A 142,149-nucleotide genomic window follows, 5' to 3' on the forward strand; every position below is an offset into this window, starting at 1 on the left:
TCTGAAATGTGGCAGGCTATGGCCAGCAGCGTCTCATCCCCTGCCGAGGGTCCCCATGTGCTCTGCATGGGCAAGAAGTGCGTGGGCTGCGGGGAAAGTGTGGAGACACTTACATGTGTTGTGGGTCAGGCCTAGATAAATCTCCTCGGATTGTTGGATCCCAGCTCCGTAATTCAGGTGGCAACTGGGCCTCTCCTAACGGCAGTGGGGATGCTCAGGGGTCCCCATTTCAAGACTGCCAGATCCTGCATCTTCATCATCCTCATCCCCAATGACAGCAGCATCTTATGCACACAAGAGGATCTCAGAGCAGGGTACCCGTGACGCCAAGTCTGTCAAAAGCTGCTGGGAAGGCAGCCGGGACTGATGCTCTTTTAGCAGATGGGAAGATAACGAATCTAAGGCAGGCTCTTACAAAGCAAGTGTGAGTTTCAATACAGGACTCTTTCCATGGCTTACGTGCTGCTCTGAGAATGTTTTTAAGATATCAATGACATACGAAAGGTCTTTAAGATATTCATGGGAAATGTGTATTATAAAATACAATGCGTGTATTTGAGAAGTTTTTCTACACCAAAATAAATTCATACAAACTTGCTACAATATGTGGGAACAGGATCTAGTCCAAGGCACTAAGAAGGATACGTCATCAGTTTGAAAAGATCCCTTATCAGAATAACATGAATTCTGCTAAACTTGAAGCAAGACAAACATCACATTTATGGTGCATCTTAGATGGAAGAATGGTGAAATCACTGATGTTTTACTAAAAGGTCGTTGGGTCCATGCCCTTAAGAAATTAGTAGTCTGCAGATGGTTAACGAATTTTAGGAAGCGACAAGATGATGCTGAAGACGACACCTGCAGCAACAGATCATCCACATCCATTTGCTTGGCAAAAATCAACCCTGGTTTCCCTTCATTGGAGAGGACCAATGATTAGCAGCAGAGACACTTCAGTATCATCAACAGCACAGACAGCGCCTGCCGCTCAGCTTACACAATTCTGACTGAAAAATTAAAGTTGAACAACTTTTCTTTTGATGGGTGTCAAATCAGCTGTGGACAAGAGCAGCGGAACTTTCAAGAGAAGAGTAGAACTTTCAAAGGAAGTTTTAAACAAGTGGAGTTAAGAGTCTGAAGCATTTCTCAACTAACTGCAACAGGAGAGGGCTCTTGGCTTTACCATCATGGTCCTGAAACCAAAGTTCAATCAGAGCTATCAAGGGGTAGAAGTTACCCACTGAAAGTGAAAGTGGGCTGGTCCAGAGTAAAGGTCACTGTGGCAGTTACATAATCTCCTGTCAACGTGGGAAGGGGTGGAGTCTAGCCTGTAATCAGGTCCAGCTTGATAATCTCCTTTGGAGGCTCTACAGAGATAACTAGCTCACTGAAGGCCAGGTATACACTCTCCCTGCGAGACATTTCTGTGGACAAGCCACATGGAGCTACACTGGTGGAGCCAGAGCCCTGGAGCTGGCGGAGCCACACGGAGACCGACGCCAGCACTGAGATGCTCCCACTGCCACTGGATCCACAAGGCTTTCCACCCACCAACCTGCGATCTTCCAGTCTTCCTGCATTCGGCGTCATTGCATGTGTTGCGTGAGTCTGAAGAGGAATTTATAGACTGGTATCAGACATATAGGCTAATGTCAGATTTATGGACTTGATCTGGACTGGGCTGGGAGTAATATACAATTTTTTTAATGCAAAACTCTTTCTTGTATCCATATGAGTGTCTATGAATGTGCTTCTCTGGTCCACCTGGACTAACACAGTCACAGAAAAACTGTCACATTTTGCTTGTTGACTTTCTGGAGGGTCAAGCTGTGTTCACATCTGTCTATTTTTCCCCCTTTGGGAACTGGTATTTTATTGGTTGTTTTGAGAAATTATAAGCAATTTGTACATAATTCTTATAACTCTTTTGTTGTTGTCGTCCAGGGTCACACTGGCTGTATTTCTGAGGTTTGGGGTTGGGAGGGGATGCGGGGCAAGTGGTTTGTCCACTCTGCTGCCATCGGCTGAAGATGTGCTTGGAAAATGACTTAGCGCGGTATCCACAGCCAAGGGAAGACAAGAGGTCTGCTCCGGATCTCCGGCCTGCAGTCCCATTTTCATCAGACTGGCAGGGTAACAGGGCTGGGGGGGAGACAGCACAGCCGCAGGCAGCAATTCAAGGTCTCACAAGACGGCGTACATTTCTTGCCAATGGGGCTGCCAGCGTTTGGAGACATCTAGGAAGAGCCAAGGTCTTGTTTGGAAAACCCAGAGAGGAAAGAGGAGAAGGAGGGAGTCATTTGGTGCCATCTTCCCGGAAATCTTAAAATGCAAATTTTCAGATTCTCAAAGTTAAATGTCTCCTCGCAGCTACAAGTGAACGATCCACTTGGCAGTTCAACATTACCGAGATACAATTTTAACAAGCAGTTATGTGACGACCCGGGACATCGTTCCATCTGCTTTTCCCACAGGTGCTCTGGCAGCTTGTAACACTCCCTCAGCTGCTTGGCCCACTGCCCCCTCCCTCCTTGGGAGACCCGTGTCCTCTCTGGTAGCCCAATGCACTTCCCTGCTGTACCCCGCTCCCCCACCCCACTCCCCCACCTGCTCCCGTCAACGTTGGTTTATGATGGGTCTTTTGAGAAAGTTAGCCAGAGCGTTCCTAGAAAGATACCCAGAAGAGGCTCACTAGCCAGTCCTCCACCCTGACAATGCTCCTGCTCATTCATCTCACCAGGGCAGTCTTGTGAGCATCTCTGTGTGAAATCCTTAGGCATCCACCCATTTTGCTTCCTCATCTAAACAAATCTTGAAAAGATTTTCTTTAGTTAGCCATGTTAAAAACGGACTGCGGCGACCTGATGAAACTCCCAGGACCTCCAGTCCTCTAGGGACGGACTAAAATGCTAGCATTATTGCTTACAAAAGTATCTTGAGCTGGATGGAGTGTATGTTGAGAAATAAAGTCTCTATTTCTAAGCTTTATCTTTTAATTCCACTTCCCATGAAATTTCCCCTCCTACAATGACCCATGCTAGGACAATTCGTGTATTTATTTACTTATTTTTAAACCAGGTTGGTAGGTACATAATCCACAGATCATGCAATTCAATAGTTGAATCATATGAAGGAGAGTTGCATAATCATTATCACAATTAATTTTAGGACAGTGGATTCTATTGTACTCATTGTGACTAGCTTCCCATTTACCCCAACCAGGCCCCCAAGGACCCATTAATGCAGCTACTGCCTCTATAGATTTACCCATCCTGGATTTTACATACCGAAAAACAGCAAAAGACTAATAACAATAAAGCAAAGTAACACAGAGAAAACCCCCACTTGAAAAGAAAGGCAGAAAATATTGAAAACTAGAACACATTTAAAATGGGTCAAAAAGGAGCTAAAATTACAAGGTGTTAAATTTTAACCTAACTGCATCTGCAATCAGCACTTTCCAATTCATGCTGCTTGGTAGCAAAACTATCCACATCCCTGGTCTGTGGTCAGAGGGGATTCACTGAAGGCTTAGCTCCCCTGAATTTCCCCTTCGCTTTCCTATTTATTTATTTTACTGGAACGACTTTAAGATGGCTCAAAAGGGCATCAAATGATAATATATTTTTGGTGATATTTTGGCATAATTTATTTGGGATAGATAAAGGAGAAAGCACTATCAAAGAAGGATGTGTCATTTTTTAAACATTTTATTAGGGGCTCATACAACTCTTATCACAATCCATACACACATCAGTTGTGTAAAGCACATCTCTACATTCTTTGCCCTCATCATTTTCAAAGCATTTGCTCTCCAGTTAAGCCCTTTGCATCAAGTCCTCTTTTTTCCCCTCCCTCCCTGTTCCCCACTCCCTCATGAGCCCTTGATAATTTGTAGATTATTATTTTGTCATATCTTACCCTATCCAGCGTCTCCCTTCACCCCCTTTTCTGTTGTCTGTTCCCCAGGGAGGAGGTCACATGTAGATCCTTGTAATCGGTTCCCCCCTTCCAACCCACTCACCCTCTACTCTCCCAGTATGGCCCCTCACACCCCTGGTCCTGAAGGGATCATCTGCCCTGGATTCCCTGTGCCTCCAGCTCCTATCTGCACCAGTGTACAACCTCTGCTCTATCCAGACTTGCAAGGTAGAATTCGGATCATGGTAGTTGGTGGGGAGGAAGCATTTAGGAACTGGAGGAAAGCTGTATTCTTCATTGGTGCTACATCGCACCCTGACTGACTCATCTCCCCTCCAGTGGCTGACAAATGGGCTTTGGGTCTCCACTCTGCACTTCCCCCTTCATTCACTAGGTAAGATTTTTTTTTGTTCTGATGATGCCTTATACCTGATCCCTTCGGAACCACGTGATCAGACAGGCTGGTGTGTTCTTCCATGTGGGCTTTGTTGCTTCTGAGCTAGATGGGCGCTTGTTTATCTTCAAGCCTTTAAGACCCCAGACACTATCTCTTTTGATAACCGGGCACCATCAGTTTTCTTCACCACATTTGCTTGTTCACCCGCTTTGGCTTCAGCGGTAGTGTCGGGAGGGTGAGCATCATAGAATGCCAGTTTAATAGAAGAAAGTATTCATGCATTGAGGGAGTGCTTAAGTAGAGGCCCAAGGTCCTTCTGCAACCTGAATACTAAACCTATAAATATAGGCACATAGATCTATTTCCCCATCAATCCTTGAACTCACAAGCTTTTCTTTCTTGATGTGTTTTGTTCTTTGTCGGAGGTTTGTTGTTGTTACTTTGTTGTATACTGTTGCTTTGTTTTCCTCTGTCTTGTTTTTGTGCATGTTATTATCTCCGCAGGTCTGTCTAAATAAGATAGGCTGGATGAACTATCTGGAGGAAAAACAATGGGACTGACAGTTCTGGGGGGACATGGGATAGGAGGAGGTGGGGGGTAAGGAAGTGGTGTTAACAAACCCAGGGACAAGGGAACAACAAGGGATCCAAATTGGTGGTGAGGTGGGAGTGGCAGGCCTGGTAGGGAATGATCAAGGGTAAGGCAACGAAGAGGTATAACTGTAACCCAGGTGGGGACGGAGCATGATAGTGGGACAGGAGGAAAGTCAAGGGAAATAGAGGAAAGAGCTAGGAGGCAAAGGGCATTTATAGAGGTCTAGACAAGGATAATACATTTTAACAACTATATTGGCCATAACTGATCCTCCAATACTCTCTATCTGATAAGGCTGTTCACATCCCTGGTCTATGGTCAGAAGGGATTCACCAAAGGGTTAATCCATGGATGGACCCTGCCAATGGGTTTGGGGGCTCCCACTGTCATCCAGAGCCCTCTGCAAACCAGGTGTTCCCAATTTAATTGCTGATACCATTCCCTGCTCCTGATTTGGATTTAATTATGTATACTCCTTGGATCACACAGGCTGGTGTTTCTTCTATGTGGACTTTGTTGATGCCTCACTTGATGGCTGCTTATTTGAATTCAAGCTTTTAAGACACTAGATGCGATTCTTTCTGATAGCTGAGCACCCTGTAGTTCTCCATCACATTTTGCTATAGCACCCATATCTTCAGTGATCTCTGCATAAGGGCAAGCATCAAGCAGGGGCATGTCATAAATACTAATTGTTCTCAGATTGTGGCTAGAATTGAGTGTGAGCCCAAAATCAATTTGTGGTAGTTACATAATCTGGTGTCAATTTGAGAGGATTATGAGTGAAGAGGTGGAGTCTAGTCTGTCATTCAGGTCATTGCCAATGGGGCTTCTGTGTGGGCATGGCCTTCTGCTGAGAATTCTGGGAACTCCTGTATTTTCCTCCTTGGAGATGGGAGACATTTCCTCTTTCTCCCCACTCCCTTGGAGACATTCTACTGACAAGACTCAAGGCTGACTTCCTGCAAGACATCCCTGAGGAGAAGCCACATGAACCTACCCTGATCTGAAGAAGCCACACAAAGACCCCTGCCAGCGCTGAAATGCTCACACCGCCACTGGATTCCTAAGACTTCCCACCCACTGGCCTGTGATCGTCCTGTCATTGCATGTATTTGGTCAGTCTGAAGAGGACTTTGAAGACTGGTATCAGGCATATGGGCTAATATTGGATTTATGGGTTTGGATTGGAATCGACTGGCTTGCTTTATTAATGTACACTTTCCCTTTATATGAATCTCTCTCTTATTCACATGCATGTCCATGAATTTGTCTCTCTAGTCTACCTGGACTAACACACCATCTATATATCTATAGTTTATATATGTCTCTGGTTCACCTTAGTGACATCATTGTCATTTTATGTCAGAGAACATTATCAATCATCTCCCTGGACATAAGGTAATTCTCCTGGTAGTGTCATTCATTTAGCCAGTAGTATAGAAACTAAAACATAGTTGAGGAAAGGAAATTATTCAAGTACAGGCCAGCTATGAACTGCAATACATGGATTGTTGACTTGTACAGATTAACCTCCTAGGGACTGAACACTGTTTACACAAACAAGGGGGGCTGGTAATAGGGAAAAACGTTCAGTAATATTCATTGACAGTGGCAGGACCACACGTACCGGATCAGCAATGCCATAGTCAAGCAAGGAGAGTGCTAAAAATAGTAAGGATCTAGACATCCTGGGCCGTCGATCATTCACGATGCACCCTCAAGGCAGGCGATCGAACCAAGCCCCAGTATTCCATCCCCTCGGGACCTCAGTCAGCGCTGCTTCTCACACGATGGAGTTTGGACCCTAAGTTCAAGGGCTACAGGTGAGTTTGCGGTAAAGCCCAGTTCACTTAGTGGGGTTTCCACATCGAGTCCTTCTGGTGTGGCCAATGAAATATGTTGTGCATCTCAAAAGAACAGAGCCTAAAGTAATGGCCTGGGTCCCCGTGGTCTAGATAGAAACGAGGTCAAAGGTGTCCAATTAGGCACATAGTTCCAGGCGTAGTCTCCCCTCAGCTTCTATTGTTAAGGATTTTGTTTTTCTCTCGGTGGACGGTTGCTCCTCCACAGTTTCCTACCAACAGAAGGGTACTCGCCTTCGCCAAGACACACGTCTCCCACCTCCGACCCCATCTTGCATTTCCAGTAAGGTTTGCTCATCACTCTGGTAGGCGGATCTGTTGATTTGGGGTGAACTTAGGGCTATGTTGTATGGCAGCAACAGAATGATCTTCTCCCCCCTCCTCCCGTCTCGAAAATCGGACTCCAGCCGAGTGAGGTCTCTCCTGTCAAGAGGTGTTTGAGATGGACATCTCCAGGGGACGGTGTGGGCAGGCTCTACGTCACTGCTCTCTGCTTGGGAGAAGGGGGTAGAAAATTACATGCCATCCTAGGGCATTGGTTCTCAGCCTTCCTAATGCCCCGACCCTTTCATACAGTGCCTCATGTGGTGGTGACCCCCCATCCATTACATTATTTTTGTTGCTACTTCACAACTGTCCTTTTGCTACTGTGATGAATCAGGCAACCCTGTGAAAGGATCGTTCGACCCACAGGTTGAGAACTGCTGTCCTAAGAGAATTTAACTGAAAGAAATAATTTAAAAGAAAAATTTAAATAATGTATATAAAGATGCTGTTATAGATGGAATGTGCTTCACCCCTCAACCCCCACCCTGCCTCGTGACAGTGTGTCATCTTGACCGGGCAGTGCATCTCAGCGTTTTGGCAGTTATACATTGATATCATGATCCTCCCTTGACGTCATCAGTGAATCAGCTCAAACTCCCTGCCATTGAGTCTATTTCGACTCTGTGACCCCATAGGGTTGACCTGCCCTGGGGTTTCAGAGACTGTAACTCTGTCGGGGAGTAGGATCCTCATCTTTCTCCCCAGGAGTGGCTGGTGGTTTTGAACTGCTGACTTTGTGGTTATCAGCCCAACATATCATCCACGACGTCGCCAGGGCTCCATGTACAGGCGCCAGGATGGGATGTCATACTCTTACCCAGTTAGCGGCCTGCTCTGAAGCTGTGTGCCTGGCATGGTTTGGTCATCCAAGAGATAAGAGGAAGAGAAGCAAGTGGGGAGCACGGGGCCTCAGTACCACCAGGAAAGACGAGCCGGAGAGGAGCGCGTCCTTTAGGCCTGGGGTCACCACTCTGAGAATGTGGGCCAGGGGCAGGTTGGGGCTGGGCCACCCGCATAGCCCAGGAATGCGGGTCCCACTGATGGTGACAGAAGACAAGGACTTCCTTCCAGAGCTGGCAGGGAGGAAGAAGCCTCCCCCAAGAGCTGGTGCTCTGAATTCATACGTCTGGCCACCTCCACCCCACCACTGGTCTGCTCGTTTGGCCTCCTGTACAAGGGGAAATTCCATTTCTGTGTGTCAGCCATTCACTTGTGAGACTCTTGGTCCAGTAGCACTAGACAGATGCTCATCACATATGATGGGATCTCCTGTATCTTGGATTATAAAACCCTAAATGATAGCGCTTCTGTGCACAACACAGAATGTCAGTCGCCCGTGTGATTGTGAGAAAGGTTCACATCTTGAGCCTGTAGTGGAAACAAGAAAAAGTCATGTATTGACCAGCTTTTGCTGCATAATGTAACCAGTAACCCACAAATTATTAGGCTGCCATTACTTCTTATGAGCTTAGGGGTGAGGGAGGTGGTTGTGCTCATCTGAGTAGGGCTTCACTGACCTTTGCTCTTGTCAGCAGATGACTGGGGTCAGTGGGTGGATGAGATAGAATGACCTTGGCTGAGACAACCCAGCCTTTGAGCTAATCTGCCATTGACTCCCTGTGTGTACCTCTCACATCCTTCCATCTAGTTGGTCCAGGTTCTCGTGTGTTCTCATGCCAGTGGCAGCATTCCAAGAAACAAGGCTACTCCTGACTAAGGGCTTTTGCCAGCTTCTGCACGAATCAAGCTTCCTTCATCTCATTGGCCAAAGCAGGTTACAGTGCCAAACCTGGAGCCCGGGGGGGAGGGGCACTACCAAAGGACATGGATATTGGGAAGCAAGAGACATTGGGGTCATCACTAATCAGCCCATCCTCAGCTGATGGGGCATGGTCTCTATGGAAACAGCAAGGTCTAATGGTACCAAAGACATCTGCCCCCTTCCATCACTTGGCACCACCATTGATTCCCCAAGAAGGTAGGTAAAGAGTCCCTGGTTGGCACAACTAGTCAACATGTTCAGCTGCTTACCCAAAGGCTAGGGGCTCAACTCAACCCAGAGGTACCTCAGAAGAAAGGTCAGGCAACTACACAGAGCTGTTTGGCTCAGGCGCACAGGCATCCTCAGAATGGGAGACAACACCATGGTAACTGCTGGCCATAGACTGTGGAGCCACATCCCCAAGGTGGGAAGAAGGGAGTGCTTGCGTGGCCACCCTGGAGGCATAGGAGCTAGAGAGAGAGATTCCGTTCAAGTGCAAACATTGACGACAGGCACAGCGCTCCCGCGGCTGCGTCTACAGACTGGACAGGATGTGAATCCACTGCAAGATGCAGTGAACGTTCTTCCAAGGTTGGACTCACCCACTCGGGGTGGGGGTGGGGGTGTCAGCGTGCCCCTTCAACATCAACTGGACCCCCATGCCCTTCGTTTCACAGCCCAGGGCTCGGTAGCCCAGCACGGTGGGTGCCTCGCTGGTGGGCTCAGTGAGCAGGAGCAGCAGACACAACCCTGAGCCTGTGGTTCCCTCCAGGCTCTCCGCTTCACTGAGCTGCTGCTGGGCTCTGCTGCCAACCTTCTTAATTGGGGTCTCCTGCTTAATTAGCTACTTCCTGAGCCGCCTGTGCTCCCTGTTTGGAAATTTCAATCAACACCATCGCTTCCACATTGCTGGGAAGAGGCTCCTCTCAGCTCCCAGCTGTTTTGCAAGTGGAACAGCTGGGGTGGGGGTGGGGTGGGGCACACAGCCACTTTGGAGAGAGAGTGCCCTGCGCCCTCAACCAGGGACTTCAGAGCCCCGGACCACCAGGAGCTTGCCCTTGGTGGGGCTAAGAGGGTGAAGACTGAAGCGTGGGGCAAAGGCAGACTGGGTTCCAGCCCTTGATCTCTATTAACTCCCTATGTGATCTCGGGGACACCCCTGTCCCTCTCTGGACTTCCGTGACTGTGAGAAGTCTCTCTCAATCAGGGTTGCCAGGTTTAGCAAATAGAAATCCAGGAAGTTCGGTTTAAATGTCAGATAAATAACTTTTAAAAAAATACTAAAAATCTGGGCTATTTGGGATTTCTCTTTACTTGAAAAATTTTTCTTTATCTGAAACAGAGGGTGCCCTGAATCTTATCCCCAGTCCTGTCCAAGTAGAAATATCTATTCCGTTCCTGCTCAGGAGAGGGAGCCTGAAGCAGCATTCAGAGCAGAGTGTGGGGATCAGGCAGGCCTGCATATCCGTCTGAGATCTGCCACCACTCTTGGTGTCCAAGTCAGCTCACTTCCCGGAGCCTCGGTGTCCTGAATTGTAGGATGGATGAGTTCATTCTTGCTGGGCTCCTTTCCAGGACTGATGTGAACCTGTGTTGGTCTGGGTAAACTAGGCAAACAAAGCCTCAGAAACTCATATGTATAAGAGAGAGCTTTATATACAGGGTAATTGCACATTAAGAAAACATCCCAACCCAGTGCTGTCCAAGCCCATAAGTCCAACATTAGCCCCTATGTCTGACACCGATCTACAAAGTCCTCCTCCATCTCACAAAACACACGCAATGATGGTGACTGCAGGTGGAAAGCCTAATCAGTGAGCATGTAAGCATCTCAGTGCTGACAGGAGTCTCCACACGGTTGCTCCAGCACCCAGGGCTGCATCGGAGTAGGTCCATGCGGCTTCTCCTCAGGGATGTTTTACAGGAAGTGAGCCTTGCCAGCTGAAGCAGGGAACTGGCTAAGGCAGCTGCACCCTGGTCTCACCATCAGAGAGCAAGAGACCAGAGAACTAAAGAGGCAAGGCTCACCGAGCCATTTATCCTTCCGCCCTTCAATTAATCCCACATGTGTTTATGAGCCGGGTTGGCACAATAAACCTTCACTTTCTCAGAACCCAAGTGAAAGGTCACGAGAATTCCTAGATTGGCCCCAACGTGTGCTGCAAGCTGGGCCGTTCTTACGAGGCTACAGATGCTATGAAATAGTACAGCAAGTGGGGGTACCAGTGCAAGTAGGGGGATGTTTGTGCCGGGAAAGGAAGACCCCCAAGTCCGTCAATTGTTCACAGATTCCTTCCACTAAGTGAAATCCCACCAGGAATCTAAATTCAAACTGCTATGCGCTTTTCTTTTGGGTTGGGAGGTAGGGTGGGAATGGGAGGGGAAAATCCACCCAGTCACTGGGAAGAGTCTTCTCTGGGCTTCTTGGGGAACAAGGCTGTAGTGTGAGTCTCTGGACCAGTGAAGCCTTCAAATCCCCGGCACTGAGAGTGTTCCTGTGTGAGGGTACCTGGCTGACCCCGATGGTGAAAGTCCTCTGTGGGGGTGGAATCTTACCCCGCTGGCCTCTGGGGTAAGTCTGTGCTTCTGCTGTCTGGGGAACTGCCTTCATCAGGTGCTGCCTTTCAGAAGCACAGACTGATGGGGCAGGCAGAGGGGAGGTGGCCTGTCCAGGACCCTCCCTTGTGAACTGGACTCATCTCTTCTCTTTGGGTCCCTGAGATTTAATTCACACATGGCTGGAGCGATAGGTGAGGGAGGGGCCTACTCCTACAGAAATAGGGTTGTGCCTCCCAGCCTCCCCACATTCCTGCCTCCGGTGTCTCCTGCCCGACATGCCATCCTGCTCTGTCGATGACCCACCTTTAACTCGCTGAGTATCTGCACGAACCAAATCCACCACTGCCCCTCTGAGACGAGCTTCTGACTCCGCTCCCTGAAATGGACTAGCCCATTTCTACAACCTTCGTGAGCTCTCGGTCGGAAACTCCCATCTAATGCATGCTGTGAGATTTTGGGTAACAACATGGCTCAAGAAGAAGTTGCCCTTTGGGTCCAGAATTACACAGGTACTTGTGGTGAGCCCACAGGGTTGGGGGAGGTCCCTAAATGGCCATCTTCCAGGCTTGGGGATAATCCCGGCCCTCTCCAAACTCAGTGTTTACAATGTAGACACTTTACATCTACAAAGAGCAGAAAGGAAATAATAATATCGACTTCATATTATTGCGAGGTTCAATGACAGAATATATCCATGCTTACCATATCCCATACTATATCCCACATTACCAGTAGCATAGGGGGTTACATCATATTCAGGTGTGACTTGCAATAAATCAGTATTTGAAGGAGAGAAAACTTTGATGTATCTTTTCAGACTTCTCTACCTCCCATTCCATTTAAACCAGACCTTGATCTTCACTGGTCCAAGAAAAGCAAGACCATAGGCAAAGTTAAAATAGAGAGAGAAAAAAAAGTTGACTCTTTTAACTTCCAAGAATCCTAAATTCTTCTGCTTTACGGTGATTTAAAGCTACTTGGGGGGGGGGGGAACTTACAATGTACAATGTCCATCTCATATGCAGGCTTTTAAAGCTCAAAAGATGAAAGTCTGTTTATATCTTTCTTGAGCTTCCTCCTCCAAAACTCTAGATCCAGAACCCCGCGGGCTGACTTGGTCCGGAGGAGTCCGCCCCAGCCAAGCAAGAGGACCAATAGGAAAATTCAGACTCCGGCCTTGTTATTTTACTTGCTGCCACGAGGTGTCACTGTTGAACACCAGGCTTGCGGGGTCCGGTGGAAGCTTTTTTCCTGCCTCGTTCATTCTCTGCTGGGCTGGGTGAAAACAGGATTGCATGAGGTGGTCCGGGGCGGGGGGCACCCACAAGCCTCGGCTGTAAAGGGCGTTGGGAGGGTGGGATGGTGAGTAGTTATCCAAAGGAATTTAAAGTTTGTTCTTTATGTGTTTGCTTCTTCAAATAAGTGACGTTGCTACTCAGATATTTCATTTGGCCTCTTTGTCCAAGTGGAATTTAAAAAGTCGCCTTGGAGCAAACTTTTGTTTAAGGAGAATCGTTTGCATAACTCCTCTTAGTTGCATAAATGAAAAGTAAGTGGAAAGTGACACCCGTTGCCTTGGGAGACAATGGTAATGGGGCCCGCTGGCTAATCAGAGGTAGTGGCAGGGGGAAGGTTGGGACATTTTGCATCTAGGGTACATACCCTGTGGGGCACAGAATATTCAAGATCCCAGCCCCTTGTCTTTGAGAACACACTATAGCAAGTATCCTGATAAAGCCCCCAACCAGAATAGAGATATTGACTCACCGGGAGGGAAATTGCCACCGGGTTAGACTGAGCCACGCTCAATGACAGGTCATGCTGTGTGTGTGTTGGGGAATCAGCGTGTGGAACTAAGGGGCTACATATTGTGCCCAAACAGGGACACTGGCATGGTGGCTATGACTTGGAAGTGGTAGCTGGACATGCGCTTCTAGCCAAGTCTTTCTTGTAATCACTTTACTGGGGCCTCTTACATCGCTGTTACAATCCATACATTGGTTATATCAGGAATGTTTGTACATGTGTTGCCACCATTCATTTCTAGACATTTACTTTCTATTGAGTCTGGGAAATGTTGCTAGGTCGGTAGCCCCAGGTTCAACCACAATGCATGGGTCTGTGACTGCTGCCGAAAGAGCCAAGCGGACAGGGTGGGTTGTGGACAGGAGCCCAGGTCGCCTCCATGGGAGATGATGAAGGTCCGGGGTCCCTGGTCATGCGGGGTTCTGAGGGACATGTCTCTGAAGCTCAGGGTTGTCTAGGGGGTTCCCGGGGTGCAGCACCCCAAGGGTGAGGAAGGCAGGCCTGAGCAGAGGAGGAATGGCAACGGCCTCTGGTCGCAAAGATGCCACCTGAGAGAAGGGGTGTCAGAGCAAGCTCTGGAGTGGGGAGGCTCTCCAGCGCTGGGTCCGTGGAAGCAGGGGGCGGGCCCTTGGGAGACATTTCTCTCCGTTCAGTGGTCACTAGATGGGCTGCCAGCAGCAAGAGTCTAGAGCCTTTCAGGAGACAGCTCCGTTGCCAGAGTCAATGCTTCCCTGGGAGCTGCCAGCAGGCAAACTTGGCGGATAGCACGCTAAGTGCCTCCATCCAAGAGGGCTTTAGGTGGAAACAATGGCTTCTATGGCATCCGCCTACTCCCTGTGCCAGCACAGGTAGGGCAGCGTAGAAAGGTGTGTGAGTCACCTGGAATTAGAGCTTTTAGCAAGGGGCGAGAGCCTTGGGGACAATTGAAGACTATAATTGATTGTCTTGGAGCAGTGGCAAGCATGGGACGCATTCATCCACTGTCCTCCCCCTCTTCCCAGACCCTGAGTTTCAGCCCATTTGGCAAACCTGTTCTTCCAGGCTCCCTGTCCTGGTGGAAGTCCCCAGCAGCCTTTTAAGAAGTCCCACTAAGATTAAGGCACCAGAGTGATTTCTGCACCGCAAGAGCCTGTGTGGGTGTACCAGCGCCCACAATCAAATGGGTCCAAGGGGCGGTTGTGTAATCGAGGGGTAAAATGAAAGAGACAGCAGACAAGCTGAAGCATGCAAATGCTCACCTCTGGGACCTTCATGACTTCAGGAGCCTGAGCCATGCAGAGAGAGAGAATATATTTCCAGCCAAGGCGTATAGATACTCTAGGGGCATGCAAGCCCCTAGATACAGGTAACCATTTTCGTAACAGAAAGGGGTGTATAATAGACATATATGTAACAGGAGGGGGATGAGCTAAGGGGTGGACAAGAAAGCGGAAGGAGAGACACTAGAGCAGTGGATCTCCACCTTCCTCATGCCGTGACCCTTTCATCCAGCTCCTCATGGGGTGGTGACCCCCCCACAACCATAAAATTGTTTTCATTGCTTCTTCATCACTGTCATTTTGCTGCTGTTATGAATCAGAGTGTCCACATCTGATAGGCAGGGTGTATTTTCATTGTTACAAATTGAACATCATTAAAGCATAGTGATTCATCCTAAAAACAATATGTCATTGTATACTGTGAAATATTTATTTCTAATGACAAATAAATGAAATTTGTCTGGAAGCATGGTGTAGCATGGGTAACAGTCTTCATGCTGGGTACTCGTATGTGGGCATGTCTACATGTGGGCAGACCCGCCTGGAGACGTGTCTCAGTTCCTAAGACCATCAGAAATATGTGTTTTCTGATGGTCTTAGGTGACCCCTGTGAAAGGGTCGTTCGACTCCCTCAAAGGGGTTGAGACCCACAGGTTGAGAACCGCTGCAGAGAGGCATACATGTGACAGGAAGGCATGCACATAACACGATAGGCAGGCTCTAGGGTCCAGAAGGCAGCCTAACCTTGGTCATCCCTGAGGTGACTTGACCTTAGGTGTCTCTGGGCTCTCCTACAGGGAAACAATCCATTATTCTATCCGAAGGGAGTGGGCTCTCCTTAGGGTGGGACAGACTATAGGGTCTGGTTGCTCTAGATGGCTGATAATGTTCAGGCAGGTAACCTTTAAGCAGTTGGCTGCATGTGTATGGTCATTGACTATGTGTTAGCAAGCAGCATCTTAGATTTGGCACACAATATGGGGGACAACCTGGGGAATAACTTTTCTGTTTCCCACAGCCTGCTCAATCTAGTGCATTTCCAAGGTGGGTTGGAAGACGTATGTCCAAGTGTGGCTGGGTTTTTTTGGGAAAGGGTCCCCAGCAGATGAGGAGCCTGGCCCAGCTGTGCACTCGTTTTACAGGGGGAGTCAGGGCCACACACCCCACTGGAGCCTTGGCAGGCCTGTGGTCCTCATCACTCTCCTGCCATCTCCGCCACTGGCCTGGACACTCGGCGAGGGCTGGACTTGGTCTGGACCTGATCCCTAGGTCCCCAGGGACCAGCCAGGGCCCAGAACAGGTAGCAGGGTGATTAAGAGGTCCGCTCCTCTCATCTACCAGGGCCGTGTTTCAAGCCACGGACACGTTTCTCATCGATAAAGTGGAAATGATCCGGGAAGCTGAACTCGGCGAAAAGTAGGTCACATCAGGGTTGAAGGGAGGCCCTAACGATCGGTGACATGCAGGAGTCCCGAGGTGCTGAGTAGACATGTCAGCAGCATGCGGGTGGTGAAGGTTCAAAGACCCCTCCCGGCAGCACACTGGGTAGTTATCGATAAACAAAGCATAGTGATAAACAAAGCATAGTGATAAACAAAGCACCTTTCCCTGCTTTCTGGGTTTTAGGGACGGAATGAGCCCAGTGCTGGGTTACCAACAGCTTGGCTGGCAGTTTAAACTCCGCCCCCAGGGAGGTGTGTTGGGGGGCTCTCCATCGGAGAAGGATGAAGTGGGCTGCCCCTGTACAGATGTACAGTTTCAGAAACCCTATGAAGCAGTTCTACCCTGTTCAGCAGAGCCTCTTGGAATAAAAACCAACTCCACCGCGGGGCTTTCTGTTTGCGATTTGGTTTTTCTAGGTTCTGTGTTGCTGCAAGGTCACTGAGCCCATTCCAGCTCATAGCGGTCCCGTGTACAGCAGGATGGTCACTGCGCCGGTCCGCCACCCTCCTCACAACTGCTAGGTCCGTGCCCTCTGTTAGGCGTCACGTGGTCAGTCCATCTTGGAGCTGGCCTTCCTCTCGTTTGCTGCCCTTCGACTTGACCAAGCACATGGTCGTTTTCTGGGGCCTGGTGCCTCCTGACAGCGTGTACAAAAGACGTGAAACTAATTACCCCCACTGTCTCTTCTGAAGCGTGACCTGGTAGCGCTTGTTAGCACTGTTGGAAGTCCCTGGTGTGCTCCACCCTCCTCCCAAGCGCCATGATCCAAATGCACCGACTCCCTGCTGTCACGTGGCTGTCAGCTTGCTGTGCTGTGGGGGCTCAGTCGAGGGTGGCTGTCTTGCTGGAAGCGATGCCACTAGTATTTCAAACACCAGCAGGGTCGCCCAGAGCGCACAGGCTTCAGCAGAGAGTCCAGACGATGAAGAAGGAAGCCACGGAGAACCGTATGAAAAGCAGTTGTCCATTCGGGGGCGGGGGAGAATGCACAGATGCTCTATGGCTCTTGAAACGTCTGAGCAGCAGACAGACAGAGCGGGGATTTTCTCCTGATACAGAGCTGTTAGCTCATTTGCATCGAGACCCAGCACCCTTTAGGAGAAAGACATGCAGTTCTCTGGCCGGAAAACAAAACAAACACTTTTCAAGCATTTAACGGAAAACTTCCCTGGACAAACTGGATGCGGTTGTCCTTAATGACTCATATCCCGGGTCAGTGTATTCTTCAGCTGCCCCTAGAAAACGAAAACGGAGACTAATTGATAGAGAAGAGATCAGACAGATGGGCCCAATTCCATGTTTACAGAAAATAAAGTCTAAAAGCCAGCGTGAGACTGAAACAGGAAACAAATCCTCATTGTATTAAAAAACAAAAATCACTTGAAATCTTGCTGGCGATGGCCTGGACGTGAGGAGGCCTGGGCTTCTCTTCCCACTCCGCCAACAAAACAGCGGTGCGGCCTCGTGAAAGTCCTTTCCCTTCTCCGATGAAGGACCCTGAGTGGGTCACAGGCAGTCTGTTAACTTCAAGGCCGGGAGTTCAAAGCCACCAGCTCTACAGCAGGAGACAGAGGAGGCTTTTTACTCCATAAATAAACTTCAAGGGCAGCTACTACCTGTCAGCCGAGATTTATGTGTTGTTGTCATGCTGATCAGGTGTCAGCAGAGCTTCCAGACTGACAGGACGAGGAAGCAAGGCCTGGCAACCTGTTGCTGACCGTCAGCTAATGGTCTGATCTGTAACTACCTGTGGGGGCGGAGCAGGGCCAGGCAGCAGTTCAGTCCCCGGAACCCGGGGGTGCTATGGGTCAGGACCCCAGGGACGGCAGCTCGTGACGACAAGGAGTTAACCACCCAGGAGAAAAGGTTCACACACCTTGCTTCCAAGTCATCCTTTCCTTTTGCCGCCTCTTCAACACCAGGGTGGGCATGTCAGGGGCTCCTAGAACCTTCTGTGTTGCCACTGTTCGGTGATCGCTTGCAGCCTCTTCCTTTAGCTGTATTTTCTGTTTGCGGTGCTTAGACATGGGGCTCCTGCACAATTTCATGCCTCACATAAACAAAAGCTCCTCTGCTGCCCCAGGCCCCAGAAATAACCTTTGCTTACCTGTCTTCTCCATGACGCTGTAATCAGGCTGAGAGACCATTTCGTTCAAGTCTGTATTCCTAATGCCTGGCTTTCCCAGTCACTCAACACACATCGATTTCATGAATAAGCAACCCACAGATTTTCCCAGTGCTTTCTTTTCTCCCTTCTTCTTTTTCTCCTAGTGCGTGTTGTCCTTGGCAAGTGGATCTCTAATGCTAGTACTTTATACAGTCACCAAAGCTTAAAATGATTTTCTTGGCCTGGTGTTTCCTCTCAACGCTAATGGAATCATGCAAAAGTTGGACAAAAAAAGAGTCCTCCTTTCATACTCTTTCAGTGTGATTTAATATTAGCATGTCAAATAAATTTGGAAATTTGAAAACGAGAGAGAAAACTAAAAAGCCTAGACATACCACCCTCACAAAGAACATTCGTATTTTGATTTATACACTCTTTAGTAACTTACCTTTTTACTAATAAAATAATTTTTTAGAATTTAAAATGTTACAGAAAAAGATACCTAGGAATCTAGCTGTGTCAGCTTAGCTTCTCCAGAGAAGCAAAAACAGTGATGCTGATATAGGTATATAAAAAGACAGGTTTCTATCAAGAAAGATGTCTCACCCAGTAGTAGGAACAAGTCGGGCAAAGTTGGGCTAACCTCCTCAAGTGTAGGTGGGGGGACTTCTGATTTCACTGAGAGTGGGGTGATCTCTTCAGATGGGGGTGGTGGTGCTGTTGGCTGCAAAGGATACAAAGTCCCCATCTTCCTGATTATCTGCTTACCTGCCCCACACCCAAATTTCAGGGCCCATGTTTTCCCCATCAATGCCCTTACCTTAACATCAGGCACCGTTCTAGGATGAGAATTCAGCCGGCACGAAAATTCAGCCACTCTTATGAAAGAGTCTGAGTTTGGTTTTTGGCGACATCAGCTTTATTCCTAGAAGAAGGTCTCCTCTCATGGCACAAGTGGAAACTGAGGTCTTCCATCCGGTGCGTGAGCTGTGCCTTCAAAGCCTTGAACTCATTTCTTTCATTCCCAAGTTCGTCTGCTGTAAGTAGGATCAACTCACCAACTTCCCTATGGTTCTCATCCTAATGAAATGATTGAAAAGTCTCAAACACACCACTACCCAGAGATCACTCCTCACCAACACTTCACCTACATAGGTGGTAAAAATGTGGGTGTTAAAATAGTCGCATCGCACACCGTTTCCTAACAATGGCAGACATCCAAGTCGACAAGGGAAATGGCAGAGTTATTGGTGCCTGGAGGCCTACTGAGTTTGAGAACCGATTTTAAAAACTCACCCATACAATTTTGTTTCTCTAGAACCACTCCTAATGCCAAATGCATTAGTAGACATTTGACTGGCTTCTCTGGAGAAGCCAAATGGTGCCACCTATCTTTTAAAATCAAAACAATAAACAAAACCTCCTGCCATTGAGTCAATTCCTACTCACGGAGACCCTCTAGGGCAGGGTACAACTGCCCCATGTGTTTCCAAGATGTCACTCTTCACAGGAACAGAGAGCCTCATCATTCCCCCTCGGAGTGCTTGCTGGCCCCAAACTGCTGACCTTGCAGTTAGCAGCCCGCCATGTAACCTCTACACCACCAGGGCTCCGACATCTATAGGTCTATAAAGAGAAGCTTGTATCGAGAACAATAGCTCACATAGCTGTAGCAGCCGTTAAGTCAAGTCCAGTTGAAGCCCATGGTCAGAAACTAAGCTGGTGGCTCCTTCAGAACCGTGCAGCTTTGGGGGCTGACAGATCAGCAAGCAGGAAGACAAAAGAGAGACCGTGACCGGCAAAACCAAGGACTACAAGGTTGGTGAGCTCTGGCAGCTCACAGGATCAGGCAGCCATCTGGTTCAAGGGCTGGAGGTCAATGTGGTGGACGAGGGATCCAGGTCGGCCGGAAGGGAAACTCTCCACAGTGTCTACTTCACTAGCAAGTGGACCGTGTCCCCAAGGAGATGCCACCAGGACTGTGACCTGATCATGCTTACTCACAGCAGATCCTGTTGTACATGAGCCGGACAAGAACACCTGAGACGTGAGATTGAAAGAAATAGAAAAGTTTATTAAAGGAGGAGGAGGAGGAGGAGGAGGAGGAGGAGGAGGAGGTGGAAGAGGAGGAGGAGGAGAAGGAGAAGGAGAAGGAGAAGAACCACCTGTGCAGAGACCAGCAGACTGAAAGGAAAAAAAACTTGGCTCACCGGTCCCCCTGCTTACAGACTTGGGTTTTTATAAGGTTTCATTAAACTGCTGAGCTGTGCAAGCAAGCTGGTACAGAAGCAGAACTTGCTGTTAAGCAGCGCAACTGAGTAAGCTGGTGCAGAAGCAGACTCTGCGGTTGCACAATTTCCTGGTCCAGGATAGTCTTTTGCTGATTTTAAGAACAAGGGGCTATTTGGTTTTGTTTGTTTGTTTTTTAATGCTATAAGGCCTGAGGTTGCACTTTAGGACTGGTGCAGAATGATTGCTTAATATAAAATGGCTTTACTTAGGCTAACTATTACAATCTGATCATGGAGTTGACCGCATGATGTTAGACCACATGATGGGGGAGGCCTCAGCTTCTATACCACCAAGACTGCTGGCCCAGGTCAGTCGACACAAAGCCTAATAATCACAAGAGCAAACACTTTTTGTCCCCCAACTCAGATTTACCGTCCACCGACAGATTACGAAAGAGTTTACTCTAGACAATGTTGGCCCTAACTTCTATAGTGACTTAGGTGGGAAGGCTTCCTAGACGGAGACGAAGGTGTTATGGTGTGGCTCTCCTTTCCAATCTCACCCTTCCCTGGCGTGTCACCTGGGACTAGATGCCACCAAACTGCATTTCCCTGGCTCGCTGGTCGGCTGTTTATGGGAAGCACTGCCGATATTAAAGTGGAAGGAAAAGAGGGTTTTACTTTTTTTGGTTTAAATAGCACAATAAAGTGGCAATTGCTAGTTTGACGGCTCCTACAGGCATCATCTGGACCAAGGCCTCAATGGATCAGTTTCCACTGTAGGTTCCTCGCTTGCAGGTGGGTGTAGAAGCAGTCCCTGGATGTCTGAGTGAGATTTCCTTTTCCCCTTTTGTTCCCTTTCAACACGTTGGAAACCAATTACTTGCATTAAATAGCTTTCTTTTGAACATGTAGAATGACTTCTGTTTTCCTGACCACGCAGGATGGATAAAGGCTGCCATTTCCCGAGCCTTTGTGCATGTGTACACACCATCCTGTAGTTCCTTTTGCCTTTTGTTTGCTTGCTTCTCGTTGTGAGGAGAATGTATTCAACAAAGCATTCGCGAATATAACTTCTACTTTATAATTCAACACATTTGTTGTGCCACCATTGTTTAAAAAAATATCCCATTTCCATTCACATAAACGAAATGCCGCCTGAACAAAACCTCCCCTTCCTCCTCCCTGCCACCCTTGCTAACCGTTAATGGTCTTTGTTTTCTGTACATTTATTTATTTCACATATGGGAGATTACAGTATTTGTTCCTTTGTGACTGACATTTCCCTCAGCATGTTGTTCTCAAGGCCCGTCCAGGCTGTGGCCTGCACTAGTCCTTTTGTTTTACAATATAAAGTTTATTATACAGATACAGAGACGTGCCTATAAACTATGTGTGCAGTTCAACCAAAGGGCTCAGAGTGACCCCTCGTGAACCTGCCTCTCCAAGAGCACATTAATGTCCTCAGAAATGCCCAGCACACCAGGGACCCCCCCCTGAAAACTTGCTCCTTCATTGCAATCACAGATTTGTGATCTAAAATATCTTTGGCTAATCATTTTTTACTTTAAGAAAGCCAAATGTTTATTTTCTTAAAGAAAAGTTAGGTTTAAACATTGAAGTTTAAACAAAGCTTGTGATCAGTTTAACAAGTAAAAAAATCTTTAGAAAAGTTTATAATTAGGTACGAAATACTTGAGACAAAACTGACATTCAGTAGGTATTTTAGAAATTTTTTTTGCTAATGTAGCTTAAACAAAATATGTTTACAGTGCCGGTTAAAATAAACACATCCCAACAGGGGACTGTCCTTCTTCGGGTGGACAGTTAGTATTTCAAAACAATATTCATGCGAGAATTTCTTTTAAAATGGTTGGTTCATTGGTGCGTATGTTCAAATACTGTATAATCTGGATCACAAGCCATTTTAGTGAAGAAATTTCTATGGAATGGCTAGTTATTTTCCCTGTTAGGTAGTACTTAATCCTGTGAGCAGGCCATCTTTTATTTGCCCATCCTTTTACATCACAAACTTAAAAATGCTTTCAAATTTTTCGCAGTCCTAAAATGCGGCAACAAATATCATTCTTTGCATTTTTCTTTGTACACACGCATGAGGATTGCTCTGTAATTGTTTTGTCAGATTGTGGGTTGGGGAAGTAATGTAAATGGTTTCAACCAATGTTTTTTTTTTAGTTTTATTCAGATAAAGTTCACATTTCATAAAACTGTTTTGAAATAGATCATTCAGTGGCTTAATGTATCCACAGACTTGTGTAATCAACCAAAGGTAATGACCCTATTACCATCAATAAGTCACTCTCCACCTCTGTCCCAGCCCATTGCAGCCACTGTTCTAATTTCATTCTCTTTATATCTGCCTATTCTATAAATAGAATCATTCATGTGACCTGTTATAACTGCGCCGTGCTGTGTTTTCATTCAGCATAATGTCTTTAAGGTTCATCTAAATCGTAGCCTGTTTAGTACTGATTCCTTTTATGCAGACCATAATCCATTGTGTGATACATGGATCCCTAGTGGGGCTGTGGAATAAGCATTGGGTTTCTAACCAAAAGGTCTGCGGTTCAGACTCACCAGCTGCTCCAACAGAGAATGATGAACTGTCTGCTCCCATAAGGATTTACGGCCTCAGAAACCCCATACAGAGTAGATATGGATCGGAACTGACTCAGTGCAAGTGGGTTTGGGTATATGGTATCTAACATTTTGGAGGATCCATTCATCAGCCGATTGACACCTGGATGTCTCCATTTTGGGGCTGTTATGAGGAATGCTTCTGTGACCAAGTTTTTGTGTGGACAGCTGCTTTCTCTTGGGCAAACACCTGGAAGTAGAACGACTGGATCCTATAGTAAGTCTGTTTAATTTTCTGAGAAACGGCTAGACGGTTTCAAAGTGTGCACACCCATTTGTGCACACCAGTTTCGTGTGAGGGTTCCACTCTCTTTACCTCCTTAACAACACTTGTCATTGTCTGTCTTTTAAAAATTCAAATCATCTCAGTGGAAGTGAAATGATATCCATTGAGGGGTTTAGATTTTAATTTCCCTGTTGACTAATGATAGACAATTTTTCCATGTGCTTACTGGTCACATGTATATCTTCTTCAGCTATGTCTTTTCAGATCCTGTGTCTGTTTTTAGCTGGGCTGTTTGTTTAATATTGCTGAATTGTAACCCAATAGCTTAAAAAATGATGAACTATAGAAAAAATGCTTAGCATGGTGCCTGGCACATGGTGAACCGTCAAGAATGAAATACAGACCACAAGATACCAGAGTGCATCACATGTAGGTAGGACGAATGCTGTTTCAATGAAACTTGTGCTATGTAAATGCATGTGTGAATTGCATTTCTTACAGTGGGTTGTGCTAAGATAAAAAAGCCACTGTCTCAGGTGCGCACTTACAGCTGATGCATTACTAGTGTAGAGTTAATGAGTGGATAAGCAAAATGCAGGTTATCATACAAACAAACCCACTTATATGTTTCCATGTATAGACCCACAATCACTTATCCACAATTCTGAGATCAAGAAAAATTCTACAAACCCCACAATTCACATTTGTTGTGACAACATGTGTGTCGGTGGAAACTGACCTAGGATGATGCCCACTCTATGAGCCCCATTAAATGTGAATAGTACCGTTTTAGTACAGAACGATCAGTGAGTTGTCAACAGAGCGGAGCCGCCCCGGAACCCACTGGGAGTAATGACATATCCATGTTAGTTATCTGCACCCTTTCTCTGACAGATGAGAAGGAAATTCTGAAGCACATCTAATCTCACGAGTTTTCAGTAAGGGTTTGCGGAGCTGTTTGGTGTGTGCCTCAAGCTCTCCAAGTCGGCTATACCAATTGACACACGCACCAACAGCCCCGGGAGCTCATTCTCCTCCACTCCGCCAGTGTGCTCAGTGACCAAGACAGCTTGCTGCTCTCTGAATTTGCATGTCCCTGGTTAGGAAAGAGGAAGAGCAGAGTTTCTCAAGTGTTGGCCATTTGAAGGTCCTCACGGGAATTGTCTGTCCATATGCCTACCCATCTTTTCCACCTTGCTTCTTTAGCTCTCCCCAGCACCAGCCCCCAACAGTTCCAGTTTCCGGTTGGTGGAGACGTTAGCTGTGTCCTAGCAAATATCGTTTCTTCCTTAGGTAATAATGACAGAAGGGAAAACGTTTCAAGTAAGGATTCTGCCTTTCCCAGTACAAGCCATACTCAGGGCAGAATGAGATTCCCCTTTCCCTTTCTCCTGAGCTAACCTAAACGGCCTAACCAAGCTTAATTATGGTGCAAAAGACATTCAAGTTTTAAAGCTTAACGTTTATTTTTTAAATGTAAATGTGGAGATACTGCCTATCACTCAGCTAAATAGACCTGGTTGCTGACGGCTAGGTTTAAATAAACCTGCTCTGAGGTGAAGCCTGCAAGCCTGCGAGTGGAGCAGCCTCAGACAGGAAATCACCTGCCCACTGACAGGAAGTCTTAGGTGGAGGGCAAACAATTTGAAAGCTGGGAGAGGGACAGATGGCTTCTTTCAGAGTAGACATTGGATCATGATGGGAAGCCCAATGTTCTTCTCAATCTCTGTATCGGCAAGGCTGTGTGCAAATCAACGTTTCTGTCTGGCTGTGAAATTTTATTTCTGTGTTATGTAAACATGGAATCTGTCACTGCATGAGAGGCTTTCTCACGAGGCTGAAATGTGCAGTTACAAGATGTTTTCATAGCAAACATACACCACTTGGGAGTCTCAGTACTCCCTAGGAGGTGGGCATTTTTTATTCCATTGGTTGGTTCAGAAAGCTCTGGCTCAGAAAAGCGATGTGATGTGTATTTCATTTGCTAAGGGGCAGAATTTGGGCATCAGGGAGAAGTTATAGTTGGGACTTGAACAGAGTCCACGTATCCAAAGGTCTACTGACTAGCTGGTAATGGGACTCGCCGAAGCTGTCTAGGTGTTAATAATGGGAGTGGTGGAGACAACGGCAAACTGGAAATTTGAACTCCTTTAAAAAAGGCATTATGGTTCAGCTCTAGCACATCATCGACACATGGGAACATGTGTCCATTGTTGCCAGAGGGTTTATTTTTTTTAAACGTTTTATTAGGGGCTCATGCAACTCTTATCACAATCCATACATACATCAATTGTATAAAGCACATCTGTACATTCATTGCCCTCATCATTTTCAAGGCATTTGCTCTCCACTTAAGCCCTTGGCAACAGGTCCTCTTTTTTCTACTCCCTCCCCGCTTCCCCTCCCTCATGAGCCCATGATAATTTATAAATTATTATCATATCTTGCCCTGTCCGATGTCTCCCTTCACCCTTTTCTGTTGTCTGTCCCCCAGGGAGGAGGTCACATGGAGATCCTTGTAATCGATTGCCTCTTTCCAACCCACTCACCCTCTACCCTCCCAGTATCGCCCCTCACACCCCTGGTCCTGAAGGTATCATTTGCCCTGGATTCCCTGGGTTTCCAGCTCTATCTGCACCAGTGTACATCCTCTGCTCTATCCAGACTTGCAAGGTAGAATTCGGATCATGATAGGTGGGAGGAAGCATTTATTTATTTTAAAAAGCATTTCATTAGGGGCTTATACAACTCTTATCACAATCCATACATATACACATATCAATTGTATAAAGCACATCTGTACATTCTTTGCCCTAATCATTTTCAAAGCATTTGCTCTCCAGTTAAGCCCTTTGCATCAGGTCCTCTCTTTTCCCCCTCCCTCATGAGCCCTTGATAATTTATAGATTATTATTTTGTCATATCTTGCCCTATCCGGCGTCTCCCTTCACCCCCTTTTCTGTTGTCTGTCCCCCAGGGAGGTCACATGTAGATCCTTGTAATCAGTTCCCCCTTTCCAACCCACTCACCCTCTACTCTCCCAGTATCGCCCCTGACACCCCTGCTCTTGAAGGTATCATCTGCCCTGGATTCCCTGTGCCTCCAGCTCCTATATGCACCAGTGTACAACCTCTGCCCTATCCAGACTTGCAAGGTAGAATTTGGATCATGGTAGTGGCAGGGGGGGGGGTGGGGTGGAGATAGGAAGCATTTAGGAACTGGAGGAAAGCTGTATTCTTGATCGGTGCTACATCGCACCCTGACTGACTCATCTCCTCCCCTAGACCCCTCTGCAAGGGGATCCCCAGTGGCTGACAAATGGGCTTTGGGTCTCCACTCTGCACTTCCCACTTCATTCACTATGGTAAGATTTTTTTTTGTTCTGATGATGCCTGATACCTGATCCCTTCCATCTGGGTGTTAAATAAAATACCTTGATTTGAAAACATGCTTCGAGGCCTGGTGATGAATGGTGGGGGTAGAGAAGTCCTAGTGGAATGAATGTTCACATACATACAGACGTATGCAACAAATGTACACCAGGCATCCTGCTAAGCACTGTACATGTATTATTAATCCTCCTAATTCTGTGAGTAAGGTGCTTTGAGGATCTCCTTATTATAAATGTAGATTCATCCTCATCACTTAGCCACTGGATAACAAATGAAGGATTTGGCCCACATTTATTTTAAGCTGTACCCAGAAGTGGGCAGTGCGAACTGTCTGTTCTGGGGAGCACCAATACAAAGAACATTATCTGCAGAAGACTTAAAATAATGCAAGTGGACTGAAAGTTGGTCTGTTTTTATTATTACTATGCATATGCAATTTTAAACAATGGGTGATAAAATCCACACCCCAGGAAAACACACAAAAACATTTGTTTTAAGTTCTAATCAAGGTCTGGGGTTACTGTTGCTTTCATTTAAAACCGTAAAGTATATTTTAAAAACGTGTGCTTTAATAAACTAACGAACTGTTGGAAACTTTAGAGTTTGTCTTAAGATACATCTTGTTCCTAACCTCTCGATATTACAAATTCTGGTTTAATAGGTGAGTCACAAGAAGCAAACACAAAACTTGAGTTACTTCAATGCTGCCATTCTGTGTGACCACTCATCACAATCCATACATGCGATTTTTGTGGATCCATTGTCTATACTTAAATAAAATCATTTTATTGGGAGCTCTTACAGATCCTAACATTACATAGTTCAATCACATCAAGCAGTGCTGTACAATTGCTACCAGTCAGTTTCATAGCATTTGCTTTCTTCTTGATCTCCTTGATATCCGCTCCTCCTTTTCCTCTCCCTCCCTGCCAGGAACCTTTATTTTTATTTTTTTTGCCACATCTTACACCATCCAATATATCCATTTACGTACAATTCTGGTTGCTTGTCTTGTGATTTTTAGATTTGGTTTAGAATTTAAAACAGTGAAACAGAGTGTGGGTTCCAGGTGTACTATTTCTGATAAATATAAATTTTATCTCATGGATGACAGTTTACTGAATTTGCATACTGCTTAATATTTGAGGTTTCTCATTATTTTACTCATTACACAGTAATGTTGTCATGCATTATTGTTACAAGCTGATGTGTATGTGTAAGAGTGCGTTTTAAAAAAATAATAATTTGTGCAATTAAAATTATTGACCCATGACTTTTCCCTTTGGGGGCTGTAACATTTTTACTGCAGATTTATTGATTGTTTGCATGCTTACAAACACAGAATCCAGTAAAAGTAATATTATTCTGTTTTCTTATCCAGGATGTTTCATTTAATGTTATTGAAAATAACTGTCTTATAAAGAATGGAGTGTTGTAGAATGACCCTTTCTAGGGTCAAGTCCATGAAGGAGTCTGTGGAGATGTAAAATAGCCAGATGTACCCAATGAATGGCCACAGCACGGGGTATGGGGGACAAGGTATCTGATGTAACATTAGACTCGTAGAGAGTAAGCAGGGACCATGGGGAAGGCCTGAGGGTCAGGGTTGCCAGAGATACCTGAGGAGTGTGCTGAGGCCTGGGGTGTTAAGGGGCCATGCTGGCACGGACAGGTAAGCACGTTTCTCCAGCAAATGAGTGGGTCACGTCTGAGAACTGGCCCGGTGTCCAGCCAGGGTTTCTACACCAGGCTTCGTCATTGGGAATGTGTACCTTCTGGCAGAGGCGTGGCGAGCCAGGTAACTTCAAGAGAACAGGCTGGGATCACCCATCTCTGAAGTCACTGTCCTAGAGCCTTGCATGAGGCGGAGACTGCAGGTGGCCCACAGGAGCCAAGCTAATCGACAGAAGCCTATGGTCCCTGATTCCGGCAGCGGGTGAACCTGCAAGTGTGAGAGGATGGTTTCTAGGGGGGGTGGGGGGGTGGAAGTACAAAGAGAAAAGGACTCCCACAAGTCTGGCAGCATGTCTGGGCATTGATAGAAGGCAGCGATTCCTGTAATTAAATGGAGCATTATCTTAATCATGATGAAGTTTTGGAGAGCAGTTTGCAAAGGCTGAAACCATTCCAACACTCTCATTATTTTCTTCTTCTAGAAAGCCCATGTTCCCAGCTCAAAGGTGCTGCTAAAGGCCCACTGACGTGTCCCATTCTTACGTTTCTAAGGGCCACCATCAAAACCAGGGGGCAGACTCATCTGACAAGGAACCCCTCCCCTCGGGTTGCTGCCGTGGGACCTGCTCACGACAGGCCAGGCCTGCACCGCACGGCTCTCCACAGAGCTATGTTCTAAAATACAAACAGGGGCTAGAAAAAGAGATGATGTAGGGCCCGGAAGGGCGGTGCCTGTAGATTAAAGAAAAATCCAAAGATGTTCCAATGAATCGTATGTGGACCTTATTCAAGTCCTACAAAACATGAACTGTAAAGTTGGACATTTTAACTCCATAGCCAGGAGGTTGGCGGCTATTTCTACATTCTCCTGTCTCATTTTATCTACCCAGTAGACAGTATCTCACACAAGCTGGTGGACCACTTCTATTCTTGGGAGTTTCTGTGCCCACGGAACACAAATCAAACACGGATGCTCTGAGAGGGAAGTTGGAATCAGCCACCTACAGAGGCTGGGGGCTGGTCTGTATGGATCACTGGCTGGGCCCGGACCATTCTGGGCTAAATGAAAATACACTCTTCCAACTCCCCAGAAGACCCAGCATCAAGCATGAGTTAGTACAGCGGTGCTTTAAAGATCCTCCACGCTGGAGTTCTGCGGCTCTCTGTAGAAGGTCCATTCTCTGAATGGACTCGGGAGCTGTGATAACTAGATGCTACCCTTGACCAGGCTCACAAATGGAAATGGTGGGAGGGGCTTATAAGCCGTGGCCACCCTGCATGGGTGGGTTGTTCGTTCTAGTCAGGGTTTGTGTGTTTGCTTTTTTGGTCTCTGAGCTTTGTTCTATTGAGATCAATGTAGGCACACATGCAGTCAGTTGTAAGAAATAACACAGAGATCCCTGTGCCCTTCATCCAGTCTTCCCCAACGGTAACATCTTAAGAGACAATATACATCGCAAACCGGGGTACTGGCAGTGAGGTAGTCCCGACAGAGCCTTTAAGGCTCCCTCCTGCTGCTCCTTCACAAGGGAGCGCTCTCCTACCCCACCCCTGGACTCCCACCTCTGCTCTCCGTTCCCATAATTTTGCCTTGTCAGGAGTATTGTGTAAAGGAAATCATACCAGCCGTAACTATTTGGGATTGGCCTTTGTCACTCAGTGGGATTCAGTTGTTGCCTCTACTAGTAGTTTCACCTACCGAGGGCCGTGGGCTCATTCTGGTTGGCGCTATTACAGACAAAGCTTCTCTAGAGCCCATGTGTGGGCATCTGTAGGAACACACATTTTCACTTTTCTGGGCGAAGTAGCCAGGAGAAATACGCTTGTTTTTCACGAATTAGCTGCCTATAAAGAGTTAAGTCTTAGACACGCAGGCACCCTGCTTTGCTATCAGTCGGTATCAACTCGATGGCATTTTAAAAAATGATTTACACCCAGAATGTTGTACCTCAACGATGGTGCTGATTTTCCCTCCCTAAGTAGGAGATCTGGAAAGATGGGCCACAGTGACCAGAATTCTAATGGGCCAGCCCCCTTTGAACGGTGTGTTTGCTGGCCTGGCCCGGATGGGCTCCTGGTTTGCCTGATCTGAGCGGGCGTTGTCAGTGGACACGGCTTTGTGGTCAGTACACCGCCACTGCTACTGGCTGCTGTGGAAGCCCTTTGGAGTGCTGGACGCTCCATGTGTGTCAGAGCAGAACCGTGCTCTACAGGAGTTTCAAAGGCGGACGTCTCCGAATCGCTAGCCCTCTTTTTCAGAGGTGCCTCTGGGAAGGGTGAATAACAGCCAGCCAGCAGTCGAGGGCCCTCACTGTTGGTACCCCCACAGCCTCTCTCTGTCGCGAACGGGCTCTGAGCTTCAGAACACGAAGGATCCGATCTCGATTTAAGTGCAGGTATAAATTTGCTGGCCTGTGTCTAAAACTCCATCAGACAGCCCCCACTGCCTATGGGGAAGGGAATCGGAGAGGGGCTAGCACTTTCACTTTGAACCTGCGTGTGTCCGAGTTTAAACCAGTTGGCTCTATTACCTACTGAGAAACAGAAGCACTAAGAACATTTACACAGACACAGACGTCCCTCTGACTGTTTTCACATACATTCCTGTTTCTTCAGGAGTCCCACGGGAACTTTCCCACACAGGCCACCTGGTTCCACTGCACTGGAGAGGCCCCAACTCTGGGAGTGCTAATAGGTTTTTTTCCCCCCATTGTACCTCCACTGTTCTGAGACTTTCTGGCTTTAAAGGTGATCCCCCAAATACCCTTCACCACCATCCCAGAGCTGATTGACTCCCCAAAGGGGAAGGCTTGGATCTGTATGGACCTCTCTGAAGCCCAGAGAGGGGCCCGTGCCAAGGCCCAGGGCCACCTCCTTCCCCAGTGGTGGGAAACTGAGGACCGGGAAGAGAGTGTGTGCGGACAGCTTCTCTGTGCTCGTGACCGAGGAAGCCTGGAGGCCAGGGTCCTGAGTGGAGGGAGGCCTTCACATTTGTGAGTCAGGGGAGAGTCCCAGTCACATTCTCTTAATTAAAAATCTTCCCCACAATATCCTCCCACAACTGTGCCACCTTCATGTTACCTCTTACAAGCACATGGCTGATGACTGTACGGCCCGAGGTCTTATCTCTAGGAAGCAGACACGTCTCTTGATCTCCCGGGACAAGGGGCAGTGGACTCCCCTCTCCCTGGCCCCAAGGCTAGTATTGGGTTTCTCCCCTTGTGAGCTCAGGGACCTCTGGGGTTGAGATACTGCCCACCTCGTTACATATGTAATTAATGAGGTCTGCATGTCCTGAGACTATATAAGCCCAGGAAAGAATATATTAGCGCTCTCTCTTTCTCTCAGATCTGGCTACATGGAGGAGGTGAGCATCTAAAAACTGTTGTCTATCTTTTATTTATTCCCTTCAATTACACAATCATTCCTCAGGGCCCATCCGGTGGTGGGCTGGCTCCCACACCCAGTGAGCAAAAATTACCCTCTCCTTCCTGGTTCCTTACACGCTGCACTGCTAATTCGAGGTTAGCAGTTCAGAACCACCATCCGCTCCATGGGGGAAAGATGCGGTTTTCCACTCCCATACAGAGTTGCAGTCTCAGAAACCCAGTTGGGCCATGTTCCATAGGGGCGCCATGAGTCAGAAATGGCTTGATGGCAGCGAGTTTGGTTTTCCTTGTCAGAGGAGTGGATGAGCACTGGCCTACTAACCTAAAGGTTTGTGGTTCAAACCCACTAGCCCATCCCAGGGAGGAAAGATAAGGCAGTCTACTTCCATAAAGATTCATAGCCTTGGAAAACCTAGGGGCAATTCTGTGCCACAGGGTCTACATGTGTGGGCATCCATTTGATGGGTATGGGTTTGCGACTGGGTGACATCAACCTATGCTGTCCTGGTACCTACTCCCTGAACCCCATAGACTAGCTGGACCCTGTCCTCCCATCCATCCCTTTCTCGGGGGTGAGACCATCCCAGCAGGGATAAGATTTCCCAGGTACTGAAAAGCACATGGTGCCCTCTGACCCTGGCCAATCCTGCAATTCCTGAAAAGGCAGCCCCAGGTCAAGATAAGGACATTGACAATTACCCCACCCCACAATGTACGGTGGATTTAAGATCTATTTGCTTCCCCTCTTTTTAAGAGGGCAGGTGTACTCTGGCCTCGTTGGCACCCTAGGAGGTAACCCTATTAAAGCCGTGGCCACCACCTGGGGGACAAGATTTCACACACAGCACTGCCCTGCACAGCCCAGGTGCCTCTGTCCTCCCGTGCCCCCACGCCCAGAGGGCTGTGGGATTTTAAGGAGGAGACAATCTCGGGCCATCCCTGCTTCACCTCTTCTTGCAGGGGCTCAATTTCCCTCTTCCAGGAGCAGGGCCCAAGCTGAGGTGGGTACTGACCTCTGCGTCCCAATTTCCCCAGATGTGTGTCCCTGTCCGCAGTGAGAACCCAGTGCAAGGGGTGCGGGGGACACAGGGGGTTCCCCTCTCCAGGGACCCCAAAGGAATGACTGCAGGGTGGCTAGAAGGCAGCACATTGTCGCCCAGTAGGGGGTGACACGTGGAAACACCGGGGACAAGCGTGCTGGCCCGAAAACACCCGAGCTTCGCAAGTGGACAAGGGACACTCGGGGGTGGGGTTGGGGATGGGGTGGGTCGGGGACCGCGCATAGGGGCACCCCCCTACGCTCTCCCGCCCTGCAACTCTGGCGCGCTGGGGCCCGCGCCCCAGTTCCTTCCGGCGCGCGGGGCTGAAAACCCAGGCCCGAGGCCGGGGCGGGGGGTGGAGTCGCGGGGAAGTCGGCCCCACCAGCCTCGCGGCGGCCCTCGGGGGCCCAGGAAGTGGCTCCGGGCCGCGGCCCTCGCCCCGCCCCCGCCGCCCTCCCGCGCTCATCACCTGCTGCCCCGGCGCGCGCGAGGGGGAGCGCGCGGGCGGCGAGGCGTCGGGTCGCGGGAGGTGAGCGAGCCGGCGAGGCGAGGATGGCGGCGCGGGCCCGGGGGCCTCGGCCGGCGCCGCTCGCGCTCGGGGCGCTCCTGCTGCTGAGCGCCGCCGCGGCGTCCAAGCTCAACATCCCCAAGGTGCTGCTGCCCTTCACGCGGGCCACGCGCGTCAACTTCACGCTGGAGGCCTCGGAGGGCTGCTACCGCTGGTGAGGGCGCCGCGCCGGGCGCGGAGGGGGGCAGGGCGCGCGGCCCGGGCCGCGCCCGCCGAGGGCCTGCGAGCTGCAGGTGCGCCGGCGCGGGGCCGGCGCGGCGGTCAGCGCGAGCTGCGGGCGCGCGCCGGCGCCGGGCTGGCGGGGAGGGGCGGCGCGCGCGCGCCCGGGGCCGGCGTGGAAGGGGCGCGCGCGCCCGGGGCCCGCGTGCACGGCAGGTGCGCCGGCGCGCGCGTGGGCCGGCGGCCACGGCTGGAGCTGCTGGGCGCGCGGGGCCCGCCGCCCGCGCCGCCCGGGCCTCCGTGCCGCCCATGCCGGGCCCGCGCCGCAGCTGCGGGCACCGGGGGCACCCGGCCTGCGGAGAGAGGGCCTGCATGCAGTGTGTTTGTGGACCGTAGGGGTCACGGTCCGACGTTCGAGGGCCCGGAAAGGCCTGACCCGGGAAGAGGGGCGTTTCAGATTTCTTTAGGGAGAAAGGCAGGTTGCAGCGTGGTGGGCCCCGGCTGCGCCCACGTGCGCCTCACTGCCCCTTCTGGTCGGCCTTCCGGAGCAGCCGGCCAGGCCCTGTAAGCCCTAGGCTGCAGACCCACATGGCAGGATGTTGGGCGCTCAGCCTCCTGCCCCCCACTTTCCCCAGGGGGCTAAACGAAGGTAACCGTGCATAGCAGAGCCCTTAACGAATATGGTTGGATTATATCCACCTGGCGTCTCAGGGAGGAACACAAACCTTGGATGAAAGGCCTTCCTGACATGAACCCTTAGGGATCTGGTTTTTTTTTTTTTTTACAAAATATTTTATTGGGGGCTCTTCAGCTCTTATCACAATCCATACATAGATCCACTCTGTCAGACACATCTGCACATATGTGGTCATCATCTTTTTCAAGACATTTTCTTTCTACTTGAACCCTTGGTGTCAGTTCCTCAATTTTAATTTTTCCTCCCTCCCCCATGTCCCCTTTATATATTATTCTCTTTTTTCCCATGTCTTAACACCAACAGCTGTCTCCTTTCACCCACTTTTCTGCTCTCCCTCCCCCTGGGAAGGGGACCATATGTCCATTGATGAGAAAGGGGAGTTGAGGGACTGGTTGGTGACTCAGCTGTGAATGGATCATCTTGACCCTGGTCCTTTACCACGTGCACCTTTGGAAGATCAGGGGCCTGAGGAGTTCTCCACTGGGTGCTGGGTGACCCGAAGGACCCAGGGGACTGATGAAACGAGAGGCTGATTGCCCTCTACCCACCTACTCACCCAGTTAGCTGGGCAGCTATTCTAGGCTCTGGCTGGGTTAGAGGGCCCTGGAGAACTAGTTCTTCTATTTGGTGGCTGTGTCACTGGGGCCATGCTGCTGAGTGTGACGCTGCAACTCACACCGTAAAGGTCCCTTAGCAGGAAGGAGATTTGCTAGGTGTGACTCAGGCGCTTCCACCTCTTGGCCACTTAGTCCTCTGACACACACACACACACACACACACACACACACACACACACACACCCGTGTGTAGTTTGTTCGAATATTAATGGGGGCCGGTGCAATGCCCAGGAGAAGGTACGATGCCCTGGTGCTGTACCAGCTCAAGTGCTTGGCTGTAAACCCAATGGTCCACTGTTGAACCCATTAGCATTCCTTGGGAGAAAAACGCTTCCGTGGAAGCAGTTCTGCTCTGGCCCACAGGACCACTGTGAGTCGCCAACCACTGGGGCCTGGGTAAAGTGCCCAGATGTCAGGCCTGTATATATGTATTGCCCTCAGGAGTCTGCCTCCTGAGGTACAGATGTGTTGTCAGTCAGCTGCCATGCGGATGTAGTGCAGTGTTTCCTAACGTGGGTGACGCTCCTGGGGTGGGGGGTGGAGGGGTCACTGGAACAATCCAGGGGGGACTGCAAAAACAGATACCTATAGTTTTCCAGGATTATGGACTATAGTACCAAAAAAATTAATTCCCAGGGTGGACTGCTGAGTAAATTTTTTTTTCTGCAAAGGGAGCAGCAGGCCACACAGATTGGGGAGCTGCGGTTTAGTGCCTTATGCACTAGGGTGATGGGAGGGTCCTCTTTTGGGCTCCACTCCAGATGCTGTTCTTTGGCTTTACGTTTTCGGTGTCGTTGTCTGGGGCCCTGTCTGACAGGAGAAGATCAGCTGTCCATTCGAACTTTGAGGGAGGTTCATGTTCATTCTCCCCTGAAGATTGTCTTCTCTGGATAGCGGGCCAAGGAAGAGGAAGCTGGTTATTAAAACAGCTGGCTTCTAATGAGTCCCTCCATCCCTTCGTAGCATAGATGCATTTCTATGCTACTTCCCCTGAGATGGTATAATTGTACTTAAAAAATAAGCTTTTTAAAATATAAAATTTAATATTCTTTACTGAGGGAAGCAGGTGGATTGTGGTAGGTTTTAATTTACTGACATAGCTTCATATGAAGAAAGAAAAACAAAGATGCATCCGAGGAGGGCTAAGTAGTTTCTAACTTGTTTTGTGTCTGATCCATAGTTTTGATTACAAACGTGTGACTGCTTATCTTACGTGTCTTCTTAGAGGTGCTCAGTGGCTGTGATTTCTTCCCCCCTTTGCTTCATGGGGCAATACTCCATCCATCGAGCATCAACCTTGTTCTCTTTACTTTTAGTAGTGCTCTGCCTACGCGAGTCTTCTACTGCTTTCCTTTCAAAGATTCTGTTCTGGAGATTTTAAAAATTGGCATACTGACAAGCCATCTATCTGCAGCCTAAATTTGGGAGCAGAATACCCTTCTCATCTAAGAAATTAATTCATTGTTGACTGTTTTAAGTAAATAAATAAGCCAGCGAAATAAAAATCCTACAGAGCAATAAAGAAAAATGAGTTCCCCAAACATCTTGGAACATGGATGGACCTGGAGGTCATGTTGTGGAGCAACATAAGTCATAAGTACACACCTACACACACACACACACACACACACAAGAACAAATACTGTATCTTCCCTCTTTTATGAACTGACATGGGGTGGTGGTTAGCAGTGATGGGGTCAGGGGGTTCATTCACTCTCTAGGCATTCTTACACACACACACACACACACACACACACCCAAGAACAAATACTGTATCCTCCGTGGTTACCAGTGATGGGGCCAGGGGGATTCATTCACTCTCTAGGCATTCTTAAAAGCCCACTGCCCCTGAGTCGATTTCCACTCATAGCAACCCTATAGAACTGCCCCTTTGGTTTTCCAAGGCTGTGATTCTGTACTGAACAAGACAACCTGGTTTTTCTCCCTCAGCATGGCTGGTGGTTTTGAACTGCTCACCTGGTGGTTAAAAAAACCAAAGCACAACACTCTACACCACCTGGGCTCTCGTTTTGGGCGATAAGACAGCAGAATGAAGTAGCACCAGCTTGGTGAATGGAAACAATGTCACTAAAGTGTTGCAAAGAAACAGAACTTGTTGGCAATTGCTATTGCATACATCATTTTGAGAAAACATCACAACAACCAACAAATGCAGTAAAACCTGTGAAAGGCAGGAGCTGAGCATGAATACTCGATTGACCAGTTGTGAGTGCACCTTGTCAAGGCGGAAAGACTTGCGAGACCTAGGAAAACAAGGCAATCCAATTAAGTTCTGACGCTCACAGACTGCACTGTGTGGCTGGGTGTATGTGTTTGTATGTGTGTGTATGTGAGGGCGCTTCAAAAGGTCACAGGAAAAATGGAATGAAAAGAAAATGAAAATTTCCCATGAACTTTTTGAAGCCCCTGTCTGTGTATAGATTATGTATATGTAAGTATATGTGTATTTAGGTGTGTGTGCATATATGCATGCGTAGACAATCCTGGTGGTGTATTGGATATGGGTTGGGCTGCGATCCGCATGGTCGGGAGTTTGAAACCACCAGCAGCTCTGCAGGAGAAATACTTTCTACTTCCATAAACTGTTGCCGTCTCAGAAACCCACAGCGACTAGCCAGGAGTCAGCACTGGCTCCATGTCAGTGAGTTTGGTTTATTATATACATGCATGCATGTGACTGTCTCTGTGTGTGTGTGTGTGTGTGTGTGTGTAATAAAGCACATAATTGAGGATACTTGTAGACATAGCTAGACACCTTGGGAGATTGGTTTTCTGGGTTTGAAGGATTAGCTCTGTAGTCTTGTGGGCCAGTTCGTTCGACTTTCATAATATAATCCATAGGGTTAGGGTCTACACCTAGTTTAGTGAGTACCATGTGGGGCGTTAAAACCGGTGAGTGGCTGAAGCAAAGCATGACTCCACGAAGACACTGGCTTGGGACAGATGCACGGACCAGGACCTCTCTTACCCTGAGGCCTGAAGAATCAATGGTGCCCAGATACCTCTGTCAACCATCCTCATCAGGGCTGTAAAAGATGAGCCGTGCCAGACGGGGAGGGAAACGGGGAACAGAACTCGGAACGTCTCAAAAAGAATTGCAGACTTAACTGGACAGTTGAGTCAGGAGGAGTCCTCAAGACTGAGACATTCTTTAAAATAAACCTTGAATCCAGAGTAACCCCTGAAGTTACCCTGTAGCTGGATATCAGCTCACACAACGGGACACTAGTGGACATAGAACAACTGAATGGAAATACTGAGAGTGTTTAGAAATTGTTGAATTGGAACCTCAGCCACTATGCAAACCTTCACTGAAAATACAGTAAAATGTTCATCAAACAAAATAACTGCCCTGCTGGGCCCTGGAGGGATTTTTGTTCATCATTTTCTTGATTTTTGCAGCCAACTTTGTTGACGAAAATCACAGCCTGCTCAAGGTAGTGGTCTTAGGTTGGCTCTTCCTGTTTCTCGGTTTTATGGCATCGAATCAGCGAGCAATTGCAGGGCCAGCGGGACCATAGAAATAAGTCAGTGTGCGCTCCTGGTGGAGAAGCTTGCCTATGAGACTGCTAGCCCGAAGGTTGGCGGTTTGAGCCTACTGAGAACCACCTCGGAATGAAGCCCTGATTCTGAAAGCTCACCCCCTTGAAGCCCTCAGCGCCTGACTCTGCTTAGGGGCGCCCCGAGGTGGAGCCAACTTGGTGGCAATTAACTCCACCGCCCACATTTGAGAGGGGAAACCGTGTCCCGGGCTGTGTGCTGCCGCGTGGAATGCAGGTAGGGCCCTGGAACGCACACCATCGCTGGGTCTTCCTGCCTCCGGCTGCTCTGCCAGGCCCTGGTGCTCTCCCTGCACTCACGCCCGCTAGCCCTGGCCCTGCGGGCACTTTGTTATTGAGCATGCTGCATTAGGATGTTTCCGGAGCTCCTGCTTCCAGGTGTGCTTCTATTTCCACACCAATATCCAATGGGAATATTGGGAAAGTAGAGGGGAACATCATTCAACCCTCAGTCTTGGCACGAGTGCGGCACAATCGCAGAACACTTCCTTTCGCCCCTCTGCGCACCCCCATCCCCCACCCCTGTTGCCTTTCGCCCCAGAGCACTCCTTCTCACGTGACTTCAAGCATGGTATTTGGTCCACTTGGTAACCCCAGCTAATCCTAGAGCTCAGGTGTGTTGGTGGAAGGCCTCACGGCCTCCATGCGCCTTCCCCGTCCAGCAGCCTTCTGCTGGGCCGGTTTGTCCCCGCCGCCGGTTTTCCCTGTAGCCGGGGCCGCAGCGTGTTCTAAGAGTTGGTTGGTGGTGTGAAGGCTGAACAACTGTGGAATAAATCGCTGGCGTTAAAATCACACAGTGCGATGGCATCCAGGGATCCGTCTCCCCTACGAGGGAGAAAGCGTGCTCTCAGAAGGACGGCAGGAGAGGGAGCCTGTTTGGAGAGGATGGGTGGGACAGGGTGCATTGGAATGGAGGGCCAGCGGGAGAAAACACTGACTGTAGAGGCCAGGGGAGGAACCAACCTGGGGCTGTGGGGTTCGGGTGCTTGGCCTAGGCAGGGCTGAGTGGGACTTGTGGGCTGTGGTTAGGAGACAGGAAGAGGGTGGCCAGGGTCAGGCACTGGGTGGACTTGTCTGTTGCTTCTCTCCCCCACGCTGCCTGGCTCTGTGCTCTTCCGGGAGCCATGGTCCTGCCAACCGCAGGACCTTGCTCAACTCCTCTCTGCTGAGTTGACCTGATGCCCTGAGCTGCTTTCTTCCTCCTTCCCATCCTTTCGCCTCGAGTGTACTTTTCCCGAGAGGTTGCGGCAGGTCTGGCTTGTGCACTGTGAGGGCTAGCCTCGGGGGAGGTGGGTGGAAGGCGGGGTCCCCCTTTGCATCTCCTTCACTCTCACTTCTCCTTCTCCTCAGCGTTCCTTTCTGACCTGACCCAGCAGTTCCCCTGATTCTGCCCAGCTCCTCCTCTTGGGGTGTGACTAATGGGGAGCAGCCCCTCAAACCCAGTGACTCCCGAGCACGGGCACACATTCACTGTAAATGGACTCGTTCAAAACCCACTGTGAGCCCCCTTAGATGTCCTCAAAACCAGCACGCCACCGAGTCCCCCCCAGGCTCGCTTGTTTTCCGTGCTTGGAGGTCTTCGGTGCGGAAACTTTTTCGGGGTCCAGGTGCTCCCAGCATCTCACACCATTGCTTGGATGCATCTGGGTTGTTCTCAGACACACGGCAAATGATTGTTGTTAGTCACTGCTGCTGAGTTGGCCCCACAGCATGGCGACCCACACTGCTCGGTCCTGCGCCGTTCCATGGTCAGTGGCAGATCAGACCGTGTCATATCACAGGGGTTTTCGTTGGCCGATTCGGAAGTGGATCCCCAGGCCTTTCTGCCTTGTTCGCCTCGATGTGGAGACCACTGACGCCTGCGGAGCATCTTAGTAACATGCAAGCCTTCCCTGCGCAGCACGGCGGCTCCCGGTCCGCCGGCAGGTTACACTCGCACTGCCCTGGGTCTCTCTGTGTGCGGTGGCCAATGCGCTCTCGTTCCAGGCTGCCCGCGTATTTGTGCAGCGCAGGAGAGCCAAGCAGGGTCTGTCTGTGGTGGCGCTCTGTGCGCCTCTCCAATGCTTTCACTGAGAGAGGCCCTCGCTTGGACTGAATGCCCCAGGCTGGGAGCCCAACAGCAGAAAACCACAGCTCTGCTGGTAACTAGAGCGTCTTTTAAACATCTGGCGTGCCTGTGTGTGTGTGTGTGTGTGTGTGTGTGTGTACATTTATAGAGTAGGCATTTCCCATTTTGAGTCTCCTTAAGTGTACAATCCCAAACCCCAACCCAAGGTCATTAAGTAGATTCTGGTTTTACGGCGATCCTCTAAGACAATGTCCTCATCCTTCCTCATGCTGCGACCCTTTAATTCAGTTCCTCATATGGTGGTGCCCCCTCCCCCAACCATAGAATTATTTTCGTTGCTACTTCCTGTCATTTTGCTCCTGTTATGACTCGGGCGTTGCGACCCACAGGTTGAGAGCCGCTCTTCAAGACACCGTAGAACTGCCCCGTGGGTTTTCGACAGAAGCAGACCGCCCCAGTGTTCTGCGGAGCCAATCTTGCGGCCAGTCTCAGCGCTCTCACCGCTGGGCTAGCAGGTGTCCCTGTGTGCCACCCGGTGACATGGACTGCACTCCTTTTGCTTTTAACCATCGTGAGGGTCCGGGCTTGGCCTCTCCTGCTGCGGCGAGTGCCTGAAGAGGCAGACAGGGAGACCGGGAGGGGAGGCCCGTTGGTTGGTTCACCGACAGCCTCTTTCTCCGCTGGGCAGGGTCAGTGCCTCCTCTGCTCTGGCCTGCAGCGATGGGGTTTATGTTCCCATAGCCACTGGTGGACACAGGGCCTCATGTCTACTGTACAGAGCTCAGCTGAGGCAAGTGGGGTGCAGGGGTTCACTAGGTCTCCAGCCTTGTGCAAGACAGACCTGTGCTGTCCTCTGAGGACCTCCGGGTGAGTGGGTCCAATATAGCTGGCTGCCTGCCAGCAAAGGCTTATCTCGGGGCTGCATTCTGACTCCTCTTATCAGCCCTCAGTGGGCAGAGGAGGGACTTTCTCATGTCTGTGATAAAGCACGCAGCCTCTCCCTCTGGGGTCTTAGCAGGGAGTGCCTGGCAGGGCACCAGGAGGGCCCTGGGCGGCCCCTCTCCCTGTGGAGTCGAGCCTTCATTTCGGCAGCCACTTGCCATGTACCGAGTGAGCATGAAATGTGTCTGATCCCACACTGTGAAGTTGTAATATTGGGATTTGTTGATTGGGGCAAGCAACACATTATAAAACCAATTTCACCTTTTTTTTTTTTTTAACGAGGCAACTATTGGAAAGTGCAGCCAAGTCAGCCTGACTCCCGGCAACCTCACACTGCAGCCTACTGCTCCGTCGGGTTTTCATGGCTATGGCATTTCGTCTCTCTAGACGGCCCTGAGTGGGTTGAACCAACAGCCCTTCCGGGCGGCCAGCACTTCACTGTTTGGGCCATTCTCTAGGTGGCTCACATTGTCTTTCCACTGGACAGCACCACCCTACGTGGACTACAGTCCCTGCACACAAGGGCAAACTCACTGCCATCCAGTTGATTCTGACTCAGAGTGACCCCGTAGGACAGGAGAACTGCCCCTGTGGGTTTCAGAGGCTGTGATCCTTGATGGGAGTAGAAAGCCTCGTCTTTCTCCTGAGGAGTGGCTGGTGGTTGTGAACTGCTGACCTTGTGGTGAGCAGCCCACCACCTAAGCACAGCGCTACCATGGGCAGCATTAGGGAGTATATATTCCATCTGGGTTCTAAAAGTTCCTGGACTTCTCTGGCAGCTATTCTCTCACCTGTGTCTCTTTACGGGGGCTCTGTCTGAGGTTTGTGTATCCTCGCTTGTCCGCTGGGAAAAGGCACAGTGCGCATGTTCTTTCTGAGGCTCAGAGGGGGAAGTGGGATGTGCAGCCCAAGCTTGGGACCCAAACCCCATGCTCCCAGGGACATTGAGATGGAGGTACCACAACGGAGTCTCACAGTAGAAGAGTGGGGGCCCAAGAGGCACTGGTGGAACTAAGCCCCCGGAGAACTCCCCTATCTAAAACGGAGGGAGGGGAGGGACGTGGTCCCTCCGCAGAGTGCTTTGGAGAGAGGCGTATAGAAGCCCAGAGGCCTACGTCTGACCTGAACAGTTAAAACTTTGCCAGTAGGTCCCCTATGATGGAGGCTGGACCTGATCTGGTTTCCAAAAATTGTCTGTGTTTTGGGGTTTTGCTTGTTCATAGTAGAGTATATCTTGGGGTGCACTGTCAATGGAGGGCACCCTCTTGAAGCTGTGGTACATGCTCTTCCATTTTGGGGGAGATGAGACCTAGGATTGATGAACTAGAGGGACGGCAAGTAGAGTAAGGGGCTGGGGGAAGCAGGGATCAGTGGGGGAGGCGAGTAAAAGGGAGAGGCTGTCAGGGGGTCCATGCGGAAAAGGACTGTTTGGGAACTGTGGTAGAAAATGTGCATTCAGCTTGACGCGACTGGAATTTGGAATGATATATGTAATAAACTCCAACTCATGAAAAAGAAAAGGAAGTAGAAATGAGTGGACTGCTGAAAAACCTTTTCTTTTTTCTTTTAAATTTTGGGATAATTTTAGATTTGTGGAAAGGTGGGCTAGGTAGTACTGTTTCCAGGTTCCCCTCATGTTCACCGCAGCGTATTTGTTCAAATGGAGACATTTGTGGGGGCCCAGCACCATTCGTACCCGCTTATTCCTGTGTCCACCCGGGTGACCCCGGGCACGCTTTCCAGTTCCCAGATCCAACCCAGGAGCCTCCGCTGCGTTTCTTCCTGTGTCTTCTTAGGCCCCTGTGAACCACGCGGATTTTCTAATATTCAGTCAGCTTGTGTGTGTGTGTGTGTGTGTGTGTGTGTGTGTGTGTTTAATGCCCTCTGAATGGCAGACAGCATTCCGGATCTGCTGTCCATTAATTGCTGTCTGTTCCTAGCTTGATCCGAGATGTGTGGGCATGGCCTCTGTATAGGTCCATACGCCATTCCTGCCCGTCTTTCTGAAATAGGATTTTCTCAGAAGAAACCGATCAATGAGGGAGACCTCAGATGCATTTTCTGGCGTGGGGGTGGGGGCCGAGATTTCTGCCCTCACCTGGTGGGGGCGGGGGCTCGGACAGCCTCCTGCGCTGGTGCTGTGTGCACACAGGCGTCCTGGATCAGGAGACGCCAGCTCTGGAAGGAGCACTTGGTGTCAGGCTGGGGAACTTGGAGAAGTCTATTTTGGTGTATTTCACACCATTGCTTTTGAACACCAGGCAGATTTTACAAGTTTCTCTCCGAGAGCCCAGAAAAGGAATGCTTCAGGGAGCTTACGCGCGGGACGGAGGCAGGAAGCCTGCGGTGCAGTGCCAGCCAGTGCCCCTCTGCAGCCCTGTGAGCTGGCACAGCTGCCCCACTCTTCCGATGTCCTTTGAAGGCTGTAAACTCACTGAGGGCAAGGTCCCCCTCCTCGGTGACATGTAAGTCAGCCTTTCTCCTCCCCAAGGAGCCTTGCCTTGGCCCCCTCCCACTGGCCCCGGGGCCTTGACTTGCTGCCCCCAGGACACACCAGGTGAGCTCGCCCTCAGGTCGGCCGCCCGCTGGCACAGAGCCCCACCTGGATGGCCCCTTCTGAGAGGCTTCCCTGCATCTGCTCTCTGTGGTGGGGTCTCGGAGCTGCCAGCCCCATGGCTCTGGAGGCTGGGAGGTCTTAGATCAGGGAGCTGGCCTCGGTGCTTCATTCCAGCACCTCCCACACCCCCCACTCCACATCTGTGCCTCCCTCTTCCTCTTTATAATGATCCCACTCGGAATTAAGACCCTTCCCCACTGCGGTCTGCAGTGTCTGGCTGGTGCAGATGGTGAATGTGCTCAGCTTCTCACTGAAAGGCTGCAGGTTCAAGTGCACGGAGAGACACTTCCGAAGAAATGGCTGGCGATCTGTTGCTCTATCAGGGGCCATCGAGTCGGCCCCAGCCCATAGTGACCCTGTGTGTGTGGCAAAGGAGGCGGCTCCGTCCGACCCTGCCCACCCTCGCAGGCGTCCCCATCGAACATTCCGCGGAGCACCACTTGGAACCGACTGACTCAGTGATGGCCATTCATCTCAGGTCAGCCAACAACGCTTTCAAAGACCCCCATTTCCAAACCAGGTTATCCTCATAGGTCAGGGGCTGGGACATCCCCTATCTCAGCGGTTCTCACCCTTCCTCGTGCCACGACCCTTTCGTCCAGCTCCTCCTGTGGTGGTGACCCCCAACCGTAACCTTATTTTCATTGCTACTTCATCACTGTCATTTTGCTATGAATCGTTATGTACATACCTGATATGCAGGGTGTATTTTCCTTGTTATAAATCAAACATAATTAAAGCATAGTGATTCATCACAAAACAATATCTAATTATATATTGTATAATGACAAATAAATGACATTTTGTCTTGAAGCATGGTGTAGCATGGGTAACAATCTTCATGCCGGGTCCTCCGTAGGTGGGTGTGCATGTGGGCGGACCCGCCTGGAGACAGGTAGAGGAGTGGTGTCTCGGTTCCTAAGACCATCAGAAAAAGGTGTTTTCCGATGGTCTTAGGCGACCCCTGAGAAAGGGTTGTTTGACCCCCAGGTTCAGAACCCCTGCCCTATCTGGTTGGAAGACACTATTCAGCTCCCCCCCCTTCTCACCGAGGGCATCCTTCCTTGGACAGGGCCTGTCTCATGTCACCCAGGCTGGGCTCATCTGGGTCCAGACGTAAACAGAGGCAGGCACGCCACCTGAGGTTACCTCGCTGCACCCTGTACACAGGGGGCTCATTCACAGCTGACGAGTTTGCCCATCCCTGTGAAAATGTCAGCCCCTGTGTGCTGGGTGAGACTTTGCTTTAGGACCATTGTTGTCATGTTGACCATTGTTGTCCCTGAGGGCCACGGGACGTGTGTGTGTGTGTCAAGGGATAGGGAGCAGGTGTCCACTTTGCTGTGCCCTGGCTCGGGGAGAGGACCACAGAGAGGCATGGAATTCCACTCCCCAGATGCCAGAGGCAGGTTTTCGAGTCATGGGACTGTTTCCAAATCTCCTAAGCTCTTACGGCTACACTGTGTCTCTCTGTTGAACACACGATCACCACTTCTCGGTGCTCGGACTCCCATGTTATTTGCTCAGTGGAGTCTGTGTGTATAGGCCCTGAGCCACCCACCGGCATGACTTGCTTGGGGGGGGGGGCTCTGGTGGGCCTCGAGCTGTCGTGAGGCTGCCCACCCTGTTGCGTGTGTGAGCTCGAGGCAGCGACCCTGGGGTGTGTGTGTGTGTGTGTGTGTGTGAGAGAGAGAGAGAGACAGAGAGATAGAGCGAGCTCCAAGCAGCGCCAGGTTCAGCTCTGCTGCTGACTCTCCGTGTGGCCACATGGAGTCGGCTCTCATCTGTGCCATCTCCCTGCAGGTCGTCCACCCGGCCGGAGGTGGCCAGCATCGAGCCGCTGGGCCTAGGTGAACAGCAGTGCTCCCAGAAGGCCGTGGTGCAGGCCCGCCTGTCCCAACCCACCCGCCTGACCAGCATCATCTTTGCCGAGGACGTCAGTAAGAGCTCCAGGGACTGGGGTGCCCCGGGGTTGGGGAGAGGGGTGCACCTGCTCAGTCCACTCAGTGGCCGTACTGTCACTGGGTTAGTGGATGCTGGTTGCTCCTAGAGGCCGGCACTGAGCGGGCAGCACCCAGGCCAGTCTCCGGTGGCCTGTAGCTGTCCCTGTTCTTGCTCATGGCCTCTGGCCTTCTCTTTCCAAACTACTGTTTGCACTTAAGTAACTCTGAACCGGGTGTCAAGTTAAGTGTAAAACATACATAATCCAAAAACATCCTTCTTTTGATTTCCCCAAATTTAATGTTTTGGGTTGTAGAGTACCTAGAAGACAGTCGAGGTAGGTTTCTATCGTGCAAGTTTTCCATACCTAACATGATGCCGTTCAGTTTTCCACCCTATTATAAAATCCTTGGAAATGGCTGTCTACATATTACTAACACCAGCACGCTCCTCGCGTCGGACATTGAGGTTGAGTTCTGATGCCCGCCTTTAGCGCTCTGCGCCACCATTTCCGTGTGGGATTCCCTGAGGTCATTTCCTGAAGACAGAGTCCTGGACAGGCTGGGTCACGGCCCAGGAGCATTTTCACGGCTCTGGATAACATGGGCTGCATTGTTTCCAGCAGAATACCCAGTTACCACTTTGACCAACAATGCACACATGTTTTTTATACGGTGTCTAGAGCATGACGCTCCGAGTGGTTTGGTAGCTGCTGTTGGCCTTAAGGAGCCCTCGTGGCACAGTGGCTCCTGCATTGGGCTGCTCACAGCAAGGCCAGCAGTTCAAAACCACTCACCACTCCACGGCAGAAAGACGAGGCTTTCCACGCCCATGAAGGTTTGCCGTCTTTGAAGCCCACCGAGGCAGCTCTACTGTGTTTTACGGGCCCGCTCTGAGTTGGAGTGTGCTCGGTGTCTGAGGTGTTGCCTGGGGTCCCTGTAGAAGACTGGGACGTGCTTAGGGAGCGAGTGGAGAGTCTTCCTTCGGGAGCGAGTGGAGAGTCTGTGGGGACACACACCCCCTTTCTTCCTGGGTAAGCTTGGTAGTCTGTGCGGGCGCCAGCACCGTTTCCTCATTTCAGTGTTGGCGGGACGCGGCCTCTCTTCTTTTGGATACTGTCGCCCTGGCTTTTAGCTGATTGGTTCCACCCTGAGCAAAGTGGAACTTTGCGGAAGCAGATTTTTGCCCACCGTTTTAATTACTAGCTGTCAGTCGGGGAGAGGCACGGAGTGTGCCCAGAAAAAGCCCGGAATGAGTGAATGAGCACTGAACTGGCGTTCTGCTTAAGCCCTGTTTCGGGGTTGCTCTGTGGGTGGTCCAGTATGATAAGAGCACCTGGAGGTGGGGGGGTGCTCCTTGTTGCTGACACCTCTTTCCCGTCGTCCCCCCCTCCCCAGCCACAGGGCAGGTCCTGCGCTGCGACGCTATCGTCGACCTCATCCATGGCATCCGGGTCGTCTCCACCACCCGGGAGCTCTACCTCGAAGACTCCCCGCTGGAGCTGAAGATCCAGGCTCTGGACTCAGAAGGTGAGGCCGCTCCCGCACTGCCTGCTGCCCGTGACCCTTCTGCAGCCTCCGCCCACCCCTCCTGCTGTGGTCTGCCCTCCTGCTCCCTCCAGGGCTGACACTGCTGCCTTCTTCCGGGCTGCGCCCCCTCTTCTCCTTTCAGTGCCTGGCCTTCAGCCACCCCCTTTCCGCAGCTTGTCTTAAGGTCTCAGCACCTTCCCCTCTCTCAGCCCTTGGATGTCTAGAGCTCACTGTGGTAGTGACGTCATCTCCTGTCAACTTGGGCTACTAAGAGGGAAGGGGTGGAGTTTAGCCTATCAATCCAGGCGCAGCTGATGGCCTCACTCTGAAGCGGTGGATAAAGAGCTCGTTGGAGGCTGGGCCTGCGCTCTGGCTGCTTCCCCTTCCTGTTGAGGAGCCGCACTCAGAGGAGCCAGCGCTGATGTGCTTCCAGTACACTGCACCCACAACACCCCCCGCCTGTGGTCTTCCTGCATGCTGCATCAGGGCTTGTGTTGCATGGTTCTGAAGCGCATGGATGGACTACTGTCGGACATAAGGGCCAATGTCGGATTTACGGACTTGATCTGGACTGGTACGGAATGTGTTCTCATTATACAATTGCTCTTTGATATAAAGCAGAGCCTGGTTGCCAGAGCCTGGTATGATCATATTCCCATGGCCCCAGGAAGGCGGATTTGGTGTTGAGCAGGGAGAGGTGCCACCTCCCCAAACAAAAAGCCCCAGACTCACTGCCATCTTGTCGATGCTGACGCCTAGCGACCCATTCACACAGGGTGACTGTAGGTTTCCAAGGCTAACTCATTGCGGGAGCCGGCAGCCCCATCTTCCTCCCACGGAGCGGCTGATGGTTTCAAACTGCTCACCTTACAGATCGCAGCCCGGTGCATAACCACTGTGCCGCCAGGGCTCCACCTCCACCTCCCGGGGGACCCCTGTGGCCAGTCCTCCCACTCGGTGGCCTCTGTTTGCTGTGGCCACCTGCACACAGCAGTTAATGCCTCGTGGCAGGACAAGCCTAGGGAACCCACATGCTCGGCTGCCGCTGGCCAGTGACAGGAAGCTGGGAGGGGATCGCTGAAAATGACCAATGGGGCTGCTTTCCTCCGACACTTTGTGGCTCGTTGGGCTTCTGTGTTAGTCTGGGTGGACTGGAGAAGCAAATCTAGGGACACGCATCTGCGTTTTTAGAGGGAGCTTTATATCCAAGAGCAATCGTATATTAAAACATGCCAGCCCAGTTCAGATCAAGTCCATAAGTCCGATATTGCCTCATATGTCCGATACCAGTCTATAAATTCCTATTCAGACTTGCGCAGCACATGCGATGACCCAATGCAGGACCATCACAGGTCGGTGATGGGTGGAAAGTTCTGTGGGTCCAGTGGTGGTGGAAGCATCTCAGCACTGGCGTGGGTCTGCACATGGCTCCTCCAGCTCCAGGGCTCTGGCTGCATTAGTGTAGCTCCTTGTGGCTTGTCAAGAGTAATGTCTAGCAGAGAGAGAGAGAATGTGTCCCGCCTCCATGGAGGAAGATAGGAGTTCCCAGAATCCTCAGGAGAAGGGCACACCCACACAGAAGCCTCATTGGCTATGACGTGATTGACAGGCTAGATTCCACCCCTTCGCTTAAGATGACAGGAGATGATGTAACCGCCACAGTTCCCTTCTCACCCACAGTGACGTGGCTGGGTACTTCTGAGCTGCTGGCTCAGGGCAATGTTCTAAACGCCTTTACTTCACGACCGCAGTGGGTGCTTCTGTCCTGGTGACAGGCTGTTTTGACTGTAGACTGACCGCTAGGGAAAGGAGGCAAGGGGGGCTCTGTCGGTTATGCTTTATGTTGAGCAAAGTACAACTCTGTCCCGTGATAGGTCTTCCCAAACATCAGATTCAGGTCAGGCTTCACCTTGCCTTCGAAAACCTTCCCTGGCTACCCCGGCTCTCACTTTTTGATTTTCTAGCTCAAGCCTGGTGCTGTTGAACATTTTAGGGTTGTTTTTGCCTGGGAGAAGAGACCTGTCCTACCCTCTGTAGGCTGTTTAGCAACATCCCTGCCCTTGGCCCATAGATGTCAGCAGACCCTCCCAGATCACGACAGTTAAAACATCTCCAGACAGTGGTAAATGTGCCAGGGGATTGTTTTAGATCATAAACCAAACCCTTCCTTCCTTCATGTAGCCATTCATCAGATAAACTCAGCGGCTTCCGTAAACGGCTTTTCAAACACCGTATTGTAAATTGGGGGGGGGGGTGAGGTGTACAGAGCAGACTGTCAGCTTTGTGTTCAGTAACTCATGCACTTTGCTTCCTGTCATTCCTCGCCCTTAACCCTCCCTATGTCTCCTGCTTTGAGTCTCTTCCTCACCCTTCCGAACTTTGTTCTGGGGTCAAGGATGCTGTTTTGGTCTCCAGGATCGATTATTCTATGCTGGGCGCAGCTCAGGAGGGCTCTTGTCCCCCTCCTTCGACCTGTCTGCTGTTTGGCTGACCGTGCAGCCATAGAGCGAGTTCATTTCCAGACCTACAGGGTGATGAGGAACCATAGTCTTGGGGAGGGGGGCGGGGTTCCATCAGTCTCCTTCCAAGCCTGTCCTTTCATGATTTTGAGGTTTCCACATTTTCTGCCTCCTTATCAAAAACCTTCTACCATGATCCTTTCCTGGAGCAGTAGGTAGTGTAGCCAGGCACCACTTCCTTCTCACAGTCCTGGTGGTCTGTGGGACCCCTGACTCAGTGGCTCCGCCAGTCTTCTGTTTTCATCCCTCTTGGCTCTGGATGGTGAGAGGCCAACAGTTGCCCCTTACAGGGTTGCTCGTGAGCTGTGAAGGACCCACTTCTCACCAAAGTAGGATGTTGGGCATTACCCAGGTATGTTAGGTTATGCCAGGGGACCATGGGGGTCCCCAAGACTGTGGTCCTGATCTCCCCCCACCCCCAGGCCCAGTGACTCATTTCCTCAAGATGTTTGATCATGGCTGAGAAGTAGCCTCCCCTCCTGGATGCTCCACCATGCTCAAGGATGTACTTGCAGCAAAGGGGGGGAGCTGCACGTGTATACATGTTCTCTGTCAAGCCTGCATGTGTTCCTGGGTTTACCCCTCCTCCCTTTCACTCTGCCCAGCCCATCGGCAACACTGATGAACTCTCCAAATCCAGAACCAAACTCACTGGCATCGGGTCGGTTCTGACCCGTACTGACCCTGTAGGACAGCGAGAACTGCCCACGTGGGTTTCCGAGACTGTCTGTCTTCATGGCCATAGAAAGCCTCATCTTCTCTGCAGAGCAACTGGTTCTGCACCGCTGCCCTTGCTGTGAGATGCCCAGTACATCACCCCCAACCCCCACCCCCAACCCCTCAGAGCCTTGCCTACTCTGGAGGCTTCCTGTCCTACCTACATCGTGTGGTCTTAGGTCCTGGCTTCTGCCCAGTGGGCCTTTCTCTCCCTGGCCTCTGCCTCCGGAAGCTCCATCTTCTCTGGCTCCTCTCCAAGGATGCCCCTGACTGCCCTGGGGATGCTTTTCTTTCCCTCTTTCCCGGCCATCTCCCGGGCTATGGGGCCATTTCTGTTTTGTACTGCGAAGCTCATTGCTTAGAGAGCATGACAGGCACCTTTTTGTCCTTCCGGACTCTGCTGTGTCTTACACTTGACCCCTGGGTGCTGCGGGAACCCAGCAAAAGGTGGTTAAGTTGGAATGCTGGGCTTTTCCTTGGCACCTCTTGGACCAGGCAAGGGCAAGGCAAATCCTCAGCAGATGGGTTTTCTCGGTTCCTGTTCCGGGTTCGTATCCACTATCAGCAATCAGGCTCCAGGTTGGGTCAAGGGTTCTCTCTGCTGCACAGAGCGGGCACTGGTAACTTCTTCATCAACAGAAGCGGCAGCAAGGCCATCCTACGCCTTGCGCTGTGCCCAATCCTGCCAGCTGGACTAGGGTCTGTCTGACGGAAGGTCTTACACTGAGTGGCATCTTTTCCTCCTCTTCCCGGGGTGCCGGACGTGGGGCGGGTCACAGTGCACAGGGCACACAGTGGCCTCCTGTGGTCCGGCCCCAGGGCCGGCCTCTCATAGGCCCGCATGCTCAGAAGGGCTCATGCTTCATTTACTGCTCTGCCACGGCCACATGAGGATTTGAAACTATTGTATTGGAAGTCGTGCTCTGCCGGCGGGTCTGATGGGAGATTGGCGCATGGGCTGGGGGGCCACATCCTTGGCCACTCTCCCTGCCTCTCCTGAAAAATCTTGCTTTATAACAAAGTATCACAAAACCAGCAGAGACCTATTCTCACACAGCTCTGGAGGTCAGGAGTCTGAAGCCAAGGTACAGGCAGACCAGGCTCTCTCGAGTGGCTCATAGAGGAGGGCCCTTCCCTGCCGGCATTCCCGGGCGTTCCTTGGCTTGTAGCTGTATCACTTTCATCCCTGCCTCCATCAGTGCATGGCTGTGTCTCCGACTCTTACAAGGACATCGGTCCTTGAATCTGGGGCTAACCCTCCTCTGCTAGGACATCAGGTGGCTCAGATGGTCACGTGAGGCCACTTCATGAGGCTTGGGGTGGATATGGATTTGGGGACACTATTCAGACCATTACTGACGGATTCGTTGCCACTCATTCCCTGTCTCCTGATGCCACCGGTCCTACCTGGCCTCTCCCTCCCACCTCTGCCTCCATACGATTGCCATTATCCACCCCTGGTGGGGGTCTTAGGGTGGATGGCAGGGTGGACATGTGTGCCCCAGGATCTGTTGATTGGGATGGGTGGTAGCACCAGGACTTGTCTGGTGGGCATCCTGCCAGAAGCTGTATCTTGGCTACGGCGGCACAGAGATTAGGGGTTATCTGTCTGTTATGGATTGTAGAAGGGAAAGGGCCTGACCCAGCTTCCCCAGTGCTTACCCCAGTGGCTTGTGGGAGGGTCACTCAGTACGGGGCAGCCTTCAGGCCCACGTCTACCTACCGCAGGGCCGGGTTCCCAAGTGCCCTTGCTGGTGTCCACCTAGCTGAGTCTCCCTGCACTCAAGGAGCGCTCCCTGGACCCCAGGCTTGTCTTGACCTCTTCTGATTTTCCTACGTTTGGCTTTGTGGGCACTGGGTCCTTCAAATTAGGTATCCAGTTTCAATGCAAGCCCACCATGTTCAAGTGCAGAGGAGCAAATGGCTAGATCCTGGCTCCACCTTCAGGTCACATGGACACGAGCAAGTGGCCTCATCCCTTCCAGCCTCAGTTTCCCTTTCCTGCAATGGAGATCAGACACCCACTTGGCCTGTGTATCTTTGTCCTTCCCTCTGTCCATAGGGAACACGTTCAGCACCCTGGCTGGGCTGGTCTTTGACTGGACGATCGTGAAGGATGCCGAAACAGATGGATTCTCAGACTCACACAACTCCCTGCGGTAAGCAGTGGCCTTTGCTTTGCCCGACTACCTCAGAAAGAAAGGGGGGCACCTCTTGACACCCCCATGGGCCCAGGAGCCCTCTTTGTTCACCAAGAGGCCAGGACGTTCCCAGTACATCCTTGTGCTGGTTACGGAGGAGGGTCTCACCTCATCCAATGCCCTGGTTGTAGTCTTTGGGAAAGAGGGCACTTGGTCCCCCAGGGCTGTCCAAAGTAACTGATAGGTTTCCCTAAGATGTAAGGGATGTGTGTGGTCCCCAAGGACCACATATGTTACAGAGAAACACATCACCTAAGGGGGTACTGGAACAGCAGCAGGCCCAGGTGGAGGGGGCTGACCTCCCCAGTCCCGGGGAAGACAAACACACTCGTATGAAATGGATGAAGTACGTAGCATGCATGCACATGCGCGTGCGCACACGCGCGCACACACACACACACGGTATTCTTATGTTTGTTGTAAAAATATGAATGACACGACCTTGGCAATTCACCACTCTCAGGTGTCCACTCGGAGTAGTCCCATCGGTTGTGCTGTGCAGCAGCGCCGGGATCCATTGCCAGACGTTCCCTCTCCGCCACAGAACTCCCCTGTCCATTATGGACCTGCGGCCCGTTCCTCAGCGATCCCTGGCTAGTTTTGTCATTTCATCACCAATAATCAGAAGCCAATAACCGGCGGCACTGTGGGGTAGGCATACTTGGACCGCTGACTGCACAGTGGCAGCCGCTCGCGTAAAGATACAGGGTAGCTGCGAGTCAGCAGGCACTCGATCGCAGTGGGTTTGGCTTGTCCTCCATAATAACGCCACAGAATCAGACTGCAAAGGAATGCTCGATTACGTCCCAGCTTGTCAGCGAGGGGTGAGTGAGGTTCTGCGATGAAGCTTGGTTGCTCCTCATTTTTGTGACTTGAGTTAGACACTAGCGAAATAGCAGGCTCTGGGACCTCATTTCTTCCTTCACGGCTTTTTAACTTTTCTCGTGGCTGTGACGAGATAAGCGTAGGCAAAGCGCAGCCGTTTCTTTCCGTGTCCACTTCCCCGACAGTCGTGACAGCGCCCTGTCTGCCGCCATTGTCTTTCCAGTTGCGTCCCAACACCATAGACAGAACCCAGTGCCCCGTCAGCAGTAGCTCCCCGTGATGGAGGGTCGGAGAGGGACAGTTGCCAGCCCGCACCTAGAAGCTCACCTCTGATGCAGTAGAAAGTGTGAGCTTGTTCACTGCCAATTAGCCAGTAAGCATGAGTAGGCGTGTGCTTACTTTGCTTGCTGGGCTGCGTGACGTCACTTAGCCACCTGCACTTCAGTTCCTGCTCTGTCACTGGAGGTCGTCATGGCACCCCTTCAACGGCAGCTCTGCAGGTTCCAGAAGGTTCCACATTCAGAACTGTGTTCTGGGCGGGGCACACACCGAGCCCAGAGATAGCCGCTCCTCGGCCTCTTCTCTGCAGGCAGACCTGTCCCCAGCCTTGCTGGGTCTCCTGGTTGGTACGCAGTGGAATGGTTATCGGAATCTGAGATGTGTAGGCCAGTTGAAACCAGATCACCCTAGATTTTTATTAAGTCCAGCATGCAACACCTAGTAAAACAGGACAGGGAAATAAATCATGGTGCAGCCCAGTACCCCGCGGATCTTGGGGAGCATGCAATTGTCATGGACAGAATTGCACACCCCCACCACACCCTCCGCCAGTTTATGTCAACTTGGCTGAGCTGTGATTCTCAGAGGTTGTCATTTGGTGATCGTGTAATGGGCAGTGATGTGGTCATCCCCCATGACGTGATCGACCAATCAGGTGGAAGGTATTAGATGAGACGCAGCACCCTTATGAAGGCCACAGTCTGATCTGATCCTAGAGGAGTGTCCTTGGCTGTGGCCTGCGTCACCTTTGATCTTACAAGGAAGAAGAACTGGGCGCAGAGGGAGAGCTGCCACTTGGGGTCCTTGCACTGAGAACCTCCTAGAGCACAGTTCCTCATGTGGTGCTGACCCTTTTTATACAGTTCCTCATGTGCTGGAGACCCCCCCCCCCCCCAACCAACCAACCATAAATTTATTTTCGTTGCTACTTCATTGCTACTGGTATGAATTGTAACGTAATATCTGATATGCAGGATGTATTTTCATTGTTACAAATTGAACATAACTAAAGCATAGTGTTTAATCACAAAACAGTATGTAATTATATACTGTGGAATGTTTATGTATTTTCCAATGGTCTTAGGTGACCCCTGTGAAAGGGTTGTTCAACCCCCAAAGGGGTCTCGACCCACAGGTTGAGAACCACTGTCCTGGAGCCAAGGGCAGGCGGATGCTCAGACACATGGAGATCTTCAAGGAATTCCAGGCCTACCAATCATGATTTTAAACCTGCAGATAATGAAAGGAGACAAGGACCTTCTCCAGTAGCCGACAAAGCAAGCCTTCCCCTAGGTCTGGCTCCCTGAGTTCGGACTTCTAGTCCCTGGAACTGGGGGAGAGGAGTGTCTGTCTGTCTGTGTGCTCAAGCCACCCGCTTTGCAGCATGGAAGACAGCAAGTGCGTCCGTCCAGCAGGTTCTTGGTCAGGCGACATGCTGGGCTTATTTGGAAAGCATCGGCACCAGGGACAGACTGTCAAAAAGGTCCCTCAGGCCAGCCCTGCTCTCCAGCCTATCCTCTGGGGGAGAGGCCACATGGTCTGCTTTCTCTCACAGGACAGTATGAAGCGGTGTGACGGCTCTCATCCCTAGAGCAGGAGCCGGGCCAGCGGGGACACTGACACGTGCCCCTGGGCCCCACTGGGTTCATCTGTGAAACAGGCATGTGGCCTACCAAGTGGCCCTCGGATTTCAGCACTTGTCAGAAGCATTCGATACCACGTGGAACCCCAGCTTCGGGACGGGGCTGGGGCTCTGGAGTGTGTACCTTTGCCAGGCTATCGGCAGCTGTGTTGTGGGGAGCCTGAGGGAGGCATTTCTGAGCCTCGCCGGCGAGGGCCACTCCTTGGCTTCTGAGTCTGGCAAACGGTGGAAGGGATGTGTAGGAAAGTGGTGGAGAGTCTCTGACCGCACACATCAGGCCTGCTGGACAATCTCTGACTGTCTCTTTTACAGAATCCTCACTTTCTTGGAATCGACATACATTCCCCCCTCCTATATCTCAGAGATGGAGAAGGTGGCCAAGCAAGGGGACACCATCCTGGTGTCCGGCATGAAGACGGGGAGTTCTAAACTGAAGGCACGCATTCATGAGGGGGTCTACAAGGTAAGGCTAGGTGCGGGGTGGTGCATCCAGGAAGGCCAGTGAGGTGGGCCGACTGCTCCTGCTCACACCTGCGGACACACTGAAAGTGCAAGTGGGATTCTGTCCAGATTTCACTGCTCATGAAGCGGCACCTTGGGGCACGGTGCCATGTTCTGTTTTGGCTGGTCAGTCCTTTGGGCCCTGCTGACAGAGAGAGGGTCGAGCACTAGAGCCCACCGCCCCCAGATTCACAGTGTTTGCTCCTTTCTCAGTGGGGAGGCAGGTGCGATAAAACAGCCCTGAAGAGAGGATCTCTGTAACTGGTTCCTCTGATACAAGGGTCTTTGCCCGGGAAAAGGAACGTGCCTGAGTCTATGGGGCTCTGAAATTCTCGGAGATTCCTGGGTGTCCTCCAGCTGTCTGCTTCCCACTGTGTGGCCCGGGACTGGCTGTTCAATGACCCCCGTGTGTAGAAAGCTAGTGCCCGTCCCACGTATCCCACATTGCCCTGGACCAACAGAGCCTGCTCTATGGTCAGCGTCCATCCAGGACCCTGGTGTCCTCCCTGTTCTTGAGGGCAGATGCTTGGCCAGGCCTCCTTCTGAACTGAAAGCCTGAGACCTTTTTGTCTGCAGAGTTCCTGGAGCTGGGGGGTGGGGGAGGCGGTTGTAATGCTGCCTGCATCTGCTGTTTACCTGGATGCACGGTCACAAAGGAAGGGGAGCGTGGGCATGGCCACAGACCCAGCTCCCCACAGTCAGGGCTTGCGTGTTGATGTTCTGGGTGCTGCCTGCTGTCAGCAGCAGAGCCTCCCTGCCCTGGGAGGTGCAAGTGGTTAGGTTCTCCCAACTACCTGGAAGGTGGGCAGTTTGAACCCACCCAGAGTTCCTCTGGAAGAAAGGCCTAGCAGCCAGGACCACTGCTATTGGAAGCCACCACGGAGCGCAGTTTGTCTTAGCACCCATGGTGCCCTGTCCCCGAGAGTTGGAATAGACTCACTGGATGCTGGTTTCGTTTTGAGTTTCCACGTGCGCGGGCTTGGACGCACGTGCCGCCAACAGCCAAGTTGGTGCACTCTCGTTTAGCTTTGTCTTATCGGCCCAGCCGTATTTATCACTGCACGAGCGTTTTCTCATGGGCACCGTTCAAAGGGCTCTACTGACACTGCGGACGGGTCAACAGGCACCGGTAACGCTGCCGTGTACTTTATAAGTATGTGCAAACCTGGCCAAAGAGGTCTTTGCCTTGGTACGGGCAAAAAATAGTTCGGTGGCCTTTTGTCCACTCAGACTTACAGACAAGGAGAGGCCTCCCTTAGAATCAGATATCCCAGAGGGGTCCATAGATTGGATGCCCAGTAGTCTTTTTCCTACTTCCAAAGTTTAACTGATGAGGATCATGCATGGGTAGGGATGTGAGGTAGACAGACAAGACCAGGGACACACACTTCCATGGCCACTGGGGTTTACCTGGGGACCCTCCAAGCCCCTGGCCTGTGGGGCCTTTGCAGGGGGGGAATCTGAGCTCCCGGTAGCCCCAGATCAACCTCTGCTAGCTCCTCTCGTCTTGACTTATATTTGCTGTTATTTTAAACTGAGCCCGACATGTGGTAAATTGACCTCCTCAGAACTCATGCTGGCTGTGCACGGTCCCCCGGGGGGTTCTGGGGTCGGAAGGTGTGAAGTTTGATTCTCAATGTGTCTTTTCTGTTCCTTTTTTTAACCCCCTCCATTGATCTATCCTTACCGTATCACACAAGTCACTGACCCGGTCATCCCAAGAAGGATGTTGTCGTGCTTAGCTCTCCTGTCCCCGAACAGCATGCTGAAGGGTTTTATACGCTCTTCTCTTCTCTTGCCCCCGATGCCTTCTCTGCCCACTTTGCCATGCCAAGGATGTCCGCCCCGCAGAAGTCAGGCTGTTGATTTTGGAGAACATTCTTCTGAACCCAGCCTATGATGTCTACCTGTTGGCGGGGACCTCCATTCGCTACAAGGTGCAGAAAATCAGGCAAGGAAAGATCACAGGTATGTGAACCACCGTCGGTGATTCGGCACAGGGTGCCCCGGTGGCAGGCGCGGTCAGTGACGTGTTGGACTACTGGCTGGAAGCTCGGCTTTCGGAGCCCCGCAGCTGGGGAGGAGGGCGGGGAGTCGTTCTCCAGGGCCGATCTTGTCATCCTGACGAGGGTTCTCGCCCTGGGGCCGTCAGCCACGTTCACGCCGATGTCACGTCAGAGAGACAACACAACGAGAAGGCTATTTGGAGATGGCCCTGCTGGGGAGGCCTGTCTGCAATCAGATGACATGGGAACTCCCACCCTGGGGGGGGGGTCCCCTGTTTTCAGCATACTCCCAGGATGCTAATAAACAAGCCGATGGAACAGTAGTTCCTCGAGCCTCGGAACCGTCTCCGGACGTCTCTGTTGACGGCACCAGAGAGCAGGAATGAACTTTTGGGCTCCTGACCACCAGGTGAGGCAGATTAGCAGGATTCTTTTTTTTTTTAATTTTTATCCGCACATCTAGCATGTTTGCCTCTGTACCATACAGAGAGTTATAAACATTCCAAAGAGACCAAGCCAGGAGCCAGGGAGGATGGGGCACATGCCAGGCTGACTCTTGTAAGTCAGTTATGCTATGCACGGCGGTGCTCTGCTAGGCGGGTCCACTCTCTCCCATGGAAGCCCCGGGGTGGGGTAGGGGGGAAACATGAGATCATGGGCCTGGAGTTGTTCTGGATGTTCTGAAGAACCACAGACGTGAAATATTTTAGTCGGAGTGTCTTCTTCACATGCCACCAACCCTCCAAAGAATGATCGGATTTTATTTGTTTCTACCTTTTTGTAACCTTTCTACTGTGAGAGAGGTGAAGGCTCAGTGTTTCATGAATTGTGATTCACGCCCCACAGTGGAAGATGACATATCCCACTTCCTCCTGTTTCCCCTGCCAATTCCTCCTTCGGTGACCCTTCTTGCCTTTTGTACGAGGTCCTCAGGCAAATGCTGCCTCTTGAACCTCAAATGCTTGATTGCGCTAAGGAGTGACTGGGACAGATTGCTCTGTGGGCTGGCTGAAAGTCCACTGAGTGGGTGAGTTCTATTCCCGGTCTGGCTGGCTCCTCCGTCTCAGAAAGTGTGCCGACCCCTGGGTCTCAGGAGCACACTTTGAGAATCCGTTGCTGTGGGGCCAGTTGCTGGGAACCTGATTCTGGGGCCTTCGGACAAAGGCTTTGTCATGGCGCCTTCGGTGCCAGACCCTGAATCGGGCCCCAGAGAGAGGCAGGTGAGCAGTGGGGACATTGCCTGGGGCCCTCTGGCTCCACTCTCCTTTCTGTCACCGGAGTGGCCGCCGTGGCCACTTCCATCAGTGGAGACAGTGCATCCACATCAGGAGAGTCTAAAGCCTCAGCCGAGGCAGTCCCAGTGTGGGTGGGTTTGACGGCGCACCGCCTTGGGAGCGGCGGCAGGTGTGGGGGCTGTGGAGGGACACTCACAGTACCCCTTGACCGGGCCTTGCTCACCCGGACTCCCCTCTGGTGGGAGCGTGTGAGATCGGGAATGCCATGGCCTCTGCCTCCCAGATGGGTGAAGAGTGTGTAGACATGGTGGCTTATTTAGGATTCCATCATCGTCTCCCTAGGGAGGCGGGTGTCCCGCCTAGTTCAGCTTGGGCAAGCTCCCCACCCCACCCCCAGAATGTCCGCAACATGACAAGAAGCCAGGGAGAGGTTGATGAGTGGCCAGGTTAGCTACAGACACTTCTCTGCTGATTGCAGATCCAGCTCTGGAAACTCGGTGGGAGTCCATTGGCCAGAACCTTTGAAAAGTCCTTAGATGCTAGACATAAAGGCCCCCACACCCTGATACAGAAGCAGAGAGCGCACTTCCTTCTGGGGAAGGGCCCTGCAGTGCGGGCCAGAAGCTGGTCTAGTGTTCATATTCCCTAAGCAGTGGGCATTGGTAGGTAGAGCCTGCAAAATCCTCAGACTCAGAAAATTCACGGAGCGTGGCAATTTTGTCCACAGGCATAGAGAAGGCTGTTTTAAAGCTTTTAAGTGAAGCGGGAAAAAAGTAGGGAAAAAAATTGATCAGCTCTACTGACATGAGGGCCCAGAGATGTGGGGACAGGTATATATCTAACAGAGAAATACTGGCCTGTTAGTAGTCTCCATTGACTAGAGAAACAAATCCAGAGGGACTCAAATCTGCACAGGAAAGAGCTCTGTATCAAAGAGTCATTGTACATTAAGGAAACAGCCCAGCCCAGTCCAGATCAAGTCCAGACGTCCAATACTAACCTGTATGTCCGATATCAGTCTAAATTCTTCTTCAGACTCACACAACCGTGCACTAATGCCGCATGCAGGAGAAAAGATCACAGGCCAGCGGGTGGAAAGTCTTGTGGACCCAGTGGCAGTGGAAGCATCTCCAGCTGGCGTGGGTCTCCACATGACTCCTCCAGCTCGAGGGCCCCGGCTGCCATCAGCTTAGCTCCACGTGGCCCGTCAACAGGAATGTCTCACAGGGAGTGAACATGTGTCCAGCCTCCAATGAGCTATTTATCTCCTTAGCGCCTCCAAATGTGTCATCAAGCTGCGGCCTGATTGACAGGCTAAACCCTACCCCTTCACTCTTAATAGTCTCAAGTTGGCACCAGATCGTGCAACTACCACAGTAGGCTTCTGACGCTTCGTTCTTTCTCTGTCCTCCTCTCCCCTGCCCCTCCCTCTGTGTTTTGGGTGGCCAGAACTCGCGATGCCCTCGGACCAGTATGAGCTGCAGCTACAGAACAGTGTCGTTGGTGATGAGGGAGACCCGGCCCGGCCCGTCGCCGTCCTGGCCCAGGAGACGTCCACCGTCACCGCCTTGCAGCCTGGACAGAGCAGCCTGGTCCTCAGCCACAGGAGTATCCTCTGCCCCGGCCTGCGTACACACACGTGTGTGTCGTGTGTGCAAGACACTTTGCTTCTCTGAAGTCTCCCTGAAAGCCAGGGTGGGGCTAGAGTGAGTGATGTTTCCCTCCCGAGATGTAAAACACAGGAAGACCCGAAATAGCAGCACCCCCATCAAGTGGAATTGCTCACCTCTGCAGATGACTCACTGGGAGGCTCCCCGAGCTGCTGCGGGCCGTGAGGGACAGGCTGTCACTCTGCGCCCCCGGAGATGCCTCACAGCGGGGCGGTTTCCATGCCGGCTGCCGTGGGCGGCTGCCGTTTTAGATGTACCCGGGTGCCCAAGGGGTCTCCAGAGCCCCTGGCAGAAGTTCCCCTGGGCCAGTGGTGGAAGCAGTGTGCCCTTTGGTTCTGAACAGCTGTGCTGCCCCAAGAGCCCAGTGGGCGATGCTCCTGCTTTCGCCCCAGTGGGACCCGGGCTGCGACCCACCCAGGGCTGCGTGTTGTCTGTGTACTCTCCCTTATCTCAGGCCCCAGGTATCCGCATGCAAGGAGCGTCCCGGTTACCCAACAGCACGATTTACGTGGTCGAACCAGGATACCTGGGTGAGTGCTGGCCTCTGGGACCCTCCCCCGCAATTGTTGTTCATTTATGGTGAATATAGTTTAAAACACATAAAAAATTTTAAGGAGAGGAAGCGACAGGCTGACAAAAGGCTTCACCCTAGTCCGAGCGCCATCCCCCTGTAAGGCCAGGGGACCTCGAGCCCCTCCTACCTCGGAGACGACTCACCTGCCCTTGCCCACCCATGTGTGCAGAAGTCAGCAGGATGTGGGGCTGATCCAGATGGTTGGAGGGAGGGCACCCGCAGGACAGAGTGGTGGAGGCCTTTGTCTCCTCCTGGTTCCTCTGGCTTCTGCTGTGCAGGGGGAGGTGGGGCTGGTGGTCAGCTCAGCCTGGTAGGAGCCTGTAAAGGGTGTGGGGAAGAATATTTGCCCGGGAGTGGAAGGGGCAATGTGCAGCAGCATTCAGGGCCGGGACAGCCTATCTGAGCCCTGCACCTTGCCAGGAGAGCAGGCTGAGAAATGCCCAGCCGCACTGCCGACCTGGGTCTCCATGGCAACGTGTCTTCTACGTTGGGACAGTGGAAACCCTAGTGGGGCTTGCTCACTGCTGCTGCTGCTGGAGAGGCAGCTTGGGCGAAGGCAGCTCATCACCTGTGACAGTGCGGTGACAATGGGTAGAGAGGCCCTCGGTGCATGCTTGGTGTTTTCCAGTGTCCTGCGGACCATGTGCTGGGAGCTGAGCTCCCAGGAAAGCAAGGCGTGCTCTTTCTGTAGGGGAAGGAACCCGGCATGGCCAGGCAGCAGCACATGATGAAATAGAGGCCCAGTGTCAGGGCAGTGCTATTGGCGGTTGGTGTTTTCTCAGGGGGAATTTTTTTTCCTCTAGGACTGGGCATGGCTGGCAGAGGAAAGTGTGGTGGTGGTGGTGGTGGTGGTGCGGGAAAGAAAGTTGGTAGTCAGGACCACCCATAGTGTCATGGGCACGGGCACGCAGGCTAGTACAGGGAGAGCCTTGCAGGTGGGCAGAGGGCAGAGCGACCTGGCTGGGTAGGTGTGCATGGGGAGGTCTTCCAGGGCCCACTGAGCACATGGCTTACCTGTGGACAGGCTGCAGTGTGGCCAGCAGTGAGCAGTCTGGAAATGCTCATCAGTGGCCCCTGAGACCCAGGAAAGTTGGTTCAGATTCCGTTCGCCCTACACGGCAGCAGATGGCTTTGACTCTTGGCTGTGGGGGGGCCAAGTGAGAGGTGCGGAGTCCCTGGCCCCCAGCTCTGTGCCCAGGACCATGTGGGCCCATGCTCTCCCCTTATGCCTGGGGGCTCAGGCTTGGCCATGCTCCCGCCTGCAGGTTTTGTGATCCACCCTGGTGACCGCTGGGTGCTGGAGACCGGCCGCCTATATGAGGTCACCGTCGAGGTATTTGACAAGTCCAGCAACAAGGTCTACCTCTCAGATGTGAGTGGCCACGTCGGGTCCTGGGGGTGGCAGTGGTAGGGGTGGGGGTGGGGGCACCTCCTGGAGCTGCAGCCCTGCAGCACTGGGGTCTCTAGGCATGTGGGCAGAGTTTGAGTCCTTTGCATACAGAGGGGCTCCTGGGGTATGGAAAATGGGGTTTAGGGCTTCGGGGCAGGAGGGTGGGTGGGTGAGTCTGCAGGTTGTGACCATGCCAGGCAATGCTTCAATGGAGCCAGAGGGCTCTGCCAGCTGCCAGCACCTTCTTGCTGGGAATCCGTTCTACCTGCTCGTCACAGGCTCAGGGAGCACCTGCTGACACTCCCAGGAGCGTCCTTCCCATAGCTCCGCCCGCGGCGATCCCCGTATGGCTGCAGTAGCCTGCTGTCTGGGAGCTGCAGAAATCCCCAGGGCACCCAAGCATCAAGGTCCCTGCTGGGGTCCTGGATCTTGGGGAGGAGGCGACAAGGGCACATTTAGCTTCTCTGTGGCAGTCGGTGCTTTCCTCCTGTCACTAAGTAGACAGCTGCCGGGTTGATGGGTTAAAGGGGTTTCGATGTCCTTTTGATTTTTGGTGGTATCCCAGTCCCCGGGGACTGGGAAAGTGGGTGGTAAGATGAGCCCCACAGGATCAGGAAGGTAGCTGAGAGGAGCCCACAGTCTGAGGTGGGTGGGGACCCTGCTGGGCCTGGTCTGGCTGCTGCTGGGGCCCCATTGCTTTTGTTTTTGATTTCTGACTTCCACCCGCCTGCCTTGCCTCCCAGAACATCCGGATCGAAACCGTGCTTCCTCCGGAGTTCTTCGAGGTGCTCTCGTCCTCCCAGAACGGATCGTACCATCACATCCGGGCCATAAAGAGGGGCCAGACGACCATCGATGCGACCCTCACCTCCGTGGTGGACCAGGCACGGCGGCCCCCGACCCTCAGCCCACGACGCTGGCCTCCTCTGGGCTGTCTCACTCCCGCCGAGCCCTTACTGAGCTGCCCTCGCTCATGCCTGGAAACCCCGGCCCTCTGTGGGCTCCACTGAGCAGGAGGACCTGGGCATTGTGGGCGCCGAACCCCCTCCCCCTGCCCCCTTTCCAGTAAAAGCCAGGTTGTTCTTCCTGGAAATCGGGGTTAGGAACTCACTTGGGGATCCAGGCCAGAGCATTCAACTCCACCCTAACCAGGTGTCACCTGCATCCCTGTGGCTGCTTGGACTGCTGGGTCCTGGGTCTTTTTCTTTCTTTTTAAGGCCAGTCAAGTTTGGGTTGGAACTATGTATTACTGACTAGAGGTTTGGCTCAGGTTTTCCCATTTTCCAGTTATTTTCGTGGGTATAGAATAGGGCTACTAAGGGATAGGTCAGCCGTTTGAGCCCACTGTCCGCTCCATGGGAGAAAGATACGTAGTTGCTTCGTAAAGGGTAATGGAAACACCCCCGGGGCAGTTCTACTGTGCTCTGAAGGACCACTGTGAGTCTGGATGAACTCAGGGGAAATTGACTGGCCTTGGCGTTGCTGTTAGTGACAGAAATGGTGGAAGTACATGGTCACAAACAGAAACTCAGCCTCGCACATCAAGAGGCTAGAAGCCCAAATTCAAGGCGCCAGCTCCAGGGCAAAGCTTTTGTTATTGGCTCTTGGGGAAGGCTCTAGTTTCAACATCCGCAGGCCTGGCATTTCCTAGAGATCTCCATGTGCCCCCTGGTCTAGGATCTGGCCAGCATAGTGACCCCAGGTTCAAAGATCAGGCTGCACGCCTGGGTCTTCTTTCTTGGTGGTCTTATGACCCACTCATCTTTGCTCCCTGTTTGATCTCTTATATCTTAAAGGAGATTGACTCAAATGACAGCTTCATCCTGTAGATTGTATCTGACCTGACTAACGTAAAACCCACTAATCCTGTCCATAATATCATAGAGGTTAGGATTTACAAGACAAAGCATTGCTACGTCAGGTCACACGATGTGGGGGGATCACAGCGTTGAGAATTCGTGCCCTCGAAAGGAGGACACATATTGTGGGGAGGGTACCCTTCAATATAGGACCTCTACCCTGCATGCACCCTCTCCCCAAACTGTAACAAACATGCCCGATGTGTTGGGGGGAATCTGAACCAGACAGCAGGTTTCTATCCAAGTCTGCCATTCCACCTGGGAGACTTGGGGCACGCTACCATATAGCCCTCTGAGCCCCGCTTTCTCCCATCTGCAGAGTGGGGTCATCACGTTCACCATGCCAGGGGTACGGGGTGCATCCAGTCAGGCACTGTCTGTGTGGGCCTCATCCCAGGTTCATGGAGGGCCGTCCATGGAGACACAGCAGGTCGAGGTGTCTGGGGTCTCCGGCTCCGCCCTCCCACCCTCACTGGGAAGACCACGACCCTGAAGATCCGGCTGCTGTGGTGACCTGGGTGCCTCTCCCCTTTGCAGGATGGAGGGGTCCACATGCTGCAGGTGCCCGTGTGGAATCAGCAGGAGGTGGATGTTCACATCCCCATCACCCTCTTCCCCAGCATCTTGACGTTTCCATGGCAACCAAAGACGGGGGCCTACCAGTACACAATACAGGTAACCATGAGAGGCTTGCCTGGGTGCTTTCTTGGGGGGCGTTAACAAGGGAGCATCGGGCTTTTTTTTCCTGCTCCATTCCTCCTTATCTTACCCTCTGTGGTCAAGAGACTGGATCAGCTAGTCTTTGTGCATCCTCCATCTTCTGAGGTCTCTATGGCAGCAGTGGGTCTGGGTAAACCAGAAGGAGTGAAGAATCAAAGAGCAAAGTCAGTCAAGAAATCCCAGCACGCAGACCTGACTTCCCTGCAGTGGGTTTGAATTGAACGGCAGACCACAGTGTTGGTGGGCCCCCAGCAGCCCCGTCTGCTCCCGTCAAGACCCACAGCCCCGGGGTCTGCACCGGGCTGCCTCAGGTCGGCACGAATTCCTCAGCAGTGAGTTTGGTTCAGGCTGTGCGTGTGCTCTCAGACTTGTTTCTTTAAAGAAGGCTCTTTTCCCAAAGCATTGAAAACACAGGGAGCATTCGGGAATGCAAAGCCATGGTGTGTCCAGCCCCATCCCAGGCCACATACTGTTGGCCTTTGGTATCCACGTTCCATACACCTCAGTTCCGATGGGCAGGAGCCCTGGGCCTAGGCAGCCCCTTGTTCCTGTGGCCTCCCTGGCAGGAACGCCACCGTGGCCTGCTCTTTAGCACATCTTTTGCCCAGCACTGCTGGGTGTCACCTTTCTGCCTGTCCCCCCCCCACACACCCCACCCCATATGGGCTGCCATATCTGAGATACTTTCAGAGAGTTCACGGAAAAAGTCCCGAGGTCTCTCAACTCCATTTTCTGTAGACGTTTTGATACCCCCTCTGCTGAAAGGCAGATGTCTCAGAACAGGCACAGGGCAGGGTGAGTGAGGACGGGGTATGTGTCTGGTCTTGGAACAACTTGGGTTTCACCTAATCTTGGCTCTAGGGCAGAGCATTTTCCACCCTGCCTGCAACTCTGAGAGGGCCGCAAGTATCTGGGGCCGCTGTTGATGGGGTGGCTGAATGGGTGTCTCACTCACAGTTCTCAGAAAAGGGGGTCAGGACGAAGCCAGGTGGAGAGAGGGAGGGAATTAGGGAGTCTGTGGCCAGGTGTTGGGTTATGGCCTCATTTCTCTAGGAGGTGGGGAGGCACCCACCCCCTGGTTGCGTGTATGTGCGCAGGCGTGTGCGTGCCCGCGCGCCCGTGTGAGTACGCCTGCGTTTTCCTCCTACCCTCTGGCTCCCGCATGCAGACACCGGAGCGGGCAGGCTGACCTGATGTTGTTCTCCTCCCTAGGCCCAGGGTGGGAGTGGGAACTTCAGCTGGTCATCGTCAAGCTCTGTGGTGGCCACAGTCACTGTGAAAGGCGTGATGACCACAGGCAGCGACACTGGCCTCAGTGTGATCCAGGCACAGGATGTGCAGAACCCGCTGCATTACGGCGAGATGAAGGTACAACCCCGGGCTGGGGCAGCCCGTGGCTAGAGGCTCAGAATGGTGGTCTTGGCTGTCCCTTCTGAACCAACCCTCCGAGTCAGTTGGGAAAGCCCTGCTCGCGCTCAGTGCAGTGCTTGGTGGAGCTGCAAGGGCCGGCTGGCATTTCTCTGAGGGAGCCAGAGAAGGCAGGAGGCATAAGATAACCGAACAACCAATCATAGGAATTGTCCATCAGGGGAAGTCCAGGCTCTCCAAACGGGAAGAGTCCCCCCAAGCCTGAGCTGTAAGTGCCATTTCACAAGGAGACAGAAGCCCTCGGCCACCGGGAGAACAGGCTTCTCGTATCCATTAAGATATAAGATCCCCGCCCCAGGCTCCTGACACCTGGCACTTGACTCTGAGTGAGGCGAGAACAACTCACACAGCAATGCCAGTGTGTGCAGGTGGTGACCTGCAGCGGGATCTCTGAGCTCCCAACACCGACACGTGACCCTCTGATTACTTGACTTGGGGCAGAAGTTGAAGCCCCATAGTGCATCTGGTCACCCCCCTCCTCTTAGAATATTACTGAGCCATTGAAGGACTGGGCACACCAGTCTTTGTCGAGAAGCACACAGCCATCTCTCTGACGCATGTGACTCTCACATAAAGAGGTATTTAACTCGGACCCTTTCAAGACGAGGAGCCACAAGGTCAGCAGTTTGACACCACCAGCTGCTCCGTGGGAGACAGACAGGGCCTTCAACTCCTGTGAAGGGTTTACAGATTTGGAAACTCACTGGGCCGTTCTCCCCTGCCCCATAGGCTCATTATGAGTCGACCTCCACTCAATGGCAGTGAGTTTGTGTTTTGTTTTGGGTTTCTTTTTGTGGGTTTGTTTCTTTAGATGCAGCATGATTGTCAACTATCTGAGGACAATGTGGTGACTTCCCCCACCCTAAGCTTGTCCGGCTCAGTGATGTCCCGCCTGTCACCCAGCTGCTCTATCCAGGCCGGGGACAGTTCCTGAGACAGGAGAGCAGTGTGGTGGGTGGAGGCTGAGTTCTGGGGCTTTCTGCTTGAGCTCACAGAAACTCCGTGCTGCAGCGGGGCGGGTACCTTAGCCCGAGTATCAGCTTCTTCATAAGCCATTGAGTTCGGCCTTCTTAACCAGGTGGCTGCGTCCGATCATCATAGAACCCAGAGCGTGGTTAAGTTTTGTTTCCCGTAAGCATCAGCAGCTGATACTGCCCTTTGTGTTGAGGCCCCGTCTCACCTGTGCAGCCAGCTCTTTCAGTGCACACAACACCTGCACGTTTACACTGCGTGTCTCTCCATCACAATCAGCCTCGCTCAAACCGCCGTCATCATCTCACTGGGACCTCCGGGCTGCTAGAGTGGGAGACACCCAGAGGTGCTCAGAGGATGCTTGGGTCCTTTCAGGACCTCAGGGCTCTGCACAGGCCGTCCCATCGCCTCTCAGACCCCAGCCCTGCATGCTGTCCCCCACCCGCTTCCCTGCAGCCACTGTCCGCTGTGCTGAGCTTACACAGGCCACAGGCCTTGCTCCTGCAGGGATCCCCGCCAGCCTCTGTCAGCCTGCCTCTCTCGTGGCTCCCGGGTCTGAGTTCCTCCTACCTACGTGCTGCTGAAAGAGGCCCCACCCCATCCCCAGCGCACACCATCAGCTCACGCAGTTCAGCACCCCCCGGTCAAGAGGGCAGGCCCCATTGCCGTCGGGAGTCACTTGCAAGGGCACAGACTCACGTGACAGCCCTCTCCCCTCTGGCGTGCTCTTCTTCTCCCACGGACCCTAATGCCCTGGCACACCCTTTGCCCCAGGTGTATGTGATTGAGCCCAGCAGCATGGAGTTCACCCCGTGCCCCGTGGAGGCCCGAGTGGGCCAGACACTGGCGCTGCCCCTGAGGATCAGTGGCCTCATGCCCAGCGGCCTGGGTGAGGTGGTCCCCCTGAGCGACTGCTCCCACTTTGACTTGGTGGTGGAGGTGGAGAACCAGGGTGTGTTCCAGCCGCTCCCAGGTAAGCAGCGCTGCCAGGGGCGGTGGGGTGGGGAGGGAGGGGAAGGGAAGTAGGGGGTCTTGGGTCAGACCGACCGAGTGTCAACCCCAGCTGTTTCAGAATGCCCACTAGAGGGCCCCGTGCAGTAAGGGGAACCTCAACTTGCTACATTGACCACTAAATGACAGAAGACTGATACAGCTGTGGGATGCTATCCAGGACCTCGTTCGCGAAGAAAGCAAAAGGTCTTTCGAAAGGCAGGAAGAACAAAACTCCGTGTGGAAGTCAGAAGAGACGCTGAGGCCTTTGCTCTTGATTGTAGAGTAGCCAAGGCGAATGGAAGACATGATGAGGCCAAAGAACTGAACAGAGAATTCCAGAGGGCGGCTTGGGAAGAAATGCACAAAGGCCTGGAATTAGAAACCAACCCAGAAGAACACGCTCCGCGTGTCTTAAACGGAAAGGACGCAAGAAAAAACTCAAGCCTCCAGTTGCAATCTTGAAAGGCTTTGAGGGCATAATGTGGACCGACGACGGAAAGAGGGCACAGAGCCACAACACCAAGAACTCGTCGTCATGGCGCCGCTTCAAGAGGTACCATCCGAGCAAGAACCACTGATACTGAAGGAAGCCAAGCTGTGCAGATGTCATTCGCCAAAAACACAGCTCCAGGGATTAATGGAGTAACAACTGAAATGTTTCACGAGCTCACAAAGCACTGGAAGCACTCACTCATGTATGCCAAGAAATTTGGAAGACAGCTACCTGGTCAACCAACTGGAAGAGAGCTTCCCCACCTCCGAGCTGTGAGCATCGATCACGTCTCCCTAGCATCTCTGCAGGGGGGGGGGGGCAGTGACTTTGGCGGTGGCAGTGGCAGGGGCAGTTGGTCTGTGGCGTGTCAGTTCTACCAGGTGTTCAGCTAAGCACGCGGTATGCTTGACTGTAGGCGTGACAGTCACCTTAGAAGAAGGTGAGCCCAGGGTGTCAGCTAAAGAAAGCTAGACCGTGGGGCTTGCCCCAGGGCATGTGGCATCTCCTGCAGGTGGGATGCAGATCCTGTGTCTCAGAGCAGACTGTGGGCGTCTTTCATCACCCAGGGCAGGGGCGGGCACTTTCTCTTAAATGAAGGATGGGCGATTCGTTGGCGTGTGTCTGCACGTGCCTGGGGACTTGGCACGTGTCCAGGCAGCAGGGCGCCTTGGAGGGCTATTGAGCAGAGGAGGGATGTGATCCAGTGTGGGGAGGCTTAATTAGCAGAAGGTGTGCAGCATTGCCGGCAGCCTTAGCCGCTCTCACACCTGCGACAGCTGGGATTGCTTCCTAGAGCTGCTGTCATTTGAAATCGCACCGAGGTAAAATGTCGGCGTCCCTGAGAAACCACTCAGCAGACAGCCTCCCTGCCTTCCCTGGAGGCACCACTCCGACTTGCCAAACCATGCGGGGACCGGAGCCGTATCAGATCCTCAGTGTTAACAGCAAGAGACCAGCCTACGGAGTGACAGGCACTGACAGTTGGGGAGGATCCATGCCCCGAGAGAGGGCCCGTGGGGCTCCGAGGGAGAACAGTTTCTAGAGGGCCCGCAGAGAAGAAAGCAGGTCAGGATTGGACGGGCTTGACCCGGTCCTGTCATCGCCCATGTACTGATGTGTGTATGACGTTGGCCAATTTCCTGGCTTCTTGGTTGCAGCTTGTCCATCTGTGAAAGGGAGCTTAGCCGCTGCTGGGTGGGAGGGTTGCCTGTGAGCACCACATAGCACTGAGAGGGCTTCCTTCCAGGGCAGGCTGAAGCCCTGCAGCTTCAGAGTGCCTCTTAGGAAGCACCTCTCCCCTCCCACCGTGCTGCACACCCCGGGTTTGTGCAGACCTGTGTGAGGGCTGGTGCTGGACGAAGAACCCGTGCCTTCCACGCTGGCTCCTGGGTACGGTGGAGAGATGCTCCCATTCTGGGAAGCCAGGGGCACCAGGCCCAGACCAAGCCACACCCCTGCTGTCAGCTCATCACCTTCTCAGGGTGCAGAGACAGGCAGATTGGAGCACCTATCTGGGATAAATGCGCTCCCCCCACCCTCTCTTCCTGGTCCGTGTGCACCTCCCCCCCACACACACATGTTAATAAGCCTCTTGAGTTCAAAGCCCATGCGGCATGTGTCTACAGAGGAGTGTACAAAAGGCCCTGTGGGCAGTGGAGTGACTGCCAAGCAGGGGCTCAGGGCTGACGACAGAGCCGGAGCTTGGCTGCACAGCCCGGCATGTGTGACAGCCCTTCCGGCGGAGGGAAGGTTCGCCGTGGCACCCCTCTGCAGCTATGGGCCAGGTGTCCCCTTTCAGGACTATTAGCACTTCTTCTCAGCTGTACAGAGGCCGCTCTTCAGAAACATGGTGGCAGACTCCAGGGCAGGGCCCGTGGTGCCCGTGTCCTCTGTCATGCAGAGCTCCTGGCCGTAGGTTTTCAGGAGCTCGTGGCTCTTCCCGTGGTTGCTGTGCCCCCGTCCCTTCTGGGGTTGGAGGGACTCTGGCCTGCCTCATCCATTGGCAGAGTACAGGCACTGAAGCACATCCGGGGTAAGGTCGAGTGTGGGAGGACTGGTTCATGCATGTTCACGGCAGCTCTCATCACCAGGGAAGCAGCCAAGAGCTGGTGAGTGGGTCCGAGTAGAACACCCCCCCCCCCACACACACACACTGGAGTACTAATTAGCAAGGAAAAGGACGCAGCCACATCAGTAAATTTCAGGCATGTGCTGAGTGAACAGAGCCAGAGCCAATAAGTGCATCCCCGTTCCTATGAAGGGTTAGGCAAACGGATGAATGACGGTGTAGGCAGTTGATTGGTGGTGGCCAGGGCCTAGGGGAGGAAGGAGTGGGGAGTGGAGAGATTTGGGGATATCCTTTTGGGGTGACCCAGTGTTATAAAATTAGATATTTGTGATAGTTGCACAACTCTGCATATACTGAAAAGACGATATTGTACGCGTGAAATGGGTGAGTCCTATGCTTTGTCAATTATGTTTCTGTAGCACTCTTATGAAAATCTAGTGATAGCATAAAGTCAGAATGAGCCAGTAATTGCCTCTGGGCATTGGGGATTGTCGGAAGGAGCCTACAGGAAGTTCCTGGGAAGATGTCTGTGTTTCATGTCTCGAAGCGGCACTGGGTCCCACAGATGTATGCATATGTCAGAACGCAAGGTAGGGGTCCCTGGAGACTTGTGCCTGGTGCTTTGCGGCATCTCCCAAGAGAATCAGGACCGTTCTCAGCAGCCAAGACTGTGGACGTTCAGAGAATGTCAACCTTTCCCTGGAGGGCGGGAGGGCCTTCAATCACCTGAACGCAGAACTCAGGCTCCCTGGGAAGGAAAAGAAGTGGCTTACGGGTTGACAGATGGAGGGGAAATAGGAGCCAGCGACAGTCCGAACTCTCTGGTCACGTACCAAACACGATCAAGGGAGTTGCACCGGCTTCCCATACCCCACTTCTACTTCAGTGGGGTTATTCAGAGAACGGGTCTCTGGCTGAGATCCGGAACTTCTCAGGAGGGTTTGCAAGAGGACAGGTGCTTGTGCCGTTTGCCAAGCCCAGAAAGGTGAATTAATTCTTGAAGGAAACAGCATTGAGCTTGTATCCAATTCGGCTGCCTTAATCCTACGTCTCTGAAAAGGGGACAGTTCATCAGGCTGGCGAGAAAGATCTAAGAGGTATCCAGCTGCCGTCTAGAGGGGCCCCTGAGACCCGTCTGTGAAGCTCTCATGTAATAAGTTTATCTGATGGAAAAAAAAACCCCAAAAGACTTGTGCATTTCACTGTGTAAATCTGACCTTGGAGAACCTTAAACTGATAGTGAATATACATATGCTGAACAGTTTAGGAAGGAAGGGCACTAAGGTCTCTGAACTGTCTCCAAATGCATGGAATAAATAAGCTGGATCGATGGGTAACACTTGGGACAGAGGGATGTGCCTTAAGGCACATAGAGAAGAATGCCCAGTGTAGGCGCAGCTGATGCGTCTGGGCATTCGGCTTTGCTCCAGTTCACCATCCTTTACAATGAAGTGTTACAGAAGAACACAATGAAAGCCGCAGCAGCCACTCCTCCCCTGCCCCCACCCCCGAGTGATTTTCCTGTAAAAAGATGGCATCTCTCGGCTGCTGGCAGCAGTGAAAGGCCACGCAACCATTTGGACAGTAACTGACAAAGCTGAGCATACGTGCTCCCTGTGACCCAGCAGTTTCACTTTCAGTCTCCGTCCAACAGAAAAGCCCTAACGGGTTCCCCAACAGATGTACGCAGAAGTGTGCTCAGCAGCGGTATAGGCGATGTCCCTGACTGGAGCCCCTGTTAGTCCTTCGTCGTTGTCAGCTCCAGTGCAGAGCAGCACGATGGAAACAGACAGAGCAGCACAGGTCCTGTGCCACCTGCACCTCACTGTTATGCCACCGCTCGTGGTCGCAGCCACGGGGTCCGTCCACCACATCAACGGTCGTCCTCTTTTCCGCTGACCAAGCAGGATGTCCCTCTGCGAAGGACTGGTTGCTCCCCATAGCAGATCCAAAGTATGTAAAGACGGGGTCTTGCCATCCTTACCGCTAAGGTCCCTGTTCTTCCGGCAGCCCAGGGTCCTTCCTGTGTGCTTCACCGGCACCAGAACTCAAAGGCATCCAGTCTTCTGTGGTCTTCCAGCTCTCACAAGCCATATGCAGCGTCTGAAACCATCCCGGCTTGGGCCCAGTACCTCTAGTCCTCACAGGGACATCTCTGCTCTCTAGCAAATCTTCCTCATGTGCCCTTAGTCTGGAAGCGCTGCTGAAACCTCTTCTCCCTGGATGACCCTGCTGACATGTGAAATACCAGCAACCACAGTGGCGTGCAAGTCGCCCTCGTACGACAAACTGGCCGGCGAGGGGTGGCCACCAGCGGTCATGTGGTTCGATCTATTCTTGCACAGCTGGGCGACGGAATCTGCGTCTGTACAGAGATCTGTGCAGAAGGAGGACTCCCACGGTGTCCCGTCGACGAGGCCAGGTGTCAGAGTTTACGCTCGATGGGTGCATGTATTGGAGCTCAGAAACAATAAGAAGGCGAGGCTGGCATGGTCCTGCGTGTAGGGTGGTGCCTGGAAAGGTCCACAGAGTTTTGGGGGAACTCGTCTCAGTCCGTTCTTGAACGAGGTACACGGATGTGTTCTGTTTGTGGGGGTTATATACCTTGGGTGTGTTTATTCTGCTAAAATTTGTAAAAAGTAAAGTTAAGCTATAATGCGGATGGCGTCCGGTAAGGAGAGGGGCTCTTCGGTCCGGTGTCCGTAGAGGAGAGGCGTGGTGGCCATTTGCTTGTCTCCTCCTGCTTGCAGGGAGGCTCCCGCCAGGGGCTGAGCACTGCAGCGGCGTCCAGGTGCGAGCGGAGGCCCAGGGCTACACCACCCTCCTCGTGAGCTACAAGCACAGCCATATCCACCTGAGTGCCAAGATCACGATTGCTGCCTACCTGCCCCTCAAGGTGAGCTCTCCACCCTCTGCCCGCCCTGCTTCTCCGAGAGAAAACCAGCCGCTGGAAATCGCTTTGGGAGCAACTCCAGGTCAGCTCCAGGGTGTGGCTTTTGGCCCCACGTCAGGAGTTCACCTGGGAAGGGAGAGCACCTCACTTCGCCGGGTTTTGGCAGCTCCTCTTGGGGCTCGTGGGGACAGTGTCTTGGGGTGATGCCCCCCCCCCGGATTCTGCCTTTGCATGACACCAGGAAATCACGCCCTGGCTTGAGTTCTTGTCGGCCTCTGAGGCGGGGGGGTGGGGTGGGGTCCTGGCTCAGAGCACCCGGCCCTGAGCTTCCACAACAGACTGCTAGACTTTTTAAATTTTAAAAATCATTTTATCGGGGGCTCATACAATCCTTATCACGATCCATGCATCCGTCCATTGTGTCAAGCACATTTGTGCATTCGTTGCTATCACCATTCTTTCTACTTGAGTATCAGCTCTCATTTGGTATCAGCTTCTCTTTTTTACCCCTCCCCACTCACTCTCCCTCCCTCCCTCCCTCATGAACCCTTGATAATTTATAAATTATTACTTTTTCATGTCTTACACTAGCTGACATATCCCTTCACCCACTTTTTTGTTGTCCACCCCCCTGGGGAGGATCATTGTGATTGGTTTCCCCCTTTGTCCCACCACCTTCCCCTTACCCTCCTGGTATGGCTACTTTAAATATTGGTCCTGAGGGCATTATCTGTCCTGGATTCCCTGTGTTTCCAGCTCTTATCTGTACCTGTGTACATGCTCTGGTCTAGCTAGATTTGTTCAGGTAGAATTGGGGTCATGATGGGGTGGGGGAAGAAGCATTAAAGAACTGGAAGAAAGTTGTATGTTTCATCGGTGAGATGCTGCCCCCTGACTGGCTGGCACTCACTAACTGTGTGGGTCTGGCTAAGGCCCTCTCTGGGCCTCAGTGCCCTCGTCAGTAGAGTGGGGCCGACACTGCACCCACCTCAGAGTAGACAGCAGATGTATGTGAGGGGCTTGGCACCATGGTGAGTGAGGACCGAGCAAAGGCTAGCGATGAAAACAGGCAGAAAAAGCTCTCACCCCCCAGTGTGCGGGGGCCACTAAGCAGAAAGGCAGATGGAGGTGCGATGTACTGCTTGGCCCTGTGTTGACTCACGTCATCCTTGTATTTCCATGGCAACAAGGTCACCTCCAGGACAGCTCTCACCCCCTTTTTGGGCCACTGCATTTCCCCCCCGTCATTCCTACTGTTGGAGGTGACATTAGCATCTTCACCTCGGAACCTGGAGCCCGGAGCACAGGGCTGAAACTGCAGACCCCAGTCAAGGTCTGTGTGTCTCTTGGTGGGTGAGTGAGGACTTGTCCAGGGTTGCTTAGGCGCATGGAGGCGCGGCAGATGCGTAGCGGCACTTGTAGACGTCTACCAGCCGCAGAAGGCTCAGCCCTCCTCCTACACCTTCAGACGTTTATTCAACCAGCATCTCATCCGAGGCCCGAGAGATGCAATGGTGCAGAAACCTTAACTGAGCAAACGGACAGTCTAGCTGTGGACTAGAAAGAGTACACAGGCCACCGGAGTGTCGTATTTTGTGTGATCTGCCGTGGCCGAGGTGAAATTCCGGTGTGAGAAGGGGATGGAGAGGGCTGGGATCCCCTCCCTGAACAGGTTGGAGCTGAGATCAAGGGAGCAGAGTTTCCTAGGTTGACAGTCATTATCCTTGGAGCAGGCTGCCCCCACTTTCCATGAAGGGGGTCAGCACAAAGGAGCCTGGGTGGAGTTTCTCCAAAGACCACCCCAGGTGACCCCTATGGGGCGTTTGTCCAGACAACGGAAGGCCAATGACTGAGCTCACTTAGCAGTCAGCAATGTAAGAGCAACGAGAAGGTGGGCATGTCCCCATCAAGGTGCATTGCTGATGGAACGAGTGATCCAAGAACGATGAGTATGGGGCCTTGGCCTCCTCTCCTCCCCTGTCCTGATATCAGCTAAGCTCTCATTTGTTTGCAAGCAGCATGCATTGCAGAATCCAGGTCCGCTGCTTAGTGCTGAAGCAAAAGTCAAAAATATTTCAAGTCGTGCCTTTAGAAAGGAGAGAGACGGTTTCGCTTGCTTATGCACGGAGATGAGATGTGGTGTTTTCTCACTGTTTTATACAAGAGACAGGGAGACAGAGTGCTTTGGGCAAGGAGCTGACACCAGTCAAGGGCTGTCTGCTCCTGGGTAAGCGAGGGGGCCAGTGAGGGAAACGCAGGCCTACCTAGTACGTCCGTCACCAGGACGAGATCCGGGTCTCTTCTCCACACCTCCTCCTGTCCCAATGCACCCCTGACGGTCTTCCCTGGGCCTCCCAAGAGTAACCTTGAGTCCACCCAGCTCTTCAACACACACTCGCCGATTCTGGTATAAGATGGTTAACCAGTCGCACCCCGTGCTGAGATCATGGCTGTCTTCCCCTAGTCTTGACGAGTCCCGTACTTGACTTTACATGTAGTTGCTGTCTTTGTCTTGCAATGACTTCAAGAGCGACTGCATTCCCTCTGCTTAAGGGAACCAGCCGGGGAAAATCAGTCATTCACAAGCGGAACCATGGAGGGAGCGAAAAGAACAGAAGCGCTCACAGTCGGTTGACTTAGGCCTGGTGCGACGTCCGCCCGCCACACAACAAACCGACACCGGCGTCGGCAGTTCAGTTCCCCGTCACAGGAGGACCCGAGGCGGACAGCGCAGGGCTAGCGTGAGAGCAGTCAGGGACCCAGCCGCTGTCTTTGATGCAGTCCTGTTGCCACGTGCAGGGCTGCTTCGTGGTTCAGAATGGCTTCATTCCGAATGCTGGCAAGTGCCCAGTGGGCCACCTCTCCGTGAGTTCATTTCTTGACCTTCCCTCGTTGCGTTCTGCTCCAGGAGCTTAGCCAACTCCAAAGCTGACGTCCAAGACCCCAAGAACGATCAGACCCCAGTGTGGACCATTCAGAAGAACCATTTCCACCTGCATCTCACTGTCAAGACCTTAGGCTGTTAGCCACACCTGGCTGCAAGAGAGGCCGGGAAATGTTTAGACGACTCCAAGGGAGGTTCTTTCTAAAGCAGTGGGTCTCCACCTCCCTCATGCCGCGACCCTTTCATACAGTTCCTCATGTGGTGCTGACCCCCAACCATCAAATTATTTTTCCCTCTCACTTTGCTACCACTATGAATCAGGTGACCCCTGTGAAAGGGTTGTTTGACCCCCCCCAAAGGGGTCGCAACCCACAGGTTGAGAACCGCTGCTCTAGAGGAAGGGGCCGAGGCGTCCCGGGTGACACCTTCGATGGCTCACGGCATTGCCTGTCACTCAGACCTGCCAGCCGCTCCGAGGAAGAAAGGTGAGGCTTTCTGCTCCCCCAGAGAGTACAGCTTTGGAGACCCCAAGTTGGCGGGTTCACCCTGTCCTCTAGGAGCCAGAATCCACTGGATGGGAGTCATGTGCACCCTCACAGTTCACTGTCGACAGCCACCAGGCACTTGGTGCCCTGATGAGGAGCCCGTGTCTGGGGAGAAACCCCACTCTGTCTCTTAGGGGCCAGTCACCAGTTTATGGGACAGCAGACACTCAGGTCATTTCATATAATGGCGGTCATGGCGGGTACTCAGGGAGGCAGGAAGCAGGGAGGCGAGATGGCTGGAACACAGGCATGGAGTCACGGAACGTCATTGGTGGAAACAGACATGGGACTGGTGTGTTGAGATGAGGGGTGCGTCTGGAGGGGCCCTCAGATCAGATTGTTCGTGGGGTTCTGAATACTGCCTTAGGGGTTGGATATTCTCCTGGAACAAGGGGCAGGGGGTCAAGGTCATGGATTGACAGCAGCAGCCCCCTTGTAAGAGCCCCGTGACCAGCAGGAACTCAGGTGGGTGCCCCCTTCAAGTCCAGTATTACGGACCTCCACGTGTCCTGAGAAGAAAGCTAAGCACCAAGTCTTGTGGGAACTGACCTCCCTTGGCCCCCTCTGACCCATGAGGATTTCACTGTCACCTGGACTCAGGTATATTAGTTACCCAACTTCTCCAAAGTCAGCCAGCTCCCCCCACACACACACCAGTTACTCCTTAGCCTTTGTCTCTCTGAAGCTTACTGTGGGGAAGCCCGATGTGCTTGGGTCCGGGGTACGCTACTGGGCTCCTTGCCTCTGGTGGTCAGTCCGGACCATGCACATGGGTGCTGGAGGCTCGGTGCGAACCAGGTGTGGGCACGCCTTGGCCACCACCTCCCCGCCCCCTCGGAGTCTGTGTCTTCCCCTGAGACTGAGTGTGAACAAGCGGGTGAAAAGCACAACAGATTACGTTTTCCCAGAAGCACAGACTGCCGGCACCAAGGGCCCTCCGCGATCCACCCGCCCTCTTGTTCTACAGACCGGACAACGGAAGCTCAGAGAGGTGCACGGTACCCTCCTCTGGCGTCTCCCTCTCTGAGGGTGTGTGCTTTAAAACACTCCACAGAGCTCGTGTGATTTACGACATCCGTATTCGGCAGTGCTGACGGTGCACCTGCTGCCCGGGCATGGTGCGTGGTGACAGTTTTATGCCTGAGCAGGGGTGGGATGGCGCATGGTGGAGAGAACCCGTCACTTTCTAGATGTCAGTTACAGGACAATCACCACCTCCCCCCGGCTGGTCATGTGGACAATCGGGAGCAAGGCACACGAACGGCTGGTTCACTTTGTCCACAGTGTGGCTTCACTGGCAGCAGCAATAAGACCTGGGGGAGAGCATGCAAGTTCTAATCGGAATAAACCCAGCCCCAACCCCTGCTGCCCTGGCAGGGAATCCCGTCTCCATGTGTCAAATGGAGACAACAGGGCTGATGACAGCAGGGGTCACTGAGTGAGCATGTGCCAGAGGGCCATTCGGGGCTTTCCTATCTGCTCCCTGGAACTCCATGGGGCAGGAGGTACGGTATGCATTTTACAGACGGCAAGACAGAGTCTGACAGAGGTTAGCCACATTCAGGTCACACAGCTAGCAAGAACAGCTTTCTTGAAGTTGTGGGGACAGGGAACTGATGGCAGTTCGTAACATAGACGGGAGCAGGAGATGGATGTGGGGGAGGTTCAGCTTTGGACGAGAAGGCCTCTTGGAGTGGGTGGTATCTGAGCAGAGGCTCAGCTGTGACTGTCATGAGGGGGTGGTCAGAGTTCCAGGAGGAGGTAGCCAAAGGCCCTGAACATGCTCAGGGCTTGGAAACATGAAGGAAAGGCCCCCTGGTGCTTTCAAACCCCAGGCATGTAGATGGTTTCCATGAGGTCTGTGCCTTGTAGCCTAGACCGCATTCCTGCCCCATCCACTGCCGGAAGAATACCCAGCTCTCTGCCTTTTCTCCCCGACAGCCTGTGGATCCCTCCTCCGTTGCCTTGGTAACCCTGGGCTCCTCCAAGGAGATGCTGTTTGAGGGAGGTCCCAGACCCTGGGTCCTTGAGCCATCTAAGTTCTTCCGGAACGTCACCTCTGAGAACACAGACAGCATCCTGTTGGCTCTCCTTGGGCCCCCGGCCTCCCGGAATTACCAGCAACACTGGATCCTTGTGACCTGCCAGGCCTTGGGCGAGCAGGTGAGAGGCCAGGCACCGCGCACCCGGATTGTCCAGAGAGGGGGAGGTGGCAAGCCTATTGCCTGAGTGTCTTGCCGTGCCTCACAGCAAGATTTTAGTTCATCTCCAAAGCAGCCCTAAGAGAGAGCCGATCTGATGGCAACCATGCCACAAACGGGCAAAGTACGGTTCGGTCAAGTGGAAGGCCAGGGAGGGCGGGGACCTCTGGTGGGCCCACAGAAAGGGTCACTGGAAGTGCTCCCTCTGGTCCTTCCCATAAAACAAGGCTCCCGGTTCTGAAAGCCAACACAAGCCTCTGTCCTCTGTCTCTTTCATCGGTACCCCTTCTTACGGAAAAGGGAACGGGAGTGTGAGGGGGAGCTGGGGTGACCCGGCTCAGCCCCCCGGGTGGGGGCAGGGACTCACGTGGGCTCCTGGCTGCACCGTTTGCTCTGCCCAGATCATCGCCCTCTCGGTGGGGAACAAGCCCAGCGTCACCAACCCCTTCCCCGCGGTGGAACCTGCAGTGGTGAAGTTCATCTGTGCTCCCCCATCTCGGCTCACCCTCATGCCTGTCTACGCCAGCCCGCAGCTGGACCTGTCCTGCCCGCTGCTGCAGCAGAACAAGCAGGTGGTGAGTGCGGGCAGGTCCATGCGGGGGTGGTGGTGGGGGTGTGTGTGTGACAGGTCACTAGTTGGTTGGGAAGAGGACCCAACTGTCCAGATGCACAGCAATAGCTAGGGGCAGAGGCCACCTGTACCTAATCTGCTCAGCCCAATGCACCAATGCACTGTGGGTGATTGACTTAGGTCATACTTTGGGATGGGGTGTGGCGCAGGGGCGGATCCAGGACTCAGAGAAGTGGTTCCACACATCACAGCTGGTCATGGCAGTCAGTGCCAGGTGAGACTGTCATTCGTTGCTCCCTGCGCTTGGCACTGGCAGCCCGTCAAGACCTCGTTGTTTCCTCTGTAACTCAGCGATGCTGGTGGGGTCGGCATTGTGTGAGACGTGGCCAGTGCAGCATTCTCCATGGTGTGGGTGCAGATGGGGCTGTGTTTCAGAAGTGAGCAGTGGGGAGGGAGGGGGGAGTGGGGAGTCATCTATGGCCATGTTAGCAACAGGGATATGAAGTGAAATCCCTGGGTGTCTCTGTACTTCTCGCCAGTTTATCCCTAAAATCCCTTAGGCATTCAGCACCCCACAGGCCAGGGTACTAAACTTGAGGGCGTCTTCACCCGGGCCTTCCTATCAGGCACCTTCCCTGAGGCAGCAGCTTCGCATCCATTCATTCATTCATTCATTCATTCATTGACATTTATGGAGCGCTTGTCCTGCCCCAGGCACAGTTGTAGGCGCTTCGGAGAGTGCGGCAGTCATCAGTTGGGGAGGAGTCTGTCTCCTGGAGCTGAGGAGAAGGTCGGGAAGTGCACACCGAAGCAAAGGCCGTGCCAGAATTGGGAAGGAAATGATGGAGTGTGGTAGATGATCGGAAGAGGTCCCTGGCTAGTTAGGAAAGGGCCTTTCTGAGGAGGAGATGGGTAAGCATGAGCTCACGGGGTAAGGAGCTGCCAGCCAGGGAGAGCTGAGGTGCAGGTGGCCCAGGTGCAAAGGGCCCTTGGGCCACATGGGGGCCTCTGGGGGTTCTACTACCTCCGCAAGAATTGAGACCCGTTTATACCCCAGAAGCTTCCAGAAACTCAGGGCCTTGTTGTACCCTCGCTGTGACTATGTCCACGGCAAAGGCTACTGCACGCACCCACTTCACAGAACTGCAGACTGAGGCTGATGCAGGAAATCCCAACTGCCTTTCTTCTCCCAGGCAGCCCCCACCTGGCCCGCTGCCTGTGCTGGAGGCCTGGGAGGAATGGTTTGCGGCGAGAACAAGCATCACATTTAGAATAAAGCTCGGGTGGGCGAATGGGGTAATTATTGATGCTTCACCAAAAGCTTATGGGACAGTGCCCCCCCCATGGAGTCAGCACTTTATAAGGGGATCGCTCGTTGTAAGAGGGGGAGGAGATGGTGAAGAGGAAGCCGGAAGCAGCAGACCATCCACATCAGTTGGCAAAGGGAAAAAGGAAAATTTATCTGGTTCCTGCCCTCCTGAGAGAGGACCAACAGTTCACATCAGGAACAGCAGCCAACACCATAGGCATCTCATTCGGTCCAGCTTACGCCATGCTGACTGAAACATTAAAGTTGAGCAAACTTTACTTTTCGATAGGCACCCAAGTGTGCCCAGGTGAGCTGCAGACAAGGGCAGAGCTTCCAGTGGAATGTTTAACCGGTAGGATCAAGACCCAGAAGCGTTTGCTTGTAGTAGGAGATAGACGTGGCTTATTAACCAACCAGAATGATCTTGAAGACTGCACACGCAACCCAATGGCTACCACCGGGCGGGAATGGTCCAGTCGAGAGCAGAGGTCACGGATGCGGGTTTCACAGTTGCTGGAGGCAGTTTGCTGGTTGGTTTAACGGAGAGCCTGAGAACAGTAACATCCCATGTTTATTAGGAGAGGATTTTGAGAAAGCTAACCAATGCATTTGCAAAAATGCCAGTGTCCCTCTCCACCAGGACGATGCTCCTGCCCATTTCTCATCCAATAAGGGCAAGATTTTCAGAGTTTCTAAGGGGCAGGGACCACAAGGGGCATCTCGTAGATCCAGTGGAAAACCAGCATTCTCTGTCTCTGCCCTTCCACCGTGAACAAGCTTGCTGACAAGCGTACTCCTCCCAGTGGCCTTTTGAGGCAACCGTATCCCACTTTACATATGGGGAAACTGAGGCTCAGAGATGTTCGCAGTTTGCTCCACTGATTCGAAGGCTCAGAGCCCCCTAGCACTGTGAGACTTCCTCAGTGCAGTGCGGGGGGTAACTCCATCGAAGCCAAAACTAACCGCTCTCTGGACCCCATGGCGCGCAATGGCAGAGAGCTGAGCGTGGCCAGCCTGCTCTCAGGCCGGAGCCCCGCTGGAGTGTGACCCTGTTTCGCCACAGAACCCTGATCATGTCCTATTACTCTGCTGTCTTGCCTCACCAATAATTCATGCTGCAAACACTGCTGGGCTGGCCGCTGGCGGTGGAGAGAGGGAACATGAAATTGACACGGTGCCCAGGATGGATTGTAGAGGCATCTGTTCCAAGGTCCTCTAACGAGACCATCAATCCCCAGGGCCGGGGCAGAGCAGTTCACGGCTCCTGACCTCGACCCGTGATGGATCACAGGCAATTCTGTGTCCGAGGCCTGTGACGCCCTGGCAAGATCTATGGCCCACTCACTCACACAAAGCTGGGCCCCACAGCCAGGCAGCAGCTCTCAGTGCAGGCAGACATAACCAAACACCACACCGGCTGCCACTGAGTCTGTTCAGATTTGCAGTCACGCCCCAGGAGCGTGCAGGACCGCTCCACAGAGTCCCCGGGGCCGTGGTCTTCAGGGACACAGATGGCCACGGCTTCTGCCCACAGAGAAGCAGGGACGTTTGAATCTCAGGCCTTGGGGTTAGCAGTTGAGGGCTTAGCCCCGCGCCCCCAAGAGTCACACTGTGCTGCCCCAAAGGTCACCGACGGCAAGCAGGCAGGGGCCACCGGCTCGTGCACTGACTTGTCTGGTTTTCCAGCCCAGGCTTAAAGGTATGGTGAGAAATGGAAAACAGTGCTGCCCCCAACAAGTGACTCATCAGAGCCACCATATAACCCAGCAGCCCCACCCTCCCCAGACCTAAAAGAAAGCGGGCTCAAACAGGTATCTGGGTACCAGTGGAGGCCACATCCCTGTGGAGACCCGAACTGGATTTAGGGATTCCACTGTGAGTCATAGCCTTCCCCAGACTTGGTGCTGGGAGTTCAGCTCTCAGACAGTGGGGGAGGTGAACTGGGGAGAGAGCAACGGGCCCGGGTGGTAAGATGGGGACCCTGTCAGTGCAGTGTTGCAGGATCCCTGCCTGTAGCATCCCCACACACTGGCATGGCCTTCCAAAGGCATCTCTAGACATGGCTAGAAGTCCTCTGGGGTGGCGAGGCCAGGTTGGACAGGGTCGTGGAGGACATTGGTGGCCGGGCAGTGTGCGTAGTTCATTCCTGTACCTTCCCCAGACCCACCGAAAGAGCTGGCTGGGATCGAGGTACACCGCATGGCCACGGGCAGACATCCAGCTGATAGGGCCACGATAGGTGTGCTGGTAGGGCGGGACCAAAATGTGACCTAGAGCCGCAGTGTTGCTGAAAACAAAAGCAGAGCCGGGTGTGTGCGGGCCCACAGGACTCGCTGACCCCGTCTCCTTGACCTCCTTTGTGACCCGTGACTCAGCGCTGCTCCCTAGCTCACCTTTTAGCCAAGTACCAGACTGACGCCCAAGATAAAGAATGTCACCCGTGATGGCTGCACTCCTTGAAAACATTACTACCCGAGACCAAAAGGGTTAACAGTTCATGCGACATCAATCTTGACACGGTGTGGGGTGGGGCAGGACCAGGGGCACAGAAACCAAATTAGTAGAAACAACCAGATGGAAAGACTGGGCCTGTTTACGCACCGTGAAGTTTGTGGCCAATGCGGCTGAGCAACTTGTGCCGAAGCGATTGGCTACAGAACCTAAACTGCTCTGTATCCTAAGCTCCAACAACCCAAACACAATAAGCCGTTGTTTCAAGAGAGAGAGTAGGCCTGCTCGGGACTGGCCACAGCTGTGGCTACCTGATGCTTACCTTCCTGCAGGTCCCAGTCTCCAACCACCGCAACCCCCTGCTCAACCTGGCCGCCTACGACCAGCAGGGCCGAAGATTCGACAACTTCAGCTCTCTGAGCATCCAGTGGGAGTCCACCAGGCCAACACTGGCCAGCATTGGGGTCGCCCAGCCCATGACGCTGGTGTCCCAGGACGACGGGAGTGGCCAGAAGAAGCTGCATGGTGAGCTTGGGGGGAGGCCCAGGGGGGAGGAAAAGGAGAGCAGTGAGACCCCCCAGAACGATGCTGTGTGAGCGGGGCTGGGGTCCACCAGGCAGATGGAGAGTGGCTTACAATTGGATATGCCCTTTACCCAGTACTAAATGCCGGGAGCCCCCACAAGCACACTGCTCTCATTGAATCTAGCACAGAAATGGTGTGAGGAATTCCTGTTGGGTGGGGTGGGGGGGAAGCAGAGGTCTGGGGCCCCTACCAGGCAAGTTCCCAATCTCAGACTCTAGAGAGGGTCTGCCTGGCACAAACCTCTGGGCTCCTCTCAGCCATGCCACCTCCAGAGTGGAGTGGGGTTACAGCCCCCTACGCTCCTCGCCTGAGGGGTTTCATGGAGGTTTGCTTGGGGTCTGTGAACTCTCTTGGCACAGGCCATCTAAGCAGACTCTGAAACTCCACGCCAGGAGCTGGGACGGGCTGCCTCAGAGGCAGCAGCGGGGTGCAAACTAAGCCCCAGCTTCTCCACCCACCCTCAGGTCTGCAGACCATCTTGGTGCACGAAGCTTCGGGCAATGCGGCCATCTCTGCCACCGTCACAGGCTACCAGCAGTCACACCTCAGTGCAGCCAGAGTGCAGCAACCGGTATCTCATGGGCCCCGCTTGTGGGGCAGGGCTGTGTGTGTGGGGGGGGGGGCGGAGTGGGGGGTGTAACGCCACTTCTGCACAAATCCTGCTCTGGGCTGAAGAGCCCTGTCCTAAGCCTCCTTCCAGGGTAACAGCCTCCAACCCTCCCTGGAGGGAGCTCTGGTGGGAATGAGGTATGGGCTCCCCTGAATTCTGGGTCTCCTCCCAGGCTCCTCCCAGTGAGCTGTCCACTCTTTAGACTACAGGGGTGAGCAAACCAAATCTGCACTTCTCAGCTTAGGTCCACCAGCCCTGGGGTCCCTCAGGACCTTAAGGGTGAAAGCATGCTGGTTCTCAGGCCAGGCTTGCCCACCCACATCTTTCTCCCACACCCCCCCTCACAGGCCCCACCTGAGTGGCCCTGTGTCCCATGACCAACCTTTCTCACATGCTGTCGCTGCACCCCGAATCCCCTCCTGTGGCCTTACTCCACTGAGCCTACCAGGTCGGCTTTAGCTCCAGCTCAAACCCTGGCCCTTCACAGAAGCATCCTTGGAGGCCTGGGACCGAGGAGCTGTTCTGCCTCAGGCCTCCGAGTCCCTTGTGCTTCCTGCCCTCGTGGCTCAGAGCCGCCTGCGCACACCCGGTGTCCCTCCCCCACCAGCAACAACAACAGTGTCTGCCCAAACCACTGGGCCCCACAGCCTTGCCTGGAGGACACCAAAAATTAACCACAGCCCAGGGCCTGTGGGAGTCACTCTCCACCCCAACACCCCCCCGGGCCTCCCAGGATGAGATGGGGTGTCATCTTAGGAGTCCCAGAAGTCACCCCCACTTCTGATGAGTGTGGATGGGGGAGGCTGCTGCTGCTCCTGCAGCCTTGGGAGGACGCAGGGGCTCCTTCCATCACAAGTAGGCCTTTAGCTGGGCCCAGAAATAGGATGGCTTTATTGGGGTTATGTCCAGAAATAACAGTGGCCTGGCCTGATGTCAGGACAGGAGACTGCTCTCCCCAGGGGGTCCTGCAGGGCAGCCCAGCGCTGGCCGGGACCGCGTGGGACTGATGGCCTCGCCCTTGCCTTTGTAGTACGATCCCCTCGTGCCCGTGTCAGCCTCCATCGAGCTGATGCTGGTGGAAGATGTAAGAGTCAGTCCTGAGGAGGTGACCATCTACAACCACCCCGGAGTGCAGGTAGCCCCCTCTCCTGCCTCACCTGTCCAGACAGCCATGTGAGACCGGCCACAGGCCCGAGCCCATCCTGCATCTGTCTCCTGCCAGGTGGAGCTCCACATCTGCGAAGGCTCTGGCTACTTCTTCCTTAACACCAGCATCGCCGACATTGTCAAGGTGACCTACCAGGAGGCCAAGGGCATTGCCACGGTGAGGACAGGCTCGCGTTCTCATTCCTCCCACAGCGGGCGCCTGCGGGGTAAATGCGTGGATCACTTCAAATGCAGGCACCTGGTAACATGAGATTAGCAAGGGGTGGGGTCTCTGGTGGGGAGTTAATGGGCTATGCTCAGCACACAGTCACATGGATGCATAAGGGTGTATGTGTGTGCCTGCATCAGTGTGTAAACATACGCTGTACACCTATGTGCACACATATGACGGGGCTTTAGAGGTTGAGTTCACAGGAGAATTCCATGATCTTTTCATTCCAATTTTTCATATGTATGCATGTATGTACTTCTACATACACACAAGTACACTTGCACACACATACGCATATATCTGTATTCTTGCTGTTGTGTGTACCACTATGCGTACCATAAAAAAATAAACTCGCCCAACTCTTAGTGACCCTGTAGGACAGAACTGCCGCTGTTTGTTCCGTGAGTACAAAGTCCCCCAGTGACCAGTAGGTCCATTCAAGTTAGGTACTCTCTAGTGACCCTGTCCACCTTGGTCAAGCTGCGTGCACTGCGCCCTCATTCGGTGTTATCTTTCCCCTCTGGAGAATGAGCCCCGCTACCCCCTCAAACCTTTGATTGAGATAGAAACAGTACCACAACCACACAAAGAGTGTGTCACCTTCTCTACTCTGCCATGTTTCTCTCTCGACCCTCTCTGTCCTTGAAATGGTGGCTTGGCTGTACCCATGGTCAGCAGCCCTGGTAGCATACTGGTTTCGAGTTGGGCTGCTAACTGCATGGTCAGCAGTTCAAAACCACCAGCCCCTCCAAAGGCAGCCAGAAGAAGGCTTTCTACTTCTGTAAGTGTTCCAGGCTCGGAGACCCCGGGGCCCTTTTACCCTGTCCGGTAGAGTCACGATGAGTTGGCATTGACTCGGTGGCCGTGGGAGTTGTTTGTGGAATGGAAGGATTTAGCATTCTGTTTCTCAGTCAGTTATTTCATCCTGTTCCCTCCCCACCCCACCCCCCATGTTGCTCTGTGGACTGATTAGTTTTAATGACTGCAGTCATTTGTGCTTATTAGCCAATTTCTTCTCACAGAGCAGCTGATTTGTTTATGTCAATTTTTTAATGAAATAGACCTATAGTCATATCAAACAAGAAAACCTAAAACTGCATCAGCTGAAGTGCATCCTGCGTGACAACGAGTGTTGTCTCATGCGCCCTGGATGACCTTTCCTAGTATGTGGGTAGCTTTCTGTATGCGATGCCTGGGCCTTTCCCTCTGTCGGGCTGTGGCCGGAGTTCTGTTTGGTGCTCTCTCATCTGGATGCCACCCCATCATTCGCTTACATTTATTGCCACCCCCCACCCCGGTGCTCTTCCAAGAATGTTCGTACAGTCACGGCTTTGGGCTTCATTTGGCCTCTTGTGGTTGGCTGATTGCCCGCAGCATCAGGCTCGTTCATGTTCGGAGGTGTTTCGCAGACGCACCGTTATTTTTTAGCACGGCGGAGTATCCCATGGTGTGCCTCCACGTATCCATCCTCTCATCTGCTGGTGGCCGCTCGGGCTGTCTCTGTCGTTTTCCTTGTGTGGATGATGCTGCAATGAATGTGGGCATACGTTGATGAGGGCTTCAGATTGTTCCGTGGTATTTAAATCCATGGTTCTTACTTCTTGTAAGATCGGTACCTCGTGCTGGAGTGCTGGGTCAGATGGTACCTCTGTCCAGTTTTGTAAAGAAGTGTCGGTCTGTGCTCTACAATGGTGGTCCCATTTCACAGGACCACCAGCAGGGCAGGAGGTCTCCTAACGTGCAACCACTTCACCAAGGGCAGTTAGGGCCTGGGATTCTCATCAGCAATATGCCCGCACAGGAAGGCTCTGTCCTATGAGTAGGGACAGAAGAAGACCCTCCCCCCCCCCCCCCCCAGCCATGCTGTGTGGAATTGAGCCTCGGTGCAGGTACCCAAGGACAGGACAAGAAGTGCTGGTGTCCCAAGAAGCTGTCCTCCCGCCACAGCCCACTCATGAGGATGCAGGTCCTGATTTTGTAAACTGTGCTTATGCCTGTTGACTGAGTCCCCATAAGACTCTGGCCCTAAGCCTTCAGATCCCAAAGGCCCATGTTGGGAGGTGTTGGGTGAGGGCCGAGGCTGATTTTAAGAGGCGTAGAGATGCTGGCTTTAGGGTGATGGGGTTTGTTCTCCAAGAGCAAATGGAAATCCTGTTTCTGTATGAAATGCCCCCCTTTCTGCAGTTGTGGTGCCAGGTCAGGGTGTTTGCACTGCGCCTGAGTCTAGGCCTCTGGTTTGCTTAACCTCGGTGTAGGGGCCCGGATTCCTTCCGGTGCACGGCTGTAGAGGTGGCTCAATGCCGTTCTCCCCGGAGGATCTCAGAGGCAAGGCTATGGCTGTAAAGCAGAGCAGGAGGAAACACCCTCAAGTACCTGGAAACAGCTGAGCATAGCCCAGAGGGAGCCTCCGTGGACAGAAGCCTGCCCCCGTCAGCGTGTGCGGCCCTTTGTTCGAGAGAAGTCATCTCTCTGACCACACAAGGGCGTCCACACCGCCAGATCCTTCACGTTAAAGGCACTCTCAAACCATAAATCACTCGGAGTGCTTGCCAGATACCTTCCTGCGCTTCTCCTCTGGAGATGGAAAATAACTCACCGACTCTCCAGAAGAGGGATGTTTCCCCTTCGGAGAGGTGTGAACCGTGCCCGCAGCGCTTCCACACACCGCCGACTTGCCCTTTCGTCTACGAACAAGGGGGCCCGGACTCGGCGAGAGACTAGGTGGCTCGGCAGGTAGTGAGCACCGTACCGCCAGAAGCATTCAAGCAGAAGCTGGGGGGTTCAGGACAGGAGTCAGACACCATGGGAAGCTTCCCCAGGAAAACACTGCCATCTACTATGACCGCTGTAGGCAGCACATCCTAGGATGCTTGAGGCAAAATGAGTGTCCACGTCCCCTCCAGCAGGTCTCTCGTGAGACTACAGGCTGGCCGCTGGCCTGCCCACATCTCATCCTTCCCCTGGCTCTCACCGAGTGGGGCACAGGGCCCCATAGCTGGCCTGGCCGGAGGCTTGCAGGCCACCTTTGTCCAGACAGCCAGCCCCCCAAGGATTGCTTATGCCCCAGAAGGCTCTGGGGTCTCTGCTCCCCATCCTTTCCAGCCTGTGCCAGAATCCATTGCAGCAGCAAGTGGGAATGGGGTTCCGGTTCCTTCTGTGCCTTGCCCAGCCTACAGGGAACATTTCTCGTGCAGTGTTGATCGTCCCTGGGAGGCCCCAGCAGCTTCTTCACAGAGTCGCTTCTGAAGGACGTTTACACATTATTCTGGCATTTTCCAGCTGCTAATTAGCAGCATTCTCGTTTCCCTTAATCACAGAGACAAGAAAGCCCTCCGTGGTTCTTCAATTAGCTCATAGAAAATGTGCCTTTGTCTCCTATTGATAGACAGGCGGGAGGCAGGCGCGGCTCACGGGTCTGTTTCAGTCCCCACATGTCTCTGGAAGGAACCGCACAGCTCCCTCAACCAGGCCGTTGTGAAAGTTATTGTGCCCACACAATGCGCAGCGGACTCACGCACACACGCACACACACAACTCTGTGAGGGGCCTTTATTCCACCGTTGGCTGGCTTGCAAATAAGAGTCTTTACCTCAGTTAAACTTAAGGCTTCTTTCTCCACAGTTATATACATTTCAAAAGAAGTCTTCAAAGGGACAGGGCGGATAGAGGGGGGGGGCGCTGTGGCTAGCACCTCCCACCCAGCATTAGCTCACTTCCAAAAGACTGGACTCCTGGGAGCGCCCGGCTCTGCGGCAGGCACTGGGGATTGGAGCCGGCCATGGCTCCTGCTCTCAGGACCCCTGTCTGAGGAAGTGGGGTCTGTAATGGTGTCGTGGACACAGAGGAGGCAGAAGGTGGGACGGTCATCACACCCCACCCCCCACCCCCAGTAGAGGTGGTTAACAGGAGTCAGCTGCAGTGCACAGGCTGCGGCACACCTTCTCTAGCCAGGACCCTCCGTCGTGCCTGGGACACTCGTGGGAACTCGGTGTCCCCCCGACTAGCCATCATGGGCTCCGATCCGGGGCACTGGCCTCTCCTGGCAAAGTCTGGCCAGCACACACACAGGCAGGCCACGGCCGTGTCAGCTGATGGCTTCAGTGGCTTCTGGGGAACCTTGGTAGGGTCCCCGCTCTCGTACAAATTCTACCTGTCACGGGACAAGTTTGGTGTGTGCTGGGCCCCAGGAAGGGGGCGTCTCGGGCCTGGTGGGATGAAGGGGGAGGTGTCCAGGGCTTGGTGCGCACCAGGAGGGCTCCTGTGTCAGCGGAACGCACTGTGCTTTAGTGAGGCGCACGAACGTGTGCGCCATCCGCAGATGATGGGCCCTCCCCTCGGCTAAGCAGCCCACGGCACTCTCAGGTGGCACCTCCTGACACCTCGAAACTAGAATGCGCCCCGGTTGCCGGTGCCCCATGTCCTCTCCTCCCCAAACACCCTCCTGTCTGCTGTGACGGCGTGCGCGCGCCTCAGAGCCTGTGGGAAGGAGGCGAGTGTGATAGGTGCATGTCTCCTCCACCCAAGGAGTGAGTATACATCCCCATCCTGTTGGCAGCCGGCTGGCACATACCGCTAATTCCTTCCCCTCTGAGGTGGCCGTAACGCACGCTCCCTGCAGTGTTGCTGTGGGATGAAAAGTCGAAGTGGGTAAACTTGGGGCCACTCCCTTGCTCAGCCGCGAACTGGAAAGGGTAGAGGCTCAAGTCCACCTGGAGGGGCCCCAAAGCGAGGCCGGGCCGTCTGCTTCTGGAAACATGCACACACACACACACACACACACACACACACACACACACAGCGGGGTTATATAATCACGGGGCAGGCAAGGCCACCCGGCATCTCGGTGCCGCCTCCGCCCTGTCATCCAGATGACAGGACATCCATTCTCTAGGAAATTCAGCCGGAGAGGAAGTGACTTCCCCGCTGCCATTTTGGGGCTTTGTTTAACTTTTGCCGAAGGGGCCTTCGGAAGGAGAGCGAAAAGGGAGGGAAACAGCCTTCCCTTCCGGCTCCCCCGTGGCCCTGTCGGCGGCAGGAGGTGCACTGTGTAATTGCTCCTCATTGTGCAGGCCTTACCGCCGCTGACAGCAGGGATATCGGATCAGAGCCTCAAATTATGTTCTCAGAAAGATCTCATTTCTCGCTCCCGTTCGTAAGTGAGTTTTCCCGGGAATGTAATAAGCCACAGCGGAGTCGGAGTCCTGGCGGCTCCCGGGCCCTGGGCCTCCGCCGTGGGTAATACTGGGCTGTCGTAGAAATGGTTCAAATTGCACAGCCGTCATTCGGAGACTGAGCTCCAGCTCCACGCCAGGGTCTTTATAAATCTGCTTTCAGTCACTGCGTGATCCCGCCAGGCTACTTCTCTGAGTGGGTGTGCCCGGGGGCTCCGTCATCCCACCTAACAGTGCTCCTCCCCGCCACATTAAGCGTGGGCTTTGCCTCTCCCCACCAGCTCCTTTACTGCCCCGCGCTGGCTGTGCTCTGGGTACCTAGCACAGGGAAGTGGCCCAGCATGGAGACAGGCATCCTAGACGGGGCCCAGAGTACCTGGGCACCTCCCCAGCTTTGCCCTTGGCGGCTGTGTGTAACCCAAGGCAGGTTCCCAGGCTTCCGTTGCCCATGTGTACATCAAAGTGGACTGTAATTGGCTCTATCCAAATATATACCTAGAGATACCAAATAGATACTGAAAAATGCTAAGAGATGAGTACCTTCAGATTTCTCCTAGACTGCTGTTATTCTCCGTAAAGCCAAATGTGCCAAAGCACCAGGTGATGGATGGCCTCCATCCCGCCACTTCGCCTGGTGGCCTGGCTCAATCAGCTCATCAGGACATGTGTCCTGGGGACATGTGTTCCTTCCTTGATAAAGGTGCTGTGTGAAACAGTTGTGCTCCCTGGGTGACCTTCCAGCACTCAGCTTCGCTGTCCAAACCCGTCCTCTCAGTAGGGGTGGGTCTGTGCAGCCTGGCCGCCAGTGCCAGGTTTTGCTAAGGTTGTGCCCTGTCCTCTCTGTCCAGCCTCCGGCCGAGGCTGAGACACAGCATCCAGGGTGCAGGTGGGGTTAGAGGCACGAAGCTGCTTCAGACTCCGGGAGCAGAGATGATCACAGAGGCTCGCCCACTCACTTCCTCCACCTAACCAGGCCCCCTGTGTGTATTCCAGGTGCACCCTCTGCTTCCAGGCACCCTGAGTGTCAGGATCCATGACCTGTGTCTGTCCTTCCCGACCCCGGCCAAGGCTGACATTTCCATCTCGGACATCCAGGAACTGTACATCCGCGTGGTCGACAAGGTCTGTGTAAACTCCGGGATGGGCTCCTCCACTGATCCTCTGAAACCAGAAGCTGTGTGCCCCACAGCCACCTAGGGAAGGGGGGGAGCATTCTGTTTGCCTTTGTCCTGGTCGCTTCCCGAGGAGCCGTCTTCCACCTCCACCACCCCACGTGGGTGACCCAGAGGAACCTCTGCCATGACACTTTCTCATCTCAGTGGCACCTGACTACATCCTCTGCCTCGAGATGAGGATTTCTCAGCATTGGGCCGCTGTGGGGAGGGAGCAGGCTGCCCATTAAGGCCCTTGCTAACTCCAGTTTGGGCTTCCGGGGAAGCTGGGTGGCAAAGGAGTAAAACATACTCAGGCCGTGTGCTTCGGCAGCAGGACTGAATGAAAGAGTCAGCTTACTCGCGCCTGTGGAAAAGGGAATTTTCCTTCCTCGATAGTAGCAGGCTTACAGAGGACTGCCATCCCGTTCTTGTTTTCTGGGCATTGGAAGGGGGGCGGGGGATTCACTGCGCACATATATTATTAAGCTCCTATTGTGTGTCTAGGAGCCCTGGTGATGTCATGGGTTATATATTAGGCAGCTAACCACAAGGTCAGCAGTTCAAACCCCCCAGTTGCTCCAGAAGACGAAGATGAGGCTATCTGCTCCTGTGAAGATTTACAGCCTCAGAAAGCCAAAGGGGCCGTCTGTAGGGGCACTAGGAGTCAGCGTGCACTCCGTGGCAGTGAGTCCAGGCAGAGTTACTGCCTGGTGCTCTCTCTAGCTACTGTAGATTAGCTCTCTCAGAGCCGAGGCCGTGATTACCTCCATCTAACTCTCCCCAAGACCCTTGTAAGCCGGAAGCGCCCAACAGGTTTCCCTCTGCCGACTAGGGCGATTGTTCCTGATTTCCTGGTCGATGGGCTTGAGGTTGGGGGGCGGGGTGCGTTATCTCAGAAAGTGGTGAGATGCTGCCCGTGGTGGGATCCATTGTTGAAGCACTTTCCCTGCATCTCTGTGCACCACCACGTAGGTCGAGATTGGGAAGACGGTCAAGGCCTATGTCCGCGTGCTGGACATCTACAAGAAGCCTTTCCTGGCCAAGTACTTCACCTTTATGGACCTGAAGCTCCGAGCAGCCTCCCAGATCGTCACCTTGGTGTAAGTGCCCTTCGGGGACAGGGGTGGTTGGTCTCCGGGAACGGTGTGACCCCAGATGGATCTGCTGGTGGTTGGTGGGGTATGTGTGTGTGTGTCTGCCTGTGTAGCCCAACTTTGCCCTCCGTTCCAGAGCCCTGGACGAAGCCCTTGACCACTTCACCGCCACGTTCCTGGTCCACGGTGTGGCCATTGGCCAAACCAGCCTGACGGCGACCGTGATGGACAAAGCTGGACAGAGAATCAACTCGGCCCCACAGCAGATTGAAGTAAAACAGCCCCTGTCACGTGTGTGCTTGCCTGTGCTTAGCCAGGGGTTGGAGGTGGTGTGTGTGTGTGTGTGTGTGTGTGTGTGTGTGTGTGTGTGTGTGTGTGTGTGTGTAAGAGAGAGAGAGACAGGCTGGGAGCTTTAGGGACAGCCGATGGCAAGGCCATGCCAAAATCTGGGCTCCTCAGTGTTTGTGGTCTAAAGGCAGCTTTTGCCAGCCCCGGGGGCCTGGGCAGCACAGCTAGACTGTGGCCAAGGGGACAGTGTCGCTCAAGAGCCTGGTAGTGGCATGTGTTGCATATCCAGGGAAATGGTAGAGCTTAGCGCACACCTTGAGCTCCTGTCCATGGTGAAGTGGACGGACAGGTACCGACTCCAGAAAGCAGTGGCTGGGCAGGAACTCCCGGAGGATGTTGGGCCTTGTGGGGAGGAGCTTCCCGTCCATCCTAAGGAACGTGAGAGCAAGTATCCGGGGCCAGGGCTCTGCACGGGATGCTCACAGCAGGGACATCATCAGGAGGACGGTCCTCGTCAGGCCCTGATGTCCTGGGCCCTTGTCCCTTTGTGTGACTTGGGGGCTGCGCCCTGGCATGAGGACTGACCAGAGCGGAAATGACGGACACTACGTCCAAGTTGATCCCTTGGCAGCATCAAACCACGTGGCTGTGGCCAGGTCCCCTGTGGGCTGCGGGCTCATGAGTGCTGGCGGGTGCTGTTCATCCACATTCCTGAGCAGGAGCCTGTGTTTTCTGCCTCTAGATGAACATATGCTCCTCTTTGCCTGGTGATGAGGAATCCATCTCTGCCTATAAATAGCACAGCCCTACAAAGGCTAATCCTCACTCACCTGCTGGACAAGGGTTTCCAAAGCTCCTTTCAGGCAGGGGACAAGAGTGGGCAGGAGAAAGGTGGTGGGGCTCTGCCCTGTTACGGAGTGGGCCATCCGCATCCCCAGTCTCCGGCCTGGGCTTCCCCTTGCCCCCAAAACCCTGCCCCTCATCTGAGAGGATGGGGGAGTCAAAGCCGAGAGCCTTGTGAAGGCGGCCTCTCAGTCAAGATTAGGAGACGTGTGGGAGAAGAGACAGCCGCCCCTCCCTTCAAGTTGGGGCATCTTAGAGGCCACGTGAGCTTACAGCAGAATTTCTGGGATGGCTGCTTAAGCACAGATTGCAGGACCCCCTACACACACACCCACACACTCCTGTGCAGGTTTGGGGCTGGGCTGGAGGCTTTGCTTTCTAGCAAGTCCCCAGGTGCTGCTCCTGCTGCCACCAGGGGCCCACGCTTTGAGCAGCTCTGCTCCGGTGGGATGTCTCAGGTGAGATCCCGGATGAGCAGATGCCCTTCTTTCATCGGGCTCCTCATCTGCGGCGCAGTTGGCCAAAGGCAGCATGCCCTGGGGGGTGGGGGAGGGCAGCCGTGTCCCTGGGCTAACAGCCCCGCCGGCTCCCCTGGAGTGGACTCCAGGCCCCATGGACCGTCGTCCAAGCAGAGCAATGACTGGCCTCATGTCTCCCCTTCCTCTAAAACCCAAGAGTTGTGAGTTTGGGGCAGATGCCCACCCCCGTCCCTCCTCTCTCCACACCCAGGTCTTCCCTCCATTCAGGATGATACCCAGGAAGGTGACCCTGATCATCGGGGCCACCATGCAGGTAAGAGCCACAAGGCCTGGCTGGCAAGGAAGGGGCTGCCCGCCACGCCTGATGGGCTTTGGTAGAGTGGCCGGGCCGGAGGTGTCACTGATAGCCCCGCTTTTCCCCGCCACTCCAGATCACGTCAGAGGGTGGCCCCCAGCCTCAGTCCAACATCCTGTTCTCCGTCAGCAACAAGAGCGTGGCCGCTGTGGGCAGCACGGGGCTGGTGCAGGGCCTCACTGTGGGCAACGGCACAGTGGCTGGCATCGTGCAGGCTGTGGATGCCGAGACGGGCAAGGTCCTCGTGGTGTCTCAGGTACGGGGAGTTGACTCAGGGGCCCAGGGCACTTTCCCCAGAGAGGGTGCCTGGGTCCCACCTGGGCTGTCTGGTGTGCGCTCAAGCAGCCGTGGCAGCCCTGTTTGTCAGATTGGGGCTTGCCTCTGGATCCTCTGGTTCTGCTTCCCACGAGGCTGTTTCCCCCAACCCCCTGTGAAATGGGGCAGCACCTAGCCCCCAAGGCTGCCCTGCCCCAACCTGAGCCCCTCACTCCTCTAGCTCCTCTTGGGACATGCTCTCCAGCAACCCCTGCCCACCCCTGCCCCAGCACGCCCCAGTGTGCAAACACGACTGTGGCTGTGCTGTTGTGTCAGCAGGTGCTGCACTGAACACCTCGCCTCTGCCCCTGCATGCATGCCATTCCTGCCCCATGGCAGGCAGAAGGCCTGTAGCTCGGAGGAGAAGGGGCTGCGCCTGGGTGGCAGCTTTGGGAGCCTGGCATTAGAGCATCTGATCCTTGTATGCGGTCAGCTCAAGCAAAGCTGAAGGATGGGGTGGAGAGGATGCTCCTGGCCCTCGGGGGTGTCCACTGATAGCTTTTGCACAACCAGAGATCCAGCCTCTCCCAGGTGCCTTTGTTAGCATTGGAGACGCTTCTGGGTGTCTTCCGGGTCAGCAGAAAGCCAGGGAGGCCTCCTTTGCAGGGTGGTGTCCCTGTCCCGAGAAGCTGTGACCCCAGGCAGGGAGAAGCACTTAATCTGTCTGAGGCCTGGCTGTTTTCTTTCTTTGCTTCTCTGGGAAGGATATGGGAGGAGCCCCCCCCCACACACACACACATTGTGAGCAGGGCCTGAGGACCCTAGGGTGGCCCCATGGTGCCCTGGGTCTGCTCAACAGCAGCTCAGAAAGGGCTGCTCCGTGGACCTCGCTCACAGCTGGGTCAAAGCTCGGTCAGTATGAGCAATGCTGCATGCCAGGTCATGGGACTGCTACTGTTCCCGAGAGAATCGGCCGGTGTCCAGCCGTTTCAGGAGGCAGCATATGACCATGAACCGATGGTGTTGCCAGAAGAAGTCCAAGCTGCACTGAGGGCACTGGCGGGAACCCCCCCCCCCCCCCCCGGGAAGGGATGGGACGCAACCCGAGAAGTTTCCACAAACTGATGCAGCACTGGAAGCGCTCACTCGTCTCTGCCAGGACATTTGGGAGACAGCTTGACAGCCACCACCGACAGGAACATGCCCCCAGAGGCAGGCACTCCCCAAACTGTGAGGGCCAAGGAAGAAGGCTGGAGTACCTGGGAAGCTGCCTCGGAGCGGAGGGGAGGGTGTGCACGCACAGCTGAGTGCCTGCACTTGACTTTGATCCGGCATTGAGTCTATTGGTTGGCTTCATCTCCCCGCAGTTTTTGTGTCTGCCTGCAAGTGTCCAAGGTGAACCAGACGGTCTGAACCACTGGGTCGCCTACCTCGATTCTGGGTATTGATTTTGTAAAGACGGGAAGCAAACTCCAGAGATGCTGAAATCTGCCCCTCTGTGGCGAGCTGCAGCGTGCAGCCGGGCCTCTTGGAGCCGAAAGCTTCGGACCAACCCGGGAGGCCTGGCCTTGTTTTGTTTATTTTCTCTAAAGAAAGGGTTCAGGGTGCAGGAGCAGACTGGGCTTTCCTGTTCTGGGGAGCTCAAGTAGCTGAAAAGTCAGTTGGTGGGAAACTTAAAGACACACATTTGTCCTTCTGCCTCTCCTCTGCGTTCTGACCTCCCAGGACACCCTGCCTTTCGGGGTCCCCCATCTGGTGGGTGGGAGAACTGCAGGAGACACATCCTGGTGCCCCTGGTACATAGCCGCCTGTGCCATCCTCAGCTTCTCTGCCCCTTATCCAGGGCACAGAGGCAGCGGGGTGCCAGGACTAGCAGTAGTGAGGAGGACAAAGAAGGAGGGGAACAAAGGTTGAGCATATGGGGCGTGCCAGGTGACAAATCACAGGCACAGAAGGTGGGATCCGCGTGAGCTCACAAAGTTGAGAGTCTTAGTAGTCCAACATCAGCGCAAAGTCTATAGCACTGTGAAGTGACCAATAAAAGTCATATTTGGCCAACTGAACAGGAGCACAGAGTTCGGAATGAAGAAGGGGATAAATTGCTCTAATCAAACTCCACTTGGACCCTGCCTGCACATTGCTCTGTCAGACATGGAAAGAGACAAAGCTTGGTTCGGTGTTGGGAGGAACTGAGGGTGCCCGGCCTAGAGAACAAACCTGTCTCTGATCTAGAGCAGCTAGAGCTCTGAGAACCAGGCCGGGACCCCCAGAGGATGGGGCAGACAGGAGCCAGGCCACGTGGGGACAAGCTGCCACAGGAAGATGGACTGAGAGCTGGACACACTGTGTGCAGGTACCTTCCAGCCAGGTGACTGAGCTGGTGGCAATAGGGACTTCCCTCCCTTGGAGGGGTCCTTTCCTCTAAATCACCTGCCTCTCGCACAGAGTCCACCAGTCCATCTCCAGGCAACCTGAGCCTGAACACCTTTTTCATAGGATCAGGTGGAGGTGGAGGTGCTGCTTCTCCGGGCAGTGAGGATCCGGGCCCCCATCACGCGGATGAGGACAGGGACCCAGGTGAGGTGTTCTCGCGAGACTTTGGATGAGGTTGGAGAGGTCACCCACCGTCTACCTCTGAACCTTGAGACCCTGAGAGGAAGCCTCCAGACTTCCCGTTCAGATCAAGTGGGCACCCTCTCTGTTGTTTGTTCTCCGCATGACCCTCCTGGAGGGCACAGCATTCCTCTCCTTCGCGTGCTGCGCCCGTGTGGTTACTGACACCTGCTGCTTCTCGAGACTTGCCTGCCCACACTTGGACCAGCTCCTGGACCAGCCTGGCTCCAGGCTCATGCTCCACTGGCCTGGTGTTCTCCATGCTTACTTAGTGCTCATGGCAGACATGCGGCCAGCAGCAGCGATGTCTTCCCCCTTTCACAAAGCGGGGATCTTGGTTGTTCAAAGATTCTCTTGCTTGCCCAGTTTGCTCAGCCACTGTGTATTGGAGCCAGGGAGTCACCCAGGCAGGTTGGCTCCCAGTTCATGTTCTCTTTAGCAGCATGGTCTCCTCTCTGATGTGTGCTGGGAAATCTGCACCTGTGCCCACCTGTGTCTGCAGGGAGCACCTGCTAGCGTGGGAGGAGAGGGGCCACGGGGCAGTAAGGATGTGCTGTGCTCCTCCGGGTCTGGAGACGGGCCTCCCTGTCCTGAGAGCTGAGCTACCGCGTGGCCGCCCGTAGACTGGGCCTGTCCTCAGCATCATTGTTGGCTTTCTCAAACCCTCCCGGACATGTGCCAAGCCCTTCTCGAGCCGGGGAGGCACTGAGCACAGTTCCCAGACCTCAAAAGGGAGGGAGACCCTCCCAGCAGTGTCCCGTGTTCCAGGGCACCCTCAGCCTGCCCTTGGGGAGGGCTCCTGCCCTCGGGTCACCGAGCTTGGCTTCCAATTCCCAGATGCCGGTCTACGTCACTGGGATCACCAGCAGCCAGAACCCTTTCTCCTTTGGCAATGCCGTGCCGGGCCTCACCTTCCACTGGTCTGTCACCAAACGGGACATTCTGGACATCCAGGGACGGCACCACGAGGTAACCGCAGCCCTGCATCTCTGGCCAGTGCCCTGGCGGGAGCTTTTGACCCCGTCTCCGCATAGGGTCTGCCCCTCTACCCGGCTGTCACCAGGACTCACAGACTCCCTGCTCCAAACAGTGTCCACACCCTAAGCCCTTCCCCGTGTCCAAGACCTCATTGTAGTGTGTGTGTGTGTGTGTGTGTGTGTCCCCAGCCCCCGCACCTGGTCCGCGGCCCTTCTGTGTGTGTGTGTGTGTGTGTGTGTATGTGTGTGTGTGTGTGTGTGTCCCCAGCCCCCGCACCTGGTCCGCGGCCCTTCTCATTTCAGAGAACCATGTAGGAGGCCGAGAAAACAAGAGCCTAGAAAGGGACACGCTAGCACAGCGGTTCTCAACCTGGGGGTCGAAGGAAAATAACTTGATGACCTGTATTCAAGGGCCACAGCACGGGGAAGGTCGAGAACCACTGCTCTAGCAAGTCCCAGGGCTGGGACTTCTGAGTGTCTTTCTGAGATGGGCCAGACTCCCCTCCCCTCAGGCCTCAGTGGGGGTCCTGCCCTCCTGGGGGTCTGGGTTGCAGAGCCCACCAGACCCCTCTGCTCCCCGAAGCCCAGTGCGGTGACGGGCTTCACCCAGGGCCACACAACCCGCCTGTGGAGACGGGGCCCAGAGCCGGGCTTCTTGTGGGCCAAACCCCACCGCCCCGCACGGGCTGGGCCATGCCACACAGCCTCCACGTGGAGGGCTGATTCTGAGAAGCCGCTGATCGCGGTGTCCAGCAGCAGCCTAGGGTCCAAAACCAAACCAAACTCCCTGCCCTCGAGTTGATTTCAGGCCATGGCTGCCCTGGGGATATTCTACAACACCCCCCTGCCCCCGGGGGTTTCTGGGGATGTAAACCCTCGTGGGAGTGCCAAGCAGCCTCGACTTTCTCCTGTGGGGTGGCTGATGGTCTCACACAGCTGCCCCGTGGAAAGCAGCCCGCTGTGCGACCCCCAGTGCCCCAAGGTCCCAGGGTGGGCTCCTAAAGTCAGCCCTGGTGTAGGAGGCACCTGGCTGTGTCCCGGACGCATGAGCTCACAGAGAGCCTTGCTGAGGGAGAGACTTGCGATGATGATGGGACCCAGCAAAAGAGCAGGAAGAAGAGTCTCGGCAGGCAGTGTTCAGCAGCATTGTGGGACAGCATCCCATGAGAGTCCTATGGCGCCCTGACCGAGTCTTCCTGTGACCCAGGGCGTCACAAGGCTCCCAGGGAGCCCACGCAGGGTGTTGTCCTCGGGCTGGGCTGCCCTGGGGTCTCTGCGGAGTGCAGGGAGGACAGTGGCCTCCCGGCAGGCAGGCGGCTCAGAAGCAGGGGCTGGGGCCCCTAGGTCTGCTGCTGGGCTCTTAGCCTCTTGGGGTGCGGACACTGGGGCCCTTCCTGAATGTGCTTCTCTGCCCCAGGCAAAGCTCCAGCTCCCGTCGCAGTACAACTTTGCCATGAACGTGCACGGCCGAGTGAAAGGCCGCACGGGCCTGAAGGTAGTGGTCAAGACCCTGGACCCCACGGCTGGGCAGCTGCATGGCCTTGCCCATGAGCTCTCTGATGAGATTCAAATCCAGGTAAAGGCCAGGTGGGCAGAAGAAGGCCACACACAAGCAGGAGAGTGAGTGCCGCAGGAGGTGGGAGGAGTACCTCTCCTCCTCAGAGGGCTGTGCAGAATGCATCCTGGGAGGGCTGGGGTGTTGATGCCCCGAGGCATCCTCAGCCAGCAGGGTCAGGTGGCAGTAGGAGGGGTGGTGGAGCACCGTGGGCAGAGCTGTGGGTACCCAGTACTGGGACTGGCTGAGGGCCTCTTGGAAGAGGTGAGGTTCATGCTGGTGGTCAGACATGGAGGGGTTGACCAACAGGCCAGGAAGAGGGACTAGCCTGGGTGGAAGCCAGGAGACCTGGGATCCTGGGATCTGCTCCATATGTCACAGATCATTCTGAACTTGGTGCCTTCCCGAGAGGAAGAATCTGGGGGAACCTCTGTGCTGGGCCGATGAGCTCATGATCTGTGTTTATTTAACAAACACTCCTCTAGCGCTCAGCAGGGCAAGTCTGTGCCTTCACGCCCACCATCCCAGTGCCACTGGCCACAGCCGGAGGCTAGGTAAAGTGACCTGTTCAGGCCAGGTAAGCACCGCTCACTGGCAGCCCGGTAGACATTAAACTCATCATTTTGCAGATGAGGACACCAAGGCAGGGGTGAGACAGACTGTTGAGACATAAGCACTCACTCTAGGTGAATCTAGCACCCAGCCCTCTTCCTCCACCAGCACCTCTGCCCAGCCTAGGCATGGGCCTCAGCGAGCCTGGCCATGGGCCTGGGGGCCGGTCTGTGAGACAAGGTGACCCAGTGCCTCTGGAGCATTGTAAGCCCCAATGTCTCATTGCCCCGAGGGACGCAGTCAGCCTTACAAAGAACACTAACCCGAAGTCCCTCCATGCCCTAGAAGTGGCTTCAAGTTGCCCCCTTGAGCAGAAACCAACCATGAGAGCAGCTGTCCCTCCCTCACGGTGACCCTGTGAGGGTTACTGTGCTTCGTGAAGATTTCAGTGGCTGACGTTTTAGGGGTCAGTGGCCCAGCCTTTCTTTCAAGATAACCCCGATGGACTCGAGCAGCCATCCTTTCAACCAACAGCAAATGTGTTCACCGTTTGCCCCCTCAGAGACTCAGGCTTTAAAAGAAACACTCACTTGCCATTCCAGCCCCTGCTGACACATACACACACACTCATACACACAGATGTAGATGCACACACATGCAGATACACACAGATACACACATAGATGTACACACTGACAGACATAGACCCACAAACATGTGCACACAGATACACACACGCAACATAGATACCCAGACAGGCTGACATAGAGGCATACACACAGATACACATGCATACAGAGAGACAGACACAGGCACACACATACAACACCCATGGACATAGAGATGCACACCGAGGCAGACAAATATGCACACGCGCACACAGGCTAAAAACAGTGAAGTCCCAGCACCCATCACGGAACTAAAGATGGCACTTGGCAGCTTCCGGGTTTCATCACCTCGGCTGAGTCAGTAACAGCTCGGTGTCTCAGTTTCCCCTGACAGCAGATGGGGCGGGAGCAAATCAGAAGCTGGAGCCAGCCCACGGATGCAGCTTTTTGTCTTTCTTGATGCTATTAAATGAGTTTTACTTGTCGGCAATGTGTAAAACCAGCAAGATTCGGTGTCCAAATGCAATAGGCAGCCTGACCCGAAAGCTTGCCGTTTTGCCACGTGGTAAAATCAGCAGGAGGTGAGTAGTCGCCTTCCCTTTAAACAGGGTTCTGCCTCCGGTTTGCCACAGTCCCCACCATTCCCTGTCGTCTTCCTGACAGGGACAGCCACCATGCCCCGGGGTGCCTCAAAAACACTAGCTGTCTCTGGTCAAGAAAGAGGGCTGACACGGAGAAAGACTGCGTGCTTGGGTGCGTGTGAATGCAATCTCTATGCAGTAAGCGTGTCACAGTTGAACTCCATGAAGCTGCTCCCCTCGTGGTGGTGCCTGGCAGGCTAGAGCTGGCATCTGAGCGCACCCTGGAGAGGCCAAAGCCCCAGCTGGCTGTTTGTCCAGGGCTGTTCATCATTCACCATGTCGGGAGCTCACTCTGCTCACTGAGACAGGCCTTGCCAGACCTCTTAGCTGGAGAACTCAGGGTCCAGATGAACTCTAGAACACGATGAAGCCAGAAAGGAGAGGAGTCTGGCCAACTTCTTCCTGGAGACAATCAGTGAAGCTATTAGAAGCTGGCCCAGGGGCTCCAGCCCTGAGGATCCAGCTGGTCTGGCCAGAAGCTGACAGGTTGCTTATTATACAGCTGGAACTGCCCAGCATGGGATGCCCCTGAGCCAGGCTTGAGGGCCAAGGCTCCTGGCAGCCCTGGATTTCTTGGAAGGATGGTGACTGCTTTAGAATGTGTGCAGAGATGGTTCTTGAGTTCCCCGGGTGAGCGCGGCCACATGGGCTCTTAGAGCGCCTGGGAGTCACAGGGACAGCCATCAGGCTCCTCACCTCCTGGACAGAACTCGCCACTCTGGTCCATCCCAGCTGTGACAGTGTAGTGGGGGGAGAGGGCAGACGCGACCAAGACGACGAAAAACAATCAGTTGTTCTGACATGATCTTACTCGATCCTCGCCCTCAGGAAGAGCTGCTGGAGATATGGCTGCCCTTGGCAAAGTGTGCTGAAGAGCCCAGGTGCCCGGCTAGCAGAGGAGCACGGGGGGGGGTGGGGGGTGGGGGGGTGGTTGAGAGGCCTGTCTTTAAAGAAAGCAGCCATCTGAGGGAGGATTTAGCTAAGTCCACACAGAAGCAGCACACCAACCTGTGGGATCCAAGGATTGTACATAATAAATCCACATCTGGAGGAGGGAGCGGTGTCAGAGGTTAAATTCCAAGCACCCAATTTGCAGAAGGCTGTAGCTGACAGTGGACCCCAAAGTCCATTGGTAGCCTCCCCATGTGGATTGAGCCTCCACTGAATCGGCGTCACCATAGGCCAAGGGCGTGGCTAGCCTTTCTGTCTGACAGGGAGCATCGTGAAATGGATCGTGGGATGTGTGGTTAGGTTAAAATGCCACACCGGACCATTGGGTTTAAATTTGTTCCCGTTTTAAAACTGCTATGCCTTCTTTCCTACTGAAATTTCACTGTCTTATTTTGTCATCATGGTTGGGGTTTGCTTTTTGGTCGTTGTTTTCTATATTTTTCTGTATAGGGAATCCAGGATAGATAATCTATGGAGAAAGTAATGGGCACAGTCATTTCCTAGGGATGTGGCAGGGAAGGTCGGGGGTGGGAGCCAGCAACAGTGAGGAAAGGACGGAGACAAGGCTCTAACATGGATTGTGGAGATGACAGCGCAGCTCTTCATGTGATTGAACGGCTGAGCTGGGTGCTGGGTGGAATACATGCCAATGCAACTGTTTTTCCAAAGGGGGGCAAGGCCCTGTGCAGGAAATGGTCCCGAGCTGTGGATGGGGAAGAGCAGGCAGCCTGGATGCGAGAAAGAAACACTAGACAGGGCAGTGACAGCTGAGCAAGGCCCCGGGCCCCTCCCTCTGCTGCCTTCCTGCTCACTGGGTCAGACGGGCTGCCAAGAGCAAGCCAGCGGGCAGGAGAGGCGTGCATTTCTGACTCCCCGAAGCAGCTCCCTGTGGAGGGGCAGCAGTGCAAGGCAGCCTGCTTTCTCCTCACCCTTCCTTTGACCTTTAAAAGGTCAGCCCTGACAATCAGGTCACCAGCCACCACCACGTAGCAGCTCGCCGTGTGGTGCTGCCTTGGTCGGCTGACCGTGAGACTGGCAGGTAAACCCACCCGCCGCTCCGTGGAAGAGAGATGAGGCTGGCTGCTCCTGTAAAGAGCCCATGAAGACTGGCCATCGTGGGAACTCTGTGGGCTCAGGAGGATTCAGAGTCGACCCCATGGCACCGGGCACCTGGGCTCGCAGCGGGCAGGGAAGATAGAGTACCCAGATGTCTCGGGTAGGAAACTGAACCCTGAGTTCATCCTGACTCACAGTGGGTAGTGTCAGGGTAGAGACTGCGCTCTCTAGGGCAGTGGTTCTCATCTGGTGGGTCGAGACCCCTTTGGGGATTGAACGACCCTTTCACAAGATTCGCCCTGATTCATAACAGTAGCAAAATGACGGTGATAAAGCAGCAATGAAAATAATTTTATGGTTGGGGGTCATCATGACATGAGGAACTGTATTAAAGGGTCACAGCATGAGAAAGGTGGAGACCCACTGCTCCGGGAGTTTCCGGTGGCTCGCTCTTTTAATAGGTTGCCAGGCCTTCCCGCCCAGGTCCCTTCCGGCGGACTCAAACGGCCAACCTTCCTTCCAGCTAGCAGCCAACAGACGGCATTCATGGTTGGCAGCGCCCAGAGACTGGGAGGGAATAAAACATGCCTTCTCTTCCAGGTATTTGAAAACCTGCTGCTGCTGAATCCTGAAATAGAAGCAGAGCAAATATTAATGTCGCCCAACTCATTTATAAAGCTTCAGACAAACAGGTTTGTGACTCAGCCCCTGTTCTGCGCAAGGTTGAGGAGCCGTGCTCGCCTCCGACGGCTCATTTGTCAGAGCTGTCAGCGCTGCCACGCTTTAGCGAATCGCGCATCTATCTGGGCCTGGCGTTTGAAGTGGGTACCGCTGCTACATCCTTCTCTCTGCTTCCAGCTCCCTCGCCTCCTCCCTGGAGCCCTGGAGCATGCTGATGCTCGCTGCTTGCCATCAGTATTTAACGGGAATTGCGCCAGCGTGCGCCATGTGGGATAGTTTAAACGCCCCTTTACTTGTCAAGACTCGCCAATCAAAGCACTGGTCCCCGGGCCAGCGGCTACAGCCTCACCCGGAAGATGTTAAAATGCAAATCTGGGGGCCACCCCAGACTGACTGACGGAGAGCCTGCATTTTAACCAGGTTCCGGGGGATGGGCATGCATGTTCATGTTGGAGACGTCCTCATCCACACACGTTTCTGCCGGTCACCCAAAGGGGGTGCCTGTGGTCGGGAGGTACCCGTAGAAGGGCTGCAGCTGCTGTGTGGAGGGACATCGGGACCACGGGACTCTCACACACATCGCATTCATTATACTCACTGCGATCCGTCAGCCAAATGATTGACGTGCCTGGGTCTGTGGTGGGCTCTGAGCACTCCGAGATGAAGGGCCTGCAGGAGCCGTGAGGAATGCGGTGGGGAAGAGGGAATATCGTGTGAGATAGGCTGTAATAAAACGTGACGAGCCCAAAGGCCTTCACTCTGGATTCGGGGATGATGTCCCTGCTTCTTGAAGGGTGGGTAGGAGTGTGCCTGGTAAGGGACGAGAGGGCAGACAAAGGCAGTCGATGTTGCTGGAAGTTGTTGGCAGAGGGTCTGCAGGGGTGGGGCAGACAGAGGGGAAAGTACTGGTCCCAGGAGCTGGAGAGCTGTTCTCACCGTTGCCTTATTCTATTAATGAGCGAGAGTATGAACTTCTCTTTGGCTGGTCTTCGCTGCATCGCGCCCGTACAGTTTACAAGCCACTTCTATTAACAGACCTCGCAAGTAGGACGGGGCGGGGATGCTTCCCTCTCTGCAGTGGAGGAAAACAGGCCAAGAAGCAAAGCGCCGGGCCTCCGGGCACACAGCTGTGTGTACAGGCTGCTGGGCCAGCGCTGATTTCTGTCCAGCTGAGAGGCCCATCTGATTTCCAGCACGCTAGCTAGGCCGTCTTCCCGGAGTTACGTCAAACACAATTGACCGTGGAAACTGTCTTTGACAGCAAATAGATCCTGTGCAGTGACGAGAAACCCCGCCCTCTCGGTCCTTCCCTCCCCGCCAACCAGCCTCTGGTGGGTGCCGCTCTCGGCAGAGTGAGAAAGCGGTGTTCCGCTGGGGACCCTTGTTTTTCCAAATAAGATTTTCCTCCTGTGACTGATGGACCGTGTACACGCTGCTGGACCGTGGGGCTGGGAGGGACTGCTTGCTTCTCCCAGGAGCCAGGGCGCGGATAGAGCTCACTCCCACCTCCGTACAAACGGGTCTGGTTTGTTCCCAAAGGGACGGTGCCGCATCTCTGGGCTACCGCGTTCTGGATGGGCCCGAGAAGGTTCCTGTCGTGCACGTGGACGAGAAAGGCCTCCTGGTGTCCGGGTCCGCCATTGGGACATCCACAGTGGAAGTGATCGCCCAAGAACCTTTTGGGGCCAACCAAACCATCACAGTCGCTGTGAAGGTAGGCTCGCATTCCCCACCTTTGGAGAATCCTGAGCCGTTGCGCTGAGCCGCTCCTGTTCCCCTCGCAGGTGTGAACGTGAATACAGTTGCCACTCAGCCGAGAACTGGATGGGGGAGTTGGTCTAGATGAATTCCAGGCCGGAGGCCCTGGATGAAATGTCACAGCGCCTTCCGTCAGAGCTGAAGCTCCGTGGGAATGGTCCATCCCAACTTCCTTGTTCCTTAGATGGGGAAGCTCAGGTCGATGATTTGCTCAGGTGGCACCCGGAGCTCTGTGCCAGCCTGACCGCTCCCCTGGTGGGCCTGCTATTGTCTGAACCCAGTAGTTCTCTAGCACGCTGATTGCATCAGGGCCCACGGAAGCCCATCGCTACTCGGGGCACCCACTGGTTTCTCCCAGGAAGATGGCCACTCGGGGTAGTAGGGTCTTTGGAGTGGTGGTCACAGCGTGATGCGAAGGGCCGGGGTAGCAAGCCAAAGGCCCAGTTTGTGTCGTTCCTGTCAGTGCAGCACGTCGGGGCCACCCCCCACCCCACACTCCTGTGCCCCTCCGTTAGGGGACTTCTCCCTCGGGGAGTGAGCTGGGTTGGCACCTGAGAAACAGAATGCTCTTTTTAGCATCTTCTAGCAACCTCTTAGCCTCTTTCTGAATTTCAGACGAGAGAGAGAGAGAGAGAGAGAGAGAGAGAGAGAGAGAGAGAGAGAGAGAGAGAGAGAGAGAGAAGCCCCCTCTTAGTCTAATTGTTAGACTCTGCTAGGTTCCCAGGCTAATTCCCTTAAGGAAAATCTCCTTAGTCCCACGTGGAGGCCTGGCAGGAAGACACCCCCTTCCTGACTCTGCCCCCCCCCCCCACACACACCAGTGGACCGCCCTCCCATCTCCACAGTTGTGTATTGGGGCTACTGATCCAGCCCTTGGCCCTTTGACTAGAGCCAGAGCTTCCGGCTTGCCCTTTATGGAGCTCAGGCTCCTGAGGTGCAGAGATCACCTCTTCCCTCCCCTCCCTCCTTTGCTCCTCTCAGCTGTGCTCTGGCTGGGGACCTGCGGGCACTCGGTGTGTGCACACCATGGTGTGGTCTGCTGAGCACCTTGAAGAGGGGGACATGGCCGCCACGTCTTGCTCTCCCAGGCCTGGGCTGTAGCCCTCCAGTGTGGCTGTGGGGGGTGCTTCTTTGTGGGGAGGCCAGTCTCCAGCCAAGAGGCAGCAGCCCAGGTGCCCCTCTCCCTCCAGGTGACCCCGGTTTCGTACCTGAGGCTGTCGGTGAGCCCCATCCTGCACACCCACAACCAGGAGACTCTGCCAGCCCTGCCCCTGGGGGTGACCATGACCTTCACTGTCCACTTCCACGATAACTCCGGAGACATCTTCCACGCTCACAACTCGGTCCTCAACTTTGCAACTAACAGGTAGGGAGAGGGCGAGGCCGATTTCTCCAGCCCCGCCGAGGAAGGGGTCATGAAGGCATACGCCTTCAGGGGATGGCGAGGAAGGGCCCCAGCGGGGATGGAGGCCTGCCCCGTGCCAGGTCTTTCCCTGAGACAGCTGTTTGGCTCCTGGTGGCAGCCGTTCGCTGAAGTCCAGAGTGGTTAGAGGCCACTTGTCCAGGGCCACACGGTCAAGAAGTGGGGTTTGAATTCTACGTTCCCCCTGACTCCCAAGTGCAGGCCTCCGTTCTCCTGGGAGGTCAGGGTGAGCCTGCAGGGCGGGGCAGGTGTTTTGCAGCATCCCAGTGGGTCTCACAGCGCCCCCAGCAGCATCCCATGGGGGCCATTAGAAAGGCATGTTCTCGGGCCTGCCATTCTGTGTTGGAAAGGCTGGGATCCTGGGCTCTGAGGACAGACGGACCAGCGATCAGCCACAGGAGGAGGAAGTGGGTCTGAGGGGAAAGTGATGGCTTTCGGTATCGGTGGCCCTGTTACAGCATGGGCTTCCCCGTCCCCAGACAGAAGTGTTCCCTCTGTCGCTGAGCATGATGCAAGGCCACGTTCTAGGGGTGTTGCGTTGGAACGGAGCAGGCCTGAGAGTTGGACGAGTCCAGCCTCTGTGGACCCTTGAGCTTGATCAAGGCAGGTCTGGTCGCCCTTCCAACCCCGCCTCCTGGGAAGCGTGGCCCTGCCCCCAGGGTCATCCGTCAGCTGAGACGGTGGAAACTGAGAAGCGAATTGCCTGCGTGTCCGACGGGTACAGGCCGCCCCTGGGGGAGCAGGGCCAGGCTCTCCCAAGCCCCTCACCACACCATAGCCATCGATGCAGCCCCCTTGTGGGAAGTGCACCTGTTTTCCTGGAAGGCCACACCAGGCCTTCCAAGCCTGGGGGCATGGTCCAGGAACCCACTGACCCAGGAAGCCCAGCCCCTGCGCCCCAGGTTCCTCATGTAGCCTCCCTTCCACCCAGACCACGAGCTCGAGTTGACTGAGCACTGATGTAGGGCCCGGCACGGTGTTTCTAAGCACTCTGTAGATACTAGTCTCGTTTCATTCTTGCGTCAAACCTGGGCCACAGGTGCTGTTCGCCCCTTTTAGAGAGGAAGGAAGCCCTGTTGAGGTTCCGGCCTGGGCACTTGGTGCACAGCCATCCCCTATCCGCACCCCTCCCCCGTGCAGCTGAAGAGAAGGGACCGGGAAGAGAAGCCTGGCTTCTGCCCTGAGAGCCGGCCGACACGAGAGAGCCCAGTCTGATCCACCAGGGGTGGCACAGGACCAGGCTGTGGGGCCTTGTTCTGTTGTGTGTGGGGCACCCTATGAGGCATGCTGTGTCGTGCGTGGGACCAGCCCGTGTCCACAGCACAGAGAGGCCCCCTGTGTGGTACAGGCCTGTGCCCTCACCGAGGGCGACCTGGCCTTCCTTGAATTCTAGACTGTGGGCAGCGATGGCAGCAGTCCCCCCGTCACGGGCCCGTCTGTTCTGAGGGTGCGGAGTCAGTGCTGGGCGGGCCCTGATGAGGCCAAATTGACCCAGAATGACATTGGGCCCTGAGTGGGCTGACAGATGTGCTCTGCCGAGGACCGACCGCCTGTCTTCTCCTGGAGCCGGGCCCTCCCGCCCTGAGACCGAATCTCTATTCTGTGCAGAGATGACTTTGTGCAGATTGGGAAGGGCGCCACCAACAACACCTGCGTCATCCGCACCATCAGCGTGGGCCTGACGCTGCTCAGTGTGTGGGACACGGAGCACGCGGGCCTCGCCGACTTCGTCCCCCTGCCCGTGCGGCAGACCATCTCCCCAGAGCTGCCGGGAGCCGTGTGGGTCGGGGACATCCTCTGCCTGACCACCATGCTGGTCGGCCTGGAAGGTAAGCAAGCCTGTTCCTATCCTTCGCATGTCCCATAGGTGGGGGTGGGCTAGCGACTCACGGGAAAGGGGGTGTGGGTGCCCTGTCACGGCATGCAGAGCCAGGTGATACTGTAGAGCAGGAGGCCAGGCCCCACCTACGCCTGGTCTTGCACACAGGCCGTTCATGTACGTTTTGCGGGTGACTGCTTTCACACTCGAGGGCAGCTGTGTAGCAGCGATAGAGCCCATGGGGCCCCCAAGGAAAGGCTCCTTTCGCATAAGGTGTTGGCCAGCCCCGTCACTAGGCGCTGTCAGGTGGATTCCAGCGCTTGTGTGTCCGAGAAGGGAGCGTGTCGTTGCTCCTCAGGACCCATTCCTTGGACATACACTTCCACACCTTTCTGTCTGGGCACCTGGGGTGGGCTCGACCCTCTGATCCGTCAGTTTGGCAGCCAGGGTCATAGCTGTTTGTACCACCCGGGGACTCTACCGTCCAGTTGAGCTTTCCACTCGTGTGGACACGCCCCCTCACCCGGTACCATGAAGAGGTGCCCCACGCTCCTGAACATTTGAAGTGGAGTCCACGTAGCCGAGGAAGTGTGTATGTGTGTGGGGGGGGGGCGGGCAGAGGGGAGGGCTAGCAGTGGCCGCCATGTTCCACATGCCTCTAAGGAGACAACAATCTCGGGCCAGTTTAGCGCTTTCTAAATTTCAGCCATTTTCACGCCCTCTATTTGGTTGACCTACTTCCACCGACGGAATATACCACTATTTACGTTACAAAATTCTTTTCTTCCTTATTGGCTCTTTTACTTAGCTAATTGAACTCACTTTAAAAGCCAATGAAATGCTACCTGTAAAGAAAAGCAAATCCAGTTTTCTTGTTGCCTTTTTGGGTTTGTCTTCATTGTACTCGTTGCCTGCTGTAATGAGTTCCCAGCCAAGCACCGTGGTTGGTGGCTGCTCTGAGCTGCGTGCTGAGAGGGAATGAGGTCGCCATCAAGTGGGGACGTGGGCTAGGAAGGGGAGCTGGAGGGCTTGTGTTGGGGGGCGGGGTCCGGGAAGGCTCATGCAGAGAGGGGCCAGCAGTCACTTCTAAGTGGGAGCCACAGCTGTGCAGAGGGGACAGCAGCCCCCCAAAGGACAGAGGGCTGCAGGTCCTACGCCGCGGGTGACAACCTGCCTGGCTGGGGGAGTCGAGGTGGAGCATGTATGGGGCACGAGGAGGCTGGCTTGCGGCCCGTGTAGACAGGGGAGCATGGGACTGTCCTCTCTTCCAGGCATCCCAGGGACCTGGAGCTCCTCAGCCAACAGCGTCCTCCATGTGGATCCCAAGACAGGCGTGGCTGTGGCCCGGGACGTGGGGCCTGTGACGGTTCACTACGAGGTGGCTGGGCACCTCAGGACCTACAAAGAGGTGGGCCGGCCTTCTCCGAGCAGGACCTCCTCGGCTCTGATGCTCTGGGCCATGCTGAACATGGCAGTCAGGCAGGAGCTGGCCTGGGCTCTGCCGCCCCCTGCGTCTGCCCCGGGTCAGCACCTTCTCCTCGGAGGGCAGTCCCCCCAACCCTCGCAGGGCTCCGTGACAAGACTGAGCCCGCCATTCTGCCTGCCTGCCCTGTGGTACCTGGAGGCCGCCGATGCTGGTGGGGGTGGGGGGAGGGGTGTTCCTCTGGAGCCACGAGTGGACGAGCCAGACCGAGCTGTGGTGTCCACCGGAAAGTTAAACTTCCAGCAAGTCACCTTCCATGCCTTTCCAGAGGGGAACAAATCCGCTCGCTTTCCTACTTGGGGATGATCGGTGAGGAAGGTCGGGCCCAGTGCCCCGTGAGCTCACGTTGAGAGCCAGCTGCGCCTGGTCAGACCCAGCAGCTTCACCTAGTCATCCACGTATTTAGCATGCAACGCAGCGTCTTGGGCCACCGCCTGCAGAAAGCCACTTTCCACAGGGCCCTCAGTAGGAGCAGCTGGGAGCGGCGGGGAGGGGGCTCTGGAGAGGGCGGGCAGAGCTGCTGTGGCAGGGGGAAGGGGGCAGCGCTGATCATATGGTGAGCAGCTGTGACCCCAGGAAGCTCTGTGCAGTGGTGTGGAGTGCAGTGTGTGGGGACAACCACGCCAGCAGACAGAGCGTGAGAGGGAAGGTATGGGGCGGTGGGGGGGGGGGGGCGGTGGCAGAGGAAGTATTCAGGTGCCTGGAGTGGCAGACCGCCTGGGCTCTGCTCTTCCAAGATGCCTGTGGTTGTGGAGCGTGGGGTGCAATTTCTGGGGCCAGCCAGCTCTACCAAGCAGAGCCCTGAGAGCTTCGGGGACTCTGGGGAGGAGTGAGTCCTACCCCGGCCCTCCAGAAGTGTACTGTGTTGGGGAAATCAGGCCCTGACAACGTGAGTCTCGTGTACGAGGCAGGAAGTGCCCTGCACCTGTTCAGAGGAGCAACAGCGTCCAGTGATATGTGCATTCACTAGAGCTTGGCCTGAGAGCCGGGCGGGCGGACTGGGCTCTACAGGGGAGGGTCGGGAGTATGGCAGACACCGTCGCCTCCAAGGCCAGCTCTGTCGTATGTGGTGGGCTGGTTGCAGGATGGGCCGAGAGGAGCACCAAGAACCTAGGCCCACTGGCCTTGGGAGGGCTCCCTGCCTGGGCTGTGCATGTTTGCGTTTGGGCCAGGTTGATTTGGGGGAATAAATAGTAAAACAGTCCATCTGCTGTTGCCAGAGGAGTAATCAGTCCAGCTCATGAACAGGAAAAGAACAAGGCAGTGAGAGGAAGCCAGCCTGTTACCAGAATCAGGTCCTTGTCGGTGATTGAGAGTAAAAATTCCTCTGGTCAGATATTAAGGCAGTGCTGGAGAACCTCAGTGGGGCCTCCAGAGGGAAGCCATGATCTCAAGGCTAGAGAGGTCCGAGAGAAATGGCTTCCTCCATCCTGTACGAGGGGGTGGAATTGATTTAAGGGTTCTCCCAGGGCTTGAGGGATTCTGGGAATTTCATTCCAAGTATGTTCTGTTTCTACCAGATGATGTCAGATGCAGGGGATTCTGGAGAATTCTGCCCCAAGGGCAAAATGTAGTCCACAAAAGCGGTGCTGATTCTTGGTCTCTGGGGCGAAGTGTGTGCCACAGAGCTGTCATACCTCATCGGGAGAAGGCCTGAGTCCAGGAGCTTCTCTCAGCTCCATGCCCATCCCTCTCCGGATTGCCCATCATCTGCCTAGAGTGGGGGTGGCTTCAGGTTGGAGACGGTTGGGCCAGAGGCAGACGCAGGAGTGTAACTAGGCTAGCCAGGCTTCTAATCGCAGCCTGGCCACACTCCAGTAAGTCATTGTGCTGCCAGCCCGTTTTCTCCCCCGTGGAAGGGACGGGCCGTCACAGGGCTCTGAAAATGCCCAGCTTGCAGCAAACAGTGGTGTTGAGGGACGTGGCCATGACTCCCTCCCCAGATCACCGTCAGCGCCCCTCCAAGGATCGCAGCCCATCACGTCCGCACCGTCCCGTCTGGCTCCCAGGAAGCTTCAGCCTCAGGAGTGACCGTCACCTTGGGAGACAGAAGCTCTAACCTCAGAGGTATGGACAGTGGGGGACAGGGAGGGGGAGCGGGCAGTGTTGCTTGGCCTTCTGAGGGGCTCAAACTCAGCACAGAGGGAGCTGTCAGCCCAGCTCCCCTTTGCCTGCAGTGTACCAGAAATGGAACGCCCCCCCCCCCACCAGCAACAGCAGGGAGGAATCTCCAGGCACCCCAGATCAAGCCTTCTGAGCTAGACATTTCAACCTTGGGGCGTTGGGGTTGCATAAGCTGCCTTCTGATACCTTTAACCCCAGAAACCAAGAATTGTGCGAGTCTGTCGCCAATTGTGAGTTTCATAATTACTTCCCCAAGTCTTGCTAGAAAGTCTGCCCCTGCCCCTGCCCCTGCCCGGGCAGCCCCAGCCCACAGCAGCCAGGATCGACCCATCAATACGGGCAGAGGTTAGGTTTGGTTTTGTTGTTTAGAAATAAAAACCACTTTCCTGGTAAAATTGATGAGCCCCGTGTTCTCCTTCTGCTTAATGAGGCAGCCGATTACCACTCGGAAGCCTCCTGTTCCCGCCTCAGGGCAAAGGCACAGCGTGGCTGGCTGATGCTCAGAGTTCTCTGGGAGAGCCACTGTCCTCCCGGTGTCGAGAAGGGAAATGGCCAGCCTCTGCACTGTGGCCTTGAATGCCACCTCTAGAACGCAGGCGGGACCAAGCGCCCGTGCAGCTCATCCCTGCCTCTGATAAACTGTGGGCCCTGCAGGGAGGGAGGGAGGGCACACTCGGGGTGCGCATGACTCGCTGGCCTCTGTGTATGCTGCTGGGCCCGTGGAGACAGGTGCAGGGGCCCGAGGGGGCTCACACCCCACTCACCCTCTGTCCTTCTCCAGGTGAGTGCTCTCCTGCCCAAATGGATGTCATCAAGAACCTGCACCCCGAGTCCCTCATCAAGTGCCAGATCCACTTCCAGCAGGACATCTTCGACTTCCCCGCGCGGGACATCTTCACCGCGGAGCCCAGGTTCGATGCTGCTCAGGGTAAGTGAGACCGGAGCTGCAAGCACGCACTGCCTCCTGTACCCCAGGGGTCATTCCAAGCCCTGACCTTTGGGGAGCCGAGGGCCAGGCGGGCTTCCACGGCACCTCTGAAGGGGCTGGAGCAACCAGCCTCTCCACTAAGATGGGGGTGCTGGCAGTTCGTGGAGGGGACATGCCAGTCTCTTTTCCATTTTCCCGGGAACTTTTTAAAACTCCCTCGTAGCCGAGCACCTCACTGTTTGTGCCACTCAAGGGCCACCAGGCAGCTCGGCCCAGTAGGAAGTGCACATGCACTTTGGCGCCAGGACCCTGGCCTTGTGTTGTCTGTCATTCTCTAGCTCAGAGCTTGTGGTGTTGGCCCTGCACCTTCGCCTACTCCCCCTTCTGAAAGGAAGGAGGGTGGTCTGCTGGGCATAAGGAACAGCTCTGGGGAGAAGCAAGGGTGTTGAAGGGTCCCTGTTAAATAGCCAGGAGGGGTCCGGAGCCCGGGCACCAGGGCACAATAGGAAAGCTGAAGTTACCTGTGTGGCTGAGTGACTGCCTGGTCCTTCCACTTCACAGCTGTACAGGAGTTTGTCACCTTAGCACTCTGCAAGGCACTGAGCACAGGGTCTGCACACCGTGTGTCCCCCAGTAGTTGCCAGTCACCTTGCGCAAGTGACTTTCCTGTGGCAGCGTTTCCGTTCCTCCGAAGGCCCTGCGCTAAGGATACTCTGCCCAGCCCGAGCCGGGAGTGTTGGCCAGCAGAGGCTGCCTGTCCTTAACCCAGCCTGCCAATGAGGTCGTCCACATCTCGGTCACGTTGGCAGCAGTGCCAAAGTAGGGTCACCACCCTCTGCCGTCGGACGGGGAGCGGTCTCCTCTAGGTACACGATGTGCGGGGTCCGGGCTCAGCCCGGGGCGTCACCCCATGGCCCGCACTCAACGGCTACTCATGGTGGTCCCGTCGCCCCCTGTAATGCAGACAGTGGCCCTGAGGGGATGCAGCCTCAGCCCCCTCTGCCTCGTCTTCTCCGGCGGCCACGGGAAAACGCTGCTGTGTGCTGCAGGGAGGGCCTGCCCTGTCTCCTTCCGTTTCCATGGCCCTGGGTGGTCCTTGTCTGGGGGCTGATGCCCACACACTGTCTCTCCTGCACCAGGCTTTTTTTTCCACGTATACCTCCCCGATAAGATGCTGCTGGGGAAGGCTAGGGGCCGGGCCCGCCCTACTCTGGTGTGGCCTGATTTAATACAATGGGCAGCACCTGCCAGGGAGAAGCCACTTTGTCCAAAGGAGGTCACTGGTGTGCAGCAACATACCCTCGTAAGGGTCACCACTCGATTGATCGATGACCCAATTCCACCAGGAGCTATCCAGGGCCTGGCTGGTCTGGGCTCCCCAGGCAGTGTTCATGCCCCTCTACTCTGGGTCAGGCCTGGCCTGACCTATGGCCCATTGGGTCTCGCATGGTGGCTGGCCAACAGTCAGCTCCTGTCCTGAGACGCAGAGCTGACCAAGGTCAGAGGAGGGGGCTAGCACACCATGCTCCCTTATCTGCAGGCCGGTACCTCTGCGCCATCGTGATGCGCAGGCTGACAGACAAGCAGCAGAAGCACCTGAGCATGAAGAAGACGGCCCTGGTGGTCAAGGCCTCGCTGTCTGGCAGCTTCTCTGGAGAGCAGGTGGGCGCCGAGGTGCCTTTTAGCCCAGGGCTCTACGCTGACCAGGCGGAAATCCTGCTGAGCAACCATTACATCAGCTCCGAGGTCAAGGTCTTTGGTGCCACGGAGATGCTGGAGAGCCTGGAGGTGCGTGGGCCCATGAGACTCCAGAGAGACTGGGTGGACAGGAGTGCGGGGGGGTGGTTGGAAGTCCCGGACGGGCTTATCCCACGCGCATGCAGGACACTGAGTCACGAAGACAGGTTTAGCGGAGGAGGAGCCTTCCGGCACCGGGGTCTGCCCCTGGGCTTGCTGTGTTGTCAAGAACAGAGCCAGGTGCAGCCTGCTCCCCCCCGGCTGGCTATGTGGCATCCAGTGCCATTTTGAGTCAGTTTCCTTTTTAAGCACTTCATTGACGATAGTGATTTCTTCGTTGCTGAGAATCACCCTGGGTGTAGACGGCTTCCTGTCTTTGTTATCGGCCTGCCGTCCGTCGGAAATGCCCACAGAGTGGGGCCGTGCTCCTGGGAAGCAGGGCTCTGGTCCCAGCCCATTGGGCCCTGGAAGGAAGACAGCCCCCTTCCCCAGGGTTCTGTGGCCTCATCAGCACCCGCCCGCTCCCCCGGGCACTGTCCGTCCCCAGGTGAAGTCCAGCTCCCCGGCCGTGCTGGCCTTCGTGAAGGAGAAGTCGTTTGGACTGCCCAGCTTCATCACGTACACAGTCAGCGTCGCCGACCCAGCAGCCGGCAGCCAAGGGCCCCTGTCGGCTGCCCTGACCTTTGCAAGTCCCGTGACCAGCCAAGCCCTCACCCTGCCGGTTACTGTGGTCTTCGTGAGGGATCGCCATGGGCCCGGCCCTCGTAAGTCACTTGTGGCTGGGGGCGCGAGGGGGGAGCCGGAAAAGGAAAGCCACCTTCCCCTGCTAGCTGCTCTTGCTCCCCTCTTCTTGACACTGCCACCAGGGGGAGCAGCCTCACATGCCATTCATTCAGGGCTCCGTGCCCTCGGGCCCCACCATCTGCCTTCTTGACCCCCCCCCCACCACACACATCCTCTGCTCCAGCACCGCTGTGGCCTGTCTCACAGCGGGCAGCCCTGGCAGACGGCTCGCGCCGACTCACGACAGACAGCGTAGAACCTTGCCAGGGCACTTCCAAGAATGTCGATTAGACTCTGCCCCCTCTGTGTCCCTCCACGTGGTGGGTGCCTTTGCACTGCCAGCCCGCTCCAGGCACTGTGGATGAAGTGGGAATATGTGGGTTCGCTTAGTCAGTCGCCTCTCTTTTAGCACCTGCTGTGCGGGGCTGCTGAGTGGCGGCAGCTTTGGGGTAGAACGTGCCCTCTTGGTCTCTGAGGCCACTGTGACAAAGTACCAGGAAGTAGTGACTTTAAAGAGCAGGACTTTAGTGTGTCTGTTCTGAAGGCCAAATTCATTGCATCGGCAGGACAAGTACTCAGGCGTGCGTGCCTTCTGTATGTGTTCTGTCTGTCTGTCTCCATCTGCTGGCTCGAGGGACAGACAGGAACAGGCACTTCCTTGTCTTTTTCAGTGGCTGGAGCCACGGGGTTTGTAGTCTTGCGTGGCTTGTAGCTCCACCCTCACGCCCTGCCTCCTTCTGTGCGGGACCTTGTTTCTGACAAAGCAGCAACTCTGAGGCACTTAGGACCAGGGTCCCTCCTACCTGGTGCAGCCTCCGCTGACCTAACACCAGACGGAGCGGGACCTGCTGCGTCCCAGCAGGCTCACACTCACCCACACACGCAGGGTCAGGGCGGCAGCCTGTCTTCTGAGGGGACACAGTGCGCCCTGCAGCAGGTGCTGAACCACACTCTGCTCCAGCGGTTCTCCACCTTCCTCATGCCGTGACCCTCGTGGCGGTGACCCCAACCATAACATTATTTTCGTTGCTACTTCATCACTGTCATTTTGCTACTGCTATGAATCGGGCTGCCTCTGTGAAAGGGTCATTCGACCCTCAAACAGGTTGAGAACCGCTGCTCTACACAGTCCAGATTCCGAGAGCGAAGTCTCGTCCCACCTGCCCAGCACCAGTGTGCCCTGCCCTCTCAGCCTGCTCACGAAGGCGTCCCCTTGCTGGTGCCTCGGGCACCTGTACACACACTCTTGCAGACAGGTCAGCTGCCCTCCCAGGGCTACAGAAACCCGCTCTCCCTGTGGACACTGAAGACACTGCAGGAGGAGAACGTGTCCTCAAAGGAAGCAGGGTCTTGGTAGAACAGGGTCTGGACACAGTAGCCAAGGTGGAGAAAGACAGCACTGGGTAGCAGCCCCCGGGACTGGACACTGGCCAGAGCACTGTCCCCAGACCTGCATGGACAGGGCTGTGACCCAGAAGTGTGGGGAACGGTCCTCTCTTTTGTACCCTAGATGGGACCAGCCTCTTCCAGCATTTCCTGGACTCCTACCAAGTCATGTTCTTCACGCTGTTTGCCCTGCTGGCCGGGACCGCGGTCATGATCATAGGTGAGGCAGGGCGAGCTGTAGAGGTTCTCCTGATAGAGCCCCACCCCAAGCCCTGCCCCTGCTCCAACCAGCTTCTGGTCTTGCAGCCTACCACACTGTCTGTACCCCGCGAGAGGTCTCTGCCACGCCAGCCTTCACACCCAGAGCCAGCCCGAGGCACAGCCCCAACTGTGAGTAGCACCATGGCCTGAGTCTCCGCAGGCCGGCCCTGGGCAAAGGGAGCTGCTGGGATCTGGGGCGCAGGGGGTCTGGACAGGAGCAGCAGGGAGTGGCAGGGGCACCAGGTGGCAGTGGGCTGGGTTGGGCAGAGGGCAAGAGGGAGAGTTCTGTAAGTACCTGAGTGGGACTGGTGTCCACATGTTTGTGGCGGTGTCTGGGCGCTCTGGGGGCACTGCTCACTCCGGGTGGCTTGGGCAGTCCTGAAGTAGGCTTCCCCTGATGGAGGACACTGGCAAAACCCATTTCTTTCAACCACCCGGTCACCCACAGCTTGCCCCAGGAGGTGGCCTGTCTCTGCAGCTGTTGGTCCCTGAATCTGGCCAGCCTCTATGTCTACTGAGTCCCATTTGTGGGCTCTCTCCTTGGCGCGGGAATTCTGGGGCTGCTATCTCCCAACCCCACAGGGCAAGCTTTAAGGAGTCTGTGTAAACATACACTTTCTCCTGGGGAGCAAGATTCCCACGTGTGTCTGAGACCCACCCCAGCCTCACCGCCTTCTACCAGGCTGCCTCTCAGGCCGTTAAAACGCCTGAGGCTGAGCGCCTGGGGCGACCCGGGGACTGTCCAGCAGCCCTTTCCCTCGCTCCCCCAGGTGGGGCATCTCCCAGCTCCCCTGCCTGGGAGAGCCCGTGCATTGTCCCCCCCATGCCCACGCCCTCATGCACTCTGTCTTCTGTGCCCCAGAGGAACCCCTCTCGCCTGCAATGTGGCCCCTGGGAATAGGGAGGCCCCCTGTGTGGACGCTGCTGCGAGGGCCTGCAGTCTGCTCTTCCCTCCCTGCCCCCCGTGTGCTCTGCTTGGTGCAGACCACCGCCGCCCTGCCCACCTCGCACCCAGTTCAGGGAGCCCTGGGGCCCTCTGGCCCAGCCTTGCCAGTGCAAGCAGGATCTGCAGCCGTGGGGACATGGGCTCCGCTGGACTCAAGAGGGATGAGGCGTTCGCTCCTGCGCTGTGACTCACTCACTCCATGTCTCTTTCTGCTCTAGATTTTTCCGCCTCATCTCCGGTGCCTCTCCACGCGCTGCCACCTGGTCGCAAAGCCAGCCCGCCCTCAGGGCTGTGGAGCCCAGCCTACGCCTCCCACTAATTAGGCCACTCATGAAGCTGGGCCGCTGCTTGGGGGGGGGGTTGCAGATTTGATGTCAGTGCAGGCCCTGCCTTGGACACCCTGAGGGAGCCCCCCCACACCCACACCCCACCCAGACCCCCATGCCGCTGGCAGCTGTGTTGCCTCCGTGTGGATGGAACTGTGGTGTGGCCTATGCTTGGTAGCTGCTGCTTCTCTGTAGCGTGTAGTTTGGTTTCTTTTCTTTAGGGGTCTTCAAAAAGCTTGGCCTTGGGCGCATCCATGTATGCCTGGTTGTCCAGGGTGTCTGGACAGCCTGGCGCTGTGCTTTCATCGGCTGGAGCTGCTCTGGCTCCTCCCTCCCTCCCTCCAGGCTGGAGCCATTAGAAGCTGCTGGAACTGGTCTGTAGATAATAGCACTGTAGTGCTCTCAGGGAAAGGATTTGTCATGACGTAATTATTCCTGTGGGGGCTTTTTCCCTGTAACATCTTTGTCACCCGCCCCCTGTGGTCTAGCTGCTGCTAAGCAGCTAGGGACATGAATGGGTGAGAGGCCCCCATGTTCTGGGGGCTCTGTCCTTTCCAGCCTCAGGGATGCAAAGTGCAGGGACCCACCCTAGAAATGTCAGAAATCCTTAGGAGATAGAACAGGGCCACTTCCTCTCTGAGCCGCTGTGACCAGACCTTAGACTCTGGTTCCTTGCTTTGTAAGCTACTGAGAGATGCTATGACCCTGGTCCCTGGCAGGCCTGAGTGGGCCCTCCGCTCTCGCTGCCTGGCCTTTCTGCTGGCCCGAGTGCCCCGGTCCACATTTGACAACTGAGCCAGCCACAGGTCTGCGTCTCCACTGGTTTGCTGAAAGGAGTCCCCGTGATCGTCTGCCTAAGCACAAAGTCAGTGTTACTTGTCCCTTCCTTCCCACAGCGTTCAAGTACCTCAATCGGCCCGCGCCCTTGTCCTGCCCTGTGATCCTCCTGGTCAGCTAGCTCTCTAGCCCCCCATCCTCCAGGCAGCTCCCACAGGCACCCTCAAAGCCTGTGGCCAGGGAGGAGGGCCCCAGCCCAGGTATCAGGGCCACCCTCCAGGAGGGGCCTCACAGAGCAGCTAGGTTCCACAGCGGCTGAGCACCCCCCCCCCCCCCCAGGGCTCCAAGGTCTCAGTGCCACTTGCTTCTGGCATGGAGACACAGCTCAGGAGGACCTGGGGCTCGGCCCAGAGCCAGTCAGGCAGGACACTGCACTGGAAAAGTTCAGTCTGACTCTGAAGATGAATATGGCAAGGACTCAGCCCCATGGGGCCGGCCTTCAGGATTTATTTCCCAACGGCTAGAGAAAGGAGCCTGGCGGAATAGTGAACTGTGCATTGGGGGCTAACTACAAGGTCAGTAGGTGAAACCCGCAAGCCGCTCTGCCGGAGCAACATGAGGCGTCTCATCCCGCAGAGACGTATGGTCTCGGAAAGCCCTGGCGGAGTTCCGCCCTGTCCCGGAGCGTGCCAGGGGTCAGAAACCGCCTGCTGGCGGTCAGTGCTCCAGGAAAGAAACCTTGTGCCTTGCCTCTGATCTGAGCCCACACTGACAACTTGGATGTCGATTTCTACCTGGTTATTTAATAAAGCGCTGAATGATTTCTTACGCGCAGTGTGGTCCTTCCTGGGAAGTGCTGCATCCTACCCGGGGGGGGGGGGGGGGAGTCCTCCACCCTAGGTCGCTGCCTCCCCGTCACCACTCCCACCTCAGGAGCGTGGTGCCAGCCAGTGGGGTGCGACCCCAGGGTCTCACCACATCTGCCCCTCTTGCCCTTGAACAACAGGCAGCCTTGCCTTCTGGCCCTTCGTTGGCACCACCGCAGTCCCCCCCCCGCCAGCTCCTTCTCCTTCTGATGGCACTTTGGTTGCATGTTACATTCTTTCTCCCCTCGCCTGGCCTCCCGACCCTGCCCCTGCTTTCATGTCACAGAAGGCTGCCTCCTTGCACCAGACTTAGTCAATCTGTATGTGTAGTGAATCCTCAGAGAAGCTGGTAGGTAAAAGCTGGTCTGTGATAGTTTAATCTGTCTGCAGACAAAGAAATCCAGTCACTCCAACTGCTGCTCGAATTGATGGACCAACCACTGTAGCTAGTGATGAAGAAACTGAGACATTGGACCAACACGTTCAACCTGAAATCGATCGCACATGCACTCAAGATGCGCTGATAATTGTTGGCGAAGGGAATGAACGCAGGAACTAAACAGAGGAACAGTCGCTGGAAAATACGTCCTTGGTGATTGCCCTGACGCGGGAGACCCATGACAGAATTTTGCAAGACCAGTGGCGACTTCCTTGCACACACCTTTTTCAACAACACCACAGGGGACTGTACTGGGGGACTTCTCCAGGTGGACGACGGAGAAATCAAATTGACTACCTCTGTGGGAAGAGGCACTGAACAGCACTGGAAAGGCTCAATTGCAGCATCTAAAACCAGGGCTGACTGGAACAGGCTGCCAGTTGCTCCTATGTAAGTTCAGGTGGAAGTTGAAAAAAATGAAAACAACTCCAGGAATGCCACACAAAAAACAACAACCTTGAGTCTATCCCAGCTGTATTTCAAGAGCGTGTCAAGAACAGATTTGCTGTGTTGAACACTAATGACACATGAGCCGTGAGATGACACCACAGACATGATTCGTGAAGAAAGCAAGCCCACAAAGGAAAGAAAGAAAAGATCCAAGTGGATGTGGGAAGAGAGTCTGGAACTTGCTCTTCATCAGAGAGTAGTTCAGGCAAGTGGGAGGAAAGATGAAGTCAAAGAGCTGCACAGAGCCATTCACAGGGAAGCTCAAAGAGAAAGCATTGTCCCAAAACACGCAAAGACCCACAGTGAGGAAAGCCACAGCAAAGGACACGCTCAGCGTCTCTCAAACTGAAAAAAACTCAAGGGCAAACTCAAACTTCGAGTTGCAATATCGAAAGATTCTATCAGCAAAATATCAGTGATGCAGGAGACATTTTTGCATGAAAAGAATACAAAGTCACGGTACCAAAGAGAACTATTTGGCATGCCACCATTTCAGGGGGTAGTGTATGAGCAAGAACCAGTGATGCTAACGGAAGAAATCCAAGCTGCCCGGAAGGCATGAGCCCGAAACAAGGCTCTGGGAATTTATGGAATGCCAATGAAAATGTTTCAACAAGCCGGTGAAGCCCTCAGTCATGTATGCCCAGAAATTTGGAAGACAGCGACCTGGTCAACCAACTGGAAGAGAGCCCTATTCTTACCCATTGCAAAGGCAAAGAAGGGTGACCCAACAGAGTGGGCAAATTAAAGAGCAGTGTAACCAGTCTCACCTGCGAGTAAAAATTTGCTTAAGATCATTCAGCAACTGTTAGTACGTTGTCAGGGATCTGCCAGAAATTCAGGCCAGATTTCCAAAGAGGACACGCAACAAGGATATCAGTGTGGACAACAGATGGCATTGTGGCCAAGGCAGAGGATACCAGAGATGTTTCTTTGTGTTTTACTGACTGCGCCAAGGCATTAGACTGCACTATGCATAGCCTTGCAGTGAATTGGAGTTCCAGAATAATTGTGCTCGTGTGGAACCTGTACGTAGACCCAGAGGCAACTGCACACAGAACAAAAGTCGGAAACAGGAACTGTGGCAGTCAGGGTTGCATCCTCTCACCATACTTACTCGATCTGTATGTGTAACGGGTAATCAGATGCTGGAAGGCAACATCAGGTTTGGAGGGAGGCTCTTGAATAGCCTGTGACGTGCAGATGACACAACCTTGCTGAAAGTAAAGGCTTGAAGTACCTGCTGACACAGATGAAAGATTACAGCCTTCAATGGGGGTTACAATTGAATGTAAAGGGAACCAAAATCCTCACAATTGGACCAACAGGTAACATGATCAACAGACGAAAGACTGAAGATGTCGGTCAAGAATCTTATCTGGCTTGAATCCATAATCAAACTCTTGAAAGCAGCAGTCGAGACCGAAAGACAGTTTGCACTGAGGAAATCTGTATGAGATCTTGTTTAAAGTGTTGACAAGCAAGGAGGTGACTTTGAGGACGAACGTTACTTTGACGCAAGCCATGGTATTTTCATTGGCCTCATATGCATGTGACCATTGGGCATGGAATAAGGAAGACCAAACAAGAATCAATGCATCTGGATTCCGGCGCTGACAATACTCAAAGTACCATGGACTCCCAGAAGAAAACAAAACAAACCTATCTTGGAAGAGAGGCAAGGGTAGTGAAACTTCATCTCACGTACTTTGGACATGTCAAGAGAGGCCAGTGCCCGGAGAACACCAAGCTTGGTAAAGCAGAGGGGCAGCAAAAGAAAGCTGGACCCATGACGGGGCTGGGCACAGTGGCTGCAGCAATGGGCTCAGACGTAATAATTCTTGGAGTGGCACAGGGCCGGGCAGTGTTCTGTTCTGTTGTACACAAGGTCGCTATGAGTCAGAGCCAACCTGGAGGTACCTAGCAAGAGCCCTGCCCCAACTGGTGATGTCAGCTTGCTCTCTGGGATCCACCTCACCTTTTCTCCAGGTCATCAACACCTCCACCTGATCCTTTCTCAAGACCATTTTAGCCAGGATACCAGCTTGCCCCCTTCATCTCCATCCCCCCTACCTGCTGCTTGCTGCTGGCCCCTCTGCCCACTCAAGCGCTCAAGTTCCTTGGCTGTTTGTCTTCCAACATTATCTCTCCCAGCCGCTCCTGACTTCAGACTGCCGCGGGGACCACCAGTGCCTGAGCATTCACGGGTTAGGTGTGTGGTGCTGTCTACTTGGTTCCAACTTGTGGTACTTACATAATCTGGTGTCAGTTTGGGACATGAAAGGATTAAGAGTGAAGGGGTGGAGTCTAGTCTGTCAATCGGATCATAGCCAATGAGGGCATGGCCTTCTGGGAATTCCTGGATTTCCTCCTTGGAGGCAGGAGACTCCCTGAGAGACACTCTACTGACAAGACACATAGTGCTATGCTCTGGGAGCTGGAAAAGCCACTTGGACCTACCTTGATGCAACTATACCTCTGGAGCTGGAGAAACCATGTAGAGACCCCTGCTAGTGCTGAGATGCCTACAACGCCACTGATCCACAAGACTTCCCACCCCCTGGCTGTGATCCTCCTGCATTCAGCGTCATTGCATGTGTTTCATAGTCTGAAGAGGACTTTATAGATTGGTATTGGACATATGGGCTAATATCAGACTTATGGACTCGATCTTGACTGGGCTGGGACGTTTTCTCAATATCCAATCACTCTTGTATATAAACCTCTTTTTAATATGCATGTGCCTATGAGTGTGTTTCTCTAGTCAACCCAGGCCAACACACCACTCATACATATAGCAGCAACCCGATCGATGTTCGACGAGTGGCGCTGTTGGCTCCTGCCCCACCCCTCGCACGTGTTGCTGTGTTTGAGCCCCTGATTGTAGTGCCAGTCCCCCTAGCTGAGGTTCTTCCTCTTTGTCCCTTCCCCTCCACTTGACCGAGCACTAGCAGGGACATGTCAGCGTGCCTCGCCAGCATCACGGTGCAGACGCATCGTCCTTTTGCAGCCCCCTCACTGATTATCCAGATCCCACACGCGTGGAAAGTGACCCAGGGCGACACGACTTGCATCGGGTGCCCCGCAAAGTGACAGCTTTGTTCTTGAACCCTTCAAAGAGGTCCGGTGCCAGGCATGCTTTGGTTTCTTTGGCTGCTGCTTCCCTGGCCTTTGACGATGGATCCAAGTCAGATGGAATCCTTGACGTCATCCATAGTTTCTCTGCTTCCAGCGATGTTGCTCGTGGGGGTTTCTTTGTGCCTCTGTTGAGGTATAATCCGTACGGAAGGCCACGGTCCTAGATTTTCAGGGCTAAGTGCTTCAAACCTTTGTTTCAGTGAGTGAGGTTGTGTCGTCTGTGCATGACACTCCATGAACAGTTCAGCCCTGCCTTCCCTTGGTCCTCTCAGACACAGGATGGCCGACATCACCTCACCTCACATCCAGACATGACAGTGGCCGCAAGGAAAGCATGGAGCTCGCCCTGCCGCTCAAGGACCAAAGACACCTGCCTGGCCGGTTCCTGAGCGGACAGCCTCTACCATAGTCATGGCTGGGACTGGCCATGCGAGGGAGACCATGCGAGTGTGCAGAAATCCTTCAGGACTGGCTGGGTGCTAGGAAGCCAAGCCCCTCAGCGATGGGGCTGACTTCTGAGGTTGCTGGTGGCCCCTCCACCCACCCAGGAAGGCCGGGCCCGGCAGCGGGAGAGCCACAGGCCCCGACGGCCATCGCTGTAGAGCATGCACGTGCTGCGGGAAGCACCGAGCTTGCCCCTTGGGAGTTGCTCACAAAGCCAGGTGACACGACATGACTAGCTTCGCTTGCCTAACTACCCAAGTGACTCTAAAGGGTGCTAAAAGCGGCTTTTAGCACCATAGGATGCTAAAAATATGATATTACACAAAGACCCTTTTTTTCCTTATCTCCAGAGTTCTGAAAGTTTAGCCAAAAACTAACTCTCACTCTCTGGCAACGGCAAAGCCGCTCAGCTGCCGCAGGCTAGGAAGGAGCCCAGAGCGTGGGCATGAGGGTGCTACACAGAGATCAAACAAGCAACACTATTCCGGGCAGACCGTTGGCCTTTGGCCTTTCTGAGGCTCGGCCCCCTCATCTATAGAAGAACATTCCGGCATCTGCCCTACGGCCACCCAGGGCAGCATCTAGTGCGGAGCAGAGCGTTAGGGGGCTGTGTCCCCCCTAAAGAACTCGGTGTTAAAATCCTAACTCTGTACCTGTACAGGTGAGGTGTTTGATTATGGTAATGAGGCCACACCACTGCAGGGCGGATCCTAAACCCAGTCACTCCTGAGTTAGAAAAGAGCTGAAGCGGGGTGGGGGTGGGGGCGATTCTGCAGGGAAATGTGGCCAGAACACCCATGAGGAGAGGCCCACAGGAATGGACATGGCTGAGATCTTGATTGGGGCTCAGCTTGCAGACCCGTGAGACTAAGTTCCCGCCCTCTGACTGGATCAATGGGCAGTTTGAGCCTACGGTCAGAGATGTCCACCCACATGTGAGGCAATAGTAGACAGTCCTCCTGCTTCGGGGACCAAGTGACAGCATACTGCGCGGGATGACTTGGAGTCCTGGCAAGGGGTGCCCTGTGATTAATCAGTGCACTTCCCGTCGGGTAACTTTGCCCACGGGCAAGCTTGGCTAATTGGCTTGGCATGCTGTGAATTTAAGTCAGTTGAAGTTCTCAACATAGCTTGATTCTTTTGAGGTCTCTCAAATGTTGAAATCAAGATGTATAAAACCTGCTTAATACAATTTCACATGTCATAGATTCTGAGTGGATAATTTAGTTTAATCATTAAGGCCTATTTTATCAAATCATGTCACAAAGTATTTATTCCAATTATAATCAATCATCATTATACACCATCCTATAAAATGTTTAGTCTTCGCTCTATTATTAATAAAAGCATGCCTTTAATGGCCCAGTGGAAATTATAGAAGGCAACTTCGAAAAGCTGAGGGATATAGTTTTGTTAGGATTATTTTAGGGAGCAAACAGGACGTCTTAATACCTCTCCTGGAGGCATGGGTCCCTTCCTTGGGTGTTGTCTGAGCAAGGGTTCAGTGTGTTCCCAGGTGGGTTAGGTGACCAGCATGGTGTGGGTGGAATCCCCTCAGAAGCAGCTGATGGTGAACAAGACAGTTTTATGGGGAAAATCTTGCCTTCACCTCACCTCCGGTCCTTGGTCTTTTCTTTAGGCTCCTACCCTAGGTCCATGGGGCAACAGGAATGGGTCCTGGCATTTGCCTCTAGTCCTGACTGTCCCACCAGCTCTTTCTCTCTGGACCTCAATCTCTCCTTGGTTCTGACCATATAGTCCCTGATCCAAGTGCCCAAGGATTCAGGAAAGGAGAGTGAGTCTTCATCGCACCTACTTTGGATGTGTTGTCAGGGAAGACCAGTCCCTAGGCCTGGCCTGCCCACTGCAACCAAACCCATGGGGAGGAAATCTCTGCCCTATGTGAACGCTTTGACCTCGGCAAGCTCCCACGAGGGCTCAAAGGGTTGAGCAAAGCCAACAAACACGAGTTTGATGGGAGGAATTCTAACCCTGCAAGAACTGGATTTAACACTATGATCCAGAGAGCAACGTCCAGTCGAAAGTAGAGCAGTCCGTGCGAAGGCGATGAGCTTATTCCTTTGGCCTGCGGGGAGGGTGAGGGGGCTCTACAGGAGTCATCTTGATAGATTGTTTTGAAGGACGCAGGACAATGATGGGGACTTATTAGGAAGATGTTTCGGTGACATTGGAAGCTGCACTGGTGAGAAAAAGGCCACCAACATTGTGCTGAGGTGTTGTTTGCACCATGAAGAGGCGCCTGCCCGGTGCTGCTTGAAAGGGCTGCTCTATTGGGGTTTGTTGAGAAAGCTTCCTCCCTTCACCCTCCAGCTCTGCGCTTACCCCTCTGACTACTTTCTGTTTCCCACCCGCAAAGAACATGGAAAAGGAAAAACAAAACAAAAAACAAGCAAACAGAAAAGAACACTTAAAAGGAACATGAGCTGTATCCCTTGAGGATGCCCAAACCGTTGCTTTGATGTGGTGTCAATCACAGAGCACAGAATTCCATGGGGAAGGCTTAGCAAGGTGGAGACAGCACCTTCAGAAGCAGATAGACCTAGATGGAGAATATGTCAAGAAACAATACCTCACATTTTGATTTTTTTAAATTAAGGTTTCTCTGATTTCTGTAGTCATGCTTTTGGGAACTTAAAATCTGTGTGAATGTATATGTATGTGCGTGTGACGTTGCTGTTAGCTGCTGACCAGTGGATTCCATCTCACGGTGTGTTTTAGAGTAGAACAACTCCATCTGGTTTTCAAGAGGGCGATGTTTCGGAAGTCGATCGCCAGGCCTGCCTTCGGAGGTCCCTCTGGGTGGATTCTTTTGGCTAGTAGATGAGCACTTAGTCATGTGTGCCACCCAGGCACTTTGCTCTGAAAGAATTGTCCTCAAGTCATAGAAATTTTATAGTTCATGTTCTCCGTGCCTGTACACGAGTATATTATAAGCATCTTGCCATGTCAACAAGTATGGACTTATATCCATTAGTTATTCACTCAATAAACACTGAGCGCATAGTGTAACACCATGTGTGTTAGTCTGGGTAGACTAGGGAAACACATCCACAAAACCTCATATGTATAAGTGTTTTATGTAAAGGGTAAGTGCACATTAAGAAAACATCCCAACCCAGTGCTGTCCAAGCCCATAAGTCCAACATTAGCCCTTATGTCCGACACACGCAACAACACCGACTACAGGAGGAAAGTCGAATCAGTGAGCATATAAGCATCTCAGCGTTGGCAGGCGTCTCCACACAGCTGCTCCAGCACTCAGGGCTGCATCAGGGTAGGTCCATGTGGCTTCTCCTCAGGGATGTCTTGCAGGAAGTGAGCCTTGCCAGCTGGAGCAGGGAGCTGACTAAGGCAGCTGCTCCCTGGTCTGACCATCAGAAAGCAAGGGAGCCAAGGATTGGAAAGACAAGGCTCACCAAGTCATTTATCTCTCTGCCCTTCAATTAATTCCACATGTGCTTATCGGCCAGGTTGGTACTACAAACCTTAACTGTCCCGCCGTGGCTAGGCTCTGGGTTTACAATGGGGAACAAAACAGTTGACTGTTCCCTTCACAGAGCATACAGTCCAATTGAGGAGGAAGATCAAGTCAGACTCACCACACTAAGACCCGGCCCTGTACGTGTGGCATGCTCCTGGAAGACCCACAAGATTACCGGGTCAGCGAGAACTCCCAGAGGAAGCGGTGATTAGGCTGGAATTTGAAAGGTAAGAGGGAGTTAACTACATAAAGGGGAAGGGAGGAGCTATTGTGAGTGACAGGCAGAGAGGAGCAGGAGAATGGCCCAGAACGGAACTGCAGATGTCACAGAGGCCAGCCGTGAAGCCTACATGCAGTGCAGATTCCTTAGCCAGCCTCCCGTGCACGGGCACTTAGTTGTTTCCACCGGGTTCCTGTTACAAACAGCGCTGAAAGGCACATATAAGCCATGGTGGTATGCCAAGGGTCCACTGTAAAACCCTTGGGCAGGACACCCCCTGTCTGAGCCTCTGTTGTCTCAGCTGCAGTGTGGGCACAACAAACCCTCCTTGCAGGAGTGCTTGTAAGTATTAACGGCATCCATCAACGCTGTATTCAGTACCCACGATGCCCAGCAGACTCCATCTCTCTGGCAGAGCTGACGTTTTAGCGGGGGAGACAGAGAAAGACACAAATAGAAGAGTTGGAGGAAATTATGCTAAGCGAAGTCAGCCAAGCACAAAAAGCAAAGGATGACATGCATTCACTGAGGTAAGCTTAGAAAACACACAAGGGGAAACACCACCAAATGCTTCACTTCCTGGGGCCAGGCCCTCTGGCAGGAGTTGGAGCCGACCCAGGGAAGCATATGGCAGCCAACTGAAAAGGGTGGGGGAAGGGCAAGAACAAAAAGAGGAGGACGTGGATAGTGGGGCAACAGGGCACTGACCCACCCATGGGGAGGGGATTGTTCATGTCTCCACAGAAAAGCGAGAGAGGGACCAGACCGCCACCTGGGGCACCAAGCCACACAGGAGCAACCCAACAGGGAAATAGAGAGGACCGCGTTCTGGCCCAGCAAACTTCGAGGATGATATTCCTGCTCAGAGCAGCCAAGGACTGTGGGGCTGGCCCCCCCAGGAGACATGACGCACCCTCCCTGACCCACAGTGCTGTGGGGAGCAGCACAGGAGACACAGTGAGGGACCAGTGTCTGGTCTGACACCCCCCCTCCACTCCCCCCCCACACACCGGGGCGAAACACAAAGGGAGCGCAACAGAGCAGCAAGGAGAGCAAAGCAATGAAGTCCCCAAGGAATCCCAAAAATAGACTTTGGAATTGGTGGGCAGTGCTTGGCACTTCACCAGATCCGACTAGAAAACATTCAGAAGAGGCAGCAGACAGACCTGGAACTATTTATAGGCTTTCCCCCCTCCCTTTTTTCTTTTTCTCATGTCTATCCGTACAAGATAGGCAAGATAAACAATCCTGAAAAGAAACTAATGGGGCTGAGGCTCCGGGAGACATGGGAGAGGAGGAGGTGGGAGAAAGGGAGAAGGGAGCTAACAAACCCAGGGATGAGGGAACAATAAGAGACCTAAAATCAATGGCAAAGAGGGCAGAGCATGCCTGGTGGGGTTTGATCAAGTGCAATGTAGCCGAGAGAGAGTACTCAGAGTCGAATGAAAGCCCAACATGATAGAGGGACAGGAGGAAAGTAAAAATATATAGAGGAAAGAACTAGGTGGCAAAAAAACATTTATAGAGTACAAACAGAGGCATTGCACATATGTAAATATATAAATATATTAATAGGGATATAGGTCTATGCACATATATTTAAATGTTAAGTATTAAGGTAGCAGATGGGCATTGGGTCTCTGCTCAACTACTCCCTCAATGCAAGAACATTTTATTCTATTAACCTGGCATTCCATGATGCTTACCTTCCCAACACCATCACTGAAGTAAAAATGGGTGCATAAGTAAATGTGGTGAAGAAAGCTGATGGTGCCTGGATATTAAAACATATAGTGTCTTTGGGTTTTAAAAGCTTGAAGTTAAGCAAGCGGCCATCTAGCAGAGAAGCAACAAGTCCACTATGGAGGAAGCACCCTATCTTGTGTGATCACGAGGTATCGTATCAACAGGATTAGGTATCAGGCATCAGATGACCCAAAACAAACAAACATATTGCAAATGATGGGGGTCAGAGAGGAGACCCAAAGCCCATCTGTAGACAATTGGACATCCCCTCACAGCAGGGCCACAGCACCAAGGAAGTTCTTTATTGCTTCCTCCCCCCCACTATCATAACCCCAGTTCTACCTTACAAACCCAGCTAAACCGGAGCATGTACACTGGTACAGATCAGGGCTCTGCACACACAGAATCCAGGACAGATAAACCCCTCAGGAACAGTAATGGGAGTAGCAATACCAGGAGGGTAGGGGAAGGTGGGTAGAAACAGAGAACTGACAACGATGATCCATGTATAACACACACATCTTCTCAGAGGGACGAACAACAGAAATGTGGGTGAAGGGAGACAGCAGACGGTGTAAGATATGAAAATAATAATTTATCATTTATCAGGGGTTCACAAGGGTGGGAGAGCGGGGGAGGGAGGGAAAAAAGAGATGATACCAAGGGCTTGAGCAGAAAGAAAATGTTTTTAAATGATAACAGAAACCTAAGTACAGATGTGTTTGATACAATTAATGTATGGATTGTTACAAGAGCTGTAAGATCCCCTAATATAATGATTGATTAATAATAAACAAGATTGTGTCAGAGAGCGTGGTAAGTGCCCTAAGGAAACGGGGTCATGAGGGAGGACCGCCATGGAGGTGAGCAGCACCCAGTTTATTTTGGTGGTCAGAGGAAATGACTCCACCGCAGTACTATGAGCACTGATATTTTCAGTGTCAAGGAATCCGCCAAAAAGGGAGAGGGTCCCAGGCAGAACAGTGTGTGCAAAGGCCCTGAGGTGGAAGTGCTCGAGCAAAGCTCAGTGCCGACTCCCAGTGACCCTGCAGGATGGGCTGGAAGTGGAACTCTTTACGGGAGTAGCAAGCCTCGTCTTTCTCCCTCGGAATGGCTGGTGGTTTTGAACTGCTGGCCTCTGGGTTAGCAGCCTACGCCTCACTGCTGAGCGATTCTGGAGCAGCCAGTGGGAGGAGGAGCTGGGGTGTAATTACAGAGGGCACCCAAGGAAATGGAAATTTCAGATACACGGTGAGCGGTTTTTTAGTCTAAGTAGGGGCATTCCCTGGGTGATGAATGAGCACTGTCCCGGGGTGTCTTTAAGTCCGATTTGTAGGTGAGCAGGGAGAGCTGCAGACACTCCCTGCTCAGCTTCATTTCAGCGCAAGAAAAGGCCGGAGCCTCTCAATCATGTAACAGCTGCACCTCTAACAAGGGAGCAGGGGTTGATGAAGAAGTTGTTTTGCTTGTCAGGGGTGATTCAATTGTTTCAATATGAGGGCACATTTACATAACAGCACACAGCCCAGGTGGTGTCGTGGTTACTTGTGGGGCTGCTAACTGCCAGGACAGCAGTTCAAAACCACCAGCTGCCCTGAGGGAACAAGACCAGGTTGTCTACCTCCTTTCCCACAGGGGCAGTTCTGCCTTGATGGCATTGAGCTTGGGATGTGTTTTGTTTGTTTTCTTGAAAGAGCCAAGTACCATTTGTCCATGAAGTCCAGCTCCAAACCCAGGGACGACTGCTCTGCCTCAGATATTGTCGTGGGACGAATACAACCATCTGAGTTGATCTGATTTCCAATTTGGATCCCCTTGGAAGTCCTGTGTTAATCTGACAGCTCTACTGGAGGGGAGTTGTGAGGAGGCTGAGTGCGCAGATGCAGGCTCACAGGGCCTCCGCGGGCCTGACAGGTAGCTGGATTCCAGGGTGAAGGGCCTGATTCGTAGGTGCAGAGCCCGCCCTGTCCGGGTGCTCCTGGGTGGGTGTTCTTGGCTTCGTGGAGGAAGTGTCTGTCAGGCACCCCAGACACGCCGTTGGACGCACCCACGTTACCAACAGCCCTCCAGAAGATGACTCACCCCAAGCAACAGGCAGGAGAGCCAGGCTCCAGCCTGCTCCCAGCGAGAGAGACTGGCTCTCCTAAAGCTGGAGGGGGAGGGAAGGGGACACGGTGCTACCAGAGGGATGTTAAAATTAGAATAACCGAGTTCTCTTCATTGGCGATGCAGTGGGCGCTCAGGAGTCGGTAATGGCTTCCTTCAGGAAGGGGCAAGGCTGAGGTCAGCTCCGTGAATATTCATGAGGAGCTGGGAGAAGGCCCCACGGGAAGCTGACCTGTCTTCTCCAGGAGGGACATAGTTTCAAGATCAGGGTACTCCCCCCCCAAAAAAAAAATCACAGCTCAGCAACTGTATGAATTGACGTGCTACCTCAGGGCTGTCCTTCCTCTCTGAGCCTGGGTCTCAGTTTCCCATCAATTCCAGGGGGGCTCCAGCCTTGGGGGAGATGGAAGAGGGAACCCCAGGGCCAGAGTTGGACATCAATCGATGAAGGTTCAACTGGCCTCCCGCTCACTAGTGCTTGTTGAATAAATGAATGAGGACTCTTGGCACACCCTCCTTTTGTGGGCAGGGCTATTTTAAGGACTTTCTTAGATTCTATTTCGGCATTTCCACAGCACGTACCATCAGACATATTAAAAGGCACCCACATGCCTCATTAAATAGTAGTGTGTATATATATATATGTAGACGGAAGAGTTGGAGTTGAGATGCAATTGATTAGTTGCGTAATGTTAGATTCTTCTGCTGGCGTTTAATTCAACATTCATTCATTGTGATGTGACAGTGGTTGGTTTTTCCCTCTCTCCCCTCCCTCCACTCCCAGCTGAACCACATCCATGCACCCTGGTCAGATGCCTGGCTTTCAGAGTCAAATGGGGCAGGTCTCTTCTGGGTTTTAGGATGCCCAGACCCACAAGGGACAGGCTGGATGAGACGGCTGGTTGTGTGATGGCCCTGTGGGTTTGCTCCTGGAAGGAGCTCCTGTTCGAGGCCAGGACAAGTCAGGAGGCTCCCACGACAGACACAGGTTGATGGGCCAGAGAGAGGGAAGATGGGTGTTCCACCCAGGGGAGCAAATCTGCCAGCCTTTCACCACCTTGCCAGATTCCAGTTGTTAAGTAGAAGCAGCAGACCCCTCACTCCTGCTGCCCCTGAGGCGATTTTTGTTGCTAAGTACCTGTGGTAGTTATATAATCTGGTGGCGATTTGAGAGGATTATGAGTGAAGGGGTGGAGCCTGGCCTGTCAATCAAGATATAACCAATGAGGCCTCTGTGAGGGCATGGCCTTCTGAGAATTCTGGGATCTCCTGGATTTCCTCCTGGGAAGGCGGAGACACTTCTCTCTCTGCTCACTCCCTTGGAGACCTCCACTGACAAGACACATGGCACTACGCCCTGGGAGCTGGAGAAGCCACATGGACCTCCCCTGATGCAACCAAGTCTCTGGTGCTAGAGAAGCCACGCAGAGATCTCTTCCAGCACTGAGATGCTTACAACACCACTGGATCCACAAGACGTCCCGCCCATGGGCCTGTGATCCTCCTGTACTCGGCACCATTGCATGTGTTTCGTGAGTCCGAAGAGGACTTTATAGATTGGTATCAGACAAATCGGCTAATATTGGACTTATAGACTTGATCTGGACTGGACTGGGAGGTTTTCTTAATACACATTTACTCTTTGATATAAAACTCTCTTTTACATATATATGGGTGTCCTCGATTTGTTTCTCTGGTCAACCCAGACTAACACAGTACCTTTGATTTGAGTTCTTTTAAAAAAATCATTTTATTGGGGGCTTGTACAACTCTTATCACAATCCACACATCCATCCATTGTGTCAAGCATATTTGTACATTTGTTTCCCTCATCATTCTCACAACATTTGCTTTCTACTTGAGCCCTTGGTTGAGTTGAGTTCTTATGTTTGAGTTGAGCTCATTGTTGCAGCCAATGAGTCAATCTGTCTTGTGGATGGTCTACATTTTCACAGACTTTCTATGTTAACAAGCATGAAAATGGAAAGCCTCAGGCACTGCTTGGTGGTGGTGGTGGTGGTGGTGGTAGAGGTCGTGGTGGTGGTGGTGGAGGTGGTGGTGGTGGAGGTGGTGGTGGTGGAGGTGGAGGTGGTGGTGGCGGTGGCGGTGGTGGCGGTGGCGGTGGTGGAGGTGGTGGTGGTGGTAGAGGTGGTGGTGGTGGTGGAGTTGGTGGTGGTTGTGGTGGAGTTGGTGGTGGTGGTGGTGGGTGGTAGTGGAGGTGGTGGTGGTGGTGGTGGAGTTGGTGGTAGTGGAGGTGGTGGTGGTGGTGGAGTTGGTGGTAGTGGAGGTGGTGGTGGTGGTGGAGTTGGTGGTAGTGGAGGTGGTGGTGGTGGAGTTGGTGGTGGTGGTGGTGGTGGAGGTGGTGGTGGTGGTGGAAATGGAGGTGGTGGTGGTGGTGGAGTTGGTGGTGGTTGTGGTGGTGATTGAGTGCCATCCAGTCAGTTCTGACTATAGCAACTTTAGGCACAACAGACTTCAACACCACCCACTCCTGCTCCATCCTCATATTGAGCCCATTGTTGCAGCCACGGTATCGATCCATCTCCTGGAGGGCCTTCCTCTTTTTTACAGCTCCTCCACTTTACCAAGCATGACGTCCTTCTCCAGGGACTGGTCTCTCCTGACAACACATCCAAGTTATGTAAGACATAGTCTCACCATCCTTGCCTCTAAGGAGCATTCTGGCTGTACTATTCCCAAGACAGACTGGTTTGTCCTGTTAGCAGTCCGTGGTACTTTCAATATTTTCCAGCTCCACAATTCAAATGCACAGACTCTTCTTCAGTCTTCCTTATTCAGTGTCCAACTTTCACATGCATATGAAAGATTGAAAATTCCATCGCTTGGGCCAGGTGTGCCTTAGTCCTCAAAATACCATTCTTGCTTTCCAGTAGTCGAAAGGGGTCTTATGCAGCAAACTCACCCAATGCAACTCATCTTTTGATTTCGTGACTGATGCTTACATGAGCACTCATTGGGGGGTGGGGGTGGGCGCGGGGCGAATCCTGGACAAGTTCTATCTATTGGTCTCCTTGTGGGGATTCCAGTCTTCTTGGCCTTGGGTTGTAAACCCTACTGAGGTCTTTGATCTGCAGCAGGGGTCCTCAAACGAGAACAGTTATCCGGCCCGCCAGGTGTTTTTGCCCCGTTTGTTTTTTAACTTCAAAATAAGATACGTGCAGTGTGCATAGGAATTTGTTCATAGTTTTTTAAAAAACTATAGTCCGGCCCTCCAATGGGTCTGAGGGACAGTGAACTGGCCCCTGTTTAAAAAGTCTGAGGACCCCTGATCTGAAGCCTTTGATCTTCATCATCAAGTGCTTCAAGTCCTCCCTTTCAGCAAGCAAGGTTGTGTCATTTGCATATTGCAGGTTGCTAATAAACCTTCCTCTGATCCTGATGCCACCTTCTTCCTCATATAAACAAGCTTCTCTGATGATTCGCTCAGCATACAGACTGAATAAGTAGTGAGAAGATAGCACTCTTCTCTTGATTTTAAACCAAGCAGTATTCCTATGCTGTGTTCCCACAAGTGCTTCGTGATCCATGTACAAGTTCTGCATGTGCGCAATTAAGTGGGATGCCCATTCTTCTCAAGGTTATCCAAAGTTACTATGGTCCACACAGTCAGATACCTTGGCATAGTCAGTAACACTCAAGTAGACATCTTTCTGTTATTCCCTGCTGTGAACCGCGATGCATGTGACGTCAGCAATGACCGTCCTTGGTCTATAGCCTATCCATCTGTTTGTTGTTTGTTTATGCTTCCTGCCTCAGTCACTATTTTGCCCTGAGAATCTGTCGGTCTTACAGCTCAAGACTTGAACCTTGACCGCTGCCTGTCACTGTCCTGCTGTGGCCACTGTTGGGTGTTCTTCAGCGAAACGTGAGATGAATGATATTGTTTTATAGTTTGAGCACTCTGTTGGGTCACCTTTCTTTGGAATGGGCACAAATATGGATCTCTTCCAGTCAGTTGGCCAAGTGGCTGTCCTCCAGATTTCCTGGCATAGATGAGTTCATGTTTGCGATACGTCACCAGCTTGTTGCAACATTTCCATTGGTTCCATCAATTCCTGGACCCTCATTTTTGATGCCTTCAGTGTAGCTTGAACTTCTTTCATCAGCAGCCTTGGTTTTTGCTCATGTGTGACCTCCTGAGATGGTGAAATGTCAACTAGTTTTTTGGGGTATAATAATTCTGTATACAGCCTACCCATCTGTTTGGGTTTGTTTGTTTTTTTTTTAATGCTTCCTGCCTCAGTCAATATTTTGCCCATAGAATCTTTCAGTATTGCAACTCAAAGCTTGAATTTTTTCTTGTTTTTTTGTTTTTCAGATTAAGACCTGCTGGCTGATGGTGCTCTTCCTTTTAGGACTTCTAAGTCTAGGTCTCTGCACATTGCACTGTCGTACTTACACTGCTGGTGGGACTGTAAAGTGGTGCGGCCACTGTGGGAAACGTATGGCTCTTCCTGAAAACATTAGACACAGAACTGTCATATGAACCAGCAACCTCCTACTTGGTACATTCCCTAGAGAAAAAAGACCCGAGGTTCAAGTAAATATGTCAACCCCCACGTTCATTGCAGCAGTAGTCACAATAACAAAAAGTTGGGGGGGGGGCAGAGAAGCTAAAAGCCATCCACAGATGAATGGATTAAACAAGTATGGCACATACACACAGTGGAATACCATGCAACGGGAAAGAATAACAAATCTGCGAAACATCTCACAACATGAACAGAACTGGAGAACATTGTGCTGAGTGACATGGTTCAATCACAGAGGAGGAGGGGAAGGGAGAAAGGGGGAACCAATTGCAATAATTGACATATAACCATACACCCCTCTCCAGAGGGAAGAACACAGAAACATGGGGTCAGGGAGCCAGCGGTTGGTGTGGGATATGACAATAACAGCAATGTTCATCTATCAAGGGGTTGGGGGGGTGGTTAGGGGGAAGAGGAGCTGATACCAAGGGGTCAATAGAATGTAAATGTCTAGAAAAGAATGAAGGCGACATATGTACAAATTCACCTGATGAAAGTGTGGTAGTTATAGAATTGTCAATTTGAGGAGTAAGCGTGTAGGGGTGGAGTCAACCAGGTCATAGCCAATGAGGCTTCTGTGGGGCCATGGCCTTCCTCTAAGGATTCTGGGAAATCCAGTATTTCCTCCTTGGAGGTGGGGGACATACCAGCTGACAAGACACATGGGCCCACCCTGATGCAGAGACCCCTGCTAACAATGAGATGTTTCCAAGCCACTGGATCCAAAGACTTTGCACCCACTGGCCTGTGATTTTCTACATTCGGTGTCATTGCATGTGTTTCATGAGTCTGAAGAGGACTTTATAGATTGCTATTGGACATATGGGTTAATATCAGATTTCTGGACTTGATCTTGACTGGGCTGGGCTATTTTCTCAATGTTCAATTGATCTTGTATCTAAATCTCTTTCTTATACACATATGTGAGTCCATGGATTTGTTTCTCTAGTCTACCCAGACTAACACAGCAAGTGATGTATATATTCTGACAAGAGCTGTAAGAAGGGAGACTCCGGATAGGGCAAGATATGACAAAATAACAATGTATAAATTACCAAGGGCACATGAGGGATGGGGGAGTGGGGAGGGAGGGGGAAAAAAAGAGGACCTGATGCAAAGGGCTTAAGTGGAGAGCAAATGCTTGGAGAATGATTGGGGCAGGGAATGTGCAGATGTGCTTTATATAATTGATGTATGTATATGTATGTATTTTGATAAGAGTTGTATGAGCCCCTAATAAAATGTTTATTAAAAAACAGAGTTGTAAGAGTCCCCAATAAGATGAAAATAAATAAATAAAATCAAAAGTGAAAAAAAAATTCAATCCCCAACGGGCAAAATTGTATGAGATTACTATTGTAAAAAGTCAAGAAGATGGTTTCACACTAAAAGAAATACTTAGTGATGGTTACAGGGGTGGTATGGGAAGGGAGGCTGGATCACTGGCCAGAGGGTAGACACTTGTTAATTTGGTGAAGAGGAGAGGTATATGCATATGAGAAAGGTCAACAAAAATCATGGAGAGAGGGGAAACACTAAAGGCAACAGAGGTAGGCAGTATATACACATTTCTGCAATAATAGGGGTCTACTAATAGATGCATGGATAGACACACAAGCGGAACAGGTGTGGAAGGGGAAGTGGGAGGATACTCAGATTTACACAGGTTTGACAGAGGTTTGACTTTGCTGTAAATACGCCCCTGTACATGGTGGAGCATGCAGAGAATGATGTTATGAAAACTTAGCCATAAACAAACACTGAGGAAGCCAGTTGTTGACCCTGGGGACTTAAAAACATCGTCTCTGCGGTCATCAAGGTCAATTGGCCTAATATCAGTCACAAAGACAGTGTTTTACATCCTACTTTGCTGAAGAGCACCTGGGGTCTTAAAAGCTTGTGAGCAACCACCTAAGGTATAATTATTTGTTTCTCTCTGTGCAGAAGAAAGAGTCGATAAAATATGCATGGAAACAATGAATCCAATGGACTCGTGGACCATGAGAACATCAGTTTTCAGGACCCTGAGACCAGAAAAACTAGATGGTGCTGGCTCCCACTACCAGCTTCTCAGAAGCAGGTCCTAGGTAGAGTAGGAGAACAATGTGGAACCAATCCCAAATCATAAAACCTAAAAACAGCCTTACTGATCTAATAGAGACTGATAGAACACTTGACTATGGTCCCTAGTCACCCTTTAGGTCTGGAACTAAACTCAGCCCGTCGCTCAATGTTTAGTCAAACAAGAGATAGATAAAGGGACACAGTAACTCTAGTGAGCTTACCCAGCGAGAGGATGACCAATCATTTGAGTTCAAAATAACTCATTCTTTGAGAGTAACCAATTATCAGGATAACCAATTATTTTGAGATCAAAAGGGCAGTATTGAGGAACAGGAAGCAGGGAGGAAGTGGAATAGGTGATGTTATATTATGGGGATTGGCAAGGAAATGTGTATGAATTGTTGAATGGAAAACTAATCTGCCCTGTAAACCTTCACCCAGTTCTCAAAACCACAACAGGCATGATGTTGTTCCCTAAAGAACTCGATTCGAATCTCTCGAGCGTGCCCAACATGCCACTTTGATGTGATGTCCATCAGAGAGGGCAGACTCCTTCAGGGAAGGGTGGTTAAGTACCACTGAGCAGATTCCAACCCATAGCAACCCTGTGTGCTACAGAACCAAACACCACCCAGCCCTGCGCTATCCCTACCGGGTATGTTTGAGCCCAGTGTTGCAGCCACTGACCCAATCCATCTTGTCAAG

The 142,149-nt window shown here is 53.4% G+C and overlaps 1 protein-coding gene across 1 annotated transcript; it reads left to right on the plus strand.

Moving 5' to 3' along the window:
• Window positions 1–33,206: 33,206 nt before the first annotated feature.
• NUP210 (nucleoporin 210) lies at window positions 33,207–121,213 on the plus strand. The gene is made up of 40 exons (XM_075550895.1): window positions 33,207–33,376; window positions 45,707–45,843; window positions 47,242–47,373; window positions 52,672–52,768; window positions 55,869–56,019; window positions 57,893–58,025; window positions 60,748–60,906; window positions 61,430–61,498; window positions 62,808–62,914; window positions 63,676–63,816; window positions 65,329–65,466; window positions 66,724–66,879; window positions 68,686–68,884; window positions 74,216–74,361; window positions 79,729–79,950; window positions 80,390–80,563; window positions 84,652–84,844; window positions 85,369–85,475; window positions 86,545–86,649; window positions 86,737–86,838; window positions 93,057–93,185; window positions 94,190–94,317; window positions 94,448–94,583; window positions 96,172–96,234; window positions 96,353–96,532; window positions 99,028–99,108; window positions 99,982–100,113; window positions 101,539–101,697; window positions 106,085–106,176; window positions 107,705–107,879; window positions 109,114–109,289; window positions 110,955–111,175; window positions 112,437–112,573; window positions 114,592–114,715; window positions 115,554–115,700; window positions 117,241–117,488; window positions 117,985–118,201; window positions 119,731–119,826; window positions 119,913–119,996; window positions 121,032–121,213. Exons 1-40 carry the CDS (start codon window positions 33,207–33,209, stop codon window positions 121,130–121,132), a joined length of 5,664 nt encoding a protein of 1,887 aa, XP_075407010.1. The 3' UTR covers window positions 121,133–121,213.
• Window positions 121,214–142,149: the final 20,936 nt, after the last annotated feature.

The sequence above is a fragment of the Tenrec ecaudatus genome, chromosome 5 (genome assembly GCF_050624435.1).
Source record: "Tenrec ecaudatus isolate mTenEca1 chromosome 5, mTenEca1.hap1, whole genome shotgun sequence".
NCBI classification, from domain to species: Eukaryota; Metazoa; Chordata; class Mammalia; order Afrosoricida; family Tenrecidae; genus Tenrec; species Tenrec ecaudatus.

Excerpts from the sequence above, each read along its gene's own strand:
- NUP210 (XM_075550895.1), top strand. The coding sequence starts at position 33,207 with ATGGCGGCGCGGGCCCGGGGGCCTCGGCCGGCGCCGCTCGCGCTCGGG. Across the intron at positions 33,377-45,706 it reads TCGGAGGGCTGCTACCGCTG|GTCGTCCACCCGGCCGGAGG; the intron begins GTGAGGGCGCCG and ends ATCTCCCTGCAG. Across the intron at positions 68,885-74,215 it reads TGTGTTCCAGCCGCTCCCAG|GGAGGCTCCCGCCAGGGGCT; the intron begins GTAAGCAGCGCT and ends TCCTGCTTGCAG.